This window comes from Cibotium barometz, chromosome 19 (genome assembly GCF_041138505.1).
Source record: "Cibotium barometz isolate CiBa-2024 chromosome 19, ASM4113850v1, whole genome shotgun sequence".
Lineage (NCBI taxonomy): Eukaryota > Viridiplantae > Streptophyta > Polypodiopsida > Cyatheales > Cibotiaceae > Cibotium > Cibotium barometz.
In genome coordinates, this window is record NC_141064.1 from 39,226,189 (window position 1) to 39,370,367 (window position 144,179).

General features: G+C 43.0%; 3 protein-coding genes across 6 annotated transcripts; 1 reads left to right on the plus strand and 2 right to left on the minus strand.

The window, feature by feature from the left end:
- Positions 1-15,624: 15,624 nt before the first annotated feature.
- On the minus strand, positions 15,625-81,618 carry LOC147628567 (DEAD-box ATP-dependent RNA helicase 18-like). 4 transcript variants are annotated; one of them, XM_086813766.1, is made up of 11 exons: positions 81,077-81,618; positions 27,050-27,283; positions 26,666-26,932; positions 26,493-26,572; positions 26,285-26,390; positions 25,917-26,030; positions 25,706-25,804; positions 25,499-25,588; positions 16,723-16,829; positions 16,413-16,556; positions 15,625-16,314 (listed from the first exon to the last, which is right to left on the minus strand). In XM_086813766.1, exons 1-11 carry the CDS (start codon positions 81,470-81,472, stop codon positions 15,855-15,857), a joined length of 2,097 nt encoding a protein of 698 aa, XP_086669892.1. In that variant the 5' UTR covers positions 81,473-81,618; the 3' UTR covers positions 15,625-15,854. The 4 variants fall into 4 exon arrangements, with proteins under 4 accessions (XP_086669892.1, XP_086669894.1, XP_086669891.1 ...); XM_086813768.1 differs by having other exon boundaries at positions 15,625-16,330; XM_086813765.1 differs by having other exon boundaries at positions 16,723-16,847.
- Positions 31,155-32,505, minus strand: LOC147628568 (uncharacterized). Its single transcript, XM_086814067.1, has 2 exons — positions 31,953-32,505; positions 31,155-31,896 (listed from the first exon to the last, which is right to left on the minus strand). Exons 1-2 carry the CDS (start codon positions 32,205-32,207, stop codon positions 31,696-31,698), a joined length of 456 nt encoding a protein of 151 aa, XP_086670193.1. The 5' UTR covers positions 32,208-32,505; the 3' UTR covers positions 31,155-31,695.
- Positions 81,619-133,973: 52,355 nt separating the features above from the next.
- LOC147628569 (protein MOTHER of FT and TFL1-like) lies at positions 133,974-135,551 on the plus strand. Its single transcript, XM_086813769.1, has 4 exons — positions 133,974-134,669; positions 134,756-134,817; positions 134,908-134,948; positions 135,033-135,551. The coding sequence occupies exons 1-4, from the start codon at positions 134,478-134,480 to the stop codon at positions 135,248-135,250; spliced, it is 513 nt and encodes a 170-aa protein (XP_086669895.1). The 5' UTR covers positions 133,974-134,477; the 3' UTR covers positions 135,251-135,551.
- The last annotated feature ends 8,628 nt before the right edge of the window (positions 135,552-144,179 follow it).

Below are 144,179 nucleotides of genomic sequence, written 5' to 3' on the forward strand. Positions count from 1 at the left end.
TTACCTTGTACATGAACTTTCATTCAATTGCCTTCTTATCCTTAGACAAAGGTACTTATTCCCTTGTCGCATTGTATTAAATGCTATCATCTTCTCATCCATGGCATCTTTCCATTTCTAATTTTTAAGTGCCTACTCAAAACAAGTGGGCTCTATCTCTTATATTGCTTTAACCATGTAAGCATAGTGATGGGCTCTATCTCAACCTGAGTAGACCTCTATACACATGGATTATTATAAGGTATCCTCAAAACAACCCTGGTTCTTCGTGCACTAGAGACACTAGAGTCACCATCCACATAAGAGTGACATGTTGACAGATCAGCCACACAAGGTTGATCTACCCTTTCCTTCCCTTTGCATGATACATGTATACTAGCACCTACAATACCACGAGATGATGCATCTACGTTCCTTGCATTTGTCCTCAACCTTCTTGACCATGGACCTAGGTCCACTGCTAGAGGCATCTCCAGGTCCACGCACCTATGATTGCTACTCTACGTGGAATAACGTTATTACTTCTTATATCTACATCTTTAGTTGCCTTCACTGGCGCACAACCAACTACTTATCTCATCTTACTCGCATCTCATTAGTGGTAGGGTTATAAAATCTACAACCTTTTTGCTTCAAAACATAACTAATGAAGATGTATTTCTTTGCCTTCTTTGAATCCAACTTAGTTCTTACTTCATCAGGAACATGCATATATGCAATACATCTAAACACTTTCAAGTGAGACACATCTAGTTTTATACTTGTAAACTTATGTTCGGGCATCATACCATGAACAACTATAGTGGGGAACATATTTATAATGTAAAAAAAGCTATTTCAACCCATAAATAGTATGGCATATTCTTTTCAAACATCAAGGCATGAGAAACTTCTATAATGTTCATGTTTCCTTTCCTGTAGCACCATTCTATTATACGGAGTGTATCTACATGTGAATTACCTCTTGATTCCCGGCTTTCTTAAGAAATCACGAAACTCATTGGAAGAAATGTTCTCTCCCACCATCTGATCTTAGGCATTTGATGTGTATACATTTTTCCTTCCTAACCAAGGCTTTAAATCTCTAAAAGTGAGCAAACACCTCACTTTTCTCCTTCAAGAAGTAAACCCACACTTTCCTAGTGTGATCATCAATGAATGCAACCTACAACTTGTAATTGTTGTAGTCTTGGTCGGTCCCCATATATCCGAATGTATAACATCCAATGGCCTTGCAACAAAGCGATGACGTGCTTTTCATGAAGGAAAGCATGTTTGACTGGCTTACCAAGTTGGCATGCTTTATATGCTTTGTGCATACCATCAACCTTAAACTTCGATAAACTTGTAAATAATATTTTGGGCCTGCATAGACTTCACTTGCTATATATTCACATGACCAATGTGCTTGTGCCATATGTCAATATCTATAATGTCACGTGTCTCATACTGCATGAACATGGCTACCTTCACCTCAGGCATGTTAACATTCAAAGTAAACATCCTGCCATTTTTGTTACCCTCGCAACAACCAAGTAGCACTAATTTTTAAAGTCTTTCACAAAGCGACCTTGAGGATTGAACCTCACTTGTAGACCCTACTGCTCAACCATCTGTCTACTAATGAAACCAGGTTTTTTGTAATATCATGAATATAAAGTACATCTACCACGTACTTCATTTTTTCATCTGGAACTTTACCAACATAGAAAATGGGGTGCGCATTTCCACATGCCCTAGTTTTTTCATTTTTTACTATCTCTAAACCACTTGCCATGACTAGTCATATGATTAGAGGCACCAAAATCCACATACCAAATATCTCTTTATCCTAACACATCTATTTTCGTAGAACTAAGCATGTGTTATATCATAACAAACTACTAACTTCTATCATCACCTTTACTTGATGATGCATAGTAGCCTTGCCTGTAATGTAAGATTCCTCCCTCCAGCTTTTGAGGTGTAAAGGTATAAAAACCTCCCCTTTTGTTCTTGAAATTATTTTCCTCTATGAAATAGAAGAAAGATCTTGTTTTACCCTGTTTTGGCCTAGAGAGAGAAAATGTCTAGAGAGAGATAATCCAAAATTATGTTATTTTTATCTCTTCTTTCTCCTGGATCAAACCAAATAAAAAAGGGAGCAAAACTGGTCTAAATCTTATTGAGTCAAACTGAACCTAGAAAATTCTAGAACCTAGTTAGACTTGGTTAGTAGCCTTCATCACCTATAAATAGACTCTCAATCTTTTGTAAAAAAATATTAAAGTTATACCATACCAATATTATATTAAAATAATCATATTTTCTATTATCCCTTAAATTTTCCTCTCTCTTGGGAGCTTGGAGCTCTCTCTCTCTACAACAACTCCTTGAGTTGCTCTTCTCCTCTTGGTGGACCAATTGATTGGTCGGGGGCTTTACTATAATTAGAGAACCAAGCCAAACTTGGAGGTAAAATCAATTTTTATAGTTTTTTTTAATTTATCTCAATGGCTTTCTTATTCTCAACCCCTCTCAAGCTTGAGAAGCTTTCTAAATAATTATTTTAATTCAAATCAAGCTTTTTCTTAAAGTCTTAATGCTTAATTAAGAGAAAGTTAATCTTTATACTTATTTGTAATGCTTTCTTTAAGTAAATCTCTCTCTCTCAAAGAATAGCCATCTTTATGGCTAAATCCCTTGAAAAAGAATGCTTCTCAATGATAGTCTCTTAATTCAAAGCTAAACTCTAGGCTTGATAAGCTAGAGATTAAGAAAATTATATTTTTATGATTTTGTGTTAACAAAATAATGGTTATTTCTTTTAGATTATTTATAAGTAGTTAAAAACTACTTTGATTGATTTTAAATGAGAAATAGATTATCCTTTCAATTTGAGAAAAGAGAAATAATGGAATTAGCTTAATCTAATGAGATAATCATAATTAAGTTTATGATTATGATTAAAATTATGATTTAAATTCATAGTTTGATTTTAAGCATAAAAGAGAAACTACTATCATATTTTTATTATTACAAGCTTTTATTCTTTAGAAAAAAATTTAAGAATTATCAGTAATAGCAGAGCGAAGCTATGGTAACTCCTTCCTTCAAGTTCCTCCATGAGATTATTATCTTTAGTGTTATCACTTTCTATCTCTAAGAAAAGATTAAAAAATAAGATAGCCATCTCCTACTTGATCATGTAACAAGTTTCTTCTTCCCGAGTTGGGCACAAGCCTTTTTTAAGTAGGAAAATATTTTTCTTGGATAGACTAATATGGTCTTTTTTTTTCATTTCTTGTTTAGCATAAGCTCATATGTGAGATCTTTTATGTGAATCCAATTCTGGTGAAGCCACTCAGACAAAGCCACAAAAGGTGCAACTTGCACATAATCTAAAAATAAATTTGTAATTTCCTTGAGCTTACTGTGATACTTCTCTAATTTTCTTTGAATGTCAAGGTCTTTGAAAATTCATGTCGTTCTAAGATCCTTTTGCAATTGTGAACTTGTCCACATCACATCTCATCCATTCACATCTACCTAGATCCACATCACATCACATTCATCCACCTTACATCTCATGCATCCATTCATATTACATCACATCCATTTATATTCATTCATATCCAGATCTCATCACATCACATCCATCCACATCATATCTCATCCATTCACATCGCATCACATCACATTCACATCCATTTACATCTCATCATATCATATTCACATCACATCACATCACATCCATTCACATCTACCCAGATCCACATCACATCACATCCATTTAGATATCATTACATCATATTCACATGCATTCATATCTCATCGCATCCATTCAGATATCATCAGATCACATTCACATCCATTCACATCTCATCTTATCCATTCACATCTATCACATTCATTGCATCCACATCACATCACATACATTTCATCGTATCCATTCACATCTATCACATTCATTGCATCCACATCACATACATTTCATCCACATCTATCCTTATCACATCACATTCATTCCATCCAAATCACATCACATTCATTCCATCCACATCACATCATGTCCACATCACATCTCATTCATTCCATCCACATCTATCCATATCTCATTACATCCATTCACATCTTATTACATTCATCCACATCCATCCATTCATTCACATGCACATCTATCGACATCCATCCATTCATTCACATTCACATCTATCCATTCATTCACATGCACATCTATCACTTCACATCTCATTCTCATATTTACATCACATCACACCCATTCACATATTATCACATCTCATCACATTCACATCCACATCCATTTACATTGCATCACATCCACTTACATCTCCTCACATCACATTCACATCTTATCACATTCACATCCACATCCATTTACATCACATCACATCTCCTCACATCACATTCATTGTAACGCCTCCGCTACGGCTGCGTCTTCCTCAAGCCGCCATAGCCTAGGCGTGGAGAAGAAGAGAGGGTGGAAGTCGGTTCACCTCCCAACCATATAATGACGAGTTAGGGTTTCTCGTTGGGTTTTATACCAAAACCCTGGCCTGTGTCCACACCTCATAGCCCGGCCGCCCGTCTTACTTAAGAGCCGTGCTAACTTAGATGTGTACACACATCGACCAAACCCTAACACCCATTAACCCCTGAACCCCGCTAGCACTAATAATACTCTCGAGACTCTAAAAGCTATTAACTTATGCTAGGGTTCGACTTCCATAGGACCATAGTCCTGACATTACTCCCCCCTTCGAAAAGAGTTTTCGTCCTCGAAAACAAAAGTGGGGAAACGTTTCCTCATCACACTAATGTTTTTCCAAGTGGAGCCTTCCTCTGGACGGTCCTCCCACTTGATAAGAGCTTGTTTCCGAACTTGGTGGCGAGTACGTAACATGTGGTAATCCAATACTCTTTCTGGTTCATGAGGCAGTATTGGAGGTTCCACATATTCTACCAAGAAAGAATCATCCACCAGCCTTTCATGACCCATAAGGCGTTTCCTCAAACGGCTTACGTGAAAGATGGGATGAACCTTGGAATGTGCTGGTAACTCAAGTTTATAGGCTACTGGGCCCACCTTCTTGAGTATCTTAAACGGTCCACAAAATCGGGGCGATAATTTTGGTACGGGACCCGTTTTTAAACTGGTGGAGTTTTCTGGTACCTTCAGAAACACCCAATCACCTTCTTGAAAGTGAAGTGGCCTACGTTTCTGGTCCGCAAACTTCTTGTAACGATCTTGCGCTTGACGAACATTTAATCGTGCAAGGCGCAACATATCCATATTGTCTTGGATAAAATCCTTAACCTGACTGATTTTCTCATTCGCCAGTCCCATCGACACTGGTGAACTGACTGAAAACCATACATCAACATGAATGGGCTAAAGCCTGTCGAGACATGCTTTGCACTATTGTAAGCAAACTCAAGAATAGGCAAATAAGACTCCCAATCAGATTGTTTTTTGCTGACATATGCCCTAAGCATATCTTCCAACACTTGATTAACCCGTTCAGTCTAACCATCTGTCTGCGGGCGGATGATCAGCTGTACTAAGGTTCAACATAGTACCCAGCTTACTGAATACTGCTCGCCAAAAATGGCTGTTAAACTTGCGATCGCGATCACTGACAATATTGGACGGTAAGCCATAAAGTCGGTAAACATTCTCCACGAAAAGGCGTCCCAATTCTGGAGTTGTAACTGTTTTCTTAGTACGCACAAACCTACAAGGCTTGGTTAATCGATCCACGATTACCCAAATGGCATCATGTCCACGATTCGTTGTGGGCAAGCCCGTTATAAAATCCATAGAGATACTTTCCCACTTTCCGTCGGGAATCTCTAATGGATGCAGTAACCCGCCAGCTTTAAGACGTTCTGCTTTGTTCACTTGACACTTCTGACACTGCAGAACATAGTCAATAACATCCTTGTGAAGTCCAGGCCAATAGAAATGCTTTCTTATGAGATCATACGTTTTGCGAATGCCCGTATGACCTGCACTTGGACTATCATGACACTCAAAAAGAATTTGGCGCCTAGTGTCTAAGTCTAATGGAACACAAACTCTCCCCTTGTGGAGTAAGTATCCATCATCAATGGAAAAGTTTTTCCATCGCTGTAGATCATCTTGTGATAAAGAAGAACCATGTGTGGAAGAACTGGGAACACTACCATGTGAGTGAGAGGGACCCCTCATTTGAACATGATTCCACACCTTTGAGTATGTTGAATCCTGCTTGCATTTGCCTCGTAAAGATTCTAACAATTCGCTTTTCAACTCTGTGAATAACAGCGAATTAATCTCTGGCATACGACTCAAAGCATCAGCTACAATATTGTAACGTCCTTTGCGATAGCGTAGCTTGCAATCATACTCCTGAAGGATCTCAGCCCATCTGGCCTTTCGACCCTGCAAATCTGTTTGGTTCATAAACCACTTTATGCTTTCGTGATCAAAAACAATCTCGAATTGCGTACCATATAAGTAATGTCGCCATTTTCGTAAGGCATATATGATGGCAAAGAGCTCACGCTCATAAGCTGAGTAGTTTTGTTGAGCACGATGGAGCTTCTTGCTCTCATAGGCAACAGGATGACCATCTTGAACGAGAACCGCACCCACTGCCTTAGCACTGGCATCCGTTTCAATCACAAATGGTTTTTGAGGATCCATAATTGCCAAGATGGGAGCCGTAGCCAAAGCAACTTTAAGCTTATCAAAGCTACGTTGTTGCTCCTCACACCATTGAAAGGTAATTGCCGCACCTTTCAATTGATCAGTCATGGGAGCGGCAATCTTTGCATAACCATTCACATATTTGCGATAAAATCCTGCCATTCCCAAGAAGATTTGAAGTTCTTCCTTACTTCGAGGTGTTGGCCATCGCATAATAGCATCAACCTTACTAGCATCCATAGCAATTCCATCTGCAGAAATTACATGACCTAGGTATTGTATGCTATCCTTGAGAAATTCGCACTTACTTTCTTTCGCGTAAAGTGCATTCTCGCATAGTAACTGAAAAACTTTTCGTAAGTGTTCCAAATGCTCTTCTAAAGTCGAACTATAGACCAAAATGTCATCAAGAAAGACAATGACAAATTTGCCTAAGTACGGCCTTAGTACGCTATCCATAAGCGTCATAAACATTGCCGGGGCATTAGTAAGCCCAAATGGCATAACCAAAAACTCATAGTGTCCAAAGCGAGTCCGGAACGCAGTCTTGGTTATATCATCAGCGTTAATACGCACTTGATGATATCGTGAACGTAAATCAATTTTAGAAAAATACTTCGCACCTTTGAGTTTATCAAACAACTCGTCTATCTTAGGTAGCGGTTCGGGTATTTGTTCTTAATGGTTACCGCATTCAAGGAGCGATAATCCACACACATGCGCATGGATCCATCCTTTTTCTTCACCAAAAGAATGGGCGATGCCCATGGTGAAGCACTATGGCAAATGAAGCCCTTACTAAGGTAGTCAGCAAGCTGACGTTCCACCTCAGCTGCTTCAGTCGCACTAAGCCTGTACGACGGCTTACTAATTGGTTTGGTGCCCGGAACAACATCAATACGATGAGGCAAAGCTCGTTCGGGTGGCAAACTCTCTGGTAAATCATTAGGAAAAATATCTTTAAATTCTTGTAACAGTTGTTGCAAAGACAAAGCATTAACTGGTTGCTTAAGATTATTTAAAGAGATTTTAGAAGAAGGTAAAGAGAAAGAAGGCATCGCTGAGGAAGATTCATTCGAAGAAGAAAGATCATGCACATCAAACCCACTAGTTTGCGACACACAATAACAAAACTAGACTTCTTCTATTTGATTACTATGCTCCAAAAAAGAGAGTTCGGCATTACATATGAGTGGTGTTGGGGGTACATCACGTTCCCCAATAAGTAAAACATGCTTACCATTGGCCTCAAACGTAAACGTATTATGTTCATAACTCCTTTTGAGTGATGACCCTAACCCATACAACCACTCCCGTCCTAAGATGACATCCGCACGAGACATATTCATCACTTGAAAGTCAAGAACCATAGTGTGTTCTTGCACAAACACAGGCACTTGCCGTACTAGAGTATCCCACACATCGTGATCATCCCCCTGAATGGTGGACACCACATAACGATGAGAACTCTTTGTCTCCGGCAACTTTAATTTCTTAACTAATGCATAGTTCAAGAAATTGTGCGTGGCACCATCATCAATGAGAATACGTACTCGATGACCATAAATGGAGCCATGCATACGGACCAAATCATGTGGTCCAACTGTCTCTTGCCACATAGATGCAGTGAGATTACACTCATATCTCAGCAATGTGCGAAACCTCTACCGCAGAATACTTAGGATCAGCATCCAAGGGAAGCGTTTGCACCATGTGTACAGCCTTCTCCTTGACCTTATCCTTATTCTTGCGAGGTAACTGTGGACAATTTTTCTTCTCATGATCACTACCTAAGCAATGATAACATAGTTTCTCCTTCTTGGCCCGTTCATAGTCTTGTGGAGACAACGGACCACTTGACCCTTTAGACTTCTTTGTGTTTTCAGTAGAATTGCTGGCAAGTTTACGCTTATTAGCATTAAATTGCGAGCCATTGAATTTGGCCGGTCTATCCATGCCCTTCTTATCCATGGTGTCATCAAAGATAAGGGCACTTTGGATAGCCGCTTCCAAAGTTTTAGGATACTGGGTTTTAACCTTTGCCTGATATTCTTTATCAAGGCCTCTAACAAACCCACGAACCTTTTGAAAGTCGTCCAAACCGTCTAGCTTGAGAATGACTTCACGGTATTTGGACACATACTGATTAAGTGTAAGACCTTCCATCTTGCACTTGTCCCAGGCTGTCCAACTCCGATCTTTCTCGTTTTGCGGTAAGAACTCCTTTTTAAAAGCTGCCGCAAACTCCTCCCAAGTCTTAGGGCGAGTTTCAATAGGTAGACTCATCCACCACTTGTAGGCTTTACCTTCAAGTGTGAGACTCGTCTCAGTGACCATAACAGCAGCGGGAGTGCGGCGTAAGCGATGCAAGTCCGTCCACTTGTGTAAAAATGTATGGACCGCATCCTTGTTACGATCGCGCTCTTCTCCCTTAAACACAGGCGGCTTCACGTTTTTCAACATAGCCCCTTCTTGCGTTGGAGAGGGTGCAATAGATTCTACTATAGGATTTGGAACAAGAGGAGGCATAACTATCGGAATAGGCCCTCCACTTGCCGCCGATCCACTTGCAAAACGTGCCATAAATTCAGTAAAAAGCGTGCTCATGTTTGTGAGATTGGTATTGACATTTGTTATAGTGCGCTCAAGTGCAACTACCCTTGAAGTGAGACGCCCAAACTCTAACGTGTCTACCAAACCATAATCGTCTACTAGTGGACTCGCACCCCCTTCGGCATCGGTCATGTTGGCATCCCGATCAGGCGCAACGGCCTGTCGTCGCGAATCACCCACATCACCACCCAAAGGGCGTGCCTCACTAACATCAGGCATATCATTCTCAAAATCAAAGTGAACATGAGACGGTTCCGCTGAGGCCATGGTATGCACGTGCTTACAAATAGAGAACGGATTACCTTCAAAAGCGAAATCCAATTGAAGCGTCGTAGAAGAATTCCTCTTGCATGCACGAAAATCGAGAAGAAATCACCACTCGAGTCGTCAATCAACACATGCATGCAAAAAAGTGTGTTGCATGTAGCATGTCGTTGAAGATCCGTCCACCAAAAACTTCCAAACTTGGAGCATAGAAAACTCCTCTCACAAATTGAAGGAAGGAAAGTTGAAGGTGAAAAGGTCACTTTCCTTGTAGTTTGTGTCACTTTCCTTGTAGTTTGTGTCCTCCCTTGAAAGAATAAGTAGAGTTCTTTTGAAGAGAAGAACAACACAAGTGAAAAGGTGAAGTGGCTAGCACACTTGCCTTGGAGCTTGAGGTGGTGGGTTCAAAATCCCACTCCTTGGATGGTGAAGCCTCCCCCTTGTGCCACTCAAGTAAGGGAGAATTCTCGCGCGCTCGCCAACGGCGCGCCAACGATCGCTCACCGATCGCCTTCTAGGACTGCCGGACTGCCGGACTGCCTTGGTCGCCGCCTTAGGCGTCCGCTGTGGGCCGTACGCGCAAGCGCAGACGTGTAGGTCACCGTACGGGCGACGGCGGCGCTCGTTTCTTTTGCTGCAGCGTCGAGCTCTTTCTTGTGCAGGTCGTGCTTGACGTCGCTGGCTCTGATACCAGTGTAACGCCTCCACTACGGCTGTGTCTTCCTCAAGCCGCCATAGCCTAGGCGTGGAGAAGAAGAGAGGGTGGAAGTCAGTTCACCTCCCAACCATATAATGACGAGTTAGGGTTTCTCGTTGGGTTTTATACCAAAACCCTGGCCTGTGTCCACACCTCCTAGCCCGGCCGCCCATCTTACTTAAGAGCCGTGCTAACTAAGATGTGTACACATATCGACCAAACCCTAACACCCATTAACCCCTGACCCCCGCTAGCACTAATAATACTCTCGAGACTCTGAAAGCTATTAACTTATGCTAGGGTTCGACTTCCGTAGGACCATAGTCCTGACATTCACATCTTATCACATTTACATCACATCACAACTCATCCACATCATCACATCTCATCACATTCACATCCACATCCATTTACATCGCATCACATCTCATCACATCCACTCACATCTCCTCACATCACATTCACATGTTATCACATTCACATCCACATCCATTTATATCACATCACATCTCATCCACATTTACATCTCATCACATTCACATCCACATCCATTTACATCGCATCACATCTCATCATATCCACTCGCATCTCCTCATATCACATTCACATCCTATCACATCACATTCACATCTTATCACATCACATTCATATCTTATCACATCACATTCACTTTTAGTACTGTTTTCTACTTTGGATACCGATGGGACTTTTTTAAGTTTCTGCCAATTGCTTGGCCTAGTTAAAGATACTTTTTCTCGATTGATATTTTTATATTCTTTCTCAAATTTCTCAAGTGAAATATATTCAATATTCTTCTTTTTGAATAAAAGATTCATGGGATTTACAAAAATCAATTCTATCCATATTTTCCAATAAAATTAATAATGCTCAAAATTTCACTTTTGATAAATACTCATAATTTGAATTATGCCCAAAATTTCTCTTTTTTCATTTAATTACTTGGATCTCAAATATCATGGGAATTCCTCTTTTTGCATAAAAATAAATTTACAAAAAATTTCTCTTTTACCATTTAATTACTTGGATCTCAAATATTATGAGAATTCCTCTTTTTGTATAAAAATAAATTTACCAAAAATTTCTCTTTTACCATTTAATTATTTGGATCTCAATTATCATGGGAATTTCTCTTTTTGTATAAAAATAAATTCACCAAAAATTTCTCTTTTACCATTTAATTACTTGGATCTCAATTATCATGGGAATTCCTCTTTTTGTATAAAAATAAATTTACCAAAATTTACTCTTTTCTCATAATCAATTAATTATGCATAATTACAAAAAAATTTATTTCTCATGAATATAATAAAAATCATTCTTTTTGCATAGGATCCTAGAATATAGTAGAAAGTCCTCTTTTAGCATTATGCATAAAAATAAGATATGTATTATTTTCTAAAAATCACAATATAGTTAGGCAATCTGACCTTGACAATTTTGAGAATCAAGACATGCTTGGAGATGAAGAAGAAGCCTTTATGTTACATGATCAAGTAGGAGATGGCTATATTATTTTTTATTCTTGGTTTAGAGATAGAAAGTGATAACACTAAAGATAATAATCTCAGGGAGGAACTCGAAGGAGCACATACACATGATAGTTGGATAATCTGACCTTGACAATTTCGAGATAATAATCTCATGCAAGAACTCGAAGGAGCAGAGTCACAAGATAGTTGGGCAATCTGACCTTGACAATGTGAAGAAATCAAGACATGCTTAGAGATGAAGATGAAGCCTTTATGGCAAATGCAAAACTCTAGATGAGTGATAAAATCACACTTGTTTTTGTGCAACATTTATGTATGGAGCTTCCCCCCTAGATCCAAGAGAAGAAGAGAGAATGATGTAGAAATATCTACCTTGTAAAAAATGTTTCTTATTGGTGGCCAAGGTGAAGAATTTGAAAATAAGATCATGAAAAAGTTGTGGAAACTTGTAGCTCAAGAGATGGTTGCTTTTATGCCCTTATTTGATGAGTCTTCACATGACATCATAGCAAGAGTACATCCTCATAACTTAATAAGTGAGAAAGAATTTAAACATGTGAGGAGAGAGAAGTTTGGACATATACAAATATACATGTACATGTATATGTGCACACACACACACACACAATGTACATGTATATGTGTATGTATATATATACACATATAGATATAAATATATGTGCATGTGTGTGTGTGTGTGTACACACATATGTATAAATATGTGTGTGTGTGTACACACATATGTATATGTATACATGTGTATATATATACATGTATATGTGTACACATACATACATATACATGTATATGTATACATATATACATATGTCTATGTACATGTATATATGTGTACACATATACATGCATATATGTGTATATATACATGTATATGTAGGTGTGTGTAACACACACACACACACACACATACATATACATATACATTTACATCTATATGTTATGGCTCACCCTAACCTTCCTTGAAACCAAAAAGAGATTACCTGGTGAACCGTGTCGTGAGGATCTTTCCAATGGCCAAGCTCGTAACCCTTGAGGTCTCCAAGCTCTAATCCTCCTTGAGAAGCAATTCCACCGTGTCTCCCGCGAGTGTTGTCACACCGCCGCGTTGCACTATGGGTACTTGTCCCTCCTCTCACCTCACTTCACTCATACACACTCACTAGCATGCATTAGGGAGAGAGATTAGTAAGAGCAAGACTCAATTGCACAATGGGAGAGTATGTTGTATTGTGAGAGAAATTCACTTATATACATGGCCATAAGTGTTCACACTCACTTAAATTGTGACTAACCGGACACTTTAGGCTCATAAGAGACCTAATGCTATTACACTCTCACCTCACTTCACTCACACACACTCACTAGCATGCAATAGGGAAAGAGATTAGCAAGAGCAAGGCTCAATTGCACAATGGGAGAGTATGTTGTATTATGAGAGAAATTCACTTATATACATGGCCACCATAAGTGTTCACACTCACTTAAACTGTGGCCAACCGGGCACTTTAGGCTCATAAGAGGCCTAATGCTATTACAATGACTACTCTCATAATATATCTATGAAGTACATTACTTAGGACTTCATCCTGTCTTACTACCACTCGCTCTTGAAGCGAGAATCACCATAAAAACTCCGTCACACACCATTACGAGCGCCCGCCCAAGTTGTAGCTTTGGACACTATTGCTTCATATCTTGAATGTATGACCCTTTGGTGTATCTACCGTCGTGACTCCTTGATGCAAGATAATGGCGGTAGCTCTTGTTAATCCTAGAATTGGATTAACACTATATACACATATGTAGATGTATATATGTATATGTATGTGTGTATATTACACATATACATATACATATACATATAGATATATACATATATATATATATACACATATATATATATATACGTATATATACATGTATATATACACATATATACATGTATATGTATATATGTATATGTATATGTATATATATACACACACACACACACATATATATATGCATATACACACACACACACACACACACACACATATCTCTACGTCTACATACATATACCTTGTGTATACATATATATACACATACATATACATATACATATGCATGTTTATGCTTATGTATACAAGAGTTTACTCTTCTTTTCTACTCATGTTTGTGAAACTTTGTATATAGGCCATCAATGCTAATGGTTAGGATTGTCTGTAATAGTTGTTGGATGTGTGTACTACTTAAGTCTTTGAGTGTCTTTGGCTTGGAGAGATCAGTACATGTGCATCCCCATGTGCATCTCATGCTTGTTGTGAGTAGATCGCAAGTCAAGCCTTGGTTTGAAAAAGCAAAACTTGTATGGGTATCACAGCCAAGGCTCATGGAGGTTAATTTTCTCTTTTCCAAAGCGGTTGATACACACAATATGTTCTTCAAAATTAGGCAAGGACTGAAATCATTTGAAAGATATATCTTTTTCTTTTAGTTATTTTATAAACTCTCAGTTCTCCTTTAGATTGATGTGCACTTTTTCTCTAGAGGGAATTCTTGTTAAATTCTTGGAGTGAGTTTTTTGTAAACAATACGAGCCACCTCTGTCAACTCTACCATTACAATCATTCACTTCAAATGTTTTTGCTGTCCTTTGAATGATGGTGATTTTATTTCTATCAATTTTGGCACGAGAAAATGGTCTTTAAAATGTTGCATTCAATTTTTTATTATAAAGTTTAGTAGAAATTAAGAATGTAGTGAGTTCATATCACCGTATGATGGAATCTAAGCTTGAACAAGAATGAAGCTCTTTTGAAGATGATTAATATAACTCTCTCTCTCTCTCTCTCTCTCTCTCTCTCTCTCTCTCTCATATAAATACAAATGCACAAAAAAGCTTCATAAATCGTTTTGGCCTCTTTACAAAGCGTATGCTTTCTTGGACCTTCGCGCAAATAAAGGTCACGAAAGCCTTAAACTACTTTGACCTAGTGGCAAACTTTAGAGAGAACTTGGCTCTCCTGGCCACGGGCGGGGATCACAAAAGTTCACGAGTGTTCAAAGAGATTCTGGGGTAAGCTACTGCAAAAAGAAAAAACTCGATTTGGTCGTCCACACTGCAGTTTTATGACATGAGCTCCAAGACTTCTGGTGACGAGGAATGAGCTTCACAGATGAAACTTATTTTCTTTTCTTACTTCTCTCTTTAACTCTTGGACTTGGTGATGGAGGTGGTGATTTGAATGTATGTCATGGTTTTCCCCAAAAACTGTGCATGCCCCTTACCATACTCATTTATCCTCTTGACAATGTGCCCTTTCATCTTGTTATGAATAATGGAAAAGGGATTATGGGGAGTAGAATAGAAATTCAGTGGAGTAGAATAGACAAATGGCAATGCAGTATCACCTTTTGACCAGTTTATGGGCATGAGCTTAATCACAAAAGGATGGGCTTCTTGAGTCATAATTTAGTTAATGGGCTCCTAAAATTCATGCCATCATTCGTAGTATGTTTTCAACTGCATCTGGGTCATTTCATTTAACACCCATTAGAAACGAGTGCCATTTTTATGACCTCCATTGTCAAGAAAAAACATGCCCTCCTACGCTTTTAGCATGGCTATTGCCATGAAAGATATGGGGTATTTTTCATTGCATCATAGGCAGCTTAAGAGTGGCCAATGTTTTATTTGACGACATCGTGAGTTTCTTCTACTTGATTAGTGATACATGAGCCCTTTAACAGCCTTCATCTTTCCTTGATGTTAATATGAGGCATACATCCGTAACATGGTCATATACATTTGAGGCCTACTTTTGTTGTTACTGTATGGGACATCTATATTTAAGATATATATATGTTGATATTCAAGTTTGTGGTTCAATGTCGTACATCAGACAAGGCAATAGCCAGCGCATGCCAAGCTGCTTCAGACATGCATCTCGGCTAAACAGGATACGCAAATACCAAAAAAAATGCAGCAGCAACACATTTCCTTAGTGGGTACACAGCCCATTGCATTTGCATCAAAATTAGAGCCAGGAGAACCCAGCCCTCTTTCCTGATGCAAAGTTCATTTGGAGTGGTTTTTCTTTCTTTGGATTTTATTTCTTTTCCTGGGTTCCTGCTCCTTAACTCGCCTCGTGTTTTTGCCTGCAAAGACTTTCTGTGTCTTTTTTTTGTCTTTGCCTTTTAATTGACTTCTCGATCCTAAACTAGTGTTTCTCGACTTCTCTCTCTTATCCAGTTTGCTAGTGCTTCCAGGATCTTCATCACTACATGAGTCAGGAGCCAGGTCACCTTCACTTATCAGACCTTTCTTAATCTTCTTCAACAAACGATACTCCCTCTCCATCTCCATGTCATCTTCTATTGTCTGAGAAGCTCTTCGCTTTTTGCTATTCTCTCTCCTCTCCATCTTGATAACATCCCTGTCCTCGTGTTTCAATCGGTCCATTTGAGGAGACGACAGGGCCTTGACTACCATCTTTGTGACGAGTTTCTTCTGACGCTGCTTTTCACGTGTTCTATCTCTGTTATGGACAATTTCTGTCTTACTTTGCATTTGCATTCACAAATAGAGTTGAAAAAAGCAGTGCCAAAAAAGGGAAGGAAAGCACATGCACATTACTTGTATTTGATTGACGTCAAATCAATGCCCTCCATTGGTTTAAAATTTGCACTTGAAAGTGTACCCCGCTTTAGCTCTGGCATTGTCGGAAGCTGCAACAACCCATAACCCATAGCCAGCTTTCCCACTTCTAACTCCTTCCATCTACAAAATAAAGTCGAGAACTTCAAAATAGAGCCAAAATCAGATGCAGCCAATAGTCAACAAAGAAAAGAGGGGAAAAGCACTGACCGGAATATATATTTAGCCAATAGAGCCAAAATCAGATGCAGCCAATAGTCAACAAAGAAAAGAGGGGAAAAGCACTGACCGGAATATATATGTGCATTGATGCTCCTTGTAAGCACGTACAAACGAAACAAATGCCCTTAAACCCTTTTCCATAACATCCCGATCCTTGATAGCAGCCGCACGCAGCTGTGACAAGAAGACCGGCTGTAATCAAAGGTAAACCGTAAAGCTGTAACAAGAAAACCATTGCACCCCGAAACTAAGCATAAAGATAAAAGGAGGGGCTAAGCATAAAGATCAAAGCGGTGGCTAAGCATTAAGATCAAAAGAGGGGGGATAGAATCTCTCTCTCTCTCTCTCTCTCTCGCTCTCTCGCGCGCACGTAGCATGAATTATACCAACTCTTTCTAAGTGTGGACAGCAAGGATGTCATGTGCACACACACGGACATGGCTAACCTCATAGCTAGTCCTTGATTAGGCAACATTCTTAGGGTAGGATTAGGGCACTAGCAAGCTCAAGCAGGGAAGAAGTAACAAGTCCACAAGCATCACCGGGAAAATGCAGCCAAGGTAGCATTCATGAGGTATCAAGCATGATCATTCTCAGCACGAGACCATAGCTGTGTTAAGGGAAAAGGATTGCACACATGGGGACAGTGGAATAGATGCACAGATCTCCAACCACTTGAAGTGGAATCAAAGGAATGACAGGGTATTCAGTCAAAGTGTCACCAAGTCAAGCAGTCAAAGTACAGAGTAAATAGTCCACGGAGGAAGAATGACAGAAACCCATCATTAAGTTTAGCAAGAGGGAATGTCAAGTGCACACACGTGGACATGGCTAACCTCATAGCTAATCCCTAATTAGGCAACAGTCTTAGGGTAGGATTAGGGCACTCGTAGGCTAACATAGGGAAGAAGCAACAAGTCAACAAGCATCACCATGGCTCAGCCTATAACCAGCCCGTACACAAGAGTATTGTGGCCATCTATTTGCTCTTCTAAGCATTAGAAAGCTGGCCGACATCAGGTACTCAAAGGTGGGCATCATCAGGGCTGGCCGACCAGTCCATTCAGAGCATTTTTACATTAACCGTGGAGCAGCAGAACTGGCCGACAGCAATACTCTGGCCAACCTGTGCATATAGAGCCTATAAAAGGCTAGCCCCAAACATATTCATGATCATCTGACCCTCACCATGGGGCAGGTCATAGTCAGTCCTCCCTAGATAATCTTTTGGTCAAGAATTCGGTCCGCTTTTGGAAGGCCAAAGGCCAAAGAAGTTTTACAGTCATATACGTCTTTTTGTACCATAATCAATATACTGAAAATACAGTTCATCTCGCTCTCCTCTCTGCTGTATAATCATTGCTATTGCACTCATGTTCCTAATCAGTAGGCTTAGGTCTGGATCAAGTAGAGCAAGGCTTCCATGCATGCAACAAAGGAGCCCTGGTGTAAGTTCCTGAACACCAACCACCCACACCCATCATCTCGAACACGCGCGCACACAACCTCTACCATGTACCCAACCAACTACCCCTTGTCCCACCATATGACCCCCACCCACTTCATCAACCCTTTTCAGTCTCAAATGTCACCACAGCCACCAAAAAATGTCTGGAACAGGTGTGCCCAAGATCATGAGGGATTATTGGCACAGCATTTTGCACAGGCACGTAACAACCTTGCCCCTCACCTAGAACACATGTTCAACAGAGCTTTATGTGATGGCTTCCCTTTAACACCACTGCGCCAATCCTCAAAGACCAGGACACATCAGATCCTGGAAACTAAAGGACTATCATGATTGGCCACAGATTGGCCAAAGTTAATGGATCTGTGTTTAGGGCATAGTAACAAAAAAACTTATTTCTAGCTTTTGAAACAGTTTTTAAAACCCTCGAAACCTCTCCAGTACGGCTGTTTCAACTTTCGCCCAAATTTCAGGTTTTGTTTTTTTTCCTCCTGATTTTTTTTGAGATTTTTTTATTTTTGTTTTTCTTCCATATCCTCCTCATCACCTTTCTTCCCTCTTCTTCTCTTGTCTCCCTCCTGCCCTTTTCCATCTTCTGCTACTTCTTTCACCTCTACTCCTTCCTTCATTCTCTTCTTCTCTCCTTCCTCTTCTTCTCCCTTGCTCTTCTCCTATTCTCTTCTTCTCTTCTTTCCCCTTTTTCTTCATACACCATCCTTCAACGCCTTAAATCTTTCCCAATTTCTACCGTCTCTTCTTCAATTTCCTAAGAGTCCTTGACTGAACCACTTGTGGCATCTAATTAAGCAAAATTGTCAAAATGCCTCACAAAATAAGGATGGTTCTTCAAGGTGTCTCAGAAGAGACAATTTTTTCATCATCACACTGTTTTTAGATGGCTACTATAAGTTCTTTAAGTATTTATACTTTATGAAATTATTGATTTTTCGAAACGTCACGGTCTCTTAGCCGAGGGACGAAACCTTTTAAATAAAACCTAAAAAACCTTGAAACGTTTCTTGTGACTATGGTTTAGGGTCTGAACTCAACTCATTAAAATACAGGGCCTCCAAGCAAAGGCAGGCAGGTTTCCAGAGGACATACTCCACAACAATAGTTTTACACTTAGGGCCATCATTAAGGCGGCCAGATCCAAAAGACATGAGGTTACTGCTGCCTTGTGAGAGGCCCAGTGACTGCCAATGTGCTGCTCCTGCCGGGGTGCCATCAATCTCTGGCATCTAGATCCTGCAGCCTAGCCACGTTGTAAATGCAAAGAAGGGGGCATCCAAAGTCTCCTCCCGATCCACGGGGTCATGCCGAGTCCACTCTCTCGGGTGCCACTGCAGGCGTGTGAGAGGTCAACACGCCCATATCCATAGCCGCCAAAATCTCTCCTTGGCCACCTTGGCCGGTGTTAGGTCTATGTGCCACTCCTGTGCCCAAAAACCAATCACCCTCGCCCTCTGCAAGGTGCAACCATTGAAGTCCTCTAAGGAAGCTCAGATCTCTCTAGTCTGCCATGGGATCCAATAGAAAAAGTGAGCAGACCATTGCCCTCATCTATACTCCACGGACTGCCACGAGAATATCATGCCCGATAAACACACCTAGCCACATTTGGGGAGTCAGGTTTGGGATAGGGGTCAGCCACTCCTGAGGGATAGCATGTCAATGTCAATGCTGAGCCTGGCTTTACCCCGGCCTCTCTCCTGCACCACCGGGAGTAACTGCCTGCTCTCCTGATGCGCGGCAAAAAACCTCGATCGCCTCCATGAATCTCTGGAGATTCCCCACGTCTCCAGAAAGGAAAGCTGTTGTGTCATCTACAAAATCTAAGTCAAGCAACTCCCCCTGCATGCGAAGGGGGAGGCGCAATCCTTGAAGTCCTGTCTCCTAGGCTAAAAGAAACCTGCTCATGGCCTCGGTGATGAATAGGAAGAGGTAAGGTGCCAAAGGACAGTCCTGTCGAACCGCACAGGAAAGGGGAAATCTATCACCACGGGCTCCCTGAATGAGAACCTGGCTGCGCGAGATTGAGTAAAGTCCTGAGACTCCACAAATTCACTCCACGAGGAATCCCATCCGGTTCATCCTGCCCTCTAGAAAGCTCCAATCCACCCTATCATAAGCTTTCTCAAAATCTAGGAGTAGCACAATGAGGTCCTACTGCTGCATCCTGACTGAAGCAGTCGCCTCCCAGAAGGTGAAGATGATGTCTAGAATGCTCCGATCCTGAACAAAGCCGCTCTGAGTGTCATGAATCAAGTCCGGGAAAAAAGAGTTGAAGTCTCATGCTGATGGCCTTGGCCAGGATCTTATACGCGGTCCCTAGAAGAGTGATGGGTCTCCATTGCCGGATCTCCAATCTGTCACTACTCTCCTTAGGAATCAAGTGAATCAAACCCTTTGAGAGTCTCTCTGGCATGGCACTTGTGATCATAATCTCGTTGAAGGCAAGAGGTCCCAATGACGAAGAAAGAAAGAGACTAGAAGCCCGTCCGCCCCCGGGCATTTGCCCCTAGGTAGCGCCATCACCGCCTCCGCCAACTCCTCCACGGTGAATGGAGTCAATAAGAAGGAACAAAGATATTGAGTCTAGAGAGGTTAGGGCCGGTGCTTCTCTTATCCGATCGTGAGAAGCTAAGGCTCCTGAGACCGCACCCAAACTCTCGAAGATGCCAAGGGTCCCTCTCCTCTAAGGACATTTCGTCTCTAAAAGCACTCAGGCCCCCTAAACCTTGTATGTTCCACGAGACTATCCGCATATCAATCTGTGTGTGAGGCGGAACTCGCTAAACTCCCCTCCACTCGGAGAGTCTTGGGTGAGAGTTTAGACGCGGAAGAATCACAATCTCTCCTGAGATGAAGGCGCACAAGTGGGCACGGAACCTGTCCTCCATGTAGCGCCACTCTGTCCGAGCATGAGAGTATGCGTACTCTGGACTCCATCGATCACAATGGAGGTACCTATAAGGAGGGGGAAGAGGTATTGCGACAGAAGTATGCATGACCACAGAAAGCAGCACCCCTAGGCTGGAGGCCACCATCTCCTCGTCCTGGTCTCTGTGGCCTAAGCCTCCAAGCTCATCCTAGCCAATAGCCAAAGATGGGTGAGTACGTCAGTGATGTGAAGGTTGTGAAGATGATGGGAGAGATCAACCGCCTAACCCTAGATGGCGGATGTCACCGACTCTGATCCCACTCCGTCTCCACAGCTCCACTCAACGGGAAAGAGAAGATCATCGCGCCATTCTCTGACGTAAAGGGTCTAGAGTGGTGAAAAACCACCGAGCACACATACCCGAATAGATGCTACCATCTCCTCAAACATATACGTTCCTTTTGCCAGCGGTAGACATCGGAAGAAACTAATCCACAAGCTGCCGCAAGATCCTGGGGGCCCACCTGGGGACTCTCGTGGGAGAACCCTCACTGAAAAGGTGGCAGTGGTCATCTCCACCGGCTTAGAGAAGCAGTGAGTCAAGCAGCTTGCCGGCTGCCTCCGCTCCAGGGAGGTCGGGGGATGCAGGGGTCGGCACGGGAATGCTCTGGACAGGCGGATTGGGGGGAGGGGAGGGCGGGCTCTGATGGAGAGGACAGGGCTGAAGGAAATGCTGCTACTGCGGATAGAGCTGAGGGCGAGGATGGAGGAGGGGGGGGGGGTGGGGGAGGGGGAGTTTGGGGAGGAAGCTGGAGAGGGGTGTTGCTGGGAGAGATCCATCCGGGAGAAAGCTTGCTGGAAGAGGCTCACCAAGGACACAATGGGGTCTACCAGCCTCACTGGGCAATGAGAATCTGAGGATCTCGACGGGGAATCGGCCACCAAAAAGGGTTGGGAAAGCTTAGTAAGAGGATTTTGGATTAGATGGACTAGAGTTACAACAATTGGCTATTCGCATTCTCAGCCAGGTTGTGAGCTCCTCTTGTTTGGAGCAACTGTGGAGCTCCTATAGTCACATTGCATCAAAGAAAAGAAACCGCCACGGCGTAGAAAAAGCTCGTGATTTGGTTTTTATAAGTGTCAACTTGCGTATGTTGGGCAAGGGGGTGATTGCAAAAGCTGATCCTTTTGTAGAGTGGGAGCAACAACAAGAGAAGGAGAATGAGCAGGTTGAGGTCACAGAGACTGATGCTCATGACAATGAGGCCAACGTTTCCTTCAGTATGGATTCTGATTGATGATTTTAGATTAGCGCAGTGCCACGGGCTTCAACCTTGGATGTCACATGTGGAGCTCAGCCTTTAGGGCCCACTGCCCAGGCTATATTTATGTAGACATGGTTTATATTCTAGTATCTGCATTCTAGAGACAGTAGACTATGCTTCAGCCATGTGTCTCAAGAGTTGTATTGTGTTTTGTGTACACAGTTACCAGTACACTATTTTTGTAATATGAATCATGAATTGTGTCATTTTGTGTGCTCTCTCTCAGAGTACTCAAATGTAATATAAATACTTAACATTTGATGGATATATTGATGCATTTTTTTCTGTACCGTCCCACCCCCCATCCCCGTTCCCCGCCTCCAGGAGTTCCCCATCCCCGTCCCCGTTCCCGTCCCCCGACCCATGTGACTATGCCATGTATATCAAGCTACATCTTATGCACAAATACAACTCAAAAAGAAGGGGTGTACAGTGCTCACCTACATGATGCTTTTTGTACCATCCATCATCTACCTAAATAAGACGACAGAATTCGGTATCTAGCACAATTCAGCAAGCTTCCCTGCAATCTTTCCCTTATTAAACTAAAATGAGGGGTCTCTCTTGCAGGTCACAATCCTTAAAATAAATGATATGGCAAAAGATAATTAAGACCAATTGCACGCAGCTGTCATGAGTAAGGCAGAGGCTCATTTGTCCAAAAATAAAATAAAATCTTGAGGATGCAGGCAAAACACATGATTAACCTCCTCTTGGAGTAATGACTAATCGGTATTTAAAAATTTAACAAAACATGTTTTTTCACACCTAATACAGACCCCAAGGTTTGCAGCACAAATTTACACACGTTGCTTGATGTCCCCAATCACCCACCATCTGATCTCTCACACTTACCAAGGCTTTCAACTTCCTCTTTGTTTACTACAGCTATTGTCAGGGATGCCATATAAAAAATTTCACAACAGGAGCTAAGGATCATGAAGGACTACATGACCTGGAGACTTTTATCGCAGAGGCCAAGGAGCAGATGCTACATGGATATATTTATAGATCTTCTCTCACAAAGCCACATGTTTCGTATCATGTAACTAGCTTTTATAGTTGACTGTTTTCAGCATCTATTATGTAGTAGTCATTTGATCGATTTACCTTTTTCTTTAGGAAAACTTTTTGCCCAATGTGCATAATAGATACATTCTCTCTGTCTTATTGACCTTTATGATCTTTCTGAGACATTAATACATCACAGTCAGGGGTTTTGGTCACTTTATTACTCTATACGGATGACATCATTCTAATATCTGACTCGCAGGAGGGACTGCAGTGCCACATGGACGCCTTAAATGATTTTTGTACACAGAGAGGCCTTTCAATGAACCTTGGGAAAACCAAGGTCATGATCTTTCACACTTCCAGATGGGTTATGAAAGAAACAATGATCACATATAGAGGCAGTCAGGTGGAGGTGACAGAATCATATGTATACTTGGGTATTACCTTCACTAGTAATGGGAGCCGTTTCTCCATGAGACAAGCATCACAGGACAAACTCACCCAAGGTTATGCTGCCTTTTGATTGATGGAGCGACACTGTCATCAGGCTCACTTCCAAGAGCCTCGCACCAAAGGATGGCTATTTGACACCTTAGTCACCCTAGCTATGATGTATGAAGCACCGGTATGGGCCCTAACCTCTCCACATATGATTGGCGTCGGATGGAGAGACCGTAGATCCTCATGATCTCCAGGATGATTCACAGCAAACCATCAGTACCACATGCGATCATCAGAGCAGAGCTTGCAATGCCCCCCATGATGGTAGAGGCTCTATTTCAGACCATAGCCTACATCAGACGCATGGGCCCAGAGAGACTACCCCGCTTGGCCATGGAGTCCTCATAGAGCATTGCCACAGAGGGCCATCACCCATCATGGTATGCTGCAGTAGATGAGTGGTTCTCAGCACATGGGCTCAACATGGATAGATTACCGCCCTTCTAGTATGATGATGACTCCCCATACTTTACACTCTCCCCAGAGGAGAGCAATAGAGTCCTGAGACAGGATTTGATCCAGATGCACACCAAGGAGACTTGGGCGGGTCCCTTTCCCACCAAGATGCAGCACTACAGAGATCATTTCCTTAGATTCACAGAGGATGGATTTGTCAGACGCCCAAGTTATATGGATGTACACACGTCTCACGCTATGAGGGTGACTATTGGTCAGATTAGAGTTTCCTCTCACTCTGGAGATTGAGGCAGGGAGAGCAGCACAGACCCCTAGAGAGGACAGAGTATGCAGATTATGCCAGAGAGAGGTAGAGACAGAGGAGCATTACATATGCAGATGCCTTGTATATTATTAGATCACAGGGAGATACTATTGCTTGTTCAGAGAGGGTTTTGGCCCACTTAGCCGGGTGATGGGAGTATCCTGATCAGAGATGCTTAGGCCTTTTCCTCCCTGAGCTACATCGGCATAGAGAGAGGCTTCTACAAGTGCAGAGCAGCCACAGATCACCAGCTTCTTCAGGCCTATCAGCGAGCCACATACCCCTCCCCCTCTATCATCTACCTCCCGACGAGGGCTCACACTACAGAGAGCCTTGGAGATCAGAGCTACCAAGAAACCGCAACTACCCGGACATAGACCACCACTACTCCATCAGGCACAGTCTACCCAGATCCAGGCCATTACGGATGTGAGTCCTCCTCGCCCCATGCCCCATGTATGATGTACTACACCCCACCATCTCCACCGGGTGGACTTAGTAGCATACCACCTATCATGATTGTACATCTATAGCATGCTAGACAGTGACTGCATAGTAAGCTGCATATGACTAGGATTAGCTTTTCATTTCAGTTCTTCTTTCCATAATACTCAAGACATGGACTTGTTGTATACAGATTTGTCTCATAGGCCAATTTGGCCTTTTGTAGACGTTAATATATCTTTTCTTTCTTTCTTTCTCTATTTTCTCTCAGGGTCCAGCATGTACTAATGTCTCATTTTAGCTTCCATTTAATCCAGCACATCCATTGCTGTATATTTTCCTGCGACATTACTGCACTTGACAAAAATGGTTGATTATTCATAGATTAGTGTGCACCAAAAAAATGCAAACAACTATCTTCTTGAGATCTTTCAGAACTATGGAGGCATTCAAGTACGGTATATTATAATATATGATAGCACTAACCATTGGAACAACATCTTGAGCTGTGTCACACTTCTCCTTTCTGTCAATAGGTACCCGCCTAATCTTCAAAAACTCAACATAGGCATCTTCCTGTATCCAATGACATCATAGACAATCTATTCAACATCATCCCATCACACATGCAAAAAACCCTTACACATCAAAAAATTGCTTCTCCTGAAGATGACAAGGCTTAAAAGCAAAAACCTTGGGTAAAAGAAAAACAAGTGCATTGCCTGATCTTCCCATCCGGGCCGTACGACCCACCCTGTGAACAAACACATTGGGATCTTGAGGTGCATCGTACTGCATTAAAAGGAATAAGACAAGTAAGAATAGCCATTCACCAGCATTTCAAGTAATGATCTGTAACAAAGGTTGAAGAAAAACTATAAAATGAATGCCATAACAATCCCACCTGTAAGATCCAATCAACATTAGGAATGTCAAGCCCACGTGCTGCAACATCCGTACAAAGCAAAACCCCCGCTTGCATGCTCGTAAATTGAGCTAACGCCTTCTCACGCACAGACTACCACAGATGGGATTATCTTTCAGTTTCGACAGAGTTACTAAAAATTAGGTTTTCTCACTAGCGTTAAGTTCAAGTGCTTCAGCGCCACATTCTCTAAAGGCAGCAAAGATTAAATATAAAAAAAGATGTCCATGGTCGTGTAGCCTGTTGGTGAAGAAAGGGCAAGGACCTGGCTTCAATACCTGCCAGCCTACACCACTGGACACACTATACCGATAATATTATCCCACAACAAAATATGCACAAATTACCTGCCTCATTTTTCCATGAAGAGAAACCATTTTAACCTTCTTCAAGCACTCCAGCCGAGGAAGGACGGTTCCCCAAAAATCCACACAGGCGCAAGTCATAAAATATCTGCAGCAACAACTGACTTATCACTGTTGCTCAGCTTCAAAAACCTATAGGAGGATTGATCTTGTCAGCATTCATTGCAGGCATCAGCCAAGGGACACTTACACTATAACTTTGGCAGATGAGAACTCAAACAAAAATTGAGCAAGTTGGGATGGTTTCTCATCTCCCTCGCATTCCAAGAACTGCACATTTACCGCAACTTGTCATCATATGTAAGAAAACAATTTGTAACTTCCACCAACAAAATAGTAGTTTTCACAAATATTTCCACATACCTGTAAAGTGAGACTGGAAGGTGTCTTGGAGCATGCAAGTCCTTGTTCACCACTCGTTGCTGATGGAAGGATAGACTTCACCTCTGTCTTAACTTCGACACGAACAGGGTTTCGTAGCCCTGCCTTTGCAAGCTCTCCAACTGCCTCCGTCTGTGTTGCAGAAAAAAGACCTGTCCTCCGTTGTTTAGGAAGATGGGAAACAATTGCTGATAGTTGTCGCTGAAACCCCATGTCCAACAACCGATCAGCCTCATCGAGAATGAGCACCTGTTTCAATCACCCAAGCACTAGCCCATTACTGCAGACTTATTATGCTCTTAAGCTTGTCATGTACTAGTGTTACTGCACTTGACAGGAGATTGAAAAAGCAACCCGTTATCTTACCTCAAGGAGTCTAAAATCCAAAGACGAACGCTCCATTATGTCAGCTATCCGTCCAGGAGTGCCAATGATTATATTCACACCCATCTCATTCAGTTTCTTAACATCAGCAGCAACATCTGTTCCACCAACAAGCAGCATGGCCTTGACATTTGGCAATGTCTTCACAAAAGGCTCTGCTACATGATATATTTGGGATGCCAACTCACGAGTTGGTGATACTATGACTGCCCCGACCTACACAAAAGCATATAGAATAATTAGCAAATTTCAACGCTTCAAAGGTGGTCTATACAGCCACTTACATAATTATATACCAATGAAAAGTTCAAGCTATTTCCCAAACTTAACAAATACCAAAGTGCAATCTTGACTCCATCACAATCTGCTCGCGACTCAGGCATGATGAAGGATAGCACTAAAGAACACACCTGAGTGCACGTGCGCACGCGCGCGCACATACACAAAACGGTAGTGGCTGAGCAAATTGCCACACTTTGGATAGAAAGGGATGCAAACTTACATTGACTGAAAGACAAACCAAAACTCATATACCTTTATAAGAATATCCAACCTTAGAAGATTGAGAGACTAACTGCACTTAATTAACAACAAACAAACAACAAGTTGAAGTGCTATTATGGTCCTTTAACACAAGACATGCTTGTCCAAATCCATAGAAAGAAAGAAGAGAAGAGGCAAGAAGCAAAGCTGAGGTCCTTTAACACAAGACATGTTTATCCAAGGGAGGGGGTGGGAGTTCACCTGCTGGGTGGGGGAGGATGACTGCGATGAGTCAGCGATCTCTAATGGCTGAAAACCTGGAGGGGGGCAATGAGGTAACGGTCTCCAGAAGAAAGGGGGGGGAGGGGTGCCACCCCGTCGCGCTTGCCGATGCCGCTTAGCTCTCGTCGGCGGTCCTACCTCGGGCTAGCGGTCTACCACTCTCACCTCAGCCAAGGCCTGGTTCTCTGGTACATGGCGGCCTGTATCCTGCCCATCCCTTTGAGGAGGGTCTGAACTGGGGTCAGGAGGGGGGGCTACTAGAAGCGGCCTCTTGGTCTGCTGGCAGGGGCAGGCTCTAGCGAGGTGTCCCATCTGGTGACAGATGAAACATTGGCCTAGGAGGCCCGAGTACTCAGCTCTCTGCAGAATCGGTTCCCCCCGCAGACTGGGGAGAGAAATGATGTGAAGCACCGAATCTAGGGGGAGGCGATGCTCAATACAAAGCGATGGAATACTAGTTGTCCTCACAAGAAGCGAGGTAGGGGGGGGGGGGGGGGGGGGAGGAGGAGGAGAGCTTGAATGGGGGAGGTCGGGAGGAGGACTCAACGGAGGAAAGGAGGGCACGGGGGAGGGGGAGGGGTGACAAAAGGGTAAGCGGGCTAGAGGGGAAGGCGCAGGCTGAAGGGGGTGGGGCGGCGCAGGCTGAAGGGGGTGGGGCAGTGCAACGCATAGGAGCAGCCTGGCCTTGACATTTGGCAATGCCTTCACAAAAGGCTCTGCTACATGATATATTTGGGACGAGTTGGTGATACTATGACTGCCCCGACCTACACAAAAGCATAGAAAATAGCAAATTTCAACGCTTCAAAGGTGGTCTATATAGCCACTTACATAATTATATACCAACAATGGAAAGTTCAAGCTATTTCCCAAACTTAACAAATACCAAAATGCAATCTTGACTCCATCAGAATCATGATCAAGGATAGCACTAAAGAACACGCATGAGTGCACGTACACACACACACACACAAAATGGTAGTGGCTGAGCAAATTGCACCACTTTGGATAGAAAGGGATTAAAAGATTGAGAGACTAATTGCACTTAATTAACAACAAACAAACAACAAGTTGAAGTGCTATTATGGTCCTTTAACACAAGACATGCTTGTCCAAATACAAAGAAAGAAAGACGAGAAGAGGCAAGAAGCAAACCTGATGTACTTTAACACAAGACATGTTGATCCAATCCGTACAAAGAAAAAAGAGAAGAAACAAGCAGTAGCACTAAAATCCAGAGCACAATGGGAGGTAAAAATGAAACAAAAGAAACTACGAGGGAAGACCTAACCAAGTACCAAAGTTATCAAACATACACATCAGAATTTGCATTTCTATATGATACAATGGTATATACCCTCATAAGTCCACATGAATCTGACCTTACGAATATTAAAAGAAATAAGAGAATCACTAAAAACAAACAAAATCAAAAATAGGAAAGCTTAATAGAGACACCCGAGAAGAAATAATAATCATAGTAATAATAACTTGCAAAAATAGACAAATATATAACTAAATCACACACGCCCACCCACACACACACACACACACACAAATTCTTTATTGAACCACAACAAAAGAATTTCTAACAAACAAGTTAAAAATAATAATTTAATGACTAATTAGCAAAACAAACCTCAAATGACTAATTCACTAAAACAAAACAAGTAAAGACAAGAATACAAAAAGTGCAAACTTTACCTCAAAGATTGTCCAATCATGAAGTGTAAGATCATGAACTTCATCATGCATAGCATAGACTAGGTGCTACGACATCCCTACTCATGTCATCAGCACCCAAGAGTAAGTGCAGGTTTACATATATGTAAAAATTGTGCTAACCAAGAGGACACAATTTTTATATAGAGAACAACAAGCTGAGTTTCTATCACTTCTCTCTGGAGGTGAAGGGCAAACTCAGCCATAATGAAGGCTAGCACTTACAACTAGACTAGAAAAAACAAATCACTTCCCTATTAAAGCAATGATTTTGCAAGACTAGTAGCAATGATAAATAACAACTACGAGGTAAAATGATCTAAACAGAAAACGGGCTTTTAAGCTCTCCATTTTTGTGAAACTTATTATTTATAATCTTAAACATTCCAAAAGTAGAAATCTCAAAGATATATCTACTTCGATTTCAAAAAACAACGAACTTTGCTTAAAACCTTTTTAAAGCAATAATCCTTTCGCACAAGCAAATTGATGAGTTGGCAAACTTGAGTAATAAAAGCAAACTTGTCTGATACAATGGTACATGAAAGACCACCATCCGAGGATACCAAAAACATATAAACAATCGAGCGACATCCTTGGTAGTGACAATAGACTGACATGAGATCAACATCATGAACAAGAACCTATCACCATGGTCAAACATGTGTTTTAATTCCTAATTGTCATCATTTAGGCATTCTCCGCACTTCCAACCTCTGGTTGAGCTTTGGACCTATGGACAAGACATGACACCTCAAAAAGGCACGGGCATAATTGCACGGGAATGCCATTTCCCCATCTAAAAGTGTCCCCTAACCTTGTCGTCGTTCCCCCGTATCTTTAGCTATTACATAAACTCTCTTAAAAGATGCCCAATTTTTTATGAGAGAATTAAAAACCCCTTGTTTTTTGTCATTGCTCATTCTCATTCCCCCCATATTTGGGCCGTTTTTGTTTCCTAGACTTCAACGGTTCTCGTTTTTGTTTCTGGCGACTTATGTCTACACCAAGAGTCATGTGACTTGGTACCTCATGGCAAGGGACTTATGTCTACGCCAAGAGCTAGTAGACTATACCTGGTAGCATAGTTGTTACGAGGCGCGCCTCTAACCATTAGAGGCTTTCAAGGCGTACAAGTCTTCCGAGGCGTTCGAGAGGCGTCTGGGGCCTGGGCATAGTTGATTTCTTTTTTTGGATCATTTCTGGTTTTGCTAGTTTCTACCCATTTTCGTCCATTTGAGTCTCTAGACGGAGGCTATAAGGACCCCTCTAAGCTCTCAAGACTCACACACTCTCTCTCAAGTCTCTCCCTCTCTCATACACACTCTCTCTCCCTTCCTTAAGGCTTAAACCTTGCTCAAGGCATCCGCTCTCACACACTCTCTCACTCTCTCACACACTTACTCTCTCCCCCTCTCTCACACCCCCAGGTGATACCCTCTCTCTCTCTCTCTAATAATCTATCTATCTATCACTATCTATATATATATCTATCATTATATATATATAATATACAGACGCCTCTAACACGCCTCTAAAAAATACGAGTCTTTCGAGGCGCGTACCATACCCGCCTCGTACCAAACGCCTCTAACACCTCTAACAACCCTGCCTGGTAGGCCTAGAGACTTTGGTCCAAGCCCAAATCCAGAGTATGATATTCCCGTTTGTTACATGCACTGAGGTTGATCGTGTTAACGCACAACAAAGCCTTCTTTATACCTTTGGTGAGAATCTTTAGCATCCAAATTCACAAAGCAGAGAGAGAAGAGAATGAGAGAGTGAAGCATAGTTGTCAGGTACGAAACAAAGTATGAAAAAACGGTACCAATACGGGACTTTTAAATTTTGAAAAATAAGTTCGATTGAGGTACGATCCACTTTAAAAAACACTTGAAAAAAAGATATTTGTACACATTTAGAGATGCAAAGTCTAGAGAAGGTGTAATTTGTCATATGATATAAACTAGTACAAAAACTCAAGAGTCATGAACAATGAACACTGAACATGCCATAAATAAGAGTCGTGGCCCACAACCTACGATAGGAAATACAAAAAAGTGTGCTGTGACCACTGACTAGTCACAACACTAAGTCCAAAAATGTCTAAAGTCTAGACTCTAGAGACTAGAGTCTACACCCTAGTCCTTCTCCTCAGAGAAATCACTAGGGGAAGGAATGCCCTCGCTAGAGGTGCTTCCATCATCAGAGGCCAACCCAAAACTGCCCTCGCTAAGGACATTGCCCTCGTCATCGTACTCGGGCTCTCTGATGCTTGCAATAGTGCTCCTCTCGAAGTCGAACCGGAGCCACGCCTCACATATGTAGCCACCGGGGTCGAACTAGGGTGCCAAATAGTGCATCCGCGACCTCCCACTCGTGTGTCACCTCTAGCTACGCAACCTCTACGAGTACGAGAAACTCGACGGTCAATCTCCTCTAGCTCCCTGTAGAGATCGACATATATGGCCTCCTCACCTCTAGCTACGCGACCTCTACGAGTACGAGAAACTCGACGGTCAATCTCCTCTAGCTCCCTGTAGAGATCGACATATATGGCCTCCTCATCTGGATCTTGCTCCTTATGGACACTCAGAGTGTCCACTGCCAACTTGAACTCGTCGACATTCACCTGAAAGCAAAGTTCAAACATTTATAAATTATTAGACTTTAGTCATGCATTTATAAATCATTATTAATGAGTCGAACTTTGAACTCTGGAGATCTCTACCTATTTGGAGATCTCCATGTCATGCATCTTCTCCACCATGCGCATGTTAGCACAGCAATATACAAGCCGCTCTAACTGCATGGTGCTGAGACGATTTCGTATCTTTGTGTGTATAAGTGAGTAGGAACTCCAGTTCCTCTCACATGCCCCCGAAGAGCAATTCTATGAAAAATAAGAGAGTTAGAAATTAGAATGTAAGAACTAGTTAGTAGTTACGACTCTAGAGTATACACTATATATTCAATAGTCACCTCTGACAAGAATCTCAAAGCCACTTTTTTTACGTGAGCCGTTTGATAACCAAATGACTCCCACCAAAAAAGTGGCCGGACCATTGACTCCCTACTCGAGCAAAGTGGGTTCGTGAAAGCGGCTCCCATCTAATCATTATACCGAATGAGCTCTTGGAGGAAGTCTCTTTGCTCGTGGACGGGAAGTATCCTTGGCAAGTAGGCATCCGGATTGGAAAGTAGCTCCTCATCGGCGAAGAGCCTTGGTACTTTGTAGTAGGCAGGATGCAACAAGGCCGCAAGACCATGGATAGGTCTATGCATCCATCGCCACCTCCTCTCCACAAGCACCACGATCGAATCGCGTCGTGGAGTGGATGGAGGCTCGGTGGGATCCCTAGAATGCAAAAATTTCACTTTAAGGTTAAGTCTTTAAGGAACAAGAAAGAGATGTGAAAACGAGATTTAAAAACATGGGACATGGGTTTACATAATCCACTCCATAGGAGTGTCGGGGTCATTCTCATCAAGCACGGTGGTCGCACGAATCTCCGCTAGAGCCTCTCGCATGAAGTGGGTGAGTAGCCCCAATGTGAAGCCCTCCATGTCGGCCATGCGCAAAAACCTATACAAGGGAGTCACCGCAGTGACAATGGCACGCACCTCGCGCCAAAAGGACTCTCTCATGCATAGCCGTTGAACGGCTTGGGCCTCATCCGCACTAGTCACCAACTTCTCTCTTAGCCATGCGACGAAATCCGGGGAGACCACGGTCATCTGGAGCTTCGGTTGCACATCATATAGCCGCTCCAAGAGAAGCCACATGTAGGCAAACCGTGTGGAAGAGGGCTTCTTAAGCGACTTTTACCTTCTTTGTGAAGAAATTCACAATGGATAGGCCTTGTGCAACCACCCTCTTCACCCACTCTAGCTTCCCCACATCCTCCATGAGTAGGTCTAGACAATGGGAGGCACAAGGAGTCCATACAATGGATGAGAACTCCGCCTCTACCAAGCGCCCCATTTTGCGGCAATTGGATGCATTGTCCGTGATGACTTAAATGACATTTTCATGTCCGACCTACAAGTAACACAATGGCAATTTGGCAAATGCAATGACATTCTTAGTTAGAAGCTTGAACATAGTACATAGTACATACCTCTATGATGGCTTGCCGGATGTGACAATAGATAAAGTCCCCCGATGTTTTTTGCCCCATCTTTCCAGTATCCATGGCACGTAAGAAGTATGTGCCGAGAGCGCATGAAACAAGGATGTTCATGATACCTCTCTTCTTCCGATCACTCCATCCATTGGAGAGGATAGAGCAACCATACTTCGCCCATCCTTCCCACATGGGTGTGAGTTTGTCGTTGATCCTTTGCCTCTCGTCATCAAGCGCGGTGGTGCACATCTCATAGTAGGTGATACCATGCCATTCACCATGGGATGGCCCCACCTCTGCAATGGCCTTCACCATTTTGTGCCGTTGTGGAACCTTGGACACATTGAAGGAGAGATTGCAATCTATCACCGTGCGTGCAATCTCCTCATTCGCGGCTTTCATCTTCGCCGTCGCATAGGTGAGGTTGTTAATGTTTGCACCGATGGCGGTTTGCCTCAAAACCGGAGAGCTCTCCTCCCTTGGCCTCTTTGATTGGAAGTTGGAACCACCTAAGGCAGAGCCGGAGCCGGATGGGATGGGTGGAGTCATGGATGCGGAGGTACCAGACATGGAAGCTCCCCCACGTCCACCTTTGTTGTCATGTGCACAGTGTGTATCTACCATGTGCTACACGCACGCAAGACTAGTTTCAAGGCTTGGGGAAGCTTGGAACTAGGCAGGCTGATTGACGAGCTGAGTTAGGGATATACTAACGGGCGGGCACCCAAGTATGGACGGGCGGGCGCCCAAGTGTGGACGCCCGATGACCGGCCAAGAGCTTATAAAAGGGTGGCCAAGGTTAGTTATGGGGATATAGAGAGTCTCGCGAGTTTGTGAGAGCTCTATGGTCTTGGACCTGGATCTAGTGCAGATGTGCACCTGCTTTACGCAGCCGAGGCTGACAGCAGTCTTGAGGCCCGCGAGGGCAGCTTCGTGGTGGTATGGGACGTCGCGAGGAGGAGATTGGTCGGTACGTCATCCTAGTTAGCTCAACTCGTGGCTCGGTGGGGACAGCCAAGACTGTGGGCTCGCCCACGGCTGTCATGGTTGGGAGGTGAGTCAGGCCTACACCCCCTTCTTGTTTGTTTGTTCATTTGTTTGCAGGTTTCGAGTCTCGAACCAAGATCAATCACGAGGAGATCCGAGGGAATTTGACAGTGGTATCAAAGCATACCTCGTGAACGAGCAAGTCCGTAGGTAGAGAAGAAGAGGTCGAAGAAAGGTATGTGTAAAAAAGCTTGCTATTATTTCTGTGCATACTGCTGTTTTCAGAATAGTATGTGTTTTTTCTTCATCAAAGAAACCCATGTTGATGGGAGGTGGTAGTCTACGTAGGGTCGTTTGCTTTGCAAAGAAGAGGAGAGAGTCGCTTGTGTAGTCGTATGCATGAGCAAGTCGAGAGAGAAATCAGAAAAAAGCACGTTGCTTTTTGTTGAACGATTGAGAGAGAGGGCATGCGTTTGTGAGAAGGTGGCATGCTGGCGGGTTTGCACGCTGGCAAGTGTTGAAGTCGGGCTTCCGGCAGCTATAGTCGAGCAGGTGCCTAAGGCTTGTATGGCCAGGCGGCCAGGCTTGCGTAGCCAGGCAGCCAAGCCTACGCAGCCTAGCGCAGGTGTCCCGGCCAGGCCAGGCCGGCGCCTAGGCCATGTACAGCAGGCGCCCATGCCACGTTTACACAGGCTGGCGCAAATGCAACCTGCCGTGAAGGCACCGGCAACAATTGATGATGGCAGCGCAGGTGGACGTTAGCAGCTACCAGCGGCTAATCCAGGAGGAGAAAAAAAAAACGAGGAAAGCTCACGTTTTTTTAAGCTTTCGTTTTTTTTAAGTTTTAAATTTTTTTTAAGGTTTAAAAACTCCTCCACGGTTTCAAAGTGTTTATTTTTTTTTAAGAGTATAGAATATATATATCCATATATATATATATCCATATATATATATATTTATTCAAGAAAAAAAACACAAAAGCTAAGCCTAGCTTTTGGAGATTTTTAGCTTTTGGGGCTATCTTTATAAACTCCTTAAGTGGGCTTCTTACCACACATCTCTCAAGTTTTCAAGCTCTCAAGCTCTCAAGTTCACTCGCACTTTTGTTGTGCAAAGATCGAATTTTCTCTCCACGTACTCTCTTCACGATGTCGACCCAAGAATCGGAATTGGAGCCCCTTGTGGAACGCGAAGGCTTGCCGGCTACGGAAGGTACCGATGCCGATCTTTTTGACGATTTTGTGTCAAAATCAGATTTCCAAGAGTTCAAAGTAGCTCTTGAAGCTTCTTCGACGAAACGTCAGGCGCAAATCCCAGCCCAGATGCAAGCTTTGCAGAACTCCATTGCTCTATTGACCACTACCCTCTCTACTTTCTCGGGTATGGATACCTTGGCTTCTGCTTTAGGCCCCAACATTACTCCGGAACCGTTCGGGGGCGAGCAAAAGCAGCGCACCAAGGAAATTGTGGACACGTGGCTACATAAGTGGCAAGTTCACTTTCAGTTTCATCCATATGATGATGGAAAGAGGATCCAGTTAGCAGCAGGTTTCTGTCCAGCAAAGCTTTGCTTTGGTGGAAGGAACTCAACCCTAAGCCAACGACTTGGGCACAATTCAAAGACGTCTTCAAGAAAGAATTCCTCAAGAAAGAGGATGATTATGATGTTGTTGCCGGTTTTCAGCTTTGACCATGACCTCGCAGCACCTCACTTATGAGGTCCACCTCCAGAAGTTTCGTGACTTGCAGATGAAAGCTACAAAGATGGATCCCACTACTCTTTTGGGGTTTTTCGTAGCTGGTTTACCAGACTCATACCGATTACAGGTTAAAAATAACAAATGTAAAACATTGGACGAGGCCATTCATTCAGCTCGTATCTATGATGATACAATGGTCTCTTCCAAGTCGAAACCCGTTACCGAGCAAGGGAACAAGCATAAACGCAAGTTCTCCGCACCTATGGCTAACTCCACAGAAGGAAAGTCTTCGGACCAACCTTCGAAGAGTTCCAGTTCGACACCAACGAAGAAGAAACGACTCCTTAGGGCTTTAAAGCTCAAGAAGGAAGGACGTTGTTTTATCTGTGAAGAAAAAGGACACATGCGTAACGAGTGCCCAAAGCAAAAGGGTACCAAGGCAAACGCAGGACCAAAGCCAAAGGCAGCTAACCAGTTGTCTTTGACAGGTACGTCAATTATTGTACTTTCTCGCCCTAGTACTTGTTCTGATTGTCTGTTCAATTCTAAAGTATTTGGCTTGCATGATCTTCTCCGAGTTTATGGAGAAGTGAATGGCCATAAAATTCACATTCTTTTAGACCCTGGTAGTTTACATAATTTTGTTAACTACAAACTTGTGCAGAAATTGAGTCTTGATACGACACTAAGCGACCATACCTATGAGGTACGTCTACCTGCGGAAAGGCAAGTTTGGGATCGCAAGGTGGATGTCACGACCCTGTGTTTTTCTCTGGACAAGATGCAGATGTGCACGGGGACATGGTGGACAGTGTGAATGGCATCAGGCGGGAGTGAAGATGGAGGCCCATGTGTGGATAACCCCATGTGTGAAAGGGGGCAAAGGAATTTTAACTTAAAAGGTTTTAAAAACCCTTAAAGTAATTTTTAATGCCATTTATGAAGAAAACGTGGCCCATAAGCTATTTTGGGGCCACGTGTGCTTTTTGGGAAAGAGGAGGGGCTGGCAGGCAAGTAGGCACCTAACTCTTGAGGAAACGTGTGTGCTTTTGGGAAAAGGAAGGCTGGCCGGCAGCATGGACTCCAAGGCGTGAGGAATTTTCTGAAAAGAAGGCGCATACAGGCTGGGCTGATTGCAGGCGTGGGAGAGAAACATATGCACAGAACTGGCTGTTGGGCTGCGTTGAATTCCACACAGCCTGAACTTCACAGGCAGGCTTGTCTTTTTGGGGAATTACATGGGCTGGTTGCTGTGCTGCAGAGAACACAGGCGCAGACTGAACCTTTCCCTTTCTTCTTGGCATTTGGAGGGCTGTCTGGCCTGCTGCGCAACAGTACACACAGGCGCCTTCTAGATCTCTCTCCTTTTCCTGTGTCTATAGCAAGAGACTGGCTGGCTACACTGCTGTCCATACAAGCAGAGCTGACATCAAAACGTGGATTGTAGGAGGGAGTGCAAGGCTGGACAGCAGGTCCACCTACAAGTGTTCTCTCTCTCTCTCTATCACGTCGAATCAGGTGCTGGACTGCAGGCGGCTGCAGGACAAGAAGGCAAGACACAACGGGGCTTTTCCTCGTGTCTTTTTCTCTCTTGTGGAAAGCGACATAAAGACTGTAAGTCTCTCTTTCTTTGTGAGCAAGTGGGACTGCAGGTGATGTCTTTCGGAGTCTCTCTTTTCACCGACTCAAGACTGTTACAGAGTGGTTCTCTCTAGCCCTTTGTGAGAGGAAGGGTTTGACAGTTCAGAGGGTGGAAACAGGACAATTTATGGGCTGTTTTTGTTTGGTTGCAAATTCAGCTATGTGCTTGGGTTTTTGGCTGCAAGTACAAGTCACTTGAATATGTTTCTTGGCATGGGAGTGATGCAAGCTCGCATGGCTGCGTGCTCATGGAGCAGATTGTTTTCTTCCTGCTAGAAAGGAACAGAGGGACCTACAGCTATGGGTATCTCTATGTTGCCAGATGTTTCATAAGGGAACAGGTAACTAGATGTATGGGAGACAGGACAGAAGTTTCAAAGGGAAACAGGCCTAAGGGTTTCATGTGGAAACAGGTCGTAGGTTTTCTCGAAGAGACATGTTTTTGGGTTTCTCCAGGAGATAGGTCACATGCAGGCAGAAGGTACAGGAAGTGGACACATGTTTGGTACAGCCTTGCTACTGATAGGACAGGGGACAGGGAATCCATGACAGAGATGGATAGTACCCTTGGAAGGTAGAGAGGGTTTGTACAGGTGTGTCGACTGTATGGTATGCTGTGCTGTGATACGAGTTCTCTTTTGAGAGACAGTTTGGGAGTCTGTGTTGTGATGCAGGAGCACTGGATGTGTCAGGGTGTGATGCTGTTCATAGTGTGAGAGGTTATGGATGGTTGTGGTAGCCTTGATCATGGGAGAAAGCTTCTGTATGCAGACTCAATGTGAGAGTCTTTCGATATGAACAATGGCTGGACTTGTTTGTGGATGCCGTGTGGACAAGAAGCCAGATGCAGGTTCTTTGCAGGCTTCAGGAGTTCTACTGGGACGGCTGAATTACCAGCCTTATATTGTAATCAAAGCTCTTATAATCAATTAAAGAAATACCGCAAGGGGCGCCACTGCGATTTGGGGCCAATCGGTGTCCGTGTACTATTTGCAGGAGCACTCTAGCTCCCCCTGTTTGTTTTCCTTTTCTAGGTCCTCAATGGTGTTGAAGTGTTTTATGTGCGAGTGTTTGTTCCACCGCCCTTTGGTTTATCAGAGGCCGGTTTACAAGGTCCCGTCATGGGCGTAAGGCTTGCGAGCAGCCCTTAGACTGTTACTTTGGAGTAGGTAGAGCATTTTGAGGAGCATATTGTTCGCGAATGCATGTGTATGTCATGCATATGTGTGTCATATGTAGAATGATGCATGGTTTTGTTTTTGGCTAACACAGTTAACGTGTTTCCATTTGGTTTTAGACTTTTGCTGTAGGTTCTGAAGGAACAAGCAAGAGGACAGTGTGGCTTATTGTGCAGGATGATTGTTCTATCATCCAGATGCATTGGAAGGCCATTGTTTCTGCCATATGGGATTCTTTGCTCATAAGATGCTTTACTGTGCCATTGACTGCAATCGAGGACGCTTGCCATTTTTCAAGAGGGGGGTATGTCACGACCCTGTGTTTTTCTCTGGACAAGATGCAGATGTGCACGGGGACATGGTGGACAGTGTGAATGGCATCAGGCGGGAGTGAAGATGGAGGCCCATGTGTGGATAACCCCATGTGTGAAAGGGGGCAAAGGAATTTTAACTTAAAAGGTTTTAAAAACCCTTAAAGTAATTTTTAATGCCATTTATGAAGAAAACGTGGCCCATAAGCTATTTTGGGGCCACGTGTGCTTTTTGGGAAAGAGGAGGGGCTGGCAGGCAAGTAGGCACCTAACTCTTGAGGAAACGTGTGTGCTTTTGGGAAAAGGAAGGCTGGCCGGCAGCATGGACTCCAAGGCGTGAGGAATTTTCTGAAAAGAAGGCGCATACAGGCTGGGCTGATTGCAGGCGTGGGAGAGAAACATATGCACAGAACTGGCTGTTGGGCTGCGCTGAATTCCACACAGCCTGAACTTCACAGGCAGGCTTGTCTTTTTGGGGAATTACATGGGCTGGTTGCTGTGCTGCAGAGAACACAGGCGCAGACTGAACCTTTCCCTTTCTTCTTGGCATTTGGAGGGCTGTCTGGCCTGCTGCGCAACAGTACACACAGGCGCCTTCTAGATCTCTCTCCTTTTCCTGTGTCTATAGCAAGAGACTGGCTGGCTACACTGCTGTCCATACAAGCAGAGCTGACATCAAAACGTGGATTGTAGGAGGGAGTGCAAGGCTGGACAGCAGGTCCACCTACAAGTGTTCTCTCTCTCTCTCTATCACGTCGAATCAGGTGCTGGACTGCAGGCGGCTGCAGGACAAGAAGGCAAGACACAACGGGGCTTTTCCTCGTGTCTTTTTCTCTCTTGTGGAAAGCGACATAAAGACTGTAAGTCTCTCTTTCTTTGTGAGCAAGTGGGACTGCAGGTGATGTCTTTCGGAGTCTCTCTTTTCACCGACTCAAGACTGTTACAGAGTGGTTCTCTCTAGCCCTTTGTGAGAGGAAGGGTTTGACAGTTCAGAGGGTGGAAACAGGACAATTTATGGGCTGTTTTTGTTTGGTTGCAAATTCAGCTATGTGCTTGGGTTTTTGGCTGCAAGTACAGGTCACTTGAATATGTTTCTTGGCATGGGAGTGATGCAAGCTCGCATGGCTGCGTGCTCATGGAGCAGATTGTTTTCTTCCTGCTAGAAAGGAACAGAGGGACCTACAGCTATGGGTATCTCTATGTTGCCAGATGTTTCATAAGGGAACAGGTAACTAGATGTATGGGAGACAGGACAGAAGTTTCAAAGGGAAACAGGCCTAAGGGTTTCATGTGGAAACAGGTCGTAGGTTTTCTCGAAGAGACATGTTTTTGGGTTTCTCCAGGAGATAGGTCACATGCAGGCAGAAGGTACAGGAAGTGGACACATGTTTGGTACAGCCTTGCTACTGATAGGACAGGGGACAGGGAATCCATGACAGAGATGGATAGTACCCTTGGAAGGTAGAGAGGGTTTGTACAGGTGTGTCGACTGTATGGTATGCTGTGCTGTGATACGAGTTCTCTTTTGAGAGACAGTTTGGGAGTCTGTGTTGTGATGCAGGAGCACTGGATGTGTCAGGGTGTGATGCTGTTCATAGTGTGAGAGGTTATGGATGGTTGTGGTAGCCTTGATCATGGGAGAAAGCTTCTGTATGCAGACTCAATGTGAGAGTCTTTCGATATGAACAATGGCTGGACTTGTTTGTGGATGCCGTGTGGACAAGAAGCCAGATGCAGGTTCTTTGCAGGCTTCAGGAGTTCTACTGGGACGGCTGAATTACCAGCCTTATATTGTAATCAAAGCTCTTATAATCAATTAAAGAAATACCGCAAGGGGCGCCACTGCGATTTGGGGCCAATCGGTGTCCGTGTACTATTTGCAGGAGCACTCTAGCTCCCCCTGTTTGTTTTCCTTTTCTAGGTCCTCAATGGTGTTGAAGTGTTTTATGTGCGAGTGTTTGTTCCACCGCCCTTTGGTTTATCAGAGGCCGGTTTACAAGGTCCCGTCATGGGCGTAAGGCTTGCGAGCAGCCCTTAGACTGTTACTTTGGAGTAGGTAGAGCATTTTGAGGAGCATATTGTTTGCGAATGCATGTGTATGTCATGCATATGTGTGTCATATGTAGAATGATGCATGGTTTTGTTTTTGGCTAACACAGTTAACGTGTTTCCATTTGGTTTTAGACTTTTGCTGTAGGTTCTGAAGGAACAAGCAAGAGGACAGTGTGGCTTATTGTGCAGGATGATTGTTCTATCATCCAGATGCATTGGAAGGCCATTGTTTCTGCCATATGGGATTCTTTGCTCATAAGATGCTTTACTGTGCCATTGACTGCAATCGAGGACGCTTGCCATTTTTCAAGAGGGGGGTATGTCACGACCCTGTGTTTTTCTCTGGACAAGATGCAGATGTGCACGGGGACATGGTGGACAGTGTGAATGGCATCAGGCGGGAGTGAAGATGGAGGCCCATGTGTGGATAACCCCATGTGTGAAAGGGGGCAAAGGAATTTTAACTTAAAAGGTTTTAAAAACCCTTAAAGTAATTTTTAATGCCATTTATGAAGAAAACGTGGCCCATAAGCTATTTTGGGGCCACGTGTGCTTTTTGGGAAAGAGGAGGGGCTGGCAGGCAAGTAGGCACCTAACTCTTGAGGAAACGTGTGTGCTTTTGGGAAAAGGAAGGCTGGCCGGCAGCATGGACTCCAAGGCGTGAGGAATTTTCTGAAAAGAAGGCGCATACAGGCTGGGCTGATTGCAGGCGTGGGAGAGAAACATATGCACAGAACTGGCTGTTGGGCTGCGCTGAATTCCACACAGCCTGAACTTCACAGGCAGGCTTGTCTTTTTGGGGAATTACATGGGCTGGTTGCTGTGCTGCAGAGAACACAGGCGCAGACTGAACCTTTCCCTTTCTTCTTGGCATTTGGAGGGCTGTCTGGCCTGCTGCGCAACAGTACACACAGGCGCCTTCTAGATCTCTCTCCTTTTCCTGTGTCTATAGCAAGAGACTGGCTGGCTACACTGCTGTCCATACAAGCAGAGCTGACATCAAAACGTGGATTGTAGGAGGGAGTGCAAGGCTGGACAGCAGGTCCACCTACAAGTGTTCTCTCTCTCTCTCTATCACGTCGAATCAGGTGCTGGACTGCAGGCGGCTGCAGGACAAGAAGGCAAGACACAACGGGGCTTTTCCTCGTGTCTTTTTCTCTCTTGTGGAAAGCGACATAAAGACTGTAAGTCTCTCTTTCTTTGTGAGCAAGTGGGACTGCAGGTGATGTCTTTCGGAGTCTCTCTTTTCACCGACTCAAGACTGTTACAGAGTGGTTCTCTCTAGCCCTTTGTGAGAGGAAGGGTTTGACAGTTCAGAGGGTGGAAACAGGACAATTTATGGGCTGTTTTTGTTTGGTTGCAAATTCAGCTATGTGCTTGGGTTTTTGGCTGCAAGTACAGGTCACTTGAATATGTTTCTTGGCATGGGAGTGATGCAAGCTCGCATGGCTGCGTGCTCATGGAGCAGATTGTTTTCTTCCTGCTAGAAAGGAACAGAGGGACCTACAGCTATGGGTATCTCTATGTTGCCAGATGTTTCATAAGGGAACAGGTAACTAGATGTATGGGAGACAGGACAGAAGTTTCAAAGGGAAACAGGCCTAAGGGTTTCATGTGGAAACAGGTCGTAGGTTTTCTCGAAGAGACATGTTTTTGGGTTTCTCCAGGAGATAGGTCACATGCAGGCAGAAGGTACAGGAAGTGGACACATGTTTGGTACAGCCTTGCTACTGATAGGACAGGGGACAGGGAATCCATGACAGAGATGGATAGTACCCTTGGAAGGTAGAGAGGGTTTGTACAGGTGTGTCGACTGTATGGTATGCTGTGCTGTGATACGAGTTCTCTTTTGAGAGACAGTTTGGGAGTCTGTGTTGTGATGCAGGAGCACTGGATGTGTCAGGGTGTGATGCTGTTCATAGTGTGAGAGGTTATGGATGGTTGTGGTAGCCTTGATCATGGGAGAAAGCTTCTGTATGCAGACTCAATGTGAGAGTCTTTCGATATGAACAATGGCTGGACTTGTTTGTGGATGCCGTGTGGACAAGAAGCCAGATGCAGGTTCTTTGCAGGCTTCAGGAGTTCTACTGGGACGGCTGAATTACCAGCCTTATATTGTAATCAAAGCTCTTATAATCAATTAAAGAAAGACCGCAAGGGGCGCCACTGCGATTTGGGGCCAATCGGTGTCCGTGTACTATTTGCAGGAGCACTCTAGCTCCCCCTGTTTGTTTTCCTTTTCTAGGTCCTCAATGGTGTTGAAGTGTTTTATGTGCGAGTGTTTGTTCCACCGCCCTTTGGTTTATCAGAGGCCGGTTTACAAGGTCCCGTCATGGGCGTAAGGCTTGCGAGCAGCCCTTAGACTGTTACTTTGGAGTAGGTAGAGCATTTTGAGGAGCATATTGTTCGCGAATGCATGTGTATGTCATGCATATGTGTGTCATATGTAGAATGATGCATGGTTTTGTTTTTGGCTAACACAGTTAACGTGTTTCCATTTGGTTTTAGACTTTTGCTGTAGGTTCTGAAGGAACAAGCAAGAGGACAGTGTGGCTTATTGTGCAGGATGATTGTTCTATCATCCAGATGCATTGGAAGGCCATTGTTTCTGCCATATGGGATTCTTTGCTCATAAGATGCTTTACTGTGCCATTGACTGCAATCGAGGACGCTTGCCATTTTTCAAGAGGGGGGTATGTCACGACCCTGTGTTTTTCTCTGGACAAGATGCAGATGTGCACGGGGACATGGTGGACAGTGTGAATGGCATCAGGCGGGAGTGAAGATGGAGGCCCATGTGTGGATAACCCCATGTGTGAAAGGGGGCAAAGGAATTTTAACTTGAATTCCACACAGCCTGAACTTCACAGGCAGGCTTGTCTTTTTGGGGAATTACATGGGCTGGTTGCTGTGCTGCAGAGAACACAGGCGCAGACTGAACCTTTCCCTTTCTTCTTGGCATTTGGAGGGCTGTCTGGCCTGCTGCGCAACAGTACACACAGGCGCCTTCTAGATCTCTCTCCTTTTCCTGTGTCTATAGCAAGAGACTGGCTGGCTACACTGCTGTCCATACAAGCAGAGCTGACATCAAAACGTGGATTGTAGGAGGGAGTGCAAGGCTGGACAGCAGGTCCACCTACAAGTGTTCTCTCTCTCTCTCTATCACGTCGAATCAGGTGCTGGACTGCAGGCGGCTGCAGGACAAGAAGGCAAGACACAACGGGGCTTTTCCTCGTGTCTTTTTCTCTCTTGTGGAAAGCGACATAAAGACTGTAAGTCTCTCTTTCTTTGTGAGCAAGTGGGACTGCAGGTGATGTCTTTCGGAGTCTCTCTTTTCACCGACTCAAGACTGTTACAGAGTGGTTCTCTCTAGCCCTTTGTGAGAGGAAGGGTTTGACAGTTCAGAGGGTGGAAACAGGACAATTTATGGGCTGTTTTTGTTTGGTTGCAAATTCAGCTATGTGCTTGGGTTTTTGGCTGCAAGTACAGGTCACTTGAATATGTTTCTTGGCATGGGAGTGATGCAAGCTCGCATGGCTGCGTGCTCATGGAGCAGATTGTTTTCTTCCTGCTAGAAAGGAACAGAGGGACCTACAGCTATGGGTATCTCTATGTTGCCAGATGTTTCATAAGGGAACAGGTAACTAGATGTATGGGAGACAGGACAGAAGTTTCAAAGGGAAACAGGCCTAAGGGTTTCATGTGGAAACAGGTCGTAGGTTTTCTCGAAGAGACATGTTTTTGGGTTTCTCCAGGAGATAGGTCACATGCAGGCAGAAGGTACAGGAAGTGGACACATGTTTGGTACAGCCTTGCTACTGATAGGACAGGGGACAGGGAATCCATGACAGAGATGGATAGTACCCTTGGAAGGTAGAGAGGGTTTGTACAGGTGTGTCGACTGTATGGTATGCTGTGCTGTGATACGAGTTCTCTTTTGAGAGACAGTTTGGGAGTCTGTGTTGTGATGCAGGAGCACTGGATGTGTCAGGGTGTGATGCTGTTCATAGTGTGAGAGGTTATGGATGGTTGTGGTAGCCTTGATCATGGGAGAAAGCTTCTGTATGCAGACTCAATGTGAGAGTCTTTCGATATGAACAATGGCTGGACTTGTTTGTGGATGCCGTGTGGACAAGAAGCCAGATGCAGGTTCTTTGCAGGCTTCAGGAGTTCTACTGGGACGGCTGAATTACCAGCCTTATATTGTAATCAAAGCTCTTATAATCAATTAAAGAAATACCGCAAGGGGCGCCACTGCGATTTGGGGCCAATCGGTGTCCGTGTACTATTTGCAGGAGCACTCTAGCTCCCCCTGTTTGTTTTCCTTTTCTAGGTCCTCAATGGTGTTGAAGTGTTTTATGTGCGAGTGTTTGTTCCACCGCCCTTTGGTTTATCAGAGGCCGGTTTACAAGGTCCCGTCATGGGCGTAAGGCTTGCGAGCAGCCCTTAGACTGTTACTTTGGAGTAGGTAGAGCATTTTGAGGAGCATATTGTTCGCGAATGCATGTGTATGTCATGCATATGTGTGTCATATGTAGAATGATGCATGGTTTTGTTTTTGGCTAACACAGTTAACGTGTTTCCATTTGGTTTTAGACTTTTGCTGTAGGTTCTGAAGGAACAAGCAAGAGGACAGTGTGGCTTATTGTGCAGGATGATTGTTCTATCATCCAGATGCATTGGAAGGCCATTGTTTCTGCCATATGGGATTCTTTGCTCATAAGATGCTTTACTGTGCCATTGACTGCAATCGAGGACGCTTGCCATTTTTCAAGAGGGGGGTATGTCACGACCCTGTGTTTTTCTCTGGACAAGATGCAGATGTGCACGGGGACATGGTGGACAGTGTGAATGGCATCAGGCGGGAGTGAAGATGGAGGCCCATGTGTGGATAACCCCATGTGTGAAAGGGGGCAAAGGAATTTTAACTTAAAAGGTTTTAAAAACCCTTAAAGTAATTTTTAATGCCATTTATGAAGAAAACGTGGCCCATAAGCTATTTTGGGGCCACGTGTGCTTTTTGGGAAAGAGGAGGGGCTGGCAGGCAAGTAGGCACCTAACTCTTGAGGAAACGTGTGTGCTTTTGGGAAAAGGAAGGCTGGCCGGCAGCATGGACTCCAAGGCGTGAGGAATTTTCTGAAAAGAAGGCGCATACAGGCTGGGCTGATTGCAGGCGTGGGAGAGAAACATATGCACAGAACTGGCTGTTGGGCTGCGCTGAATTCCACACAGCCTGAACTTCACAGGCAGGCTTGTCTTTTTGGGGAATTACATGGGCTGGTTGCTGTGCTGCAGAGAACACAGGCGCAGACTGAACCTTTCCCTTTCTTCTTGGCATTTGGAGGGCTGTCTGGCCTGCTGCGCAACAGTACACACAGGCGCCTTCTAGATCTCTCTCCTTTTCCTGTGTCTATAGCAAGAGACTGGCTGGCTACACTGCTGTCCATACAAGCAGAGCTGACATCAAAACGTGGATTGTAGGAGGGAGTGCAAGGCTGGACAGCAGGTCCACCTACAAGTGTTCTCTCTCTCTCTCTATCACGTCGAATCAGGTGCTGGACTGCAGGCGGCTGCAGGACAAGAAGGCAAGACACAACGGGGCTTTTCCTCGTGTCTTTTTCTCTCTTGTGGAAAGCGACATAAAGACTGTAAGTCTCTCTTTCTTTGTGAGCAAGTGGGACTGCGGGTGATGTCTTTCGGAGTCTCTCTTTTCACCGACTCAAGACTGTTACAGAGTGGTTCTCTCTAGCCCTTTGTGAGAGGAAGGGTTTGACAGTTCAGAGGGTGGAAACAGGACAATTTATGGGCTGTTTTTGTTTGGTTGCAAATTCAGCTATGTGCTTGGGTTTTTGGCTGCAAGTACAGGTCACTTGAATATGTTTCTTGGCATGGGAGTGATGCAAGCTCGCATGGCTGCGTGCTCATGGAGCAGATTGTTTTCTTCCTGCTAGAAAGGAACAGAGGGACCTACAGCTATGGGTATCTCTATGTTGCCAGATGTTTCATAAGGGAACAGGTAACTAGATGTATGGGAGACAGGACAGAAGTTTCAAAGGGAAACAGGCCTAAGGGTTTCATGTGGAAACAGGTCGTAGGTTTTCTCGAAGAGACATGTTTTTGGGTTTCTCCAGGAGATAGGTCACATGCAGGCAGAAGGTACAGGAAGTGGACACATGTTTGGTACAGCCTTGCTACTGATAGGACAGGGGACAGGGAATCCATGACAGAGATGGATAGTACCCTTGGAAGGTAGAGAGGGTTTGTACAGGTGTGTCGACTGTATGGTATGCTGTGCTGTGATACGAGTTCTCTTTTGAGAGACAGTTTGGGAGTCTGTGTTGTGATGCAGGAGCACTGGATGTGTCAGGGTGTGATGCTGTTCATAGTGTGAGAGGCTATGGATGGTTGTGGTAGCCTTGATCATGGGAGAAAGCTTCTGTATGCAGACTCAATGTGAGAGTCTTTCGATATGAACAATGGCTGGACTTGTTTGTGGATGCCGTGTGGACAAGAAGCCAGATGCAGGTTCTTTGCAGGCTTCAGGAGTTCTACTGGGACGGCTGAATTACCAGCCTTATATTGTAATCAAAGCTCTTATAATCAATTAAAGAAATACCGCAAGGGGCGCCACTGCGATTTGGGGCCAATCGGTGTCCGTGTACTATTTGCAGGAGCACTCTAGCTCCCCCTGTTTGTTTTCCTTTTCTAGGTCCTCAATGGTGTTGAAGTGTTTTATGTGCGAGTGTTTGTTCAACCGCCCTTTGGTTTATCAGAGGCCGGTTTACAGTGGAGATGCTTCCAATCCAGATTCAAGACTACAAAGATATTCTGGAATGCTATGTAATGCATCTAGAAAATGTAGACTTGTTATTAGGGATTGAGTGGTTTAAGACTCTTGAAGTCCAGATAGATTGGTCTAGTCATATTTTTTCTTTTCAGCATAGGGACACCAAGTATAGTATTTTAGGTGATTGTATTCATCCCTCTCAGGGACCTCTTGTAAATACAATTGATTTTGGAAATATAATGGATTCTTCTTTATATACCGCTTTCCATTGTGTATTGATTCCACTTTCTTCCTTTCTCATCCCTTCCATGGATGTAAATGAATTAAGTGTGTTTGAAAGCAAAGAATTACAGAAGATACTTGATTCGTTTCAAGACGTATTTCCTAAGGAACTGCCATCGGGTTTACCACCTGAAAGGACAGTAGATCATCGTATTGACTTGATTCCTGGTGCTCATCCTGTCAGTATTCCACCTTACAGGATGAGCCAAGCTGAGGAAGATGAGTTGGCTAAACAACTCGAAGATTATTTGAGGATGGGCCAGATCCGTCCAAGTAAATCACCTTGGGGTGCACCTGTGTTGCTTAGGAGAAAGAAGGACAATACCTGGAGAATGTGTATAGATTACAAGAGATTGAACAAGCTGACCATTAAGAACCATTATCCTCACCCTAGATCAGATAACCTGATGGACCGCTTAGCAGGAGCGAAATATTTCACGAAGATAGATTTACGTACTGGCTATCACCAGATACGTATTCATGAAAGGCATGTCGAAAGAACCGCCTTTCGGACTAGGTATGGCCATTACGAGTTTCCTGTATTACCTTTTGGGTTAACCAATGCTCCAGCCACTTTCCAGCAAATGATAAACGATCTTTTTCGTGAACATTTGGGAACATTGGGGCCATACTTATGCAAAGGGGACACCCAATTGCATTTGAGAGTAAAAAGTTAGATCGTGCGCAGCGTAACTACTCGGCTTACGAGCGAGAGTTACTAGCGATAGTTCATGCACTGAAAAAGTGGAGACACTATTTATATGGTGCTACTTTTGAGGTCCGGACGGACCATGAAAGTCTGAAATGGCTTTCAAGTCAAAATGAACTGAAGGGTAGAAAAGCTCGGTGGGCGGAGATTCTACAAGAGTTTGACCTTCAAATACGTTACCAGAAAGGTAAGTATAACGTGGTGGCAGATGCACTTAGTCGCATGCCACAGATTAATGAACTTAGTTTCACAGTCTTCAAGAATGATTTCTTGGAGTCACTACGTGGTTTATGTGAGCACGATCCATCTTTTACAAAGGTCTGGCGCGTTGTACGCGTACGCACTTCTTCACAGACGCGACCACCTCCCTCGTTGGCACATATTGCTAGTCCGGAGAGACTGGCCGAAGGTGCAACGGAAAGGGAAGCGAGAGTTAGTCCGAAGAGACTAGCCGTGTCTTCTGGGTATAGTTTGGAGCCGGAGAGCTCTGACGTAGGCCCTTCATCACCTTTGACTGTGCCACGGCTTCAAAGGGGACTGATAAACTTCGTCGGGGGGGGGGGGAGGGGGGGGGGGAGAAATATGCTAATTACTCCATTGACGACGGGTACTTACTCTACAAGGGTAGAGTATGTGTACCAACTATTGGTGACTTTCGGACCCAAATTCTTAAAGAAAGTCATGATAGTCCAAGTGCGGATCATCCTGGGATTCAGAAGACCTATGCACTAGTAAAAAGACAGTTTTATTGGCCTAGTTTGTTTAAGGACGTCCAGACTTATGTGCTGAAATGCAATAAGTGCCAGGTCAATAAACATGAACATCTTAAGGTTAGAGGACTACTCCATCCGCTGGAGATTCCTCAAGGGAAATGGGAAAGCATTTCCATGGATTTCATTACCGGTTTACCCAAGACGAGTCGAGGGAATGACTCAGTGTGGGTGGTAGTGGACAGGTTAACTAAAATGGCAAAGTTTATCGCCACGAAGAAAACTATTAAAACGCCACAGTTGGCAAAACTCTTTATTGAACATCTCTACAAGCTATATGGCTTGCCCGCAGATATAGTGTCGGATAGAGATAGAAAGTTCAATAGTCATTTTTGGAGAGAAGTCTTCAAAAAGTTGGATACTACTCTGAGTATGAGTACGGCCCATCATCTGGAGTCTGATGGTCAAACTGAAAGAGTTAACCAAATTCTAGAGGATATGTTGCGTTCTTATGTTAGTAAGAAGCAATCTAATTGGGAAGAGTACTTGCCCTTATTGGAGTTTGCCTATAAGGGCTCCAAATACTCAGCGACTGGATTTACACCATTCATGTTAATGTATGGATTCCAGCCGAGATCTCCGATGGCTGTAGGCCTAGAAAAGGAGAAGATTCAATATGTCAAGGATTTCCTTGAAGATATGAATGATATGCTCAGAGCCGCACGTGAGAGCATTCGTAGCGCTCACGATCGCGCTAAAACTTATGCGGATAAAGGACGTAGAAAGGTGACCTTTGCAGAAGGTGACTTTGTATTCCTCAGGGTTCCTGCGCAGTCAGAAACCATGAAAACGGGAAAGTGTGATAAACTTTCTCCGAGATATTGTGGTCCTTTTAAAATCCTTAAGAAGATTGGGGACGTAGCATATAAACTTGAGTTACCGGAGAGTTCTCAAGTCCATCCTGTCTTCCATGTCAGTAAACTGAAGAAATCAGTTCACGGGTTAGAGAACGCAATTTCTCCAGAGATTTTGGTGGACTTGATAGAGCCACCAAAGATACCACATGAACCTGAAAAGATTCTACAGTATCGTGACAGACAAACCCGACATAAAGTGTACCAGGAGGTACTTGTTAAATGGACAGATAGGGATGAGGAGGTAGCTACCTGGGAACGCCGTAGTGCAATTTCCAAAAGGTTTCCCCAATTTGTTTTCGAGGACGAAAACTCTTCTTAAGGGGGGGGGTAATGTCACGTAGGTGTAACGCCTATGACCGACGGCAGACCGGATGGCCATGTCCGGGGTTCAGTGGGAGAGGACGCCCATGCGGAGTCATGGGCGGCCAGGCTAGTGTGGACGGCAGGCCACACACTATATAGCCTGGGGGATGAGGGACAATCCTCATTCTTCCTCTATGGCTGGGTGGTGAGCCAGAGGCCATCCCCTCCTGTGGTAACGCCCGTAGCGGCGTTACGGATATCTAACAGAATAGGATGACTAGCTACTATTTGATCTAATGCTGAACTTCGCTGAATGATGAATGAATCATTGCTGATTTTAGGCGCCTCGTATAGATGGACAATTGCTGCTGGTCGATAAGAAGGGTTGTTGTCGGCCTGCACTGTTTGGACAAATTTTGCATTTTATGGTGCGCTTAGCATTTAATGTCACACTTGTTGTTGGCCGACTGCAATTCCACACACGACTTGTTGCTGACCACTTAGGATGCTGGCCGCCGCCTACTAATGGCCTTGTGCTCCTGTTGGGTGGTCCCTTCTATGGTCCAAGGCTGTAAAACAATTGCCACAAGGCTTCCGAATAAGCCTTACAGCCATGGGAGTGCCTTTGGCTGGCCCATAGACATGCTTCTCTTGCAACTTAGCCTCTTTCAAACTACTTCATGCTTCTGATGCATAAGAGGACTGGCTCTCGACTGTGACATGCGGGAGATTGATCGTAGTAAAACAACCTTAGGCTTAGCAAAACTGCACTTAATGATACTTAAGAAATAGACAAAGGTGTCAATGCAATGCAATGCAGCTGTATTAAATGAATGCGTTTACAATGAGATCTAAACAGATCTATGATGCTATCCTAAAGAATATCCTTCTCGAGATGAGAGAGAGATGCTGTGAAACCGATCCCGTCAAGTGGGAAAGACTCCGTTGGACACCCACACGCTTAATAGCACAACTTTAAAACCACAAATTTGAAATGGACAACTTAATACAACTTGAAATTGAAATGAAATGAAATGGAAAGATGGACACCAGCACTAGGGCCGGAACGGGCTGACCCCCCCCTCAATATATGATATATTTATTGGGAGTATTTAATAAATACAATGCTCCATGGGTTCCAAGAACCAGATAATGTCCATGTACATATGAAAACAGTACCAAACAAATAGGCTCGAATTTTGATGTAGAAGCTCGAAGCAGAACGACCACTAGTGTGGTCCAATCGCTACGGTCCTGTGCTTTCACTGGACTCCGCGGAGAGCGCCTCACTGGTGTTCCGAGACCACGCACAAACAGGCGCTCTCGTACTAACGCCTGGCTCTCCCGATCTCAGCACCTTTGGACCGAGGTTCGCCAATATAGCTTGGACAACCCGGCACCGAACGGGTGTGGCCGTAGAGGGAATGAATCCCTTAGCAGATTTAATACAAAGTACTTTATTTAAATCTGAAAAATTCACTTACTTGTTGTGGATGACAGAAGGAAGTCCAATACCCATGTGCGCTCTTACTTGAGAAAGACACCGAGGCACAGCATGTCGAGAGAGGTAGCTTGCAGCCACCGGCCTGTATCACACAATTGAAGAGGATTCACAGCACACAGCCGCTCTGTTGAGAAAGAGGCGCCCGCAGTAGACAGAGGGAGCAGCGCCTGTAGAGGATGCAGCCTGCACAGCTGCTTGCTTGTGTGGTGGGCAGCCCACTAGACAACCAGCGTAGCCCTCAGCAGTAGGGATTCCAGTCGCCAGCAGAAGGTACTGAAGTGCAGAGGATAGGGCAGCCTGTCAGTAGCCGCCTGTAAAAAGCTTGCGCAGCAATGCCTTGTGAAGGTGGCCCACGTCTGAGAACAGTGGAGAAGGGCAGCGCAGCCTGTAGGAGCAGCCGCCTGTGGAAGTAAAGTGCAGCCTGCAGAAGAACTCACGCAGAGGAAAGGACAGCGCCTCTTGCTGGTGTTCAATCGCCTGTGGGAGCAGAGACAGCACGCTGTAATGCAGTTACAGCCAGCCGCCTGGGAGAAAGAGCAGCGTGGAGTAAACAGCCGTAGAGTAAACAGCCACCTGCCACAGTATTCATCCACCTGTAGAGAGGCAGGCGCAGCCAGCAGCAGAGGGTACTGCAGCAGTCGCCTTCATGAAGAACATGCGCCAGAGGGAGAGATGGTCGCCGGTTGATGAATCCACGCCAGATAGAAGCGATGATGATTTTCTACGCTTGAAGGAGGGAGTCCTTTTTAATAAATTAATGTGGAGTTTTACTTTGGGATACCCACGCATGCATGTGGGGGGACTAGTGGGGGTAGGTGACCATGCCCACCCCCACACTCACTTAAAAGTGGGGCTCCCCACCTTGGCCCCAAAGTGGGTGCCCAAAGGGGGTGCCCACTTTTAAATAAGTGTGAACACCTAACCTTATAAAATAAAGGGTTAGAATAAAAAAACATTAAAACAACATGTGCAACATACTTACCACCTGTTCACATGCACCAAAACTTGTCAGAATACAGAGCAGACTTCACGACTCACTGGCAGGCGTCCCCGCTCAGTAAGTAACACGTCAAGCAGGCAAACACAAAAATACAAGTCATGCGAAAACAGTTTCAAGCATGCAAATCATGTGTGCATGTGCAAATAGTAACATGGACATATCTCCCGTTCATGGAACAAGTACAAAATATCTGTCGGCACAAAACTGGCACGACATAAAAACATAAAAACCTGGTCTTCCTATGGAGTGACAGTCCCATAGGTAAGACACAGTTCCAGGCACGAGTTTCCCTATGGTGTGACAGTCCCATAGGCAAAACACGGCACGAATACTGGCTCTTCCATGGCGTGACAGTCCCATGGGTCGAACACAGTCCAGGTCATACACGGGTGGCACTGGTCTGGCTCCCGTCCATACGACACCATCCTGCTAACACACGGGTGGCACCAGTCTGGCTCCCATCCATGTCAGCAAAATACTGGCCTCTTCACACGAGACACCGGCCTGGCCTCAAGTGAACGAGACGCAAAAACTGGAGATGGACCAAATGGTCGGCCAATTGGTGACATGCTGAATGCTGATGACGAATGATTGATCCTTTCTTCAATGCTGAGATCCACCCTTAGATGCCGGCTTTCCTCTATGTAGGAGGTAGGAAGATGAACTGTATGCTGCTGAATATGCTGATGATGAACTGCTGAATGAAGATGCTGATCTGCTGTCTTCCCTTTGCTTCCCTAGGAAGGGAACGCTGAGAATATGCTGGAACTATTAGATGATGTATGACTGAAATGATGTGATGCCCTTTTATATGGGTAAATGCTACTGGTCGGGTACTTGTACTGCAGTCGGCTGCTACTAATATGCCCATGACTAAGATACATGCTTAGTCAGCTGAACCTTTTGCTGTCGGTTGGTGTCTGGGACCTCATGACTGCCATGAATGCCAACAAATGCTGTCAAATCCCCACGGATCTCCTCGTAGAACACTCCTGATATAAGACTCGAAACTTGCAAAACAAAACCAAATAACATGAAGGGGGTGCAGGCCTAACTCACCACCCAACCTTGACAGCCGTGGGCAAAGCCCATAAGTCTTGGCAGTCCCCACCAAGCCACGAGCTGAGCTAACTAGCAAGACGTGCCGACCAATCTCTACCCCGCCTGCCCTCGCTTATGCGCCCCCCCCTTCATCTCGCCATCGCGCCCCCCCCCCCCTTCATCTCGCCTTCTCGCCCTCTCTCGCGCTGAAGCGCCCGCCCCCGTTCAGCTCGCCATCGCGCCCCCCTCACCTCTTCGGCGCCCCGCCCCCCCCCCCCCCCCCCTCCGCCAGCCCTCTCTCTCTCTCCCCCCGCCTCTCCTTTCGTGCTGCTCCCGCCCCACCCCCCCCCCCCCCCCCCCGGGGGGTTTTTTTCTTCACCGCCTTAACCCCCCCTCCCCTTCTTGCTGGTTTTTCCGCCCCCTGGGGGTTCTTCCCCTTTTTTTTTTTTTTAATCCTTCCGCCTTCCCTCTCCGCCCTTCGTGTGCCGCTCGGTTCTTGCAGGTATCGCATTCGCTTCGCCTTTGCCACAGCTTCAGACTCTCATGGAGGCTCCTCCCGCCCCACCTCAGAGGGACTCTTCTGCAGCCTCCTCGACCGCCCCTAAGGATACCCCCATCATGCTCTCTCTTTCGCCAGAAGAGGAAGCGAGCCTCGCCGCAGAGGTGGAACGCCTCCAGGCACATTCCACCATCTGCCGTATAGTCGGCACTCGCCCCAGCAGAGGGGAGATCCGGGATCTTCTTCAGGCCCGCCTTCTTGCAGACGTGGGCAAGATCCTGGACGTTCAGCTTCTGGGCCGTGGACACTACCAGATCGAGTTCGAGACTGCCAAGAGCGTGGCCCAGGTCCTTGCCATGAGTCCCCTTGACATCAGGGATGCTCGGGCATTCTTCAGACCTTGGCAGCATGGCTTTGACCCCACAGCGACCGAGCAGGGAGAGCGCCTTTTCCATGTTACTGTTTGCTTCCCTGGACTCCGCCGCGAGTACCTTCCGCTCCTTTCGAGGCTAGGAGCACTGGTGGGCTCGGTGCTCAAGACTGGCCCCACTGCAGCCTCAGTGGTGGCTAGAGCAGTTGGGCTACCTTCGGTCAGAGTCTTGGTTCCTGACATCTCCTCCCTTCTGAAGGTCATTCAGCTACCTAGGATAGGGGGGGGATGGATTGATCAGAGAGTGGAGTTTTCGGGGCTCCCGAACCAGTGCTTTATTTGCAGACAGGTCGGCCACTTGGCCAAGGCCTGCCCTCGCAGGAGACCCCGACCTGCACCGCAACAGCAAGCCCCTGATGGCCCGCCCACAGATGCGGCTCGGCAGGCAGCCTCCGGAACAATTGCTCAACCCACAGAGACCTCGGAGTGGCAACCTGGACAGGGGCGCCGTCGAGGGAGACAACCCCAGCAACACACCCAGAGACCGATGCAGCAGCAGCCACAGACTCAGCATCACTGGGTTCCCGTGAGGAACAACTTTGCTCCCCTCCAGGAGGAGACCCCAACGCCGACTGAGGACCAAGAGATGCCAGCACCCCCTCCTTCGCCCCCACCCCCCCCTCCCCCCCTCCCGCCTCGCTTCCTCCTTCGCCTCCTCCCGTCCCCGTTCCGGTTTCGGCGGCGGCTCCTTCCCCACTGGCAGTCCCCTGGCGTTCACCTGCAGTCCGGAGGGCTCTGAGCACCGACCTTGCTCGAGCACCGCAGAAGAGACTTACCATGCCGATTCGGGCTTCACGGATATCCTCTATCCGCAGTCGGCTAAGTCGTCTCGACACTAGACAGCGCTCGGAGGCTTCTGATTACTCCTTCACACGGCTTTTTGGAGCAGAGGGCCCCCATGAGCCAGCACCCATCCGAGTTCATGTAGTGATACCTCCGGCTCGCGAGGAGGAGGCACTTGATTCAGCGGTGGCCTTCTCATTCCCTCTTTGTGGCCCTTGCGACCGGGAGAGGACCCTGGAGCTCGCTTTTAACACTTTGAAGACTCATGCAGTTGAGTTTCTCACCATGTGAGCGATTTGGAGGTGACAGATGTGATAGGCCGACTATGGGAGTTGGCTCATTTTTTCATTGATCCCAGGAGTGTGGATGCCTCAGGGATTCGACATTTGGTCGTTCGCATTGTGGCAAGCTTAGCACGCGACCCTGGATATGTATGCATACACGAGGGTGCTCTGTCTGAGCGGGAGGCAGTCGCCATGGGACACAGCCACTGGCGCCTGATCCGAGATTCTTGCAGTACACCGGGTGGGCAAATTCATAGCCGCTCGGATGGGGACTATTCTCCATCCAAGCCGCTTGCGAAGGCCCGCCGTACGGCTGAGACAGCATCACCTCAGCAGGTCATCCATGAGGATCATCTCATGGAATGTACAGGGCCTTGGCGGCGCACATTATATACGTTATCGTGGTTGCTTGAGGCAGGAGCTTCAGAGATGCCTGGTTGGGGGCAGTATTGATATTATGTTGATGCAGGAGCACCATTTGGGTGAGAGCAGGATCCGAAGATATGGTTCGGTGATGCCTGGTAGATGGGTGTGGATCGCGGGATCATTGTGCCTGGTAGAGCACAGTATGTCATTCTGAGGACGCATGATGAGCTCTTTGGCGTGCTCAATGTCTATGCACCCAACCATGCTAGTGCCAGAGCAGAGTTCTGGACCCAGGTTACGGATGCATTGCCAGAGGCCGCACATTGGTGTGTCGGGGGAGACTTCAACATGCTTGAGGACCCGGCCGATAGGGTGGGAGGCAGTCATGTTACAGTGCACGGTACGGAGCTTGCAGCTTGGGAGCGATTTTGCATGACACTGAGGATCACTGATGCATGGCAGCATGAGGCCTTCTCCCGCTCTCAGGACAGTCTTAGTTTCTCTCGGTCGGATCGCCGGCAAGGAGGGACTAATCTATCACGGATTGATCACTTTTATGTGGGCGACAGGTTAGGGGAGCGAGGGGGCTCCGTTGGCATTCTCGCTGGCACCTCTTTTTCAGACCATGCGCCAGTTATTTTGACTCTAGAGGAGAGGACACGGGAGACCAACTTGCAGTTGAGGATCCCAGAGAGGGTACTTACAGATCCTAGTCTCGCTGAGGACATTGAGAGGATATGGCATGATAGTCAGAGCTCTGACCAAGATGCAGCAAGCCAGTGTGCCCAAGGACTCATCGAGCTCAGCTCTTTTTTGCACGCTGCAGCCTTGACACGGCTGGGAGAGGCCCGCGAGAGGGAGCGTCGGCTGAGACGTAGCCTTGCTTCGCTTCAGCGCCTTCAGGAGCAACAGCCTACATGTGAGTGGGTGGCGTCCCAGCTGAGCCAGGCACGCCAGGAGGTTAGAGAGGCAGAGGAGCAGAGACGTGAGTTTTACTATCGTCTCGCCAGGCCTCTCAGTGGACGCAGCTTGGTGATAGAGTGATTGGGGAGTTTTTTGAGATTACTAGGCCCCGCCATGCTTGAGCAGGAGTCTGCCAGCTTGGGAGGCCGAACGGATCGGTAGCTACTGAGCTCGAGGAGATCAGAGCCATAGCCACTGGGTTCTATAGAGACCTGCTTTCAGCGGAGCCAACCACTGAGGCGCAGACAGATTGTGTGGGCCCATGTGCAGAGCAGGGTCATAGATCGTATGCGTACAGTTCTGGGTGAGCCTCTCTCAGAGGTTGAGCTTGCTGAGGCCTTGAGGGTCCTTCCGCGCCATAGTTGCCCAGGGGAGGACGGATTGACGCCTGCCTTTTTTATGCGCTATTGGGACCTTTTGGGGCCAGGCCTCCGCAAGGGCTTTCAGTATGTTTTGGACACTGGGGTGATGCCACAGAGCTTTACAGAGGGCTTGATCTTTCTTATTCCCAACGGGGGAGGGAGTATCAGATGATATTCGGCATTGGAGACCTATTACGATCCTCAATACTATCTACAAGGTCTTGGCAAAGGCCTTGAGTTTGAGGATCCAGCCCTTCCTGGGGGAGTTGATTCATGCTAAGGAGCGTAGTATCCTTGACAACATTTTCACCTTCGGGGAGGCGACGGCCCGAGCTAGATTTCTTGGTGAGGACTTGGTCGTGATGCTTCTCGATTTTGAGAAGGCATACGATAGAGTCGATTGGGGTTTCTTAGAGGGCACTATGCTTCGCCTGGGCTTTGAGCCAGGTGGCAGCTCTATATTCCACAGCTCGTAGCCAGGCGCTGATTGCAGGAGGAAGGGGGGCGAGTTTTGAGTTGACCAGATCAGTCCGTCAGGGGTGTCCTCTCGCCCCGTTTCTTTTTCTCTTCTTTGCGGAGGCTATGAGCATGTATCTGACGGCAGAGAAGGTTGGTTTGAGAGGACTCCAGCTCCCAGTCAGGGGGGAGGACCTGCTCGATGCTGAGTTTGCTGATGACACGGGTTTATTTTTGCATGGCCAGGAGGCCAATCTTCAACGGGCAGAGCAGTCGCTCCGGGTTTTTAGTGCAGCTTCGGGAGCATTGATCAATTGGCGCACGACAGTGGCCTTTTGGATCAATAGCGCTCCCACTCCGGAATGGAGCCCAGACCCGGGTTTTAGATGGATTCCTCCTGGCACAGCAGTGCGATATTTGGGATGCCAGATTGGACTAGATTTGTCACCTGAGCAGCAGATTGCCTCGCTTCTTCTGAGCATTCGGAAGAAGCTTTTGTATTGGAGTACAGCTCGGCTATCCTTGGCTGGGAGGGTGGTGGTGGCAAATCAGGTGCTTAACCATGTGGTACATTACGTCTTGCTGGATCTTCTCGAGCTCTTGTTTCAGCCAGGTACAGAGGCTGATCAAGAACTTTCTTTGGTCTGGGCAGGATGGTCAGCCAGCCAGGGCAAAGGTTGCTTGGGCAGTTATTACACTTCCGTTGGCCCAGGGAGGCTTGGGCATTATAGATCCAGTTGATCAAAGTAGAGCCTTATTGGGGAAGCTTATTGTTCGGGGGCTGCTTCCAAGCACAGAGCCTTGGAAAGAGCTTCTTTTGCAACGGCTACAAGCTCGAGCTCCCCCAGCAGGGGGCACTTGGGCACCAGAGATACGATGGATCTTCATAGAGATGAGGAGGACAGGCCTTAGTAGAGGATGGGAGGACGGATTTGCCTTGAGCATCCTGAGAGCTTGGGAGTTGCTGAGACCGGGGCTCTCTCAGAGACCTCCTTCTTGTGATGAGGAGCGGGCCAGACAGCCGCTCATCTGTAGCCCAGCGGTTCGCACAGAGCAGGGTCATATGCTGGGTTCTCGGCCTCGTCTAGCCTGGGGACCATTGGCGGCAGGCCCAGCACGCAGTTTTGGAGACTGGCAGGCCTTCTGCGGTCTCCCAAAGGAGATCCAGGTGGAGAGGCTGGGTCACTTCAGAGGGGGGTTGATTATGAGGGATGACATTCAGGAGGCACTCACAGAGGAGTGGTTCACGCCTCTCGAGCCCATGGCCCCACGGTGGATGGGAGCCTTTACTCAGTTGGAGATCCTGATTGCTGTCAGAGCTTGCACTGAGGATGGCAGATGCCTCTACTATGAGATCCAGGATGAGGACAGACTTCAGAGAGTGGAGGTGGAGTCGCCTTTGGTTGCAGAGTGCATCTTTCAAAGGATACGGGTGGTGGCCGCCGCTTCTCGGAAGTGGCATATTGACCCAGACCCTGCAGATGTGGACTCTGATTGGCGTATATGGGCATATGCAGCGCGCCCCTTGGCCCGGCTCCAGTGGGACCCTGGCGAGTACGAGTGGCATGATCCTTATGCATCCCTTGAGGCCACAGAGATCACCTTTTTCCAGTATACTGTTCGGTTGGAGCGACATATTTTGACGGCGAGGAGGATGGTCTCTCCAGCTGCATCGGGGCGCTGGCGGCTTCAAGGACTCTCACTGGAGTTCCTGGAGGACTTTTGGACCAAGCTCTGGGCTAGTCGACAGGCACGCAGGATCTCGACTTTCCAGTGGCTGGTCGCCCACAGGGGTTCTGCAGTTGGCACCTGGCTTGTCTACAGCGGTCTTCCGGCGGCCTGCGTCCGATGCGGCCACCCTATGGAGACACAAAGACATTGCCTATGGGACTGCCCTCAGGCGCAGCAGATTTGGCTACGGATGCTGCGCATTCTGGCCCCCCTCTCTCCAGAGGGGATGTATACGTGGGGTGCCGTTGCTTGGTCGACTTCGTCAGGGCCTGCTATGGGCTATGAGACGGAGCAGGACAGCTAGGCCATCAGATTCATTAGGGGCCAGCCTCACCTTGTTCCTTCACCGGACTTCTCGTCCGCCGGCTGGACACAGGAGAGGGATCTACGATGGGAGCTTCTCAACAGCCTCACCATATGGTTCACCTGAGGGCCCGGTGTTTCAGGGCCTTTGAGGGGAGACTGGAGCCACCAGCCGAGACAATTCGGGGGATCTGGCAGGAGCTCATCCACACCCTGCGAGGACAGTACGACCGCATCCGGGGCGACTCGGATGAGGCGATCTTGCGGCGCCAGGCCTTTCACACCACTTGGCACAGCGGCCCCTTCTATACCCTACACGTGGGGTCCCCCCGTTGGCACTACAGGCCACCTGTTTGGCTTTTCCCCCCTCCTATTGTATGATATAGCCTCTCAGTTCTTTGTACTGATTCTTGTATTTTTCAGCACCTAGGGAGAGTCTCCCTGGCTGCCTTGCTTTGTTCTCTGCGCTGTTTTCTTATGAGCAGAGAGGATCTTTTGTAGCCCTACGGGCATTTTTTATATAACTAATGACAGGATCTTTTCTCGAAAAAAAAAAAGCACACCGTAGATACACTCTGTGCACATGACGTACTCCCCTTCCTCTAAGAGCTCACTCCCGAGCTCAGTAAAAACCCAGGGTAGTCCCTTTGAAGGGTAGTCAATGTTTCCCATGTAGCGTTCTCCTCAACACGATCCTTCCACTTGATCTTGTATTCTGTGAGTAGTAAATTTAGCAAACGTCTTTCACGAAATCCGACTATCTTTTCCGGCTCGTGTGGAACAAATGTCATATCCTCGACATCTATGATTTCTTGAGGAGTAACTAATTGGTCTGTTCCACCCAGTACTTCCTTAAGTCTACTGACATGAAATACGGGATAAACTTTCACATGAGAAGGCAAATCAAGTTCACATGCAAATGAACCAATCCGATGGGTAATCCGAAATGGTCCACAATATCTAGGGAATAATTTCGGAGATCAACCTGTCCATAAAGTCTCGAAATCTTTCGGAACTCATAAATACACCATCGTTCCTTCAGAGAACTCTCTGGGTGAACGATGTCTATTAGAATAAAATATGTCTCTGTCTTGAGCACTTATAATAGATTCCTTTGCAACTTATAACATTTCTTGCAAAAAATTACATGCTGCATCATATTGAAGTCTTGAAAATCCCACGGCAACAGGTGATCTAGGTTGAAAACCGTACATAAGCATAAAAGGACTAAAACCTGTACTCATATGCTTAGTACTGTTATATGCAAATTCTAACATAGGAAGATAATCCTCCCATGAACTCTGTCTTTTGGAGACATATGCACGAAGCATATCCTCCAAAATCTGATTCACTCTTTCAGTCTGGTCATCAGATTGAGGATAATCTCAAGAACTCAAATTCAAAGTTGTTTCCAACTTCTCAAAAACAAGCCTCCGATATTTGGGTTTGGCACCGATATTTGGAGCAGCATGCGCAACCTACATGGTTGTTTTCTTCTAGAGGAGCAGTGCACCTGGCAGCTTGTTCTGTTGCTTTTGTAGCTGAGTTGCTTTGGAGATTGCTTGTGGAGCTTTCCTGGAACCTGTTGTTGCTACATTCTTTTGTCTTTGACAGAGAACGACTTCTTCGGCTTCTCGGAGTATGTTCAGCATCTGGTGCTGAGAGGGGGTGTTAGCACATTCATCCCTACTTTCTGCCCATTTCTGGTCTCCTTTTGGTCCCTTTTGAATGGCCCTTCTGGCCACCCCTTTTTTCCATATTTTTCTAGGTTTTTTCCCATCCCATTTGGTATTTTACCAGTCGGCCAGCTCCTCTGCTCCAATCGACCAGTTTATTCAGCCCCAGTCGGCCAGCACTACCCACCTATAAATAGGTGGGGTTGGCCTCTCACTTTTCATTCAATCTTGTACATATTTTGCTCCCTCACTTATGAGACTATTTGTGTCTCTTGCTTGGGACTGTTTAGCTTCAGTATATTCAGCATAGTTGCTCCATATCTCTCTCTCTCTTGCACTCTCTATTCAGCACACTCTAGTGCCCTTTTGCTTCCGCTCTGCGTACTCTTTCATGGTATCATCGCTCCCGGTTCAGCGACTCCTCTGCTGCCCCAGATTCAGCCCTATTTTCAGCACCCTCTCCTCTGCGTTTTTTCTCATATTTGCAGCCTCTGTTGCTGCGTTTTCTGGATAGCATCTGCTGATCACTTCCTCTTCAGATTGGCTTCATCGCTTGCACCCATCCATAAGGTAATTTTCCAATCGGCGTTTCATTCCACATGGAGTTTGGACATAGGCGGCCTGTTTTTTCAGGACAGCAGCCCTTCTTTGGCTGCGTTTTCCTCTCCGGTGGTTATTCCCTTTTGCAGAGGGGGTTTGTGGTGTTTCGGGCTTTGGTGGCACTCTTGGTACCTGTGGAGGACACTTCTTTTGAGATTGTGCGTTTTTTTTGAGGAGAGCCCAAGCTACTATCCTTGTTGTTGCCTTTCCCTCTTGCACCCCCTTACAGCATGTTCCCAGGCCCTGTGTGGCTGCCTTTCCTCTCTATATCAAATCTACATTTTTTGCTTCCCTCTTTTGGTGACCTCAAGGTTGGAGGTACAGTCGACATAAGCTTCTACGTTTTTTGCTACAAGAGGATTTTTCGGGTGCTGTCCAGTCTCTTAGGGCTGCGTTTTGGTGGGAGGAAGGGACCTACATCAACATTTTCTGATTTGGACAGTTTTTTTATGAGGTTTGGTCCTATTGGTTGGATCAATGATGACAGCTTCAGATTTGGCTCCCGTACCACTTTCTTGTTATTTCCTAGATGAGGCAGACAAGTTGGATGGTGGTAACTTTCAGTCATGGAAGTTGCAGGTTACTTCTATTCTCCGGGAGTATGGTTTGATGGAGTTTCTCTCGTACAAGAATCGGTGCTTGCCTGACCTTGCCTCTCCGGAGGATGTGTGTCGGTGGAGGAAGACTGACGGAAAGATCTATGGCTTTCTCCTCCTGAATTGTCAAGCTTTGGTCCTTCAACACTTCATCTATGCTCCTGATGATGCTTCTATTTTCTATGTGTGGCAGTTGCTTTGTGACCTGTATGGTGATGCCAGTGATCAACAGATGGTTTCTACTGTTGCCTTGCCTTCAGTTTCTGTGCATACTTCTCCTTGCCAGGACGATATATTTGGCAATGTTTTTGGGGCTATCTTTGCTCTCAGCTACTGAGGGGATTTATCTCCTATTGCTTCGCTTCCAATTCTTTCTTCAACAACCAGTGACCAGGATGTGTTGCTGGTCCCTTTGCCTTCTATGGAGGAGCCTGCTTCTACGCTGTGTGATGGTATCGAGGAGGCTACTACTACTTCAGTTACCACACTACTGTGAATGTTCCTATTTTCCTTACTCTGTGAGGATTCTGGATTGTGGTCGGGTGTGTCCGTGACCGTGCCTGAAGCATAGTGATACTTCCACGGCTTGAAGGATTGGGATTGGGATTTGGATTTGGTTGGGCTTATGGAGTCCCGACATCAGTTTTCAGAGGGGGCAGTTGAGTTCTTACATCTGGCGATGCCGACCTTCGAGGAGGGTGCTATAATCTATTGTCCAGCATTTGGCTACTCTTGGTATAGAGTTGGAGCAGATGGACTCTTTCTTTTGAGGGTATTATCTTCTTGGAGCTACAGGCTTCTAGGGATTTCTGTGGCACTGTGTTTATATTTGGGTTTGGCACCGATATTTGGAGCAGCATGGCACAGCCTACATGGTTGTTTTCTTCTAGAGGAGTAGTGTACCTGGCAGCTTGTTCTGTTGCTTTTGTAGTTGAGTTACTGTGGAGATTGCTTGTGGAGCTTTCCTGGTACCTGTTGTTGCTGCATTCTTTTGTCTTTGACAGAGGACGACTTCTTCGGCTTCTCGGAGTATGTTCAGCATCTGGTGCTAAGAGGGGGTGTTAGCACATTCATCCCCAGTTTCTGCCCATTTCTAGTCTCCTTTTGGTCCCTTTTGCATGGCCCTTGATTGTGGCCTGGCCACTCCTGTTTTCCATATTTTTTGGGGTTTTTTCCCAGCCCATTTGGTATTTTACTAGTCAGCCAGCTCCTCTGCTCCAATCGGCCAGTTTATTCAGCCCCAATCGGCCAACACTACCCACCTATAAATAGGTGGGATTGGCCTCTCACTTTTCATTCAATCTTGTACATATTTTGCTCCCTCACTTATGAGACTATTTGTGTCTCTTGCTTGGGATTGTTTTGCTTCAGTATATTCAGCATAGTTGCTCCATATCTCTCTCTTGCACTCTCTATTCAGCACACTATAGTGCCCTTTTGCTTCCACTCTGTGCACTCCTTCACAAACACCATATTTATGAATTTATGAAAAGAGGAAAAATGTTTTTTATGTGACAGCAAGGATCATATAAAGTCTCAATGCGCCAAGAAGTCTAATGTGCAGGATGCAAAACCATGTGTAAATGTCATACCACCTGATGTATAGGGGAATACTGCACATGAACCTAAAAGTAGACTGTTATGCAAGGCTTGGGGTAAATTGAAGGATCAAACTGCCTTGTTTCTTTTGAATAATGCCTCTATGGATAATTTCATATCTATTCAGATGGTTACTGCTCTTGGGTTAAAGTCCGAGGAGATGGGTATGGATTTTCATGCAGATGTCGCCAAAGAGGTTACCATCATAGAGAAGCTTCATATACAGATTCAGGGCTATTTGGACCATGAAGACTTTGTGGTAGCACTGCTTACAGGATGCGATGTGATACTTGGGATGCCCTGGCATTATTGTTGTCGATCCCAAGATTTTGCATAAGGAGAAGAAAGTGAATTTTTCTCATAGGGATAGGGAAATTTGCATAGATGCAGGTACCACTAGGTGTACCATACCAATTGTAAGCAATATTTCCATTTTTAAAGCAATAAAGAAATCAGCTTGTTCTTACTTGGTTTTTGTACGGGTTAATGTTGAACGTGATTCTATGACTCCCATAGATCAGGGCAAGATTAACTTTCAAAGTGAGTGTTGATTACTTTGCTAATACCTTACTTGGACGGTTACCTCCAAAGAGGCCAGAGGATCATTGTATTGTTATAATCCCTAGTAGCTCCCCTCCTAACCGGCCTCCATATAGAATAAGTGAGGTCCAACAAGAGGAAATTGGACGTAGGTGAATCTAAACAAGTAATACTGGAGAGCAGTAAGGAGAAGAGCTCGGTCGAATTAACCCTTTCTCAAGAAGGTCATTCACCTGAGTCATAATTTCCTTCTGTTGGACCGCACTTACTCTGTAGCGAGGCCAGTTAGGAGGGGAGCTACCTGGGATTATAACAATACAATGATCCTCTGGCCTCTCTCAAGGTAACCATCCAGATAAGGTGTCAGCAAAGTAATCAACATACTCACTTAGAAAGTTAATCTTGTCCTAATTTATGGGAGTCAAAAAATCATGCTCAACATTATCCCATACAAAAACCAAGTAAGAATAAGCTGATTTCTTTATTGCTTTAGAAATGGAAATATGGCTTACAATTGGTATGGTACTCCTAGAGGTACCTGCATCTATTCAAATTTCCCTACCCCTATGAGAAAAATTCACTTTCTTCTCCTTATGCAAAATCTTGGGATCCAAATGATAATGCTAGGGCATCTCAAGTATCACATCACATCTTGTAAGCGGTGCTACCAAAAATTCTTCATGGTCTAAATAGCCCTAAATCTATATAATGATGGTAACCTCTTTGTCCTCAAAGGCGGCATCTACATGAAAATCCATACCCATCTCCTCGAGCTTTAACCCAAGAGCAGTAGCCATCTGAATAGATATGAAATTATCTGTAGAGGCATTATCAAAAAGAAACAAGGCAGTTTGATCCTTCAATTTACCCCAAGCTTTGCATAAAAGTCTACTCTTAGGTTCATGTGCAGTATTCCCCTGTACATTAGGTATGACATTTACACTTGGTTTTGCATCCCGCACATTAGACTTCTTGGCGCATTGAGACTTCATATGATCCTTGCTGCCACATAAAAAACATGTTCCCTCTTTCATAAATTCATAAATATGGTGTCTGGACAACTTGGTATCATCCTTCTTGCTCCCCAACTTCTTTTCAAAGCCCCCTTTTACATCCTTTGATTCATTAGCCACAAATTTAGGTGGCTGTCCACCCTTTTCCTGCTGATTTTCAGTTCGGAATTTTCCTTTGTAAGAGCTGAATTCTTGCCTTTTTGAAGTACCCTTCATAGTTCATAACATTTGCGTTTGCTTCATGAATCAAACATTTGCAAACGTTTGCAACATACACGTTTGAAACTCGTATTTCATACGTGCTTTTTTTTTTTATAAATGTTTTTCTAAAGTTTTACGTTTTTTGAAAGTTGTTACGTTTTTTTTATCGAAAATCAGTCCACGCAATGAGCATTTATGTAACTTGTAAGTTGTAACTTTGTAAGTTTTTATAATGGAGCTTGGAGAGCTTGAGTTTACAATGTATATTTGTATCTATTTGTCTAAATCTCGTCCTTTCTATGAGGTATTATATTGGTCACGTATGTTACTCGGCCTAGGCCTGAAACATACTCGAAACATTCTTACATACTCGAATGCATATGCGTTTGCTAAACGTATGTTATGAACTATGGTACCCTTGCCATACAGTTCCTCCAAAACAGTGGCTGAATATATCAGCTCTTGTAAGTGTTGTGAGGATAGATTGCCAAATCATACTATATACATTGGAAAGGTCTCATGAGTAACATGCCACATCATCACCAATTTGGGGACTTCTTGACTTCTGGATGATTCGATGCAGTCCCGACTCAAACTTCCTTTTCTTCTCATCCTCACTGATAGTCATGAAGGGTGCGACCTTGAGAAGAACTTGCCAGAAGGGTGCGACCTTGAGAAGAACTTGCCAGAAATTTGAAACATATGAAGAAACGAATAGAACTGAGAACCATCACAATACTCTAAGGGTTTCCTTGAGGTGGAGCAGATATAGGTTGTGCCTGGGCTTCAACACAGCTTCAAGGGAAGTAAAACGATTGGCGTTAAGTGTTGTATTGGGCTTGTTTGGAGAGCGGCTGAATTGCACAATCGTGTGGATAGTTGTGAAACTAAGGAACAATTGGTGATTGTGTAAGCCCAGGTTGGTGACCAAGGGCTTGGTTTCACGGGACAACAGTTGGTGACTGCTTTGGCCTTGGTTGGTGACCAAGGGTTGGATTTATTTGGAGTCTGGACAGTAGTTGGTGACTGCTTTGGTCTTGGTTGGTGACCAAGGATTTGTTTTCTCTATTGGGTAGTTGGTGACTGCCTTGCTCTGATTGGTGACTGAGAGCTTGAATTGTTTGTTTTCCACAGATTTGGATAAATCTGGTGTGGGCTGAGGAGCAGAACTCCCGGGCACCCGCATCTTGTATAAGAGAACACTCTGCTGGTAATAAAGATACATCGGGGGGGGGGGGGGGGGGGGGGGGGAGGGGGTAATGGCAGGCCCAACTTCAGGCCCTAGTGCTATGTCATGTGCAAGATTATCTTATGTGGTTGCATGATGTGTATGTGATTTATGATGTCTGTGAACAGATGTATTGATTCATGCACATGTTGTGATGGATGTTGAATGTATGCTGTGATTTGAGCCATTGGTTTTCTGTATTACATAGCCCGCTATGTGACATCGGGACTCAATATCAATTGGCTCTCAATTTAGAACCAGGCCACTACATTATACAGGATGGTTGGTTGTTTTTCAAGAACCGTCTGTGTACTAAAAGAAAAGCGCCAAGACCTTCTCCACAATGCCCATGTTTCTCTTGTTGGAGGTCATCAAGGTATCAACAGTACCTTGGAGAAGCTAGAGAGGTCATTCTATTGGTCTAAGATACAACAGGATGTCTAGCAACACGTCCAATCATGTCAAATATGTCAAAAGGTGAAAGTTTTGTTAGACATCATCTCCTTGTTGTTGGCTTCCTGTTTGGTGTCCTATTTTAGCCTCTAGGACTGATCATGTTAGCTAGAGGGGCTGGTCACCCCTCACTTATTTTACCCATATTTTATCCCCATTTTATGGAGTCTTGGACACTTTTTATCCTAGTCATGGAGGATTTTTCCCTAGTCGTGAGGTAGTCAGCTGCCTACTTCTGGGCATATATATAGCCAGCATACCCTCACTCCTTATTCATTGCTTAGCATTGTTTGTTGCAGTCCCTCACATACCAGGCCTTCTCCCCTCTTGCTCGGGACATGTATTCTTGGTTGATGATATTGAGAGCAGGTCTATACTTGTGTTTCCTCTCCATCTTTCTCTCACTCTCTCTCTTGTGTCTCCACTTTCCCTTCTTCTGCTGTGCATTCTATCATGGTATCAAAGCGCCGGTGAAGATCAGTGTTGGATGCTCCCTCCTCTCCCTCCTTAGGTGGTTAGATCTGCGTTTTTCAGCAGGTGGACAGATCTGCGTTTTTTTTTTCTCAGGTTGCTCCTGGTCGCCTGCCACTTCCAGGTGCTTCTCCATTGCAGCCCATGGTCTTCTTTCATCGGTTTGACCTTTGAGAACCCCTTTCACACTTGTTTTCTGCTCTGTTTTTAGGGCTGTGGCACCTAGAGTGCTGTGTTTTTCTACAGGTGGTTGTCATCAGCAGATTGCAGCGTTTTTCAGCATCTTCCCCCTTGTAGTGTGAGCCGCCTGTTATGTGCATGACAACAGCAACATCTTTGCTGTTTTTTTTTTCTCCTACAGGTTTGTTGACTCTGTTTGCTACTCTGAGGCTTGGTGGTACCATATATCTTCTGCTTTTCCAGATTCAGCCCTATCTCCTACCCCAAATACTTTTGCGTTTTCAGATTTGCAGTCATGGTTGCTGTGTTTTTCTGACCTGATCCTACTGGTAGCTCTACCCTCACCTAGGCTCCTTCCGTTGGACCCAAAGGTACCTTCTCTTCAGCGTTTTTCCTCATGAGGTGTGGACACTGTTTGGCCTGAATTTTCAGGTTTGCAGCCCCCTGTTGGTGCTGCGTTTTCTTCTCCAATGGACACAGATCACTTGCAGAGGGGGTGTTTTGTGTGGATTGTGGCTTTGGTAGCAGTTTGGTACTTGAGGACACTGAATTTCTGGTTTCAGTCAGCATTTTGCTGATTTTAGAGCATCTATACCTGTGTTTTGTTCATGGCCTTCACACTTACCCGATTTCTTCATGTTCCTTGCCTTCAGTTGGTGGTGGAGTGCTATCGTTTGCTGGACAGCAGTGTTTTGTCTGCGTTTTTGCTTCCCACAGGAGTTTTCTACACTCAAAGGGGGCCCATCTCCAGCTTCTTCACTTGAGGATCAGTTTCGGGAGCTGTTTTGTATCTGTGGAGACTTTCTTCTGTGACAAGAGTTTACAGATTTTGGAGGAGAGTAGTGATCTTTTCAGAGATCTTGAGTAGAGTTTATTTTTTGTCCGAGCCTATGTTTTGTCATGTGCACACACATGTACATGCTTATCTCACAGGCTAACCCTAAGGAGGTAACAAGATAAAGAAGATCAGAATAGAACCAGATTTTTGGAGCATATACTGTTAAGCATCTTGTGGAAGGACACAGGGGCTGTCGGCCAAGGAATATTCTTATCAGCTACAGCATTTATGAGATTTATTTGTCCACGAGCTAGCCGACCAGCAGTCGGCCAATCCATGAGGTGTTCTCAAGCCTATATAAGGCTTCTGTGCTCATTGTTTCATTCATTCAACTCTTTTTTGAGTTGGGTCTAGACATAGGACTAGAGTTAGGGTTTTCTACCTTTTCCAGAAGGCAGCCCATGGCTGCAAGGATTTATGTACGTTTTTGTACCATATGAAATACTGAATTTCCAACTCTCTCTCTCTCTCTCTCTCTCTCTCTCTCTCTCTTCTGTCTGTGTTTTTGCATCAACATGTTCTAGATGGTGTTTAGGGCTGAGTCAGCAAGGCTAAACCCTGTTTCAGTCCCATATGAAGGTGTACAGGTCCAAGGTACAGGAAAGTGCACAGGTACGAGGCCCAAGGCGTGGCCAATTATCCACAGCTAGCCGACAGGTCTACTGCTAGCCGACTGGTGGGAGCAAGTCGTGGGCATGCTATGAGGGCTGTCGGCTGTTTTTCAGGGCCGACTGGCTGCCTGGGGCCATATGAAATGGCCCCTTGCCCCCCACATTCCACATCTTGTATTCCGGGATTTTCTTGTGTATATATATAGCAGAGTTATACGCTTCTCTCTCTCTCTCTCTCTCTCTCTCTCTCTCTCTCTCTCTCTCTCTCTCTCTCTCGTTTCTGCGTTTTTTTGCTGTGCACTTGCTCTAGGTGTTTTCAGATCTTGTCTTCATCTCCGCTGCATATTCTGACATGGTATCAGAGCTCTAGGCTCTTGGAAGATCTTGGGAACTGTGTGAGCAAGAGGGGGACTATTTGTAGTGCTGATTGGAGGACTGTTTTGGTCCGTACGGGAAGAGGAGAAGCAAGCAAAAGGCAGGCAGTGTTGCTGGACAACCACTTGCAGGTTTAGTTCTTCATTTTTTCCCACCCACCCTCCCTTTTCAGTTACACCCCCGCAATGGCACATTTACTTGAGATGGCTGAGAAGCACGTGAAGATCCCAACACTCCCCACATTCCCGATGGACCATCAGTTGGAAGGGAACAACTACGGCATATGGAAGGTAATGATGGAATCTGTTTTGGAGTCTTATGACCTTGCTGATTTCATTGTTGTTGGGGTTCCATGGCCGGAGTTAGAGGAAGGGGAGTTACCTTCTATTCGGAAGGAACGGGAGGCACAGGCACAGTTATGGGATCGTGTCAATGCCAGAGTCCGTTCTTTCATCTTCCTCAATTGCACACCACAGGTGATCAACCACATAAAGCATATGACACTGGCCAAAGATATTTGACAGCATTTGGCTTCTCTCTACAACAGGGTGTCACCCATGAAGAGAATCTCCTTCGAAGTTCAGATGCGGGTGATGAATCCTACAAAGTCGTCGACAATGCAGTAGCACATCAACAAGCTGCAAGCTCTTCAGCAGGAAGTTCTCCATGCAGGGAAAGAGAGATCATTAGAGGATATGGCCATAACGTTGCAGTCACATTTGCCCTCTGAGTACTCAGCCTTTTACTCTTCGTTGATTACCAGTGGCAAGCTCAACACCATCACATGGGAGGAGCTTGTGCCCATGGTCTTGGACCAGGAAGAGCGATTCACGAACCCTCCACAGGGCGGAGGTTCTGAGGTCTTAACTAGCCAACAATCGAAAGGCCAAAATAACAACAACAAGGGCAAAGGGACGGCTTCATCGGAGAAGTCTTCCGAGAAGAAGCCCGCCGACTCAGACCGATAGAAACTGAAGGCTGAGAGGACCTGTAATGATTGTGGCGAGAAAGGCCACTATTGGAGGAAGAGTCCTAAGCGGAGCACCGAGAAGGGTGCAGAATCCTCAGCAACAAACGTGAAGACTCCAGCTTTTGTGCACCTAGAGGTTATGGACACCGGTGTTTCATCTTCTTCGTGCAGGGAGGAGGTTGGAGGACTCTCCGCTATGGATACTCGGGAGTGGATTCTAGACAGTGGTGCTTCCAGGCACGTGACTCCTTCCTGCACGACTTTACAAGATCTTTGCAGGTATTCTGGACACATCCTTATTGGGGATACATCCACTATCCCAGTTCATAGTGAGGGCAGGTTGGAGATAGTTCCTGATGGGCAGAGGGGGTAAGCATTCCTCCCAAGTGTTGTATGTTCCATCACATGGTTTTCATATGTTGTCAGTGCATCAGGTTTGCAAGGCTGGCATACAGGTGGAGTTTGATGAGCATTTTGTTGCTCTCCGGGACAAAGCAACAGGCCAAGTAGTTTGGGAAGGCGGAGTGGAGAATGGAGTTTACAACTTTCAAAACTCTCTCTTCCATGTCCTTAGTTTTGTGAAGAGTGGCAGTCTCGTAATGGCCACTTAAGTGTGGATACGCTGCAGGTGCAAGCTTTCCCGGACCAGATGGTGGATGGCTTGCCAGATGATGGCAGCAGTTGGCAGGAACTTTCCAGTACAGATGTTGGTAGTTCTTGTGTTCGTAAGTGAGACGAAACTTTACAGGTAGCCTATGCTCTGATGTCTTGTAGCATTCGGGACAAAGAAACTCCTGTAATTGAGGAAGCTCTTTCCACGGGGACCTATTGGAAGGCCAGGCATGTGGCAGTTGATTACTTGCAAGAGGAGGTGGATGTTGCACATTCTCCAGGCTTTGTGGTTCCAGATTCCAGAGGGGGTAGTTTACAGGTTTTCGAAGGCCTCGAGTGGTCTTCAGCAAGTTTCCAAGACTTAGCATCCCACCATAACAGTTGTTGATCCTTGTGAGCAATATGATGCCTCCGTGACTCGGAAGCAGAATGGTTCATTGTCTTGGTTGATGCATACCAGATTGGACGGGAGCTTCCTGATGAGGAAGTTGAGCTCATATTTGCAGAGGACTCTTTGGGACGCAAGATTGCAGATCTTGCGGTATCTGCAGGGTACAAAGGATCTTGGACTCTTTTACACAGGAGGGGGATTGATGGATGGAGTCAGACTCCGAAGTTGGAGTGACTCAGATTGGGAGGAGATCCAAACACGAGGAGATCCACATCAGGCTACAGTTCTTCCCTCGGCTCAGGAGCGGTTTCAGAGGCAGCCAACTATTGCCTTGTCATCGACAGAGGCAGAGTACCGGGCTGCTTGTGGTGCTGCTTGCGAGGTTGTGTGGCAACGGAGGTTGCTTGGCTAGATTGGATTTCCACAAAAGGAGCCCACAGTCATCCAGTGCGATAACTAGAGCTGTATTGCTATTGCTCGGAACCCGGTCTTCCATGCCCGGACAAAGCACATAGAGATACAATATCACTTTGTTCGTGAGAAGATCTTGGTTGGTGACATCTTGCTTCTTTATTGTTCGACGGAGGACAATGCGGCGGACCTCTTCACGAAGTCTCTATTTCAGGCTATGCTCCGACTGTGCAAAATCCTCCACGCCTCAACAAATGAGCCTCAGAGTCAATCTTCCTCCCTCCACGAGATGAAGAACTAGCAGGAGATCTACATTTATCAGCAGGTCCTTTCTTCGAGCGATGAGCGGCAGCAAAAGCTCTTGCATTTTCACCTCTACACGATGAAGAGCAGCGTTTTCAGCAAATTGTCACCCGATGAGATGAAAAACAACATATGCCTTTGCGTTTTCAGCCCTGCATGATGAACAACAGCACACAACTTCACCCAAGCTCCGTATGCCTATGCAGTGTGCACACAGTCAACTCTGCTTTGGCAGCAAAAACGCAACTCCAAGAAGGCACCAACAGCAGCGAACCAAGCAAGAACTCGCGTGAATTGCAGTAAGACTACACACGCACAGCTCTACATGCGTTTGCAACAACGCTACAGCACGAGATGAATAGGAGTCGATTCTTCGTGTTAAAGAGCAGCAACACACACGAAGACGATTCAAAGCCAAAGCTCTGATACCATGCTAGAAAACGCGAGGTCGATGGGAGAGAAGAGGGGGAGAGAAACATTTGATTACATGAACACACATTCTTGCACAAAAGAGAGAGAATGTTTATTGCGTTATCAGCCTTTTGTGCTAGGGCCAATGTGGACACTAGCAAACTATGGCACAAGAGGTTTGGGCACGTGAGCTATGTAGTCTTGAAAAACATGCAAAAGTCTAAGATTGTGGCGAATCTACTTTCAGAGACGTCAAATGCATGTAAAGCTTGTATGATGGGCAAGCAACATCGACGACCCTTTCTGCAAAAGAGCAACACCAAAGCAAAATCTCCTCTAGAATTCATACATGGCAATCTTTATGGTAAGATGCCTATCACTTATCTTGGTGATTCTTTCTATTTTTTGTTACTAATTAATGACTTCAGAAGGAAGATGTGGGTGTATTTTCTTCTAATAAGACAAATGCTTTTGGAAAGTTTAAGTTATGGCAAAAGTTGGTCAAGAATAAGAGAGGAAAGAAAGATGTTTCAAGCTCCTCGAGAACCACGTGGGATGCCAAAAGCAGAAAGTGTATCTTCTTACGGTACAGTACAGAGTCAAGGGGTTGCCGACTATACGACCCTAAGCCAAGGAGGATCGGGGTTAGCCATGATGTGGTATTCATGGGACAGCCCCATAAGGTGGAGGAGGAGGCTCTGTCTAGGCACGCCTTTTAGGTCTCCAAGGCCCACTACTGGTGGGACTATTTAGTTGACGTTAAGCTTCTTCTGCTTGGAACTTCAATCACATTTCTTCCATGGCTTTTGCATGTTCCTACTATTGTCACTTGCACTCCATCGCAAGGGCGAGTCATCACTAGGGTAGGGTGCTCAACTACAGATGTGACGCAAGTGCCACCACGACTTGAAATCATTAAATACCTAGATGAATCTAGGAACATGCCCAAATTCACCTTTTAGGAACGTGCATGTTATATACTCATGGTAGTCAACCCACAAGACTATATAACTATCAACTCCATTATGCATAGAATGGACTAGATACTACGACATCCCCACTAACGCCATCAGTGCCCAATAGTGGGTGTAGAACTCTGTATCAAGATATGCTCTCACACACGCACTCCATGTAGGCATATGCTCACTTATGGTAGTGCTATGTGTGAACATGGCTTAACCAAGGGCACTTTTTCCCATGTGGTTTTTCCCCTTGGATATCAAGTGTGAAAGGACACTCTATCCATATAACTTTTGTACTTCTATATTATATGGATGCGACACACATGCAAGGGTTGACTTGCATTTTGTGGCTACCACACATTTGGTGTTTTGGCTCTCTCTCTCTCTCTCTCTCTCTCTCTCTCTCTCTCTCTCTCTCATTTCTGTGTGAGCTTCTTCTTCCTGCACCTAACCCTAATTTGCAAGAAACATTGGTGTGTGTAAGTGTGTGAGTCCACCAACAATTGGTATCAGAGCTGCAGCTACCGCTGTTTTTTCCCCGTCGCCTGTGGATTTCCGTCGCCTTCCGTCCGGCTAACAGTCCGTTGGCCCAGTCTCTCAACCGCCGCCCACGTTTGCAGGAACAATTGCTCAACATTGATGAGGTTATCCCAGACAGACAGTTGGTCACCAACACTCTTCATTCTTTACCACCTTCCTACTTGGGCTTTCACACCTCTCTCAACCTCTCTATGAGAGGAGGTGGTGACCCCGTCACTTTTGAAGAGCTGGTGTGTTTACTCTTGCAGGAAGAGCAAACAAGAGCAAACCTATCTAGCAACCATGGTGGAGAAAAGGCATTTACAGCCAAGGATAAGGGTAAAGCAAAGAGCTTTAAGCATGGGGGACAACAGTCTAGTAAGGCTGGTCACGGACAGCCCTCTTCTGGTGGTGAAAAGTCTAACAAAGGGGATGCAAACAAGCCTAAAAAGAAGGGCAAATGTCACTACTGCCATAAGCCTGGCCACTACATCAATGAATGTAGAAAGCAGATTGCAAAAGAGAAAAAGAAAGATGCAGGCACTGCAGTAGCAGACTCTTCTGATGACAAAGCACAACAATCGGCTAATGTAATTCAGGAAGAGTACACTTTTTTGGTCACATGCACTAGTGACACACCAAATGCTTCAAACAATGATATATCTTGCATTGCATTTGACAGACAGGATGTATCATGGTATTTTGATAGTGGTGCTTCGAGCCACATCACTTCATGCAAAGATGTATTTCAGCACTTGGTTTATGCTTCAAATGGCCGCATTGTATCATGTGCAGATCATACCACATATCCAGTAAAGGAATTGGCAATGTCATACTTGTTGCAGTCAATGGTGCCAATATATGTATGAAAAATGTGTTGTATATTCCAGGGATAAAGAAAAATCTGCTCTCCGTCTCAACCATAAACGACCAAGGTTTAAAGGTTGAATTTGAAGATGGGAAGTGTTTGGTAAAAGACCCATCAAAGGGTTATGAAATAGTCACTTCTGGAACACGATACAAAGGCTTGTATAAGCTGGACAGCTATGACAAGCATACTTATGATGCAAATACAGTGGCTGCCCACACTCCTGCTATGCATGATGCAGAGCTATGGCATGCTCGTTTTGGGCATGTAAATTTTCGGAGTTTGATGCTTTTGCAGAAGCATCATATGGTTGATAATATGCCGCCTCTTGAGTTTCCAACAAGACATGTATGTGAGGGGTGTATTCTGGGAAAGATGCATCGAAAACCATTCCCCAAGGATGGAGCTGTTAGAGCTAAAAGTAAATTACAGCTCATACACAGTGATGTATGTGGTCCAATGCGGACACCATCCATAGGGGGGCATCTTTATTTCGTCACATTGGAAGAAGTAGAAGATCTTGTCAGGGAAGAGCAAACAGCCATAGACACAGCCAAGTCGGTGCCAAGATGGTTGCTGAAAACTTTGCAAGAAAGCAAACTTGCAACTCCACTCGTAAGTAGAACAAGGGCTAGTTCCAGCCATACATTGAATATGCATCACGGGGAGTCTGCATTAGCCATGGGTGGTCTCTTTGATTCAGAAGAGCCTTCTTCTTATGAAGAAGCACATGAGAACGAGCATTGGGTGCAAGCTATGCAAGATGAAATCTCTTCTATCATGAAGAACAATACTTGGGATCTTGTGGACTTGCCGAAAGGCAAGCATGTCATTGGAACAAAGTGGGTGTACAAAGTCAAAAGGAAGTCTGATGGTACTATTGACAGGTATAAAGCAAGACTTGTGGCTAAAGGCTACTCTCAGAAAAAGGGAATAGATTATGAGGAGACTTTTGCTCCTACTTCGAGAATGACAACAATAAGATCAGTGATTGCATTGGTTGCACATAAAGGATGGAAAGTGCATCAATTGGACATCAAAACTGCATTCTTAAATGGGGATTTACAGGAGGAAGTATATGCCATTGGTTTTGTAGTTCCTGGTGAGGATCATAAAGTATGCAAGTGACACAAAGCATTATATGGGTTAAAACAAGCTCCAAGAGATTGGTATGGTAAAATACATGCTCATCTAACAAGCCAAGGTTATGTGAATAGTCGAGCTGAAAGCACATTGTATGTGAAGAAAACTAGTGCAGATATTCTTCACATTGTATGTGAAGAAAACTAGTGCAGATATTCTCATAGTCATCTTGTATGTAGATGACATGCTCATTACAAGGACTAGCAAAGCACAAATTTCAGATTTCAAAGCTGATTTCAAAGCTGAATTTGATATGTCGGATTTGGGGCCTTTACACTACAGTTTCTGCATACAGATGATGGCATTGTTATGCAGCAAACTAAGTACATAAAAAGTTTGCTAAAAAGGTTTCACATGGATGAATTTAAGTCCATTTCTACTCCAATAGAACCAGGTGTACGGCTTACTATGCATGATATTGGAGAGCCTTTTGAGGCCGGCATTTACAGCCACGCAGTGGGATGCCTCATTTACTTGTGTAACACAAGGCCTGACATATCTTTTGGGGTGTCTTTGTTGAGCAAATTCACGCACAGCCTAGGCACAAAGCATTGGCAAGCAATCAAACGCATTTTTCGTTATCTTCGGGGTACCCTGGATCTTGGTTTGTTCTATCCCAGGGGGGGCAGCTTGCAGCTTTATGCATACAGACTACAGTGATTCAGATTGGGCTGGTGATTATGATACCAAGCAATCCACCAGTGGGAATTGTTTTTTCCTTAGCAATTCATGCATATCTTGGTTGAGCAAAAAGCAACCCACTGTTGCCACATCTATTTGCGAGGCTGAGTACAGGGCAGTCTTCACAGCTACAGTAGATTGTGTATGGTTAAGGAGATTATTGGCTGATCTTCGTGAGTGTCAGCAGACACCCACCACCATTCTCACTGGTAGCCAGAGTGCTATGGCCGTGGCACGAAATCCAGTATTTCATGCACGTACCAAGCACATTGAGATTCATTATCACTATGTCAGAGAGAGGTTACATGCAGGGGAGATCAATTTATCTTACTGCCCTACAAAGAATATTGTTGCTCATCTATTCACAAAGGCTTTACCTCGAGAGAAGTTTGAAGCTTCCCGCAAAGCTTTGGGCTTATTCTCATAAGACAGTGATTTGCTACCTTGTACAGGTTCAAACTTTCACTACACGGGGGATTTGTACGCCTATGCTCACTTATGGTAGTATTGTGTGTGAACAGGGCTTAACCAAGGACACTTTTTCCCATGTGGTTTTTCCCCTTGGATATCAAGTGTGAAAGGACACTCTATCCATATAACTTTTGTACTTCTAAATTATATGCATGTGACACACATGCAAGGGTTTACTTGCATTTTGTGGCTACCACACATTTGGTGTTTTGGCTCTCTCTCTCTCTCTCTCTCTCTCTCTCTCTCTCTCTCTCTCTCTCTCTCTCATTTCTGTGGGAGCTTCTTCTTCCTGCACCTAACCCTAATCTGCAGGAAACATTGGTGTGTGTGAGTGTGTGAGTCCACCAACACTCCACACACACACATGAGCATATATTGACACAAAGCCCTTCGTACTGAGTTTTTGTCAAACCTCCAGAGATGCAAGGCTGACTCAGCCATCATGAAGCCTAGCACTAAGGGAAGTAGCAAATAGAAAGAATTAGTACAACAAATAAGTGGTTGATAGGGCAAATGCACCGCTAAAGATAGAAAGAATAAGCACAATATCAACTGGCATTGTTTGGAAATTGGCATGCTGCCATATCATTACCTACCAATGAGTATATGTGAGAGTGTGTATACTATCATCTCAGTTTGGTGAGTGTCTCCACAGCATAGGTACGGGAAAAGGTCCGAAACGGCTATTTTTGAGGTAGGTAGGGGACGAAGTCTGAAACACCGAAACGCTTCGGTAACCCCGAAACGGCTGCTTGGAACGTTTCAGCTTGCAGTTCCCACAACACCACACGTTTTGGAGATCTTTCCACCCAAATCAACATGAACTAGTAAAAAAGTGTCACACTACAACAACTAATATCCATGTTATTCTCCTTTTATTCTTATAAACCATAAAATTCATGTCATAATGGGATCACATGTGCGTACAAACAATCATGAACTTTCAACCCCTCCCCTCCCTTTGTTGACATGGCATTTCCATTTCCGTTTCGGCTCTCCTCGAAATTTTTGTTACCATATCCGTTTCCGTTTCCAATTCCATTTCCCCGTTTCCCTCAACTATGCTCCACAGAGGAAGACGATTCTTCCTAGGCCATGTGGTCTACAGTCTCCAATTGCTACCTCAAAATTGAGAGGCTCACTAGTCTTTCCAAAGTGCAAGTAAACCATCCACACTAGAGAATATAGTGGGCAGCTCTTGCACTTTTGCTTGGAGTTGAAAGGGGAAACTAGCTGCATGCTCGGTCAATTTTCATGGTTTTTGGTGAAACTACCTCTGTGACTTTTGCCCATCAAAGGAACGTAAGTGCCATGCTGCCCAGCTTCTGCCTGCGTATTGCTGCATATTCATGCTCCAAGATGGCCTGCGTTGCGCCTTGCTGGCCCTTACTGACCCCTCCTCCTTTTAGAAATGCTCATCTTTCCTCCCATCGTTACGGCACATTGCTGGGCTATGGTGTACATTCAACAATGTGACTTAACATGCCACCTTGTCCAGGGGCCGATGCTACACTCCACATGTTATGATGGTTTCACGCCATCCACAAACTTACTCATCCTAAAAATGTGTTTTGTCTAGCATGAGCTTATACACGGCTGAAGACTCGCTAAACTTATTGATGCTGCATAGACACAGCTTGAGCCCTTATACAAAGCTTTTAGAACGCATCAATGCACCTTCAACCTTCACTAACGCATCGATGCACCCTTAAGCTAGGCTTATGCACATAAATGAACCATAAACAAGACTTCAATCTTTACTACACGCATTGATGCACCCTTGAATAAGGCTTAAGCCTTTACAAAGCCCATGGATAAAACGAGCCTTCACTAAACGCTGACACAAGGATTTCGCCTTCACTAAGCGCATAGATGCACCATAAATCTTCACTAAACGCATTAGGCTTCGGGTTTCACTAAAAGCATTGATGCACCATTAACAATCAATTCAATACGTCAGATTAGGGATGGACCTGCTGAGAGCTGAGCGGCTGAGAAATTCTGCGCAGGATTTCGACCATGGGAACCAGGAAGGCAAGGGTTTTGCCAGAGCCTGTGGCAGCGTCCACCGCGACATCCTTGTAGTTACAGAGAAGGGGGATAGTGGCGGCCTGCACCGGGGTAGCCAGGCGAAACCCTAAAGAATCCAAAGCCTGCAGGGTGAACTCTGACAGAGGAGGCTGAAGCTCGCAAAACGGGATTCGGCTCAGCACACCCCTTGCATCATCACCTCCTCCTCCTCCTCCTCCTTTTGCTGGTGAAGATGACGCTTTCATAGCCACCGGTAGACAAAAACCCTTCTGTCTGTGTATCGAACGACAGCTTAGGGTGTTTAAGTACTTGGCTGAAACCCACGAAAAAGTTTGCATCAATCACGCGCGCGTCTAACAGTTCTATATAGACTGTGACCATGCCCATACACCATTCAGCGCTGATGTGTTTGCTGACTAAGGCCCAACAACCACAGTTCAAGTTCTAGACGTAGCAGTCCGCCCACATCGTGGACACGAACCAACGCACCACAAACAAGATGACGCATGGCAGACGGTTTCATTTCTCCTACCATGCGCACATCTTGCAACCAATGTGCAAGACACCTTTTTCATGGGCATGCCCACAGTTTGTAAAGGGTTGTGTCACCAAGCAAGTGTATCAAAAAAGTGCCTACCCACAGCTCTCAACCTTTTTCATGGGCAGGCTCGTAGTCTGTAAACACTCTTAGAATGTATTCCGTTTTTACCTTGGGTAGCCTAAAATCGCTGTAAAAAAGCACGAAAGTAGAGAGATCAAATTCGGCCTTTTTTTATCTAAAATCTTTTTTTCAAAGCAACTGGGTAAAACGTGGCAGTCAAATTCAACCTTTTCTTAATCTGAAATCTTTTTTTCGTTGCAAAAAAGCACAAAAGTATAGAGCTCCACGTGCTAGTCAAATTCAGCCTTTTTTTATCTAAAATCTTTTTTTTAAAGCAACTAGGTAAAACGTGGTAGTCAAATTCGACCTTTTTTTATTTAAAATCTGAAATCGTTTTTTCACTGTGTAGAAAAACACAAATGTAGAGAACTCCAGCCTTTTTTATCTAAAATCTTTTTTTCAAAGCAACTGGGTAAAACGTGGCACTCAGATTCGGCCTTTTTTTAATCTAAAATCTTTTTTTCAAAGCAAGTGGATAAAAGATGTCCCAAGTGCAAGTCTGCACTGGAAGATGGAAGGAGTGCCCTGCTATTAGGGGAACCTGGGCTAAAATTGGAAAATGGGTTGCTAAGTCCTTAGGTGTTCAAAGTCTCTGAGGGGATTAGGTTCTAAGAAGGGGAGTGGTTTCTGAAGAAGTTACTAACCTACTGTTCAATATTGTTAGATATGGCTGCTTATGGGAAATATGGGTTTCTAGAAATAATATTGTGTTTCAGAAGGGGAGGAATACTGGTCTAAATGTGATTGAACTGATGTATAAATGTACTCATCTTTGCTGGTCAATATACTATGTTAATAAACTAAATGATGTTGACACTTTTCAAGCAATATACTCTCTACAATCTGGGATCAACTGACCTGCTGATCAACAGACCCTTGTGTATACTAGGTTGCCAGTTGCCTAACATCTAGTTACATATGCAGGATCACTATGGACTTGATGTGAAGACTAGGCCTCCCAAATTTGGGCCAAAAACCAAAAAGATGGTATCTCAAGGTTAAGCACCGTGTCTACACATTTGTGGCCTTAGTTGAGAACCCCCTAGGTACTAGACCTACGGTCAAGGTGGGACTGACAGATATTGTTATTTAATTAACCTCCATAGCCTTGGCAAATCAACAAGAAGACCATAAAAAGCAAGATATGTCTGACCAAGAGAATGGGTTCAATCTCCCCCTATGCATGCGTGAGCACGCTTCCTTATGCATGTATTTTTGTATTAGCCAAAAAGCAAGTGCTCAAAAATAGCTTGATACATTCCACTTTAGGCTATTAATATCAAAAACTAACTTGGTCTCCAAGCTTGCCTATTTACATTCAAATTGTAGCAATTTAATTAAATGAAATTATGGGCGGGCGACCATCGGCGCACACCAAAACCTGACGGTCGCACACCGGCCAAAATCAATCGCACCCACACTACTCCATGCACTGATCTGCTCACCAAAAACACAAGACACATTAAATCTCTCTTATTCGCCCATCACGATGAGTCCACTACTCCACGCTCTCGTGTGTAGCTAGTCACGACCGTGGTGCAGCAAATGAGCATACCATAAAAACCATATAAAATATCATATAATTCCACAATTCACATTTCCATAACATACCGTGGGGTTAAAAAGCAACTATCCTCAGTTGTGTGAAATAAACAGAAGCAAGGGTGGCCAACCTCATGATATAGTGCTGCAAATGAGCATACCATAAATACCACATAAAATATCAAATAATTCCACAATTCACATTTCCATAACATACCGTGGGGTTAAAAAGCAACTATCCTCAGTTAAAAAGCAACTATCCTCGATTGTGTGAAATAAACAAAAGCAAGGGTGGCCAACCTCATGCTATAGTGCTGCCTCGGCGAATTGGCACTAAATCAACATGTTGCCTCACGCCATTGCTTTCTGGATGGAAAGCAGATGTAAAGTCCATTTTAGAACCTAAGTTCTTCAATAAAGCAACCCAAAAATGATTACAAAAAACGGCTATCTTGGTCAGAGAGAATGACTTTGGGAAAGCCATGGTGAGGAAAGATATTCTTAATGAATAGCTTAGCAGCCTGAGGGGCAGACAGGGTCTTCTTGCAAGGTACAAGGTATGCTTGCTTGCTAAATCTATCAACTATGGTCCATATCATGTCATTATGAGAGGACGTAGTCGGCAAACCAATAATAAAGTCCATTGAAATCTCTTCCCATGACCTTTGGGAATAGGTAGGAGCATTAAAAGACCAAAAAAATTACCACCATGATGGCTTTTAATTCTTTGACAAACAATACATTTAGACACACAAATTTTGCAATGTCATGTTTCATGTCAGGCCAAAAGAAATATTCTTTACATCAACTAATATGAATTGAATTCCTCTATGCCCCATATATGTAGGAGCATGCATCTCACTTATGGTGGCTAGTTCTGTAAATGGTGCAGTGATGCAAAGTCTCTTTTGAAAGAACAAAAATCCATTTGCATAAGAGTAATCATTTAGTTGCAAAGAATTGTTAGCATGTATGGCATTCCATTTGCATAAGAGTAATCATTTGCAAAGAATTGTTAGCATGTATGGCATTCCATGCAAGTGAAAAATCAGGATCATCAGCATATGAGTCAATCATGGCATCAAAAGATTGCACTTGAATAGCAGACACATTATTCAAATAAGCATGTTTTTAAGTGCATCAAATGAATTAGAATTACAAACAAAACTTTGGTTATCATCAAGAGGTATGTGACTTAGAGCATATGCAACTACATTAATGTGGCCTGGGTGATATTGGATCATAGGGTGAAAATGTTGGATAAAAGAATCCCATTTAATGTGGTGATTCAATATTAAAGATTGGGTCAGCAAGTGCTTAATAGCATGTTGATATGTCGTTATTAGTACCTCAGATCCCATGAGATAATGCTTCCATATGTTGAGGGCATGGATAACAGCTAAAAGTTCCTTGTCTCATAAGTACTACACTTGGCTTCATTGGGTTTGAGCTTGTGGCTCTCATAAGCTATGGGATGGTCATCTTGCATGAGGACTGCATCTATGCCAATTGTGACAACTAAAAAGAAAGCACGGTCAAAGTCTGGGAGTTATAGGACAGGGGCATGGGTCAATAAGTACTTCAAAGTTTCAAAAGACTTCCAAGGACTATCACCCCATCGAAAAATTGTCTTCTTGTGAAGCAAGGTAGTCAATGGGAGAGCAATGAGTGAGAAATTCTTTAAGAACTTGCAGTAAAAACCTGCTAGACCTAGAAAAGATCTAACTTCATGGGTGTTTTTAGGAGTAGGCCAGTCTTGAATGGTATGGACTTTCTTAGGATCTACTCAAATATGATTGGCCGAGATATTCCATCTCAGTTTGAAAGAAATAACATTTTCAGGTTAGCATATAATTGATTTTCCTGTAACAAATCAAAGACAATACTTAAGTGATCCTTGTGTTCTTTTTTTAGAGTGATTGTAAAAACGAATATCATCAAAGAAAACAATCACAAAGTTTTGATAATCTATAAAAAATTTGTTCATCATGCGTGTAAATGTGGCAGGAGCATTAGTGAGACCAAAGGGCATGACAACGAACTCATAATGTCTCGATTGTGTATGAAAAGCAGTCTTGAAGATATCAACAGGATCCATACGGATTTGATGATACCCAGACTTTAAATCAATTTTACTAAATACAAGTTTGCACCTTTCAATTTATCTAATAGGTCATCAATTCTAGGGGATTGGGTAGCGGTTCTTAATAGTCACTTTATTTAGTGCTCTATAGTCTATGCACGTCCTAAAGGTTTTATTCTTTTTCTACACAAGCAAGACAGATGCACCAAATGGGGAGCTACTAGGGCAAATGAGACCTTTGTCAAGCAATTCAACTACTTGACGTTGCACTTCTTGTTGGTACAAAGAGCCGTGTCTATATGGTGCTTTGTGAGGCAGTTGAATAACTGGAAGAAGTTCTACCTTATGGTCTAGGTCACCATGAGAAGAGGGTAGATGGGGAGGATAGTCATCCACAAAACAATCGTTAAATGAAGCAATAAATTTTTGTTGTTGTGGTGAGAGAGAAGATTCTTCTTTTCCACTTCATAAGAGAAGATTCTTTCTTTTCCACTTCATTAACATAAATCATGTACGATTTCTCATGTTTCCTTAATGCACGACGTGCTTGTGTGTGACAAATGAATGGAAACATTTCAAGAGAAGATTGACTAAATAAAGAGAGAGATTGATTATTGAAATTGAAAGACATAGTGTGTGTGTATGATAATCAATCTGTGGATTACATTGGTGTATAAATGGCATACCAAGAATGACATTTATGGAGTGCAAAGGTGCAATAAGAAAATCTCGTTTTTCTTTATAAGGACCAATAGAAATTTCAAGATCTTTTATTTCACGTGTACCATTGTACCTAGTTCCTTGAAAAGCAGATTTAAGCAACAGGAGTTTCTTAACAAGTTTTTCAGAGATGAAGTCATGTGAACCACCATTGTCGTATAAAACACATACTTCAGAATGATTATTACACTAGAATACCAAAAAACTTGCTATATTTCACCAAACACGTTAGTTTTGAAGGGCAAGGGTACCCGTCAAAAATCAAGTCCAGCACTAGCAAGACGAGAGGTGCCAACCTCGGGGAGGAACATAAGAAAGCCTTATTTTAACATTTTTGTTAACATTTAGGTTGTGAAAAATTTAGTTGAAATAAAAGAAAACTTTATTAAACATTTTTGTTAACATTTAGGTTGTTAAAAACTCAATTGGAATAAAAGAAAACTTTATCAAACATTTTTGTTGACATGTAGATTGTTAAAAACTCAGTTGGAATAAAAGAAAACTTTATCAAAAACATTTTTGTTAACATTTAGGTTGTTAAAAACTCAGTTGGAATAAAGGAAAACTTTATCAAACTAAAAGAAAACTTTATCAAACATTTTTGTTAACATGTAGATTGTCTAAAAAATTTAAATGGAAAATAAGAAAAACCTTATTTTACATTATCTAGAGTCCCAAAAATGAGGCTTTCCCTTTGAGGTGAAGGTATTAGAAGTGCTCATCAACACTGCGAGGATCTAGTGCTGCATGCTAGTTGCTAGTTGTGGCTTCTTCATCATAGAAACCCACGACTTCTTCTCCATCACAATAGTAACCAAGTTGCCAAAAAGATCTCCTACCATCCCCAACACCACACTCAACACCACACTAGCTACCCTTGCATGTCCAAATAGTCTTCTCTGTCACGTCGTCACCTATGGCACCTTAGAGGCATCCTCTTCTTTGCTTGAGGAGGTGGTATATGGGGCAGGGGCTTGGTAGGGTTAGGGGCACATGGTGGCCTTTGAGTTTGGGGAGAGTTAGAAATTTATACCTTGGACATTTTGTTCTCATAATAAGGCTCATCATTGATATCTCAATTTTTTCAAATAGGTTCTTTCCTCTATGGTGGGGGAAAAAAAAAGAACAAGAATAGCAAAAGTATTAAGAAGGAAGGATAGTAGCAAGAGAATAGCAATAGTAGTAAGAAGAAAGGTTAGTAGTAAGAGAAGCCAAGGAAGACTTTTCAAAAACAATTTTTTTTCTCTAAGTTTTATTACAAATGTTCAAGTCAACTTTGTTTAGTTTTTTGAGGTTTTTGGTATGCATGGGGACTTAAATTAGGCAAGGCTTTTGTTGGATGTTGTGTATATTATAAATAAAAATCCTACTTGCTAGCGGGCCGCTTACTCCAAAGCACTATCGACTTGCACTGTAGAGCAGTAGTAGTAAGAAGAAAGGACAGTAGCAAGAGAAGCCAAGAAAGACTGTTCTGGTATGCATGGGGACTTAAACTAGGCAAGGCTTTTGTTGGATATTGTGTATATTATAAATATAAATCCTACTTGCTAGCGGGTCGCTTACTCCAAAGCACTATCGACTTGCATTGAATAGCAGTAGTAGTAAGAAGAAAGGACAGTAGCAAGAGAAGCCAAGGAAGACTGTTCAAGTGACTGCATGATCTACAATTTTTTCTCTCTAAGTTTTACAAAAGTTAAAGTCTGCTTTCTTTAGTTTTTGGTATGCATGGGGTCTTAAATTAGCCAAATCTTCTATTAGCTATTATGTATACTATTAAATGAAAATCCTACTTCCTCCAAAGAGTTCTATCCGTGTGCATCGAATAGATTCCATGTGAATTTCTTCGTTGGCCTTGTGTAGTAATGAGGCACGCATAGGAGGAGCTCACCTCCGTTGTTGGGCAGAACCACATGCGGTGTTCAAGTGTCTAACCTCGCGCACCTACACTACCTCAAGCAAGGCACATGTGCCTGTTGATGGGTCTGAAGGTAGTTGATGGGTCTGAAGGTAGTTGATTACACAAATGGTAGATGTATGTAGAAGCTCATGGCTCACAACTCTGAGATGGAGGTTGCATGAAGTAGTGCGTGCAATCATCTCTTAGGCTATGCTTAGCTTTTGGTCATATGCGCTACATTAAGACACTCTTCTTCCCACCAAATGCAACCAGAAGAAGGTAATCCTCATTGTCAATAATCTCAATATTGTTTTAAATTATCTATTATTTTCTTGTATTTTTCTCTCTCCCTCGTCTCTTTCTCTCCTCTCTTTTTTAATCTTTTTAGTTTTTAATACTTAAATATGTTTTAGCATCTTCAAGCATTTGAGACAACAACAAGGAACTACATGGAAAATAAAAGGTATCAAAAATTACAAGTTCAATGTTTCATTTTATGTATCGCTACCTATGAAGAATCCAATCTCTAAACTTTTAGTACTTTTAAAATAGGGGGAGGGAACATTTATCTTTATAATTTTAAGGAGAAAGTAGTGAATCTCTCTACCACATCTTGTGTTTGGTCTGTAATGTGGTGGTGGCCATGGGTTCATGGGCATGTTCATATGTTGGGCTTGGGACCTAGGCTTATGGGTATGAACATGCCCATGGGTTCATGGGCATGTTCATATGTTGGGCTTGGGGCCTAGGCTTATGGGTATGGACATAATAATTTGGGTGTGAAATGGGCCAAGGTATACAAGACAAGGGCTCATATGTAAGGTACCTTTTTGATATCTTTCATGAATATACATTACCTTGATGCCTATGGCTCAAGAATCCATGGTGAGCTTCTCCCATATGAGATCTAGGATGGTGACCAACAGTCATGTTGTCTACTCCATGTAATCAGTGGTGCTCTTGCATAGGTAGCAAGCAAGTCCAAGAATTAATGGATATGAGATGGGTGGAACAAAGTCAATCTTGCCATTTATATCACCGGTGTTGTTGGTGAAGAACAAAGATGGTACCTTTTGAATGTGCATTGATTTTAGGGATTTGAACAAGATCACAATAAAAATAGGTATCCTATTCCAAGGATTGATGATCTATTGGATGAGTTGAAGGGTGCCAAGTTCTTCACAAAGATTGACTTGAGGTCCAGCCTATCACCAAATAAGGATGAAGAGTGGTGATGAGATTAAGACAACATTTAGAACTGAAAGGGGATTGCATCATTATATGGTGATGCTGTTTGGGTTATGCAATGCACTCATCACTTTTCAAGTCTTAATGAACAAAATGCTACAACCATACCTCCTCAAGTTTGTTTTGGTCTTCGATGATATCTTGGTGTATAGCAAAAGTGAAGAGAAGCATTTGGTTCATGTTCAGAAGGTCTTTTATGAGCTTCGAGCCAACCAATTGTATGCAAAGAAGAGTAAATGCACTTTCATGGCAAGTGAAGTTGAGTATCTTGGTCACATTATGGCTGAAAATGGCATTAGAGTGGACCCAAGGAAGGTGGAATGTGTGAAGAATTGGCCTATACCTAAGAACATCACTTAACTAAGGGGATTCTTAGGGGCTTTTTCATTCTACCAAAGGTTCATTAAGAAGTATGCTCACATAGCGGCTCCATTGACCGATAAGTTGAAGAAGGAGCCATTCTTCTAGGATGCAATAGCCCATAAAAGTTTTGAAGAGTTGAAGAGAATGCTTACTTCTGCCCCAATTTTGGTATGCCAGGATTTCACCAAGCCTTTCACTATTAGGGCGAATGCATGTGGAAGAGGTATTGGTGCTGTGTTGCATCAAGAGCATGGGGTGATTGCTTTTAAAAGCCACAAACTTGATGTGATAAATAGAAGGAGATGTCATGTTTCTGATGAAGAGATTAGTGCTATATTACATGCGATCAAGAAATGGCATCACTATCTCTATGGAAGCAAGTTTTATGTGAGAAGTGACCATAGGGTTCTCAAGTACTTTCTTTCTCAACCAAATATCTCACTCAAGAAAAGGCAGTGGTTGGCAACCCTTCAAAATTATGATTTTGAAATTACTTATACAAAGAGAAAGGATAATATGGTGGCTAATTCACTCTCAAGGATGTGGGCGTATACATTATTTGCCATCATAAAAGTGCATAAAGATTGGATTGAAAATATCCAAGAGGAGTACATGTTGCATGAGGAGACTCTACAAATGATGTAGAAATTACAGCTTGGTACTTGTGAAGAGTTACCTCATTTTCGATTGCAAAATAGACTCCTTTACTTCAAGGAGAATGTGTATCTTGTACCTCATCGGCTTTCAAGAAGAAGGTGTTGGATGAGATGCATGCTTCTCCCATGGCAGGACACTTCGGATTGTTTAAAACTCATGATGCCATTAAAAGGAGCTTCCATTGGAAAGGCCTTTGGAGTGATGTAAAGGAGTATGTTGCCAAATGTATGCCTTGTCAACTTAATAAGGATCCCACACAAAAGCCCGGTGGTTTGCTTCAGCCTTTACCCATTCCAAAGGGTAAATCGACTGATATAGCAATGGATTTCATCATGCGTCTTCCTACCGCCAAGAAAGGTTGGGACAACATTTATGTTGTGGTTGATTGGTCGACTAAAGCTGCTCATTTTGTGCCTACAAAAGTGAGATACTCGGCATCTATGGTTGCATGACAATTCATGGAATATGTGTTTCGGATGCATGGCATGCCACAACAAATAGTGAGTGATCAGGATGTTAAATTCATGGGCACATTTTGGTGTACATTGTTTGAGAGCATGGGTACTCAATTGGCTCTAAGTACAGCCTATCACCCGGAGACCGATGGTCAAATTGAGAGGGTAAATAAATGGCTTGAGACTTACTTGAGGCATTATTGCTATGACATGCAAAATGCTTGGGATGATTGGTTGCATTTGGCTGAGTTTGCCTACAATAGCACTTACCATGTGAGCATTGGAATGTCGCCTTTTGAGGCTATGTATGGGTAGACGGTACATGTGCCAATTGTAGCATTCAAGAATACGAATGAAGTGGAAAGAATGTAAGCTCTTTTGCAAACATGCAAAGAGAACATCAACAAGAAGTCTCAAGAGAAGATGATGCATTATGAAGATGCATAGCGAAGACCATTGGAATTCAAGGAGGGGGGTTATGTATTCTTGATGATTCCCAAGACACATTATGGTTCTCTTAAGGGAAACACTAATACAAAGCTTGCACACCATTTCTATGGTCTATACAAGGTGGTGAGAAGGGTTGGTGAAGTAGCTTGTCAACTACTACTTCCATCTACTAAATGTGTTTCATGTGTCTCATTTGAAGGCATATGTTGGGCCGGAAGTGCAAGTCTTGGATGAGCTACCTCCTATGAATGAGGATATGGTATGGTGGAGTATATTCCGAAGAGAGTGTTGGGCATGAGGGAATGGGTACTTTGCAATCATTATTTGCACAAATACCATGTTAAATGGAAGGGATTACCTCAAGATGAAGCTACATGGCAGCCTGCCCACATATTGGATGGATATGAGCGCACTTGTTGAATACATCCAATGGGGAGAATATGCTTGCTGTAATTTTCTGAGATTCACTATTTGGAGGCAAATATAATGCTCAAAGGGGATGCTATTGATATATGAACTTCGTAGGGAGTATGTATTGCATGATTCTATGTTTTATGGTTGTTCGGAGAGCATTACATGGGATTATGAAGCTCTTGAGCATGGGTATGCTACGTTGGATAGTTTTGGGATAGTTTTACTACATGGTACATCTACATGTATATAGTGGACATCCTCATACCAATGAAGTCAAAGAATGTATCGAGGACAAAACATATTTGGGTGGGGATGGTTTGTAATGGGACAGTTTTGCTACATGGTGCATCTACATGTTTATAGTGAACATCCTCATACTAATGAAGTCAAAGAATGTTTTGAGGATGAAACATATTTGGGTGGGGATGGTTTGTAACGTGATGGTGGCCATGGGTTCATGGATGGGGATGGTTTGTAATGTGGTGGTGGCCATGGGTTCATGGGCATGTTCATATGTTGGGCTTGGGGCCTAAGCGTATGGGCATGGACATAATAATTTGGGTGTGAAATGGGCCAAGGTATATAAGACAATGGCTCATAGTTGTAAGGTACCTTTTTTATATCTTTCATGAATATACATTACCTTGATGCTTATGGCTCAAGAATCCATGGTGAGATTCTCCCATATGAGATCTAGGATGGTGACCAACACTCATGTTGTCTACTCCATGTAATGAGTGGGCCTCCTTCTTGCTTGTTCATTCTCCCCCCCTCCCTCCCCCCCACACACACATGCACAAAAGAAGAATTGTTATAGGTTAATCAAAGATTGATTCCAGTTAATATATTATGCAAAGATTGTGTGTGAGGCTTCTTCTATATTTAGTAATCGAGCATTTACCTTGTTTCTCACAATTAATATCAAAATAATATGTGCATGAATAATTGTGTTCTTTACTTTGTTTTAATGAGTAATTAAAATTGATTTCTCTTACTATCATTCCATAAAATCATCCATGATTCTTCATAGTAACACTAATTAACAAAATGTCTTGTGTAATTTCCAAACATAGTCAAAGTGAATTCATTGACTAGGCTAATTAAGTCATGTTTTTCTTATACTGCATTACAAGAGACTAGAGGCATGATTGTTTAAGCATCCTAGTACTATTGCATTCTTAATTCTTTTTTAGTTTTATTTCCATCTTCCTTAATTGGGACACAAAAACTCATCTTGGCTACATGTGCATTCTAGTTTAAATTAAGACATTTTTACATTCGTAGAATTAGAAGCACACATGTTTTAACTACATGTTATTGACTAAATGTAGCTCTTTTGTGTTTGTCTAGTGCTTTTTAGTAGATAATAACTAATAAAGCATAGAGCATTAAGAAGCACATACCAAGTAACACTACCAGTGATCTCATGAGCTTAGGATGATCATAAGCTAGAGGCAATCATTGGTTGGTAAATTTCATGGGATCACAAATATCGAGCAAATATCATGGTTGACAAAATGTGGGAAAGAGAGATGGTCATAAGAACACACATCATGAGAGGTTATAATTGTGTTGTGGAGGAGACGAGAGAGAGAGAGAGAGAGAGAGAGAGAGAGAGAGAGAGAGAGAGAGAGAGAGAGAGAGAGAGAGAGAGAGAGAGAGAGAGAGAGAGAGCTATGTGCATGCGTGTGTGTGTGTGTGTGTATGACACACACACACACACATTGTGCAATGTTGGTTGGGTAATGGGATTGTGAACATCATGGTAGTTAATGAAAATTTGGGCAACCAAATACATTGTTAGGAATACCCATCATGCTACTCGTGAGATGATGTGCATTGATTGTGTTGTGTGTGTGTGTGTGTGTGTGTGTGTGAGAGAGAGAGAGAGAGAGAGAGAGAGAGAGAGAGAGAGCGCATGCAATGGTAGGTTGAGTATATGGTGTTGGATATCAAGCTATTCATGTCGATCCCTATGGCATGGCACTTGGGTCTTGTATCTCTAAATTTAGATGGGTGTGGAATTCCACAACAAAAAAATGGGATGGGTGGCCACCCAAGGTCCGAATGACTGAAAAGGCCCAACAGATTATGTGTATTATTGTGGGTGAGTGCGTGAGCAAAGGAGAGATAAAGAAGGTAAGTGCATCATCATTATTTACATAACCCACTATTGTGATAATATGGAAGGAGGTGTTAAAGAAAATGAATGTACTCTTGTTAATATAAGAAACCAAAGGATGAAGGGCCAGGGGAGAGGAAGGAGGATACTTCCATGAAGGGAGGGGTGAAGAAGAAGGGAGAATAGAGAAGGAGATAAAGAATGTGACTCCATCATCATTATTTACATAACCCACTCCTATGATAATATGGAAGGAGGTGTTAAAGAAAGTGAATGTACTCTTGTTAATATAAGAAACGAAAGGAGGAAGGGCTAGGGGAGAGGAAGGAGAAGACTTCCATGAAGGGAGCTATGAAGAAGAAGGGAGAAGAGAGAAGGAGATGAGAGAATTAATTAGATGTGGGATTGAGTCTCTCTCTCTCTCTCTCTCTCTCTCTCTCTCCCCCCATACACACACACACACACACACACACACACACACACCTCTTTTATAATTATTTTTAATTTCAATACATTTTTTCTATTAATTAGTGTTTTTTTCTCTAACTACCTATATTTTACTCTTTTTTTAAAGGCCTTTAAGATAGCAAGAAGGAACTGTGAATCCATTCTCTACATGTTCAACACATGAAGTGTTTTTCTAAATTGGAGAAAGGCACATTCCCTTATGTTTATCTCTTTGCGCCATACATTTCATAACACTTTTTTTCACACAAAGTACAAAGAGTGCACATTGTCTATTTTATGTTAGTAATAGTTGATATGAGGAGTTGAGAATGATACATGTCTTCTTTTCATGCAAGTGTTTTTTGACAACGATCTTGTACGATCTTCTTGTGTGAGAAAGTCACTTTGTAAGATAGCAAGAAGAAACTATAGCAAGTAAAAGGCATTGGAAAAGTCTAAGTCCGCGATAATGTAAATATAATGTTTCATGTTAGGCATTGGAAAAGTCTAAGTCCATGATAATGTAAATATAATGTTTCATGTTATGTATTGCTATAAAAATGAATCCATTCTCTACACTTTCAACACTGAAAGTGTTTTTCTAAATGGAAGAAGGGCACATTTTCCTATGTTTATAAATCAAAGGAGACAATTATGCCACCTCTCTGCCATACACTTCATGTTATGTTGTGTATGCATCGCTAAAAAATCAAATCCATTCTTTACACTTTCAACATTGAAAGTGTTTTTGTAAATGGGGGAAGGACACATTCCCTTATGTTTATAAATTCAAGGAGAGAACACTCTATATGTTTTTTTCTTTTTTTAAACCACTCTTTTTATCCACACACAGTAACTTTCTTTATGCTAATAATAGTCTATATAAATAAATAAATGTTCATGTCAGAATATTTTGATAGTAATATCTGTCATCATATGTATAATTAAAGCGTATGATTGTTTTCTATGAGAAAACCACTTTGCAAGCATGCATTTTTTTAATTTATAAGGTAAATCCTTGAAATTATGTCCATTGTAGCATGCACTGCACTTTTAGAACCCATATTGAATGCCCTATCCTCATCTCTCTCTTAATATTGCACTCTCTTTTGTTCATGTTTTGTTGTGAAGCTACCAAGACTTATTGACATTTAGGCTCTCACGCATTCCCGCAAATGTAGTCACACGGTTAATGCTTCAAAATCAAAACTACATTCTTGAAGAGAGGGATACTGCATCAATTGCTCGAGCAAAGAAAAAGAAAACGCGACGGAAGAGATTGCTTAATGCCACAAGCTCCAAACCTAGTTCAAAGATTAATATAGGGACAAGAGACGACCCTGTGTATATGAATGATCTTGAAGATGATTTTGATTCAATAGAAACCATGGAGACCAAAGCCACTAATTTAACAGAGGAACCCACTCGAGAGAGCAACGGAGAATCAAGCAAAGACATAAATCGGGGGAAACAAAAGAAACTCCTCCTGCCCCACAACCAAGTCAGCTAATGCCCTCTCGGCTACCCAGACTGACTGAGACTCTCAAAGACAAGCCACGTGGGCTCAAGAAAAATATTGGGACCTACCCAAACCCAGTAGAGGAGATTGAACGAGTGCAACACTTAATGGGTTTGGTGGAAGAAACATAAAGAGAACTGGAGCCATACACAGTGTTTCCTATACAAGTTCAGCCTCACAGGAGCCATAAATCGTTAGCTATACCTAGTATCATTCGGGAAGAAAGTGAGGATAGGACATCAGGAAGTGGGCAGACACCCTTCTTGCTTGAAAGAATGTTTAGTGAGGGAATGCCTGACCCCATCGAAGAGGAAGTGATTGCATCTTCACCAGTCCCTAGTCAAGGGTCGATATCTCAAAAAGTACCATTGAATGTGTCCAAAGTAATGGATTTCATGTCCTTTGAAATGAGAACCACAATCATATCCAAGTTATACGGATATCGTGAGCTATTCTTAGCTCTTCGGGCATTTCTCAATGAGAACTGAAGGTGGGGTTACCACAATTTGCAAATATGAATAGACCCGACACGCTTCAAGATGTGGAGGAACATTTGGATCTACAGCCCAACCTAGATGAAGACTCGGTCGTTGAAATACCTGTTAACAAGTTGGGACAGTACTTTGAAGGTGACGAATCTAATGCAACCCTCCCCATTACTACCAAGGGATTAACTCTAAAGGGAATACTTTTGATGGTGGTGATGGAGTGAGCATTGTGAATAAAAACTGCTGGGAATCTATGGGAAGACCTCACCTAGAAGTCACAAACATAGTGGTTAAGATGGCAAACGGAACTATAGCTAAACCTATTGGAATGCTAAGGGACCTTAAGATCAAGGTTCTGGGATACAAGGTAAGGCATACCTTCATTGTAATGGATTTCTCTGAGCATCTTATGTCATATCAAATGATCTTAGGACATCCTTTCATGAGGGAAGCACAAATGGTGCATGACTGGTTGAAAAACCATGTCTACTTACAATTCCACGACTCTGTCATTCGAGTTGATCTTGAGAATGGTCATGCGCATCCTTTAGGAAGCAAGGTTATCATTGATAATCGATTGGATACCACTATTCACTCAGCCCCATTAAAGCATTGCTATACATGCAAAAAAGAGACCGATGATGGGGAAGATTCTCCTTATATGGATGTCCTACCGGGCATGGCTGAGTCAGATAACGTAGATTGGGTACACCTAGCGGCAACCATAGACACATGGGGAAATAGAGGCACAAGTTGGGTAACACCTGAGGGGCAAGATATGCCACCATTAGTGCTAGTAAACATGATAGGTGTTATGCATTTGACTTCTGATGGCAAGAAAGTGGCAAACTCCCTTGACACTGAAAGTAGCAAAGACTCTGACCAATGCGACTCCGAGTCTGAATCTCAAGAAGAAACTGACTCTGAGCCTGATAGGGGGTATGAATTGAATATTCACCCAAGTCTGGAAGCCACGTGCTCAAGGCCTAGGACAGTAACCTCTTGCAGTTCATCCGAGAGTGAGGGGGGCACAAGTGAAGATCGATCAAGTGAGTTTGAATCTGATATAAACAAAAATCAGAAACTAGGTAAGAAGAAGACGAGACATAAGCGACAACGCTATCGAGCTAATGTACGAGCTAGAATAAACAAAGAGAGATCCATTGTTGCAGAATGGCTTAATTATGTAGGAGCATATGATGCTCATCGAAAGTTAGTGGATAATTGGGGAGAATACCTCCAAAGTGTCATGTGGTATAGTCCGCAACCTCATGACATCGCCCAATTAGAAATCGAAGAGAAGCTGAAACTAAGTCGTACTGCGAGAAGGCGTCAAAACCGAGAGTTAGCTCAGCACAGCAACAAAAGGAAGCGGAATTTAAAGAAAAAAGCATGGCACAACAAGAACCGGTAGACTTACACCCCGCACCCGAACATTTCAAATCTTTTACCACCACGGGGGAACGTAAAGTCGTCTACACAAAAGCCCAACGAATGCCTACCAATGGGAGTAGCAGTGTCTACGATGGCCCGGCGTTAGTTAAGGAGATAGAACTAGCAGATCTAGGTGAGGAGTCTAAAAACCAGTTTTTATTGCTCAAGACCTCACCAAGACGGAAGAAGCTACACTTAAGATGCTTCTTAAGGAATTCAAGGACATATTTACTTGGACATACCATGATATGAAGGGTGTTCCACCCTTCATATCAAGGACATATTTACTTGGACATACCATGATATGAAGGGTGTTCCACCCTCTGTGGTGCAACACACAATTCCAATGATTAGCACTGTTAAACCAGTCCAGCAACGTCCCTACCCAATGAATCCTAAGTATGCAAAATAAATAGGTATTAGGTCATGGGTATACGTCATGGTGATTCACGTCCCCATTGTTTCACGTCATACTATTTCACGTTTGTAACTTCACGTTCCACTGTTTCACGCATATGTTTTTCACGTTTGCATATTCAGGACGATGGATTTCACGTCATTTTCATGCCTAGTAACTAATCACTAGCATACCAATACACTAACATTCTCTTCATCCAGATTAGACTACTCCCACTAAATTACTAACCCAAAAAAGAGAGAAAATAACTACCCACTAGTCATCCGATTGATTGTATATGCTGATATAGATGCCGGTCTTTGAATCCGAAGCTCGCGAGAGCAACCATCCACAATGCAAGCAAGCATCCACAACGCAAGCAAGCAGCGCTACTATGGGGTCCCCAGCCAGCCACCGACAACAAGGATCAAGCAACCTCAAGACAAATTTCTTGGGCCCTTATGCCCAATCATTCGAGGGCACCCTTGTTATTAGGAAAGAAATCATCACACCCCACGGGAAGGTGACTCTGTAGTGCCACAGCCCAAAATGTCTCCACTTGCTAGAAGATGCAGAAGTGTTGAAGGAATAGTTCTCTTAAGTTGAATGTTGCTAAGTCGGATATGTAAGAAGTTGGATATGTAGTAAGTCGGACATGTAAGCAGTCGGATATTTAGTAAGTCAGACATATGCTAAAGTGGTAGGAATGTATGATGACTTTCTTGGGATCTTGGAAGTTAAGATAGGTAACGGTTATTCAAGAATAACGTTTTGGAGAATGAGTAACGATTTTGAGCAAGGTAGAAAAGAAGGGGAAGCAATGTAATGAAGTGTGTGAATCAAGCAGAATTTTGAGTTTTCCTTATCTCTTGTGTGACCTTACTCTATCAAATCTCTATCTGAGCATTGCGTTTTTGCTGTGTCTGAATGTCTGATTTTGCCTAATCAACATGTCTCTTATTGAGCAATTGTGTCTGTTTGTGATATTTCTGTTTGTGTTGATGAACCCCAACACAATTGGCAATCCTGCTGTGTTTATCCTGTTTAGACAGAGGCGATGAATGCTAGTGAGGATGCATGTCAGAGAGGGAGAGAAGAGTAGCCAGAGTTTATTATACAAGGGCACAAGCCTAGGTAGGCAATATTGATCCATTTCATTACGATCAAGCTGCCCAAGATGGTCAGGAGAGTCCACTCTCTGAAAATCGCGCAGTAGACCAACGGGGGAGAATTCTGAGCAGCAAGGGGAAGGCAAGTAAGGCAACTGTTAGGGGCTTTACTCTTGGTAGGAAGATCTGCAAGAGTACGAAGAAGTCTCCAGTTTGACCCACTATAGGGGGCTACCGGGCAAAGATCTGCAAGAGTACGAAGAAGTCTCCAGTTTGACCCACTACAGGGGGCTACCGAGCAAAGACCTAGGCGACCACCACAGCCGAACCTCATGGCTCAACCACCTCTCAACCCCACGGTTAAAGTCGCTAAATTCAGAGGAGGATCCAAGGAAGATGCAGATTGCCATGTAGCCCAGTTTGAAACTAGATGGCAAGCAAGTGGTTATCAGGCTTTATACAATGATCCAATTAAACTTTAGCAGTTTGCACAGCCACATTAGAAGGTAAAGCCATGAGCTGGTTTAGCCAATATGGTATTCCACATTTTGTTAATTATAATGCTTTGAAGGCAGCATTTTTGCAGAGGTTCAGAAAGGAAATGACTCCAATCGATGTTCTGAGAAAACTCAGGGACATTAGGCAAAAGAATATGTTGGTGGAAGACTATGCTCAAAAATTTAGAAATTTGGTCGAAAGATTGCAAGGCAATGAAAGACCCACTAATGAGATGTTGGCAGGATATTTCTTGAAAGGATTAAGGTATAGTTTGAAGAATGTTGTGGCAAGCATTGACATTACTGGAGGAATCAATGATCTTGTTGCTACTGCAGCAAGAGTTGAAAAGAGGCAAGTATGACAAAAGCAAAGAGTAGTAGAGATAACAGTTCTGATTCCGAAAAAGGGTTAGATGCAACATCAGATTCAGACAAGGAGGAGGATTCAGATACATCATCATCAGAAAGTGATGCAGAGGAAGACAAAAGAAAACGAAAGGAGAGAAGTAAGAAAAAAAAAAAGAAGGATAAGCATCCCAAAGAGGTGGACTTGGTAAGTAGTTGAAAAAGTTTGGGTATTCTGTGGTAGCACCAAAGGAGAAGCAGTATTGTCACATTTGTGAAAGGGATGGCCACAGCACAGCTCAGTGTTGGTACAATCCTAAAAGCAGAGGACAGCCTACACTTGATGCAGGAAGAGGTAGAATTGATGTAGGGGCAAATCACGTAGCTCCATTTAGGGACAGAACACCATTTCAGAGGCCTAGACCTCCAAGACCACCATGGAGGGAGCAGGAGAATAATGAAATGAGACCACCAGGTGCTATGCCTTGTGTGTACTGTGGTGCACCAGATCATTGGGTAGGCCTGAATTGTCCATCGTGGGTTAAGCATAGAGAAGAGCGGGGAATGCCTGTGCTAAGGTATAATCAGGGTAACCAACAAGGAGGACAGCAACAACAACAGCAACAACAACACAGAATCAGCAACCAGCTCAAGCTAATGTACTTTTGGTTGATCCCTTCGATCAAAAAGAGTATAATGGTGTTCGTCAACTCAGGAGCAACACAAGCAAGAAGATAAGGAAGAGTGGGTTTGTGATGAATGCATGCAAGTTGATGATGTTGAAGTCATGGCTATCACTAGATCCAAAGAAAAGGGACCAATAGATTGGAAGGAGCAGAAAGGAATTAGGGATCAGGTCCAAAAGCAGATTCAGAAGGAGCAGAGCAAGCAAGCTGTACCTGCATCGAAGTCAGAAAGTTAGTCCGACCAACAACAACAAAAGGACAACATTAAACTTGAGGTAAATCAGGACAAAGATTGGTTTGAGGTACTCATCAACTCTCCCTTAAAATTGTCATTGGATCAGTTATTATGCTTAGTGCCAGCTTTTAAGGAGAGATTGTTGAGGAAACTTCAGGATCAGGATAATGAATTATTGGTTCATTAAATAGGATTCCCAGCAGTAAACAACATTGATCCAGTAGATGTTGATTTTGTTGTGCCTGTAAATCAAAGTTCAGTTTGAGGGGGCAGGATTTTTACAGATGTATTGTTGAATGGAGGATCCGGAGTAAACATTTTATCTGAAGTTGTTTATACACAAATGGGCTTGGGAAAGTTGGCCCCAACACCTTTTCACGTGAAGATGGCAGATCAAACAAGAGTACAACCATTAGGAATTCTCAAACAGCAACATATTGCAATTGCAGGTATGACCTTCTTGGTTAATTTTGTGGTCATGCGAATGTTAGATTCAACGTCCTCTTATGAAATGCTGTTGGGAAGACCTTGACTCAGAATGGCCAAAGTCAGACAAGATTGGGGAGAGAACGTGGTTGTTATAAGAAAAGGGAAGAAGAGAGTGACTATACCTATGCAAGGGAGGAAGAATATTCCACTCAAGGAAAAACCATTGTTTGCACAAACTATCAACTTGGCAGAAGAAGTTGAAGATGATGAGGAAGAAGAATTTTTGAAGGCAAATCCAACAGTTGTTCCAGTATTTGACGTAGATGTGGAACATATATTACAGCCGGATAAAGAACAGGCTCAGGAAATGTCCAATGTAGCACCTGGACAAGAGATTCAGGGAACAGAATTTAGAGAGCTAATGGAACACACAGCAGACTCTTCTACCAAGGAATAGATTGAGCAGGAGGAGAAGGATGCAAGAATTATGGCTGAAAGAATCTATGACAAGAAGTTTGGCACTTCTAGTAGGGTTAAGGAGGATGAATTAAAAGAGATTAATTTGGGTACAGAGGCTGACCCAAAAATGGTAAAGGTGAGTGTCCATGCTGAAGGAGAATTTTTGAAGGAGTTGTTACAGTTGTTGCAAGAATACATGGATGTATTTGCTTGGGAATATTCTTAGGTGAAAGGTATAGACCCTGCATTACATCAACATCATATTAACTTACAGAAAGATGCAATTTCGATTGTGCAGCAAAGGTACAGAATGAACCCTAGTTTTGCAAAGCAGGTTAAGGAGGAGATAGATAAGTTGTTGACAGTAGGCTTCATCAAGCCAGTGAATGAGGTGTCATGGTTGTCTCCCATTATAGTGGTACCTAAGAAGAATGGGAAGCTGAGAGTATGTGTGGACTATAGAAAGCTTAATGCAGTAACCATTACTGATCCTTTTCTAATGCCGTTTTGTGATGCAGTTTTGGATGCAGTTGCAGGGCATGAAATGTATAGCTTTCTGGATGGGTTTTCTGGGTATAATCAGATTCATGTTGCTGAGGAGGATCAATACAAAACAGCCTTCATTTTACTGAGTGGGGTGCATTTGTGTATACAGTAATGAGTTTTGGCTTGAAGAATGGACCACCATCATTCAACTTTGTCGCACATAAGGTATTTGAGCCATATTTGCAAGAGTTTATGAGGGTTTTTGTAGATGATTTTTCGGTTTTTGGCAAGAAAGACTTGCATTTGCTGCATTTGAAGTTATGTCTGGAGAGATGTAGACAGTTCAGAATGGCACTGAATCCTTACAAGTGTCATAGCTGTTAGAAGTGGGGTACTACTTGGTCATGTGGTTTCAAGTGAAGGGATGGCGGCCATTGATGTAAAGAAGATTGAAGCCATCCAATCTGCCAAGGCTCCAGTCTCAATGTTAAAGAGTTGATGAGATTTGTGGGTCAAATTAAGTGGCATTTAAGGTATCTCAGATATTTAGCTAATGTGTGTTTACCACTAACACACTTAACTAAGAAAGAAGTAGCTTTTGTTTGGGCTGATCCTTAGGAAAGATCATTCCAACTTTTAAGAAGATGATCTCTATGGCGCCAGTTCTACAGTCTTCGGAGTGGTCTTTGCCTTTTCATGTCTTTGTGGTTGCGTCTGATGTGGCCGTAGGAGCCGTGTTGACGCAGGAAAAAGCCAGAGGTTGGTTTAGGCCAGTGTATTATGCAAGGAGAGTCCTCACATCAACTGAGAGGAATTATGCTGTCACTGAATGAGAAGCATTGGGCATGGTATATTCTTTAAAAAAATTTAGGCACTATATGTTGGAAAATAGGGTAATTTTCCATGTTGACCACCAAGCTTTGTTGTACCTAATCAAAAAGCCAATGCTAACAGGAAGGTTGGCTAGGTGGATGTTGTTATTACGGGAGTTTGATTTTGTTATTCTTCATACTCCAGGAAAAGAACATGCCATTGCTGATTACTTAAGTAGGTTAGAGACAAGTGAAGAACCAGTGGGAGTGAATGATGATTTACCAGATGCTTCATTATTTGAAGTTTAGCCTACTGTGTCGGATTCTTTGTATGACCAATTATTGACATTTTTGATTGACGGCACTATCCCAGGTGAGTTTACTGCTGCAAATCAGAGGCAGATCAGAGGAGGAAGTTTGCCTTGAAGAGTAGACCTTTTTTGGTAATTGCAGGGGCATTATATAGGAAGGGCATTGATCAAGTCATCAGAAGGTGTGTTCCAGATTTTGAACAGAATGCTGTTATTCAAGAAGCACATTCTGGTGCAGCAGGAGGACATTTCTCAGGAGATATAACAGGAAAGAAAATTCTCCAGGCTGGATTGTGGTGGCCCACAGTTTTGAAGGATGCACATGAGTATGCTAAGAGGTGTGTCATATGTCAAAACACTGGTCAGCCAGATAATAAGGATAGAATGTCAGATCATCCTATTCTGCCATTAGAGCCTTTCCAAAAGTTGGGGATGGATTTTGTGGGACATGTTAAGCCTACAACAAGGAAAGGATGCAGCTATATTTTGGTTGCAATAGACTATTGTACTAAATGGGTAGAAGCTGTAGCTTTGAAGGATAATAAAGCTTCAAGTGTTGCAAGGTTCTTGTATCACAACATAATGACCAGGTTTGGGTGTCCTATGGAGCTTGTGAGTGATAGGGGATCTCATTTCTTAAATGAAGTGATAGCTGAATTAAATAAAACCCATATGATTATGCACAAAAAGTCTACAGCTTACCATCCTCAGGCTAATGGGCAAGCTGAAAGTACTAACAAAACATTGGTTGGAATTTTGAAGAAGATAGTGGGGCAGACAATCATAAGGATTGGGATGACAAATTGGACTCAGCATTATGGTCTTTTAGAACAGCCTTTAAGGTAACAACAGGGATGACACCATTCCAATTGGTGTATGGATTAGAAGCTGTGGTGCCTATGGAGTTTGTGGTGCCAAGTCTTAGAATCACAGTTGAGAAGATGTCTTCTAAATTGTCAGTTCAGCATAGGAGTAGATATCTGATGCAATTGGAAGAAGACACGTTGGTCAGTTATTACTGAGGTGATCCAGAAGAGACGACATACATGGGTAAGTATGAATGTCAAATTTAAAGTGTTTCAGGTTGGTGACTGGGTGATGGTGTACAACTCTAGATTGGGACCTCATCCAGGGAAGTTGACACTTAGATATAAAGGACCTTAGATCAGATTGTGGAGGATTTGGGTCAAGGAACCTTTATTGTTGCACAGATGTCTTTGGAACAAGGGTAGAGAAGCCAATCAATGGTTTTAGGCTGAAGAAGTTTCAAGGGAACCCACCATCTTGATTGGCCAGTTTCAGCTTTGGTGCATGTTGAGAAAGTCAGATCCGACTCACCAAAAGTTAACAAAGCACAAAGATGGATGTTCTTCAGGCAGAACATAGGTGTTGAGATGATGGCAAGAAGCTTAATTGTTGGCACAGGGTGTTTTGAGTTGTTACAAAGAAGGAAATTTGTCAGGGTTGGTTTGACTGAATTGTGCTGTGTTGGAAATCGCTTAGTCGGACTTTACTGGCTTGGAGTTTTTAAAATTAATATTTTTTCCACAAGACTCCAGTTGGGGATTGCATGCCCAGTAAGAGTGATGATTATTTTATGGAGGTGTGTGTGGAGATCTTACGTTAGGCGAGTTGGCACGAGTGTGAGCCATCACGTCTTCGTTTCCCTCATGCATCGCCCTTTACGTTTTTCGTCTGTGTTTTCACAGCCCCTTTAGTCTCCCATGCCTAAGCCGAAACCCCTTGCCACCATGCGACCTCTTCAAGATGAGGAATCGCCAGAAGTGCTAAAGACGAGGCTGCGCCGCAAGGGAGCTAGTGCGTGGGTGGAGGTGACTAGCTCCGACGAAGACTTGGAGGGTTCGGTGGATGAAGAAGCTAGCATGCCTACAGTTATGTCAGATGGCAAGATGATGCAGTCCTTAATGGACCCATACATGGACTTCAAGGTGGAGATTGATATTCAGGTAGATAGGAACGCCACCTGGTTGCAGAAAATTGGATTGCACGACTTTGCTACTTTGCCATGGGATGAATGGAGGAATAATCTCTATGCAAAGTCACAGGTGGAGATTTTGAGGAAAACAAAAGGACGGCTTTCTTCAAAGGTAGTTTTAACTCCTGAAATTGTTGCTGAAGTGTTTAAATTGCCCTGTTTTTCACAAGGTCCTATACCTAAGTGCAGTGAGGACTCTTTGAAAAAGGAGTTTGGTCCTCGCGCGAGGGTGGAAGACAATATTGTATACTGAAGAATGTCAGTTATGCAAGAAGGGAGCAACTTAAGTGGTATTTGGAAAGGCTGTGTTTTCTTCTTAAATTTGATTATATGTCAAAAGAGAACTATGCTACTTTATGTTGGGCTGAAAAGGGTGAACAGGTCAGTTGGGCACATTGGTTGTATGAGAGGATGTACAGTGAAGTGTTTGTGTCTGACAAAAGGAAGACTCAGACTAACAGTAGGCTTTGTGCTTACCTGGCAGCTTTGTTTTACTATGCTCAAAAAGTTGATGCAGGGGACGTGATGCTGCCAGACAAGGACAAATATTTGGGTGGTGAGAAATCTCAGCATGCACAGCCGCAGGTTTTGCAGAAATCAGAGATGTTTGATTTGTCTAAGCTGGATAAGGACAAAATGGAGGTTTTTCAGAACCTGAGGAAAGTCCTGAGGAAAGTTGGATACACTGTAAAAGAAGCTTTACCATTAGTTGACTCACCATAGTGTTCGCAGTATTTTGGGGAGTTGGAGGTACATTCTCCAATGGAGGTGCTGGAAGCACAAACACCAACTAAGTTGGGTAAGACTTTCACTTTGTCCAAGAGAAGAAAAGCTGATAGCAGCATCAAGAAATTGGTGACTAAGATTGATTTTGGTGGTGATGAAACTATTTTTACTCAGTCTGATTTTCACGTAAAAGATGGAGTCATGGCTAATAAGATGTTGACAGTTGTACAAGCTTTTATTGGTAAGCAACAGGTTCAATTTGAACAACATAGGCAGCAGATAGTAGAGTATGGTGTGTCATCTGATGTGTTGCAAACAAAGGAGTTGCAGATACAGCAATTTTAGAATGAGCTGCAGGTGAAGGAGAAGCATAGTAAGGAAATGAAGGACATGTTGGAGCATCATTCACTTGAAATAGTACAGGTGAAGAGGTCTTTGGGAATGTTCAAGGAATGGACCCAGAACCTGGAAGAGAAGGTTGGTTTGGAACTGCAACAGTTGGCCCAAAGGAATATAGAGTTACAAGTTAATGATGTGCTGAATTTGAGGTTGCAACCATTGCAGATTATGGAGAGGTAGGTACTAGCTCAAGAGGAGTTGGACATTAATGGAGTTCTGATGGCAGAAGGTGATGTGACAGTGCTAAAGCAGCAGTTGACTTCCAATATGCAAAATATGTGGAGGACACTTCAAGAAAAATTATCTTTTGTGTTAAAGTATCCTTATGATGTGTTGAAGACAGGTTTTATTACAGAACATGAGGCAATATTAGTGGAAGAGATTGCTCAATTGAAGAAGGAAAAGGAATTTTGGATGCAGAAAGTGCAGGACCTGGAGAAAAACTAGAGTTACAAGGCACAAGTTGCAGATTTGCTGGCAGAAACAGTTGAGATAATTGTAGACTAAGTGCCTGAGGTAGAGATGTATGGTGCAGAACAGATAAAGGTTGCTGAGCTGTTTTTCAAGGAACCAGTTTCATTACAAAGTAAGGCTGTAGCAGCACCAGACAAGGATGTTCAGGTTGCTGAACCTGATGATATGAAGGAGGTGGACCAGACTTTTGATGTTGCTACTACTGTTTGATGTAGCAGCATGCTTTTACTTTTGTCTGCTGCCATTTTGAACTGATCAAGGGATGTGTGGATCCGAGTCAGATTTCTTTGAAATCTACCACAGGGACGTGCCATGTGTTGAAGGCATAGTTCTCTTAAGTTGAATGTTGCTAAGTTTGAATCTCTGAGTCTACATTATATCACCCTGTCAGCATCCTTAAACTCTATACTAATATCCACAAGCATTTAAGCTATGCTTACCAATGTAAGATATAATTTTGATGCCACTCACATAAACTACCCTGATATTGATAATGAAGAAATTCCTAAAATACAAAACTTTTTTAAAGCCCATAAGCCTAGCCTGCCACCCCCTAGCACTGGTCAAGGTCAAGAAGAAGGACTCTCTTCAGTTTCAAAATCCACTTACCCTGTATATTCTAATATAGGCAGTAAACTTCTCAATCCCTACCCTAGTGCACCACCTACTACTAACTCCTCCCAAGCTGACTGTATTTACTCTTCTTTCTCTCCTCCAGAGAGACTTTCCCACTAACACTCTCGCCCTCGAGGTACTGGCACCTAACCCATCTCCACCACGGCAACCTCAGGAGGTACGCGATCTCACTCCACATGATAATATTGCATCTTTCACTGAAAATAATGTCTTGGATTCTTTCACAGCTGCAGAGTACGAGGAATTTATTCGAGCAGTCAATTTGCTTTTAAAGCCAAAACTCATGTTCAAAGTTCTCATGTAGATTGCTCCATTCGACCCTACCCGCCAAATCATGCCAAAAGCATACTCTACAATCACACCAACAAGGCAACATTATGTACCATACCCGCTCCGTGCCCCACATCCCAACTTAGAAGAATTACTCCCTTTGGCTAGAGAGGGTACATTGTGGGCAAATGTCGCAAAACACACAAGGCTCGCCAAGCCTCATCTAGCTGACTTGCTGGAAATTTGCATTGTCACATTCATGATCAGCTCTACTATTATAGAAGATGGAGAAAGATACATCGTGTGCACACGAGAGGTGGTTATGCCACCATCATCACTAATGAAGAACAGTCACAAATGATAGATTTTGGAATCCAACCCACATGGAGGAAGGAGTTTCTATCAGTTCGAGAATACAACAAAGTATACATGAGCGCGCCACCAACACTGAGAGTAGATCCATTGTACATGTCTATCAAGAGATGGTGGATGTCGCTGGAATTCCAAGAGGCCAAAAAACACGGACTCCCATGTTTGTTATAACTTCCCTATCTTCACACCAGCAACATTTGGCCATATTCAAGAACAAAGACAGCAAATGCTGACATGGATAAGAGCATGGCGAAGGATACCCGATCCTACCATTGTGGGCAAGTGTCAAGTTTCTGAAATTATTGGTGGTACTAATAGACCAACCAAAAGAAACCTATGATGGCTTTGAAGCACAACACCTGAAGTTCGACATGAATCAAGGGCCTTCACACAGAGGAATGATGATGTACTACCACCGATTAAGATGTCTGCCAGCCTACATGCATGTTACATTTGAAGACATGGTAGACACTGGATTTTGGAAGTCACACTCGGCATTCCGTCGCACTCTTCGTCGGAAGATCCAGTCCAGACAAAATTTCTACCGACATGAGTTCGGTGACCAAGTCTTCCGACCTCGGTAATAACAGGTTCTGAGGACAGAACCTACATCAGGAAGGGGGGAATGTTAATCCCATTTGGATTAACAACATGATCCTTAATTGAGGACATTAATAAGTGTCATGAAAAGGCACTATAAAGGTTGTACATTATGAGATATTGGCCACCCAAGGCCTAGTAATAAGTAAGTTTTGGGCGCCCAAGTGTGAATAAGGGCCAATTGTATATAAGGCATTTTCTCATGAAAAAGACACAATCCCCTTTGTGCTATTGAGAGCTCTCCCCTTGTGACTTGACAGAGAGTGAGGAGTGAGAGCATTCTAGCATTGTGCCTCTCTCATGCTTGTGTACTTATGCTTGTATGAGAGAGTGAGAGAGAGGGTGATTGGTCTATGTGATGGTGTAAGCGACTCCACGGTGATGGTGTTGAGGTGGAGCTTGGAGTTTGGAGCTTGACAAGTGAGCTTGGAGGCCTTAAGGGACTGAGATCGAAGCATTGGTAAGTACCCCACGATGGTTGTGATCTATTTCTCTCATCCATTAGGTGAATGTGTAGAGTTCCCTCTTCCCTCTTGGAGGTGTGGTAGCCCATAACAAGTTCCCACTCACCTTGGAGGAAGAGGTAATCCTACCATACAAGACAAGGAGAAGGAAAAAGAAAAAATATACATCCATCCCTAGAAAGAATACACATTTGGGTCCATACATGGACTAAATGGTTGGGTATATTATGTACAAAAGAATGTTGACACATGGCACACCAAAGGGAAAAGTGCACTTTAAATACCACTCCCAAAATTTCTAGTTGTTATTTCTAAAGGACCCAAATGTCAATGAAAAGTTGTAGGCTATAGGGTTAGTTTGGTATTATACCTTGTATTTTCCCAAATACATTAGCCTATGCTTGTGTGCATAATTCCTTAGGACTATGCAAACTAAAACCACAGGGACCCAAGCTTGTGCACAAAAATTGTTAAGAACTATAACCAGGGGACAAAAATGAGTGAAGTGACTCACCTCGATGGCATCAAATTCTAGATCATGGTCAAGGAGAACAAGGGGTGGCATGCATTTGCCACCCCTTACCAAGGACACAGTAGGTCGAGAAGAAAGACCTGTCATTTAAGGACATGCTCAAGGAAAGAAAGTTTAACACAAATACATAGAATATGATAATATTAAGGATCCCATCATAGAGAAGGCATGTAGAGAAGGCCTTATCCATGATTATGTAGGTTAAGCTTGTCGAGAGTGGACCTATGGACCTATATACACTACAAAAAGTACAGCTCAGGAAGTAGGATGTTGATTGGGCATAACACATATAAAAGAGCTGTTGAATGACTATCTTTAGGCCCATCAAAGTAAAGTGGTTAATCTATACCTCCTCACCAAATTGATCATCCATGCAAGTAAAATTCCCTTACCCACAAAACCACTAAAAGGCATGGGATCTAGAGGTAGAAGAGGCCATGTAAGAGCTGACTTCCCTTAGAAGCACATAGGATCTTCTAGTAGAAAAATTGGGCATGGGCACACGTACAAAAGAAGCCATAAAAAAGATCTCAATCAAGTCAAATCCACAACCAACACCAACTCCAAAAGAAGAATGCTTCTAGGATAGGTGACGAGCCATAGAAGCAACTCTTAGGATTATTTGGCACTTGTGTTGAGGGCTCCTCTAGTGATCACGAAGTGTCCAAGAGTATTAGGACTCATTGGTGCATGCCATCCTAGTCTAAGGATCAACGTAGTGGTGTGAGGAGATTTATGATGATGATGTGACACTGATGTGTTACTTGTGATATTGGATTGCATGCCATCCTAGTCTAAGGATCATAGTCATGGTGTGGGAAGATTTTTAATGATGATGTGACACTAATGTGTTACTTGTGATATTGGACATATGATATATGCATGTTATGGAAAGAACTATAGTTTATGTTTTCTTTTTTAAAAGGGTTGTTTTTAAAGGAGTGAGTGTGTAAACTTATCTTAAGTGTGGTGTGTGCAAGTAAAGTGGAAATTTTAATTATGGGTGCATGAGTTCACACTGACTCCATTAGTTCAGTGGTGGAGGGCAGAAGGCTAGTGTTAAGGTATCAAGCTCAACTAGTGTTGGGGACATTGATGATCCACTTAGGTGACTTACCCCACTGGCATGATTGTTGAGATTATGGGTGATATGTTGCCATTGATTTATAGATTGTGTGATAATCCCTTTGGTGTATTAGAGTTATGTCATAGTTATAGTGCGAGCTTATGTAGTAGTCGGGTTCACACTACAAATCATTGACCTTTGTAAGTTGTTATAGTAGGAGATTACTTTCCCATATAATCTATATTCTTATCTCTTTATTTATGGTTGTAGAGAAGAGAAGAGTTTAGAAAGAAATCCAACCAACCATCTCTCTTATATCAAAGCTTGGTTGGCATCCTGCAGCTTTCGAATCTCAATTAGCATTTCTCCTCGTTCTTTTCTGGGTACTCTGAGTGTCAGCATGTGTGGGTTTTCTGTGGCTAGCTCCGCATTTGTTTTCACTTTTGAAAGTTCTACTTGAAGTCTGGAAATTTTCTCTTTTCCTTCCCTTATCTCTAACTTCCATTGCAATCTTGTTTTCTGGGTTTGCTTCACCTTTTCGGCCAGTCGCCATGCTTCTTCTATTTGTACTTGTAGGGCCACCTTGTAATTTTCCCAATCTCCGAGCCCTTCTTTTCCTAGCTGATTTTCATTTTGTATGCATCTCTGCATCTCTAGTTCCAATATATTTAACTCATTGATGACATCCACTTCAAAATTTGTGCTTCTTTCAAATTTTTGTTTGTACTCCTCTACCTGGTCTTTTGCTATGTCTCTCTTGTGGATTGTATCTCTTAATATGTATGCATATTCCTTTGTGGGTGTGGCTTCTTGCAACTCCTATTGTGTGCAACACTTTGTCTAGTTCAGATAACTTCCTTGCTTCTTTTTCCCAATGCTCTGCTTTCCAGGAGGTGGCCTTTAATGCTTGCATCAGACTCTGGTCTTCACTTTCTGTTTGTTTCTCCTTTCTAGAAGCACTGGTCTTGGAAGATTCATGACCCATTGGCTGTTGCTATTGCTGTTGCTGCTGTTGTTGTTGTTGTTGTTGCTGCTGCTGTTGTTGTTGTTGTTGCTACTGCTACTGTTGTTGTTGTTGTTGTTGTTGTTGGTTGTTGCTATTGCTGTTGCTGCTGTTGTTGCTACTACAGTTTGTGGTTGCTCCCCATCTCCATCATCATTGTCGTCCAAGTCATGGATGACTTGATGGGGTTTGCAAGATAACTACGCATGGGTCTACTAGAGCTTACAGTGCGTGATCCCATACTTTGCTCAGTCGGGCCCCTGTGCTGTGTTGATTACTGTTGCTTTTGTATATAGCAGAAGGCACAAGAATTCCTCTTCTTCCTGCGTTTTAAGGGCTTGTATTTCAGATTGGGCAACTACCAAGGCTATTGTGTTGTCGAGCACTTCCTCTTCTTCCCGGGTTTTAAGGGCTTGTATTTCAGATTGGGCGACTACCAAGGCTATTGTGTTGTCGAGCACTTCATCTTTTAATCCCTCAATTTCGTCGAGCCAGACTTTTGCTAGCTTCCTTGCCTCTTCTAATTCTGCTTGCAGCCTTTCTATTTGTGCTTGGAGCAATTGCCTCTCGCTAATGAGAGTCCTCATTTTTCCCTCACTTAGCTCTTTTTGGTCTACTAGGGCCCTTTCAGCCATGGCCACCTTCTTTTGCAACTCCTCATTTTGTTGCACCATGGACTGTGATTTGCATTCCAACTCCTTAGTTTTTGTTGTGGCACTCATCAACATTCCATACTGTTTATGGTTTAATGCACTCATCAACATTCCATACTGTTTATGGTTTAATGCACTCAATTGATTAATTGCACTCCGGGTCTTTACTTCATGCTCCTCCATTGAAGAAAGAGTGTGAGCATTAGGAACTCAATGGAGTCTTTTTGGGCCCTTTAATTTGCCATTGCCTAATGGAGGTGATTAAGAAATAGACAAATAGGGAGATTACATGTGGACTGAAACCAATGGTTTGTAAGAGTCTAGAAGGTAGTGGTCAAACTTAGAATAATAGGCTAAATAGGCTCTTTTTAAATTTTCAAAATCAACTAAAACTCAAAAATTTAAAACGTATATGCATTTTTCCCCTATTTTTTATAGAAAAGGATAGCTGCAGCCTGCAGCAGCCTGCAGCCATCATTAACTAAGGTCTCTAAAGTGATATAGGCCCAAAAACGAGTTCCCATGCATTCAATGCACATTCCCCTTCACTTTCCACTATCCCTCTCTCCCACGTTCCCTCCAAAACGCTCTCTCTTCCCCCTTTCTCATAGCAGGGCGTTTTTCACTCTCTAGACTACTTCTTTTAGCTATCTACCTCTTGATCTACCTCTCTCTTCACTCAAAAACCTAGATCTATAGCTATGGAAGCTTAATCTGCAACCTCCTCTTAGAAGCTATGGAAGTTTGATCCTCACTTACATTTCCTTCCTTCATCCTTCTTCCTTGTCCAACCTCCTTTTACAGAGTGTAACAGCAGCGCTTAGCTATGGAAGCTTGATCTGCAACCTCCTCTCAGAAGCTATAGAAGTTTGATCCTCACTTACATTTCCTTACTTCATCCATCTTCCTTGTCCAACCTCCTTTTACAGAGTGTAACAGCAGAGCTTAGCTATGGAAGCTTGATCTGCAACCTCCTCTCAGAAGCTAGGGAAGTTTGATCCTCACTTACATTTCCTTACTTCATCCTTCTACCTTGTCCAACCTCCTTTTACAGAGTGTAACAGTGGAGCCAAGCTATGGAAGCTTGAGTTGTAAATGCTTTGGCTCTCATAATCTTACTCATTGTCTCCTCTCACCCCCTCCAATATCCTTTTTCAAAGTGCAGTAATAGCACAGCCAAGTCCTTGGAACTTGCTCTACAACTCCTTCTCTTTTTTACATCTCCGTAGTCTAAGTTTTTTTCTCACCATTCTATTTTTCTTTGCCATCAAGGTTTATAATCTCTCTAATATATACATCTGATGTCTTCTTCTAGAGCTCGAAGGCCTCCGATCAGTATTCAATCTCTCTCTTGTAGCAGTGGTCAAGATGAGGATGGGCACTGGAACATCAAACAGTACGAGAAGTGGAATTGGATTACGATGCAGCCTAGTACAAGAGGAAGCCACAAGGTGTCAAAGCGATACGTTGATATACAAAGTCACCATTGGAAAGGGCGGATATTGGAGCTCAAACAAGATCGTGATGGAAAAAAGCTAGCCAAGGTCCAACATGTTTACAAGGCAACAGAGCTGAAACTAGCAGACCATGACCAACGTCAACGATTTCCTGCAAATTGTAAGTTATTTCACCACTTTATATTCTTGTTTTTAAATCAATTGTGTGCTAATAATGGTATACTGAGCACTGCTTCGATTGTTCTTGGGTTCCTGTGCGTAGATATTTTTCCCTCAAACTATAGTGAGTGGGAGCCTATGGAGGCAATTTCAGGAACCTTTGAAGCATACCATGTGGAGCTTGGTAGTTTAATCTTTGGAGGGTGTCCAGCTGCACAACTTCTTGCACGAAACATCTTCTTCTATGAGGATACATATGTGGTTCCCACGACAGCAAATGGTACTGGAAAACTAGTTCCAAAACCTACGCCAACTCTCACATCTATTGAATGGCCAATTCCAGACAATGCTTCAGTGGCCATGGCTTGTTTGCAGATCGAAAGCAAGGTGCAAAATGCTATGAAGTGCACATATGGATCTCACAAAGCAACCATAACCTGCTTCATACCTCTACACCTCTTTGTGTACCTGTTCCGTACAAGTGACACACATCGTACCCCAACTTTATGGATTGCAAAGGGGGAGAGAGCTCTGACTTGTTTCTTATCACCTGCATGGGATAAAAAAGTTGTTCAACACAATGGAGACACCATCAGATGTGGAGTAATAGTTGAGAAGGTTGTGATGCGCTATCATATTGCCAAGCAACAGTTGTCCATTGCGTTTCCTTACAGGCGATGGAAGCTTACAAATGGAGAATGGGAGGCGTTAGACTCCGACACAACCTCTACAGAACAGGGTGTGCTACATATATCCATGCAAGGTGGGGATGTAGAAGATGTTACTGTGAATGATGACTGGTCCCTTGCCAACTTACGTGACTACTTAGTTCTTCGCACTGAGTGGTGATTTTGCTTTGATAATCAATGGTAGAGTAGTGCGCAAAAGGCAGGAACGATCTTTTCTTTGTAGAGAAATTACTTTCCCTGGCTATGTAGCTATCAGATAACCACAGGATATGTAATCTTGAATTGAAGTAAATACAATTTCAATTTTTTTGCCTCACTGTCTTATTAAGGTTTTTCAATTGTCTTGTGCAAGTTTTATTTTTTTGTGATAGTGTAAGGTTGGTCACACAAGCATCTGTGGTGTGAGCCACTAGTAAATTGGAAATGACCTTGCGATGGAAGGATACGTTCTTGCTTTCGCATACCATTTTTTTAAAATTTTTTGGTACTTACAAATTTTAAAAGTTTTTAAAAATTTTATAACAAGGTCGCCCATTTATAAACGATACTTTACTCATTTACATCAATTGACAATTATCGTTCTCTCCTAACACTTGCTCTCAATTTCGCACACCTTTCTGTATCACACACTCTCTATTTCCTCCAATCATTCATAGTCATGGCACCTCTACTTGACGCACTTATTGCACAGCTAGGAAAGCTTGAGTTACTTCATAGGGTTGATGAGATCGTCCCTATGTTTGAGGGAGCAATTGATGTGCGTGCAACAATGCATCTACACGCGGATGCTTTTACAGATGTCATTCAGTATATGGATGAACACATCAGCACGTACTCCATCATGTTTGAGGGTGATGAGGGCTTATGGGTTCCAATTGACCTCATCAAGTACATATTCAGGGAAGACAAGAATTTTAGATTTCGCCTATCCAGGTTTTTAAAATCCCTCACAGAAAAGGACTACAGAAATGAGGAGGAAGACTTACTCCTGGATCTACAAATGGGCAACATCGGCACTTCTTTCCTAAGCTGGGACATGGTTTTGGTCCTTCTGTTATAAGAGGGTGTGGCGAAAGAAAGTGGCAAGGAAAAAGAAGGGCAAAGTAAAGCTAATGGAGCAGGTCCAAGAGGCCCATGCTGAGGAAGAGAATGTTACAGAACAATGGGAGGCCTCAATGGCATTGGTGGCTCTACAAGATAATGTCCCCGAGGAGGTTCCGGCGAGGAGGTTCCGGACGTAGTTCTAGAGGGCGATGAAGTACTCGAGGAGGTCCCAGACCTTGTTATCATGTCTTTGCATCCAATCATTATTGATGGGAAAGAGTTTTTGTTTTTGGATGACATTGCCAAGACACTCGGGTTTCGTGAGGATGAGGCACTTTCTATTATTACCGTGAATGCTGGGGGTCAAGACAAAGGAAAAGTGAAAATCTCTTTTGAAGATGACAACCTCACAAAAGCGCTTGCATATGATATTGGTAGCAGTACCTTGGAAGTTGTAGTGGCCAAAGCGCTCGTTGAAATAAAGCAAGAAGTGCAATTCTATGAGAGCGTAGCTGCCTTTGAACCACACATGCCCTTGGTTGCTGGCGATGCTCAAGACCAAGGAAGCATAAACTTGACGAATGAGCAACTAGTTGCAAGTGACGATGCAACTGAGGTATGTCCTTACTTCTTAGTTGTAAAGCAAATTATTTTTAGTTGTATCATTTCACGCTTCCTATCTTCTATATTGACATGTTGACAGACTGCTTTTGAAGCGGACAAGTTTGCTATGCGCGTAGGAGGAACGCGGCCAAAGTCAGAGGGTCAAGATGCATCCCTTTGGCACTACATACCTGCCCTCAGAGCCGACATAGTGCGGGTTTTTCATTTAGACTATGCAGAGATTGCCTATGCCGAGCTCCTAAAATGTAAAGCACTTAGTGCAGTCTTGTCGGAGAACCCCTTAGCCTCGAACATAAATAAATGTATTTTGGTAGCTAGGGAAGCTGCCTTGTATTGCTTCACGGGCAACCATCCCGGCTCAGTTTTAGGCCATTGTGCCCTTTCTCAGGCTCAAGGAATCAATGAGCCGAGTGATGTATTCCAAAGCTTAGGCCAGAAACCAGCCTCTAGAACTCTCTCTCCTGAGCTCTTCCAAGAGCTTATTAAAAAGATGTAATGCAAACTTCTCTTCCAAGTTTAATAAAATTTTTTTGTTGTGCATTGTAAGTTGTGATTTTTCCTGGCGTACTTGTGATATACCATTTCAAGCCTCGCAATTTTAAGATTTTATTCATGTGTTCATAGAAAATATTGTTTAGGATTCATTTTAATTGAGATCGTGATTACAAAAAGTAATCGAGATTGGGTTAGAGCGGTATGAAAAAATATTGTATTTATAGATGTAAACACACTCACATATATGTATATATATATGTACATATATGCATATATATACATATGTGTGTGTGTGTGTGTGTGTGTGTGTGTGTGTGTGTGTGTGTGTACCTATATATATATATAAGATTCTGGGGCTATTGAAAGATATATATATACATATATATATATAAAAGATATATAGGATATATATATATATAAGACATAAGATATTATAAGATTTTAAGGCTATTATAAGATATATATAAATATATATAATATCTTATATAAATATATAAGATTTTGGGGCTGTTAGGGCACCTAAAGGGTCTTATGAGCCTCACCAGACCAAAGACATCAAAAAATAATTAAAAAAATACCATGTGCGCTACGGCGCGTAAATCGACATTTTGACCTGGTCAAAGTACCGATTAACGCGCCGTAGCGCACATGGCATTTTTTTTTATTTTTTTTATTTTTTTGGCCTTGAGGCTCATAAGGCACTCTATAAGGGTCTCTAGGTACATTTATAGGATCTACCTTTTTGTATATATAAATATACATATATATGTGTGTGTGTGTGTACATATATATATATATATATATATATATGTGTGTGTGTGTGTGTGTGTGTGTGTATATGTATATATATTTGCATATGTATATATATGTGTGTATATATGTTTGTGTGTGTGTATATATATATGTGTGTGTGTGTACCTATATATGTATATAAGATTCTGGGGCTATTGAAAGATATATATATATATAATATATATATATATATATAAGATATATAGTATATATATATATAAGACATAAGATATTATAAGATTTTAAGGCTATTATAAGATATATATAAATATATAAGATTTGGGGCTGTTAGGGCACCTAAAGGGTCTTATGAGCCTCACCAGACCAAAGATATCAAAAAAAAATAAAAAAAATACCATGTGCGCTACGGCGCGTAAATCGCCATTTTGAGCTGGTCAAACTAGCGATTAACGCGCCGTAGCGCACATGGCATTTTTTTTTATTTTTTTGGCCTTGAGGCTCATAAGGCACTCTATAAGGGTCTCTAGGTGACTTTATAGGATCTACATTTTTTGTATATATAAATATTCATATATATGTGTGTGTGTGTGTGTGTACATATATATATATATATATATGTGCATATGTATATATATTTGTATATGTATATATATGTGTGTGTATATATGTTTGTGTGTGTATATATATATGTGTGTGTGTGTGTGTGTGTGTGTTTGTGTGTGTTTTTTCCTGTGTGTATAGTGCTTTTATATTTTTTAAATGAAATGTTCATTGGCACTGAGCATACAAAAAAAATGGACTCAACAAAGAATGTAACACAACTCACAAAGCTTTCATTAATGTGTGAAAAAGCTACAAAGGAATTTGGGAACATTACAAAATTTTGTAGGGAGAATTACAAAGTGGGTTAGCCTATTGAGGTAGAAGGCTACGCTCTAAACGTAGACGTAGGGCTAGGGACATATCTACAGGCTTCAAAGTAACTCTCTTGGCATGTACCATAGCCAGCACTGAGTCTTCAAAAACAAAAACTACAATATCTTCAGCAGCTTCTTGAAGAGCTTCAAGAGCTGTGCTCTGTATGCAGTCAACCCTGTCAGAATATTTTTCCATTGTTTCTCTTACCAGTCGTCGAGAGAATGGTGCCTTGGGGATGAGAAGATCTGTGCTTTTCTGATATTTCCTAATCTCTCGTAGCGTGACTGTCCCTGGCCTCCATTTTCTCTTCTTCTTTGTAACTGGTGGAGGTGGGGGTGGTCTTTGATTCTCCCACGGTGGTCGTTCAGACCTGAACTTCTTTTTCTTTTGTGCACGCTCTTCCTCTTCTTGTTGGTCCCGAAACTTGCCCTCCATTCTTTTACCACACTTCTTGACTGGCCGTCTGGATGTTGTGGCTGCCTGTGGGGCTGTGCTTGGCTTGCCCTCCTTGCGTCCTCTTTGGGCTGCTGTCTCTTTTGAATTTCTGTCTCCCAAGCTGCCCTCACAAGAGCAAACTCTTTGTCAATGGTATCTTTCGTGATGCCATAGGACAAGAGCTCGACCTCCCTGTTCTGTAAGATAACCTCTAGCTGTTCTAGGGTGTCGGCCTCAATAACAATCTCCGGTGGTTGCCCTTGACCTTCCTCGGCTTCTTTTCGACGCCGCTCTTCTTCTGCTTCTCTACTAGGCTCTGCTTCTTCAGCTTCCTTCCTGCGTTGCGCTTCTTCGGCCTCCTTCCTGCGCTCTTCTTCTCTCATCTCCTTTGCCTCTTGCTCTGTTATGATAGGTAGACTTGTCCTTTTCGCTGTAGCAGGTAGTGGGCTGAGTTGATCGAAAAACCGCAAGTCTTGCTCCTGTTCTTCTGGCATGGCCTAGGTATGTACGAGTGCAAGAGATAGTGGGAGGGCAAGAGAGAGTAGAGCACAAAGAAGAAATTGAAATGTGGTGGCTATAAATGAAAAATGACTTAAATATGTCTATAAATATAATTTTTTAAAACTTTTAGAAAATTTAAAAACACAAAAAGATTATAATCAGAGAGTTTAAGCCCATGAGGAACCACACCGACGCTTGCTTGCTACCCACTGCCGTAGTCTCTCCCTAGCATTTGATCTGTTGTATCCTTCAGTTCTTCTTGCATTAACAGTTTTCATTATTTGACGCCTAAGAGACAAATTACCGCGACTTTTCTGCCTTTTTTTGCCAACCAGAACGCGATAGAACCAGTTGAACATTTCATGGAGTGCATTACTTTTGACTTTGCCACCACCATGGCGAGTGCCCTTAAAATACACGGCCTTTGCTTGGTAATGTGATTTCTCCATGCCTTGATTGCTCCAAAGTGCTAAAGAGCCATATCTATCGAGAAAGTATGGCCCATGTGCATACAATATATGCTGCATAGAAAATTACAAAAAGTCAACAAACAGTATGAAGAACATACTACAAGGACACAAGAAATACAACATTACCATGTAGTGAGTAATGTGTGTTTCTCCCCATGCCTCGACCATTTCTTCTGTGAATCTACAAGTGGCTTGTTTAAGTGCCTCAATACCATGGTCATCCAGGTGAGGTCGCTCTAGAAGATCGACCATTTTATTACACACCTCCCATACATGTGCACGTTTTAGGCCAAGCCTGGCATCATTTCCTCGATATGTTGTGACATCACATATCTTCTTCCAAATTTCAAAGTCAGTGTGGCTATGAGAACCCAAGTGGTTTGATAGCAAGTGTCTTGCCTTTGATCCACCCATGCAAATTTTATTAGGGTTGTCTTGTGTAGGGTTTGATTTTCTGTCCTTTGTCAAGACCACTGCTCCAGCATGTAATCCCATAGAGGAAAGTACACCCTCTAGTGCACGTATTGACTCTTCTCGTCGATCTTCGGGCTCCATGTTCCAGACATAGTTTATGTGGAGCATCAATAGCTTATCCAAAATCCTGAGTCTTGCATGTAATGTGCACACATGCACTTGACATAGTGGAATTTCCAAGATTGGGTTCCAAGCATTGTCCTCCTGGTCACGACTAGGTGGCTTGCTCTGGTCACAACTTAATATGCCATTATGCCATACCTTTGATCCTTTCCTCTATTCAGCATAAAAAACGATTGCTTTTTTTGCACCCACCTGTTTTTGACTTTTGACTTTGCTAGGTTGTTTCCCTTTTACTCTTGAGTCTACTGCTGTCTTGGAATGACAACAGTAAACACACGAGAATATAGTATTCGCACCTGTTTTACAACCCAACATACACTTTAAGGTTTTTAGATCGCCACCCAAGTGCGTTAAAGCAGCCTATTCCGGGAACATCAAGCTTCTGACCATTGACCTGACAAGAGACGACATGTTGAATGCCAGACCGTTCAAAATACCACCTCAAGGTATCATGGTTCTCTTTTGGGTTAGTTCTTGCGGGGCGAGCATCTTCCCCTTTTGGGCTTCTTCTTCTTTCTTTTTCTACTGTTCCCCTATTCTTCTCTTCTTCCTCCTTCCTTTTCTTTTCTACTTCCTCCTTTTTCTTTTTCACTTCTTTAGATTTCTTTTTTCTATCAAATTTTGCAACAGTTTCATGTTTCTTTTTCTTTGTTGGCCTCTTCCCGCAGCATTTCTTCATCCACCCTGTTCTTCCTCTTTTTGTTGGCTTTTTGGGCGATCTTTTGCCATTCTTCCTAGTCATCCACATCATCCTCAAATGAACTGAAGGTTACTTTGGCAGCCCTCGAGAATCTTGTGGCTTCTTTGTTTTGCTGCTTCTCAGTGATGTCTCCTGTCCACCATCGATCCATCGATCTTGCAGCTTGGGCTATTTCCCTCACGTGTGCATGTACTACAATGGGTTGTTTCTCTTTAGCCCAAGTGGCTACTCTCTTTGCCTGGTTTTCCTTGTAAATTGCTACCCAATTTATCTTCTCTCCTACCTTTGCTGCTATGAGCAGTCTGTTACAAGAAGAAGATAAATTGTTTCTGCCGGGTTTTGTCTGCCACATCTTTTACCTGGTGCATGTTGCTTGTTTTAGGGATTTCTTCATCCACTCTTGGCTTCAAGTTGGTGTCGAGAGCTCCTTCCGAGGGGTAATCCCAGCGCGTGGTGCACTACTTTTTCTAAGATCTTTATCGGCTCCTTCCCCTCCACGGCACAGTGTTGGTTTCCAAAAATTGATTAATCAATCTTCCCCCATCTTCTGGGTTCTGCAGGTCCTCCCATTTTTAGTCGAGAAATTTTTCAAACCCACACCTCCTTGCCCACTCCCAATGCTCTTTCTTCCACATGTTCGGGATGAACATGGGCATGCAGAGACTTTTCTCTGGTTTTTTGTCCGCCTGAGCGTCTTGATCTTCGGCATGGTGCTTTATGTTGAAAAAGGACTGCAATTGGGTGAGAGTGTGTTGGGCAAGAGAGAAGAATGTGAATGTGAGCATTTGTGTTCTCTTTTATGATGTTTTCTCCTTTTACCTTCCTTTTTTGAGTTGTTTTCGGCTTCTTCATTTTTAATTTGATGTGACGCTATTAAGGCATATTTGCCATTTTCCCTTCTTGCTATTGTGAGTGGGTTTTTAATGATGTTGTGACACGTGCCCTTTATGTGGTTGCTTATGTGGCCTTTTGTACTGTTGACATGGCTCGGGTTGGTGCATGCTTGGTCACTTGCTTTTTTGTTATCCAAGCTTTGATAGGTTGCAAAGATCAGTGCTTTTGAGGTTTGGACATCCTTGCGGTCTGGCCACCCTTCCGTAGCTTTGTGATTTTTTGAATCTTCCACGTCCACCTCTACTGGTGAGATCATGCCATAGCATATGCTCCGGACCTGCTCCTGGTCTTCTACTTCTTGTTTTTTCGGTGGGATTTCCACTAGTTTGCCTTTGTATTTCCTCATCTTGAGTCCATTGATGACTAGTTTTGGAAAGGGTGTGCCATCTAAGTTTTCTAAGGTGAAAGCATTTTGGCTGACTGAGTCTTTCAATATGAATGGTCCTATCCACCGAATCTTGAATTTTCCAGGATGAGGTCCCAACTCGGCGTTGTAGACTAATATAAGGTCTCCTTTTAGAAAATTTTTGTGCTTGAGATGCCTATCAGTCCAAGCCTTTCTTCTTCGTTGCACTCTCTGCTTTTAAAGAGTTGATTTGCCTCTCTTCCTCTAAGGCTAGGAGTTCCTGTATTCTATACTCCCGGGATTCTTCTGTTCGAAGCTTGTCCTGAATGGCCACTCTTAGACTGGGTGCCACATACTCCATTGGCATAACTGCTTCCAACTTATAGACAAGTTTGAATGGTGTTTTCCTAGTTGCAACCTTGAATGATGTTCGAAATGCCCATAGGGCAGCATCTAACTTTTGGTCCCAATCATTTTTGCAGGCATTTATGATTTTCTTTAGAATCTTGGTCAACACTTTGTTGGTGGATTTCGCATAGCCATTGCACTGCGGGTAGTAATAAGGTGAGGACTTCTTGTGATTGATTAGGTATCTTTTTGTTAATCCCTTCATCACTTTATTCATAAAATGTGTCCCTTGATCACTGATTATTTCCACTGGCAGCCCATGCCTAGTAATGATGCCTTTGAAGAGGAACTTCACCACCATTTTTGCGGAGCTGCTTTTCATAGCCTTAGCTTCCAGCCACGTGGTGAAATAATCTATTGCTACAATGATGTATTCACATTTGCTACCTTTTGTGGGTGGCTTGATTGGTCCCAAACCCCACTTCATGAATGGTGACAACGGTAGTATGGGTGTAATGGACAACCTATCAGAATCTCCGGGTTGACCCATTCGTTGACAAACATCACAGTTTTTTGCTTCTATGTTAGCATCTCTCATGACAGTCGGCCACCACCACAGGCGTGCTTGCAAAAAATTTTGGGCTATTATTTTACCACCCATATGTCCTCTGGTGATGCTGCGGTGTGCTTCTCTTAACACTGCTTGCTGCTCATGGTCCGAAAACACGTCTGCGTAGAATCTGGTCTATGCTTCTTTTATAGAGCTGCACAGCAATCATGGTGAAATTTCTGCTCCTTAGGGCAGTTCTCTTCTTCCTGTCTCCAATATATCCTTCTAGAAAAGACCCATCTTCCAAAAACTACATCATGTCATAATACCAGTTCTCTTCCACTCCGGTTGATGCTACTGCGAACAAGTTGGCATCTGGGAGAGTTGGTCTTCCACACCCTCCAAAGCAGGTTCTCCAGAATTGAGCCTAGACAAAAAGTCTACCACTACATTTTCTTTTTTGAGTGTGTTTTGAATGACAAACTCAAATTCTTGAAGTAAAAGCATGTATCTTGCCATTTTCCCCACCAGGAAGGCTTTGTTCACTAGATAGGTGAGAGCTTGATGATCCACATGGAATGCAAATTTGTTTCCCAAAAGATAGTTCCGGAACTTGTTCACAGTAAAGATCATGGAGAGAGCCTCCCGCTCTGTTGTAATGTAGTTTTTTTCCACTCTTGTGAGAGCTTTGCTAGTATAATGTATAGGCTACATGTACCCTTTTTGTTTCTTCTGCATGAGTGCGCTACCCACTGTCTTATATCAGATTCCATTTTGGATAAATTATCACTGGTGCAAATGATACCATGTTCTTTAGCCAATGGAATGCCTTTTGACATTTCGAGCTCCATTCATATTTGGCATCCTTTTTTGTCACAGCATATAACAGATAAGCCACATGTGCTAAGTAATTTAAAAACCTTGAATGCCACTTCACCTTGCCAAGAAATCTTTCAAGCTACTTTATGTTCTGGGGAGTGGAAATTTTGGATATGGCCTCCGCCTTAGTTGGATCTATGGCCAATCCTTGGGATGACATGATGTGTCCTAACATTGTTATGGACTTTATTGCAAATGCACATTTGACTGGATTCAATTTCAGCCTTGTATCTCTACATCTCTGCAAACATAACCTCAGTTGATAGATGTGTTTAGCTTTATCTCTAGACATACTAAAATCATCCACAAAAGCTTTCATGAAATCTGTCAGGTAGTCATAGAAGATTTCCTGCACCATTCTACATCTCTGTAAACATAACCTCAGATAATAGATGTGTTTAGCTTTATCTCTGGACATACTGAAATCATCCACAAAAGCTTTCATGAAATCTGTCAGGTAGTCATAGAAGATTTCCTGCACCATTCTTTGGAAGGTGGCAGGTGCATTTTTTAAGCCAACATCATAACAGTTGCCACAAAGACACCCCACTCTGTGATGAAGGCTATTTTCTCCTTGTCTTTTGGGGCCATCTTGACTTGGTTTTACCCGTTGAAACCATCCAAAAACAAGTACATCTCCTTTCCAGCTACTTCATCTAGCAAGGAGTCCGTAAATGGAAGCGGAAAGGGATCTGAGTTTGTTGTTGCATTTAGCTTGTGGTAATCCACACATATTCTAATCTTCATATTCTTTTTGGCTGGGAACTACCACAATGGGAGATATCCAGGCGGCTTTTTCTATTAGTACGATGAAACCCACCCTCAATAGTCTGTCAATTTCTTCTTTGACTTGCTTTGCAAAGATTGGGTTCATTCTGTACCTCTGCTTGTCTGATAGGTATGGCTCTCTCTTTTAGGTTGATGCTGTGCTGGAAAACTTTAGGGTCAATATGACCATGCAAAGTCATCTTGGTATTCCTTCAGTTTGGATACCAGCTCCTGTTTGAATTCTTCTTTTAGCTAGAGACTGATTTTCACATACTTTTCATCTTTTTCTTCCCCTAGATTGACCTCATGTAACTTGTCTGGGTTGACTTTTGCTGTATTGTTTTCCTGGTTCTCCTTTTGCTTTTGCACCCATTCCGGATTTCTTTTTCTTTCTCTAGATTTTGGGCCCACTTAATTTCTTCCGAGACCTTCTCGTGCAATGTTTTGCTTAGTTTTGAGTTTTTTGGTTTCTCGAAATCTGCTTTCGGATTCTTTATTTGATCTGCCACTTTCGCGTTTCTGCCCTCTATTTCTGCATGATGCCTTATTACTTCCCCCACTTTTATCATGTATAAGGACTCCAGATCTAGATGTTCCACGGAGTATTTTGGTCTCTTTATCGTCATCAAAGCCTTATGATATGTTGAAAGTTTCGGCATGGACTAGCATCTAAGCAATTTTCACTGGTTTCTTTGCATCAGTGAGATCCACATGTACCTTTTGCTTTTCCCTTCTGATGGTGATTCTATTCTTGCCCTAGTCACGTTTTACCTTTCCATGTCTCAGCCAGGACCTTCCTAATAATACCTGGTAAGACCCGGTGTGGTTTTCTATGGCGATAACTACTAAGTTGACCTTGAAGTCAACTTGTTTGATCCTCATTGAGATATTTTTGATGATTCCTTTTGGTACCACCACCCTATTGTCAGCCATTCTTATGTTGAACTGAAGGGGCTCCCACTTGAGGCCCAATCATAATGCAGTTTCTTCAGTGACAACATTCACTCCGGACCCTCCATCCAGCACTGCATTATTAATGAGAACATTGTTGAGTTGAATTATGACTTTGGCAACTTTATCATTTGTGGATGTCGGTGGTTCTTCTGCTTGCATATTGCCACATTTTGGGCTTTCTTCCTCTACCGTGTACTTCAATTCTTTACTCAATCCTTCAATGCCTGCCATGAGAATTTTAGCCTTGAACCTTGGACATAAGCCCAATACTTGTTTTAGCCGAACCTGTCTATCCAGCAACATTGACATCACATTTGTTTATAACTAGTCAACATTTTTCTAGTTTTCTTCAAAGCATTCCTTATCTAAGTACTCTATATGCTTGCTTCCAAAAAATCTTCATGATTTCTCTTTAGTCATTCTCCTTTTTCTTGCCTTACCTTCTTTCTATTTCCCTAGCAGTTTGAATTCCTTCTCCTACTGTTCCCAGTCCACAACAGCCTTTTTACGACCTTTTGGTGAATTTCGATCACTAAGCGGAGTTATCATCACACCTGATTCACCAGGGTCGGGTGTGTTCCGCCACTCTCTGCCTCAAGCTTAACAATTTTGTTGCATAAGCTTCCACGTCCATGTCCTCTTGTCAGAGTTCTCTCATTTGATCACAGAGTTGAGTTGTAGACTTTATCTTGCAAAAACTCCCCAGAAAGGCAATCATGACTTCTTCATAGGTCTGAAAATGGTTTTCTTAATATCTTGACACCCACTCCGTGGCTTTGTCGTTGAAGTTATTCATGAAGGCATCTCTACGGATTTCACTCAGCTCTAGTTCTTCTAAATCCCAAGGTTTGGCCACTTTGCTCAAACCCTCGGGGGGTTCACTATATGTAAACTCTCTGTATCACGTGCGTTCAAGGCCTATTTTAAAAACCCCTAATTTGTAAAATTTTCATGAATAAAACACACCCTTTCTCTATTCAATCTGTAAATACCCCCTTTAAATGGTACCCTTCTATATGTAAAAAATGTGTAAAAAAGGGATTAAAAAACCCCTTTTGTTGAACCTACGTGCTACGCTTACATATTTATGAGTGACCTCCCTGAGCTCAAACCTCCTCACATGCAGATCTGCATCTTCCCCTTTATTGCTTAAGAACACCAGGAAACTTTCGGTTAATGACACAAATGGCTCCCTTCTTGAACCATTTTTGGGGATTTCCTTATGGTTGTTCTTCTTGGTTTGGTTGCTCCACCCTTTCTAAATCTTCCAGACCTGGATTGTGCACTACTTCTCGCTCTTGGCACTCCTTTTCTTGGTCCAAGTTGTACTTAAGTTTTGATGCTATTTCTAACTTGTGCAGGTTAGCAGATGTTTCCACACTGTCTTCTTGGTTATGACGGTCCGAAGAAGTACTCCCTGCTACGAGCTTCCTAGAGGGTTTCTTGGTAGGCATCACTTTTTACCCTCTTTAGATTCATGAACACACGTGAAACATGCTTAAATCTGATCAGGTCATGTGGTGAAAAGCTCGTCATGTTGGCTTTTTCAGAAAATTCCTTTCATGCTGCGGTTTCACCTTAGTTTTGTTTGAAATGGATTTACACTCTCCTTTGCTTGGCTGGTGTAGAATGCTACCCAACAGAGGTTTTGGTCCCCCAACAGAGCTTTTGTTTCCCAGCAAGATCACCAGGTGTTTCTCATTGTTTTCTCTAATAGTGGAATGGCAGGACAATAGTCTGATGTATCAGACTAGTCAAGCAATGCCATGGGAGACACGTAGACTCCCGCCAGAAATTATGGATTCAAAACACCAACCCTTACATGGTCAAGAGGAACATTACAGACTCTGCTCAATTGGATAGGCTTATGCATAGTGTTTTCTAGCTCACCTTTGCATGTCACACTCACACTCTCTCTCTTACACAGCATGTATCATTAAAGCAAAAACACAACACACTCAGATAACCCAGAATACCATGTGACACAGAAGAGAGAAGCAATGGCAAGTGTGTTCTTGATTTCATTTTAAAAGAATTATAGTGTAACACATAACTGACACCTAGTACAGATAAACACGTGCCGGATTCAACATGCTACAAGCTTCATGAAATAAGCATCAACTTATAACGAGTGTTTGCAAAGCTATACTTTATTACACATCACACCAAAAGTAAGTCGGCACACACTACTCTCAGCATTCCTCTACTCTCAACATCATTTATCTCTGCAGTAGTTGGTCACTCTTTTTACTTAATATTGGCAATGGCTCTACAGCGGTTACAGTCCGCCACCTTCACACGTGTGCTACCAAGGCGATGCTCACATCGTGCGTCAAGGGTTTTACTCCGCTTGCTGCCACCACTGGTGCTTCTGTCGCTATACTGCACTGTCAGGCGCAACAGTGTGTGTGTTTGTTTGCTTGCAAGGAGCTCAAGGTGTCACTTTATGCAGGCCCCCAATAAGCCACACTTGGATGTGGCTAGATGGATCATTGATAACCCCCCTAGGTGATAACTTCCGCACTTATTCCACTGGCATGGTTGGTGAGATTATGGGTGATATACGGCTATTGGTTTATAGGTTATGTGACAACCACTTTGGTATACTAGAGTTGTGGTATAATTATAGTGCTAGCTCATGTAGTCGGGCTCACACTATGGAGTGACCATTGTATGTTATAGTAGGAGAGTACTTTCCCTTAATGTACTCTTATCTCTTTATGTTATGATTATAGAGTAGAGAAGAGATATAAGAAAATACAACCATCCATCTCTCTTGTGTGCTTGTCTGTGTGCGCAAGGAGCTCAAGGTCATCCTCTCCCTCACATTCTTCTTATATGTGCATGTGTGTGTGTGTGTGTGTGTGTGTGTGTGTGTGTGTGTGAGAGAGAGAGAGAGAGAGAGAGAGATAGAGAGATAGAGAGAGAGAGATTAAAATGGTGTAGCTCTATTATCTTCAAATTTACAAAAGATATTTTTTTAATAAATAAGGGGTTTTTTTAAATAACTCCTAAATGTAAGTGATGTATAGGCTTTTCATGAAGCCCCCACCCCCGCTGGCACGCACACATGCACGCATTAGAGACAGAGAGTTCAAAAAGTTCTATGATCTTCAAATTTACAGGGATTTGAAAATGACAAGTTAATAAATAGAAGGATTTTAAATACCTCTTGAATCCACATGATTTATAGGCTTTTCATGTAGTCCCTTATATATATATATATATATATATATATATATATATATATATATATAAAGAGAGAGAGAGAGAGAGAGAGCAATCAACATGCTTAGGGATCACACTTGTCTTTTTATACATCAACCATTTTCTATTGAATATCTCTAAAAGAAGGTAATTCACATTACTTTTTTTTAGGGAGACAAATTGTTTGGGTTTTTTGTAGGCTTTTAATTTGCACCATATTTATCTGTATTAATTAATGCTCTACTAACATGATTAATAAGTTAATTTAGTTAAATTATTAAACAACTTTCATATTATGGGTTAGTAATTTTTTATTTTATAGCCTTGACTAGATTCCAATAAAATAGCTTTCATATTATGGGTTAATAATTTTTAGTTTATAGCCTTGATTAGATTCTGATAAAACAAGTATATGCATGGTTGGTGGATGAGGAGGATGTAAGAAACCTTGACAATGAAAGGGTATTATTAGTTGGTGTATTGGAAACATCCATTTATGACCTTAAAAATATGCTTATATGCTCACAATTATCTTAAAGTTATATTGAGCGCAAGATCCATGAATCTTTTGTTGTGTTTCTCCCACAACAACTGTATCTTCAACTTCTTGCATCCTTTTATCTTGAAAGTAAATGATGAATAATAATTGACATATCTATTCTTCAGACTTCTAGTCAAAGTGTAATTTATGTGATCATAATGATCCTTTTTGGAGGACCTTAAAAAGTAGCCATTTTTGCTGAAAGTAGAGCCTTTTTTTGACCTTAAGTTGTGAAGAGCATAAGAGAAGAATTGTAAGGAGTGATGCCTTAGATTTCCTTTATATTTTCCTTGAGTTGTGAAGAGCACAAGAGAAAAGAATCTTGCAAGTCCTTGAAGTTTGAGGAGTAAGGCCTCCTTAGCTTTCCTTTATATTTTGTGAGACTAATTTAGTCTAAGATTTGTATATAATTATTTTAGTACTACCAACAACAAGATTCTACCAAAGTAGCTCTTTTGATCTCACGTCTTGTATAAATGATTACTTATGCTAGTGCAATCATTTATGAGGTGAAAGGCTTACTTTCGTGATTTTCCAAAGCTAAGGTTTTTCTTTAAAAAAGATACCATCACCCTCAATCATTAAAAAAATCCTTATTTATTCAACTTGACAAAATTTTCAATAAAAGAGGTGCTTATAGCATTAAAATCTATTTTACACATTGGAACTATTCAACAAAGTAACCAAATATAAGGAAATCTATCAAGTCAATTTAGAAAGTAGTATTTTAGATTTCACTTTCTTACACATATGTATTAAATTATAAAACAAACTTGTTGTATTGTACATCCATGTTGAAGATGTTTCAAGAAGAAAAGGACCCAAAAAGTATTTTTTTCCTTAGATCAATTGGTTTTAGGTCAAATAGAAACAACGCCAAAGATTCAACCTTGTTGCTCAAGAAAACCCCCTTAAAGTCTTTGTAGAGACGTCCAAGTAAAGCCACATTTTATGACTTTTGTGAAGTAACTTTATATTGGAGAAGCATTATCTAGTTAGGCATAATGTTAAGTTTATCGAAAGGATATAATATAATATAACAAGGCTTTTAAGAGTTGTTTTCTACTTTTGACCTTACAAATTCTAAGAATAATCATATGGTTGAATGTAATGATTGCCTTATAAAATTCAAGATTTATATTTAAGCACTTTCAAGTTAGTATGTGACTTATTCAGGGAATACTTGAGTGGTTTTGTTGAAGTATCTCAATGGCAATAGGTAAAAACATTAAATTTATCATTGCTTATTCATGAGGATACTACCTACCTATACACAATTTAGTGTCCACAAGACTTTAAAATTTCTTCATGATTAAGAGTGTAATTGTATTTATATTATTTGTGTTAACTATAATCTTGCATATATTGGTTCCCTTTTAGAGGTTATGTTTTTCCCAATTTAAAGTAATTAATTCTTATTTCAATATGTTGTAAAGTAGCCAAAAAAGGATTTATCTACATTGTCCTTATTTATCACAATCAATGTGTAAATGTCTACTATTATAAAGGAGAATTATGAGCATGCTCAACAACCCTCATGATTGTGCTACCTGTAGGATGCACCCATAGACATTAGTCATATGCACACGCACTAATAAAGTGTGCATGATGCGCTTGTAAGGGTTTTTTGGAATTAAATTCATGGCAACAAAAATAATGATATTTGTTCTCACAACGGTTGATATAATGTTGTGTCTTTAATTATAAAACTAAACCTAGATCAAACTTACGCAAATTTAATTACATGTTTAACATTGCATATGTTAAAGAGAAGCTATGTTTACACTTGAGATTTTACTTGCCTCGTTCCCTTTGTTCTTCACATCCCCCCCCCTCTCCCCCTCTAACTGTGTGTGTCCTTCTTCATGTCCCCCCCCTCTAAGTGTGTGTGTGTGTGAGCGCGCGCGCGCGCGCACACACACACACACACACACACACACACACACACACACACACACACACACATGGATGTGCACTTGCATACAAGTAGACACACAAAGGGCCCATTTGAGAAGAGCTCAAAGTAAAGCATGAGAAAATTACAAAAGCTAAAGAGAAGCAAGATACATTTGAAGTGCCTTTTTAGATCTTCCAACATAGATTAAAAAAACATTTTATTAAAATAACCTTAGAAATAATATTTATTTATAGTTTGATAATAAAGCATGGGGGAGAGAGAGGAGGTTGAGTGGGATGCATGTACTTGTACATGTTTGAGATTTTAAACTACTGAAATCGTGTTTATATCGCATGTGTAAGATTGGAATACCTTAGATGTAACTCTTGTCCCCTTGTTCATGATCACTTTTTTTTAAAGAAGATGGTTGGAAACACTTAAAGTGTTTATTAAATGATTAGAGAGGGAAAAAAAGTCTTACACTCCGTGCATATGTGTGGGCTTTTCATCGGCTCTCTTACAAATGGTCCTTTACAATTCATAGGGCCTCTTCATGCATGAATGGAAACCTAGAGCCATTCGTAAGCTCGAACACTATGGAGAATCAAAAGTTGAGCTCACAACTGAAAAAAAGACTTGTTGGTTTTCCGGCCTATAGTCAATAAAATCTCAGTCATCGAACTCACGAGGCACGGCGGAAACTAGTCAAATTCAAATAAAGGTGCATGCTTGGGCTGCCCTTGGCTTTGAAGAACAAGAAGAAGGAACATCTCTTTTTGAGACAAATTGGTCATAGGTTTTCTCTTGTGCCCAAAGGTCCATAGAGAGAAGGTTTCCTAGGGAGTAGAAGGTTGTCTATCGAGCACAAGGTAGGGGTGCTTTTTGTCTATCTAAGGACCAAGTTCCACCACGCAATGCCAAATTTCCAATCTGTTGTTGTAACTTTGGGGATGTTTACTTGTAAGAAGAAAAATTCTTGAAGCGTTTTTGTGGGTACAAAGTGAACACATAGGACTTAGAATTGCCTGAGAAAAGGCTTTGCCTTGACCTTTTTTGACTAGTAGGCAAATGCTTGATCTCCCACACGCATACTAGTTCGGTTTTGCCGAGATTGTTCTTCACGCAAGAGCATTGCAACCAACTGATCAAATGTAAGGGCATTGGGGTTACTTTTCATTACAAGCCGAAGTGTAGATGCAAAACCCGCGCTTCTGCCTCGGTTGCCGATCTTATATCCTAAAACTCTTTGGGTGGTTAGGGTCTAGAGTGAATAGAAGAAGCAAACCTTTTTTTTTTTGGGTTTTTTTGGGAGCAAAAAGGTACTTGTAAAAAGTTTTCTTCAAAGAAAAGTCAGGACACATGGAGAGGGTAGGTGAACCGAGGGGTTTAATATCGCAAAAAACATGGAAAAGAGATTTTTGCTCATTATATATACATTATATATATGGATAAGAGCCATATATATATTATATATATGATATTATATACACCTATGTATCAAAAGTCGTGCTCGGCTAATAAAAAGAACTGCAAAAATGCAAATAAGATATTTGTGTCGTACATGGGCGAGGGCGTTGGTGGCGACAAGTGGCAACGCGGATAGGTTTTGATGCTAATGTGTCAGGGAGAAAAATACGAATGGACATGTGACACGTATAAAGACAGATAGCCGGCACGTGGAGGTTGATAGATGGGGACACGTGGAGGCAAGGGCGGGGCGGCAAGGAGGGGGTGTAAGAAAACGGGAAATGATCCCCGGCCTTATAAATAAATGTGAACCTTTGGGCGCATTACTAACTTTTCGATTTTCAACCATTTTGTTGGTGGTGGGCGCTGTCACACTTAAAAAACACACTCTCTCTCTCTGTCTCTCTCTCCCTCTCCTCTCTCTCTCGTGGGCGGATACTCTAGACACAACACTCTCTCTCTAGACACACACCCCCTCTCTCTCTACACACACTCGTTCTCTAGACACCCCCCCCCCTCTCTCTCTCTCTCTCTCTCTTTCTCTTTCCCTCCTCTAGCGTCGTGTACGTTTACATTAAGTCTTCGGATAGGACTGTAGGGTACAGAGGCTAATTAAGTCTCGTCTAATCTCTCTCTCTCTCTCTCCCCATCTCTCCACCCCCCTCTGCTCCTCATGTCTCGCTTTTCCTGCACTGTGCGTGTCCTGACTCTCTCATCACTCCACACGTCTCCCTCTCTCTCTTCCACCTTCAACAACTCAAAGTCCCCATAGCCTGCAGCACCTCTCCTTCCATCTCTGTTGTAACATAGCCCAACCTCAAGCTCTCTCTCTCTCTCTCTCTCTCTCTCTCCGTTGTCCCTTTCTCTCTCTTTAATTCACTCCCCATCGCCTCATTACGAGCTTTCATTCCATCGCCTCTACCCTTCGCACGTGCAGAATATTCTCATGGCAAAATTTTCTCGATAATTTAAGGTCCTGGCGATTGAAAAGCATCTACACCAGCGTGTGTACTAACCCCATTAATTAAAATTGGTTGGGGAAAATTCGGGACTAAGAAGGATCAAGAGTGTGATTCTTTTAGGTATATAGAGAGAGGAAGGCTCCAGTGACTGTGAGTAACAAAGATTAAGATTGCTGGGAAGATAGGGTAAGGTAATTAGGGGGCGCATTTAGATTAATTATTCTCAGAGTTATGGCCAGATCTACAGAGCCGCTTGTAGTGGGGAGGGTGATCGGGGATGTAATAGATAACTTCACGCCAAGTGCAGACATGGGGGTGACCTACCCCATCCGGCAGGTCAGCAATGGATGTGAGATCAAAACCACCGCTGTGGCCGACCGCCCTCGTGTCCAAATCGGTGGCCAAGATGGCCTCTACACCTTGGTACAATCTCTCCTTAATATCCTTTCTCTACTACTTAATTCTTCTGTATTTCTTAATTTTGTCACTAATTCCCTCTGCAAATGCAGGTTATGGTAGACCCAGATGCTCCCAGCCCGAGCGAGCCATCGTCCCGAGAGTGGGTTCACTGGTATTAAAAGAGGAAAACACAGAGTTTGCATGTGGATTATCTTAAAAAAATGATGTAAACTCATGTAATAATCACCTGGTGGTGCTGCAGGATCGTCACGGACATACCAGCGGGGGGGGATGCAAGCCAAGGTAAAGGATGAAATATTAGGTTAAGATGGGCTCTTAAGTGTGGATGAATGCGTGATTAAGAAGGGTAAATGGCGGTTGTGTTAGGTTTGGAGATTCTGCACTATGAGCCACCAAAGCCATTGATAGGGATACACCGCTATGTGTTTGCGCTCTTCAAGCAAGAAGGGCCTCTTCTTGTGATGCCCCCGATGTACCGCAACAACTTTAGCACAAGGGAGTTTGCCATCACTTGTGATCTTGGCCTGCCTGTGGCTGCAGTCTACTTCAATGCCCAGAAGCAAGCAGGGGGCAGGAGACGCTGATACACCAAGATCCTGCCTATCAACCCCCCACACCTTTGCAGCTCCCCTCAGGCTCTTCAATGCCCCCTTACCACCTCCCTTTTCCATTTTGTGCATCTTCTACTGTGGCTCCCCACCTCTTTGTTCCATTTTTTTTCCCCATTTTTTTGGGTGGCTTTTGAGCTCGTGGGATGCTGCCACCCCTTTTGCTTTTTTTTTTTCCAAGTAATGCTGCTTTTTTTGCAGCTCCCAAATGTGACAAGTCTTTCTGGTTGTTGTTCCTTTGTGAAATATACATTGGATGTGGGAGGTTTTTTTTTCCCCTTTTTTACGTTTTCCCTTGGTTTTTTAAAGTGACGTTTCCTCGTTTATTTCACAAGGGGTTTTGAAGTAAACAAGAAAGGAAATTCGGATTTATTATCAAGAGGGGAAATTCAATTCATGTACTATCGACACAAGGAAGTTACAACCCCATCGACGCCATGGCCCCAATTGTGTGTGTGTGTGTGTGTGTGCGTGAGAGAGAGAGAGAGAGAGGGGGGGAGAGAGAGACAAGCTATGCTATTATGATTGTTGTAATCTTGTCTTCTTTATTAGGCCATCATCATTGTATCGTCTCCTTACTATTTATTGCGCCTTTAATAGTTATAGTCTGTGTGAGTGAGACAAGCTATGCTATTATGATCGTCGTAATCTTGTCTCAAGTCATAATCTTGTAGCCAAAATGATGTGTGCGCGTGCGCTTACATGTGCACATGCATGAAAGATAAGAGGCATCGCGATAGTTGTAATCCCATTCTTCCTGTAGGAAATCTTAATTACAGAACAGTGTAAGTAGAATGTTACTATGATTTTGATTTTCATGATTTTGATTTTCAAATGCATGATTGTCATCTTGCCACTAAGAAATGCAATAGATTTAGTCAAAAGATTTATGAAAGATGGTATAGATAAGCCATAGAGTCGGGAGGAAAGATAAGCCATAGAGGCTTAAGGAAAGAACAAGTTGTGAATGCTATGCTATGGTAAAAGGGAAAGAGATATCTAATGAGCCAAGGCATGTTTTAAGACTTGGAAAATGAGGGACTTACCAAGGAAGTGAATACTTTTACATGCACCAGAAAGTGTAAATGTATTCACTTTCTATAGAGAAAGATGTATTCACTTTCTATAGAGAAAAATGTAACTTTGCCAAAAATCAAGAGATTGAGCCTTAGAGAAAGGACATGTAACTTTGCCAAAAATCAAAAGCAAGAAATTAAGTCCTCCAAACAAAATAGACCTTGTATCTTTGTCAATAATCAAATCAAAGTTTAGTGCAGCATGTTAATAAATATGCAATAAACGATTGATGGAGGAATGCAAAAGATTCAATGTTAGTCGAGATGAAAGTGATAGCAAGATTCAATCTTAGTCAAGATGAAAGTGACAGCAAGAATAATGCTTTATGAAAATGTCTTCCTTGAGTAGGGTAAAGCTCGTTTGTTGATCATATATATTTATGGGTTATCTAATAGTAGAGATTCTAGAACATTAAAAATCACACCATTGTTCCATAGAAACCCACATCAACCTTATCACTTTCTACACCCTTGGATAGCTCTTGATGAGGTGGTTTGATATATTTTCCTTTTTAGCTTGTACTTGGTCTTCTAGTTCATTAAAAAAAACTCTCTCTCTCTCTCTCTCTCTCTCTCTCTCTCTCTCTCTAGCTTCCAATAATCTAATCCATTTTTTTAATGGTTTTTAAGCTCGTGCGCATAGTTCCCACTCACTTTCAATATAAAAACTCTTTCCATTTCACTCTCCTTACTTTTTTCCATTGATGTCTCTCTTTGCAATCTCGTGAGTTTGAAATTATCGTTAATTTTCTTATTTTTAAAAGGGTCATTCTTTGTGAAACATACTTTAGATGTAGAAGGATTGAGAGAGCTCAAATTTTTTTTATTTTTCTAAATGTTGTTTTCTAAATAAGTTTTTTGATGTGATGCTTTCACGTTTCCTTTGTATAAGTGAATATATCACCAAGTAATCAAAAGAGAAAATTTATATTCCATCTATAAATACTATTGTAGGGACAACAATCCTTCCCTTGTTTATTTCTAATAAGAAAATGAAAAACTTATCACAGAGAATCAATACCATGGCAGAGAATCAATGCCATAACCTTATTCATTTTATTTGTGTGTACACCCGCGCATGAGAGAGAGAGAGGAGTCATTGTATTCGTTGTAATCTTGTCTCCTTGCATCGGCGTCGTACTTCCCTTGGCTAGCCAGGGAACTCTTGGGTACCCATGCTTTCGTTGGTGACCTCCCTAAAGGCTTGCTGAGGTTAAGATTTGGGAGGTGGTCTTCATCTTCACCGAAGAGGTTTTGGATCTCCATAATGGTTTGAGAGGGGGGGGGGGGGGGGGGGGGGGGGGGGGGGGGCAACATGGTGAGGCAAGAGGGTTGTCAGTGTTATAGGTTATACTGGAGGTAGTGGGTTTTGTAAGTGGAGGACGAGGCTTGGGATGTTGATAGGCTCGGGGTGCTCTCATCCACTAAGGGTACGATAACTATTTCAAAGGGAAGCTCGAGCATCGCAGTCCTTATTCTCACCAATTAACGATGCAATCTATGGCCGTCGATCCATCCGGGCCTCCTGAGGATTGCGTTTAATACCATTCTTATTTAATGCTTGGACAAACATCTCATTGGCTAGTCATACTAAGCAGACTAGCCAATGCTTGGACAAACATCTCATTAGCTAGTCATATTATGTAGACTAGGGGTTCACTAGTAAGACTTACCAATTGGGTTCATCAATGTGCATTTGATATGGAATAGTTATGAAGTCCCGCTAGTTGGCAAGGGGGGATGCAACTCTTAGTTCCTCTTTTTATAGTTTTTGCTACATTGAACGGTATAGGTTTTATTGTTGCTCTAATGCACACAATGGTATGATGCTAAGAGCTTTGAGAGCAGGTGTTGGGACAAATTGTTCACACACAAACATGGGCTCACACATACAAGAGGACACTAAGCAACTATGTATACTAAGTCTGTAAATTTTCTCTATTTGACATTAAGTAGAGAGAGGCTGCTTTATATGTCTTACTGTCATCTTACAAAAGATAAGAGCCCGTTTGTAAGATGGCAAATTTCCTTACAATAGATCGAGCGAGCAAAGCCATGATAACCAATCGAGTGGTTAACATACTCCTCTTCTTAATGGTGACCATGTTCTCACATCACCCTAGTTAGTGGGTGGTGTAGATGGTCTTCAATACGCCATGGAGTTGGCAACGAAAGTTATGTAGTTAGCTCGAGATTGATCTACAACAACCAAATGCAGGGCAAAGTGATGTATAGTTTTGGGTAGCTTGATGGGGCAGGCATCTTGTCAAGGCATCATCATGTGAAGTGATAGTAGGCGATGTAGAGATGCTTCATGTAGGGCCTCCTAGTTGTAGAAGTGGTGTGGGCCCTTCAACATGAGGTAGTTTGTAGAAGCAATCCACACCCTTTGATGGTGGAATGAGTTCTAGGATCCCATGTCATGATTAGCATGGGTTTTGATGGTGGAGGTTCAGGGCATCTTGGCATGGCAACCAGGTATTATGCAAGGTCGAGGGTTTCATCTAGGTGATGTGGCTCGTAGCTTGCACCTACCGTGGTCCCCTCATCCAGAGATGTACCTAGAGGGTTGGTGTTGAGGAGGTTAGGTGCACCTACCGTGGTCCCCTCATCCAGAGATGTATCTGTAGGGTTGGTGTTGAGGAGGTTAGGTGTAGGTGCAAGTGTATGTGCATACCGTGAGATGCGAGAAATGAAAAAAATTGTGATTTCCATAGTGAAATATGCTAGTGACGTGCATGGAGGGTGTGCCCGTGGTGGATGTGACGTACATGGAAGGTGTGCTCGTGGGTGTGTACTCCTCTAGCATGATGATTTCTGCAACTCAACTGCTTTCTTTGACTTTCTTTGTTGTTTTCTTTGACCTTTACTTGAAATCACTTTTCTTGGGGAGTTAAGATTAATAGCTTGTTAGAGGCATGGCAACGGGTTTATGCAGTTGGGCGACCTGTATGGCTCGATGTACTTGGCATTATCAGGCGCATGGGGGGCTAGAGGTAGGGTGGATTGAATAGGTGGGGTGGTCAAGGATGAGGCATGGAAGGGTCCTGGTAATTATAGGAAGGTCTAGGTGATGGGTTATACCAAGGGCCATGCTTCCATTGCCATGGTCCCCCCATCTTAAAATATACTTAGGAAGGTCTAGGTGATGGGTTATACCAAGGGCCATGCTTCAATTGCCATGGTCCCCCCATCTAAAAATATACTTGGATGGCTATCGGCGTTGATGATGAGGCTCAATGATGCAGGTTTGTGAAAGAATAGTGCCTATGTGTCTATTACATGTAGAGCCCGTGGATATTACAAGTGGTGTCATGCATGGGCATTGGGCAGCAAAAGGTGGGCCCATGTAGAAGCTTTGTCTGGTGCAAACTCCAACACACTGCATTCTTCAACACTTTGTTGTCTACTTTCTTTGACTCTTACACATGGTTTGAGATAGGGAATTGGTGGTTAATGTGTAACTAGGTTGGCTTATAAGGTGATTGGGAATGAGATTGGGTTGTCCATGAGAAAATAAGAATTTAGGATGATCAGGCTGGAATGAACATGGGTAAAGCATGCACTCAAACATGGCCAAATGGATTTGAGCGATTATGAGCCTCTTTTTAAAATATTGTCACCTTTCTTGAAACATGGCAATGTCAACGCGGGAAGAATGGAAGTATTACAGAGAGCCGCAGCTTCTTGGGGGTGAAATGTTTGAATGCAGGGTTACAATCGATCACTTTGGGCATGTATCTTTGCTGATGGGTTTTTGGGCATCTCTACCTTGCTTGATTAGGACAGATGTAGGTGTTATTTTTTGCTTTGGCGTCTCCTAGAAACATATTCACAAGAGATTACCTTAGCAAGTTTGCGAGGATTTTTTAATGGCTAATATTATAACCCTCAAGGTCTCCAAGCTCTATATCTCCTTGGGTGTAGCAGTTTTCGTCATCACTGTCCCATGAGCATTGCCACATCGTGGCATTGGACTACGGGTCCTCGTCTATCCTCTCACCTCAACACTCATACAAGCTCACTAACATGCATTAAAGAAGAAGATTAAAGAGAGGATTAGCACAAGAGAAAGACTCTATTGCGCAATAGGAGAGTATCTTGTATTATGAGAGAAAGGGATTTATATACAAGGCCATAAGTGTTTACACACTCTTAAACTGTGGGCTGGCTAGGTGCCCAAGGCTTAGAAGTGGCCTATTACTTGTACAATGTTTTAATCTCATATTACATGTCTAGCTTGTGGCCACACACTTTGGGAGCAGGATTGCCACAAGTATTTTGTTAGACCGTTTTGACTATTCATCCAAGTTGTAGATTTGGACACTGTTGCTTCATAGATTGATCATACATGCTTATGGTATCTCTATATTTTCTATTAAATGTAGAAATATAGTGCTAAATCTTGTCTGCGTCCTCAAGATCAAGTAGAAGAGCATATTGTGGGGAGAATTGAGAAGCTATTTGGTTGATGCTTATGATGTTGCATGAATGTTCATCAATGGTCATTGTTCCTATAGAAGGAATGAGGAAGGCTAGTTAGTACGTGATGAAGTTAGTAAATGGGGTGGGGATTTCTATGAGTGATTGCCTCTTTTCTTTTCTTTTAGCAAACGAGTCTAAGACTTGTTAGCAATGGAGGAGAAGAGATGGGGGGTCCGAAGGAACATTGACATAATAATCATAAATGAGAGAGTAAATCTCAGTTTCTCATTTGATGCATTGAAGCGATACAAATGTAGCTTCTTAGTTGTTACTTTTCCTATTTTATAGGACCTTGTCAGATGATCTTGAAGTGGACATGTTCCTACATTCTTCATCCCATGTGCTTTTTATATTTTTATGTATAAATATATTTCATGCTCTTACAAGTAGATGTACAATGAGTATATTAGAATGAGTCAAGTAAACCCTTGATGTAGTTGTTGCTACTGTTAAAGCCAAAATCATTGGAGAGAGGCATGAAAGAACTCTTTTGACTTGAGGTAAACTGAAAGGTTCTTCATCTTCTTGGGAGATTTCATGAAATCTCCCACTTCTAAGGGGTTTTATGGTGAAGAGATAATTGATATGAAATGGTTCGTTTGCTCGAAAGATTTGAATGGATGTCCATGAGAATAACCTAATGGAATAGTTCTTTAGCTTCTTGAGAGATTTCATGAAATCCCCCACTTCTTGAGAGAAGTGGGGGATTTCATGGGGGTGAAGAGATTATTGATGAAATGATTTTGCCATGTAACTTGTGAAATTCTCTTCAATGTGTGACCTAGAGATATGAGTGTAGCCATGTAACTTGTTAAATTCTCTTAAATGTGTGACCTGAAGATATGAGTGCAGCCACGTGACGTGTGAAATTCTCTTCAGTGTGTGTGACCTAGAGATATGTGTGAAGCATGACTGGTGTAGGGATCAATATCAAATATTTTTTTTAAAAAGTGAAATCAAATGATATGCATGTCTATGTGACGATCTGGAAGGGTTCCCTCTGGCATGAAAAACCAAAGTGATTTTTCATGGCCATGAATATCTTAAGATATTCATGTCTAAAAAATATCATCATCTTGAGGCACAACTATGCTAAAATGATTCACTTAAAAGAAGCTATGATCAATGTGAAAAGTGCCATTCGTGAACATTTTTTCTAACTAGTTTTTCATAGCGTGAAGATCTTGAGATATTCATGTCAAAGAAAGTTTGCTAATTTATGATTCTGACTAGATGTAGGCTTTCTTTAAGCTGTGTGGAAGCTTGTGATCACCTCAGTTGATAGAAGTGAATCACTTTTAAAGGCCTAAAAACTTGAGATATTCATGGTCCTGAACATGCTTCTGAAGTATGTGATCATCATGAATACCTTTACATGATTTACACTACCTTGAACCATCGTTTTGGATGCAAAAAAATCTAGATACTCATGTCGTAAACTGACTAGTTTTTCATGTCAGCTAGACTTTTGAGTTTTCTTCTTTGGGGTTATCTTGTGGTTCAAGTGATTTATGGAAAGACGGGGTATGAATTTCATTGCTTTTAGAAAACCTTTTTTGGGCATGAAAACCTCAAGATACTCATGGTCGTGAGTTTCCACCACCATTGGCTTTTCACGTCTACTAGTTGAATTACTGCATTCCTTGCTTGTGAGGTGTGTTTATGATTCAACTAATAATTTGAAGATCTAGTAATGACCCTGATGTTATTTCAACCAAATTTGTGGGCGTGAAAAATGTTAGTTTTTCATGGCGTGAATTTGTTCACTGGTTTTTCACGCTAATTGATTTTCTAAATTACATGCTTTTCAGTGTTCTTTATTGCTCCCCTAGCTTTTGAGAAGTGCTAAGTATGGTTTATGATCCTTTTTTAGTGATTTTTCTAGGTATGAAAAACATAAGATACGACATGAAAACCATAAAATACTCATGACATGATTATCAGAGGAAAGTCACGCACGAACATTCCTACCTATATTGTTCATCTTGTCTTTCATGGGTGTTGGGGCTTCATCTTGTGTTAGGTCCCACCCTTATGCCTGTGGCCCAGCTTCATGGACCTCTAGAAGTGACTCCCAAAGTGGATTACAAATAGATTGAATTTTGCCATTGATCGTTTAGCTAATTTTTCTATGGCTCGAATAGTTGTTAAAGTTGAAGCTTTAACTAAGAGATCTTTAGATGTTCATGCATTTGATGATGCGACTTGTTGCATCTCCTTATTGCTCATAGTGTTCTTCATTTTTGGGAGAGGGTTCTTGTGGTCTAGTTCTTGTTGCTTTGGCCACCATGCTTTGGTGTGCTTTTTCTTAGCACAACTGTATTTAAACTGTTTTGTCCTTCCTCTTTGCTTTCTTTCTATTGTTTTCACTCTTCTACTTCCTTGCACCTGCTTCATCGCGTTTAAATCCTTGTGCTCTTCCATGCATCCAACCCTGCCAACCCTCATTGTGCACCAACATAAGGTAGGGAGCACTCTTGCCTTGCTTTACTTTTTATGGTTGAGTTATCATCATTCTTATGGTTAAAGCATTCCCTCCTTGTTGCTCGATGTGAGCATCGCACTGTCCTTCTCTCTCTCTCTCAATGGTACATGTGTGCTATCATAGCAATGTCTTCTATGTGCCATGAGAATGTTCACGTTCTCTTTTTCTATCCCTAAACCCGGACCCACTATGTAGTTAGATGTACACCCCCAAACTCCAAAAACCCTAAAAGGTTACGCATAAATCCTAGGATATTCCTGTTTTTGAAAAACCAGACTAGTTTTTCATGCTAAGTAAAATTCTTAGGAAGCCATCATTGATCTTATCTTTCATCTAACATCATTTTATACCATAAAATTAACCCAGTACATCCATCTAACACCATCCTCAATACATCCATCTAGCACCATTTTATATCATAAAATTAATGATTATCTTCTAGAAAGTCATGTGTGAAAAACCACCCTAGTTTTTCATACCACAAAGAATTGCATGGTTTACTAACTTCACTTCATCATCTGAGTAGTGTATAGTACTAATATGCATTAATAGTGTCAAACTAAAATATTTTTTTTTAAAAAAAGTGAATATATCTCTAATATTCATAGCTTTCTGGCTTTTCACATAAGAAATTGTTTAGGAATGACTTTTTATATACTAACTATATCTTCTTATGACTTATCGAACAATTTTAATAACTTTTTTATCATCAAATACTAACATTTATTTGACGTGGATATCTGAACATATTCATGTCATGAAAAATTGGTCTGGTTTTTCACGTCAAAAGAGGTGATAAAAAATTGGCACTATTAACCTTAATCTCGCCTCTTTTTGTATTAGTGATCCATTCTAACAT

Coding starts and splice junctions, on each gene's coding strand:
- LOC147628569 (XM_086813769.1), top strand. CDS start 134,478: ATGGCCAGATCTACAGAGCCGCTTGTAGTGGGGAGGGTGATCGGGGAT. Junction 134,670..134,755: donor AAGATGGCCTCTACACCTTG/GTACAATCTCTC, acceptor CTGCAAATGCAG/GTTATGGTAGACCCAGATGC. Junction 134,949..135,032: donor GGGGGGGGATGCAAGCCAAG/GTAAAGGATGAA, acceptor CGGTTGTGTTAG/GTTTGGAGATTCTGCACTAT.
- LOC147628567 (XM_086813765.1), bottom strand. CDS start 81,472: ATGCAAACTTTTTCGTGGGTTTCAGCCAAGTACTTAAACACCCTAAGC. Junction 25,589..25,705: donor TTGTTTTTCTTTTACCCAAG/GTTTTTGCTTTT, acceptor CATTGGATACAG/GAAGATGCCTATGTTGAGTT. Junction 16,315..16,412: donor TTGACGTCAATCAAATACAA/GTAATGTGCATG, acceptor TGTCCATAACAG/AGATAGAACACGTGAAAAGC.
- LOC147628568 (XM_086814067.1), bottom strand. CDS start 32,207: ATGTTTGAACTTTGCTTTCAGGTGAATGTCGACGAGTTCAAGTTGGCA. Junction 31,897..31,952: donor CTCGTACTCGTAGAGGTTGC/GTAGCTAGAGGT, acceptor TTGGCACCCTAG/TTCGACCCCGGTGGCTACAT.